The following is a 144,179-nucleotide window of genomic DNA, read 5'->3' as shown; positions in this document are numbered from 1 at the left end:
CTGAAACAATGCATCTACCACTCCAAAAAATGCATCTGGATGATTCTGTAACACTTTTGAACTCTTTCATAATGCATATAACTGCAAAATAGCACATTTGAATCCTTAAATAGCACTTTTGCCTTGTAAAATAATGCATATGGAAGATAAAATAGTGCATTTGAACATTTAAATAGCACATATGATCAGTAAAATAGTGCATATGATCAATGAAATAGTGTATTTAATCAATCCTGTGACGCATCTAAGAAAGAACCTAAAATAGAGGCTATATGCATACTCGACATTTGTAAATGAACAATGGATTTGGATACCCTTTTTCCCATTTATATTCTTTAGACTGAGAAATCCAAAAATTGACCAAAACCATTTTTGAAACAAGCAAAGCTATGAACAATATTATTAATCTAACAACCCTCATTACTTCATTTTGAATATCAACTCAGAAATGTTCAGAAAAACACATTTGTTCCCTACTTGACTTCACAAGAGTGAACTTATCCTATCAATATTTCCAAAACACCTTGTCTATCCTAGCTTGTTACTCTTAACAAATCATGGTAAAAAAAAATCCTCATATTGTGAAAATGCATAAAAGTTAGAGGAATCCTATTCACTTCTCATGTCACTGTGCAAAACTAGTGTAACCATAAAGCAAAAATGATCACCTATACAGGTGAGTGCCAGAATAGCCATTAGAACCATCAAATGCATGAAACCTCTAGATCTCATTGAACCTATTACCCCAATATATTGTTCACCAAATGCAATTACTCATGAGTTACCCCTGTTCAACCAAGGTTCAAAACCCTTTTCCAAAATGAGTTCATCTAACATATGGTATGAAAAGAGAATTGAAACTAAACTTGAATATTTTCAGCAAAATCACAAACTTGTCGATATCATGGACAAGATACTTGAAAAATATAAAGCATGCTACATACTAGCATTAGCACAACAAGGTGCGAAATTGCCATCTGACTTTGATGTGATCAATCTGAAATGAGACAAAGAAGAGTCACCCTTAGATATTTTCAAACAAAAATTACAAGACTTATAGTTATAAATGGAAAGAATGAAGAGAGGAAAAATACAACCCATAGAGTTTAGCCTCGAAAAGGTGTGTCCTCTACCATTCGATAAAAGCATTACTTTTACACCTTTCCCTCAAAATGTGTAGATACCAAAATATGATAAATATTTTGGTACATCAAATCGACAAAATCACTTTAGACGATTCTATGTGCTAAGTATGGAGTTTTTCCATGACATGACTTACCTAATGCATCTATTTCCCAAGAGCCTTGGGGGGCAAGCCATGGAATGGTTCTCCAAGCTACCCTCCAACATTAAACCTTTGACCAATTGGATTCTTTTTTTATCGCACAATATTCCTATAACATTGAAAGGGAAGTTATAGTGATCAATTTGTGTAACACAAAACAACTTCCTAGTGAATCATTCAAGGTCTTCCTACAACGATGGAGACACATGTTTGCCAAATATCATAGAGACATACTAGACAAAGAGAAGCTAGACATCTTCATCAATAGTCTCTCAAAACCCATGAATTACTAGCTACAACTCCAAGGGCCTAAAGATTTTAAGACCACCTTAGAAAACACCGCTAAGGTAGAAAAAAATTTGATAAACAACAACATTATTAAATTATCTAAAGACAGTAAGGTTTTCTCCAACAATTCCACACATAATCACAATTCCTCTACTTGGTCCACTAACAAGAAGAAATTGTGGTGGAGAAACAATAACAAGAACACCGCCAATGATGAGGTGGTTGAAGCCAACCATGTTAAACCTCAAACTCAACCTCCTCTAAATCAATTGGGTCCCATTGTCAATAACACCAATCTAAACATACCTCGACAAGATAATGCCCATCCATTTTACTGACATAACATGACAACTCCCTCTACATCTAATTAATAATTTTCTTATAATCAAGCTCCTCTCCCACAAAGATATCAGTCTTCTGATAAACTAAGGAGTATACACCCATCAGGGTGTCTTATGAGTGTTCTTTACAAACCCTCTTGGCTGATGAACTTTTGTTACTACCTAAGGCCAAACCCTATGAGCCCCAAGTCAAACCTAAGTGGTGGAATGACAAGCACATTTGTGCCTATCACCAAAACAAGGGCCACTTAACAAATAATTTTTTCACCCTTAAGGGGGCCATATAAAAATTAATCAACAACAAAACTATCGAAGTAAATAACCTTAGCAACAATGAAGACCATACGGCATTCAAGAACCCTTTCATGTGTCATGAAAAGGGTGAATCCTCCAGAGCTAATCAGAAGGCACCTCCTCATGATAAGGTTAATTACACACATCAATACAATAACACCATCAGCATGATCTCTGGATTTGATGACACCATAAATGACATCATAATTAAGGATAAAAATAAAAAAACAACCATCAAATGTTGTTACCCGAGGTCAGGCCTCTAAAGTCATTTTACCAGGACCTGTGGAAAATTTTGATCATGCAACTACAAGTTCCTCCTTGCCTAAATACAACTTGGTCAACTAGTTACTTAAGACTCTCACTCATATCTCTATTTTTGATTTATTGAAAATCTCGCCAGAACATAAATAAATCCTTAACAAAGCCTTAGTTCTAAATGACCTAGATGTGAGTAGGTTTCAAAACATAGTTAACAATCTTGTGGCTCCTCATTGCATCTCCTTTTCAGCCCAAGATAAAATATCTGTCATCTAGCCACAAAATTCTCCTCTGTATATTGAAGTCTTTATCCACAAAAATAGAGTTAAGAGAGAATTGGTTCATGGTGGGGCAGGTCTCAACATTTTCACACTAAATTTAGTGAAATCCCTATAATATACAGAAGATGTTGTTGATCCAAGGAGAAAAATCACCATCAAAGCTTATGATGATGAGGAGAGATCCTCCAAAGGCATGGTTATTCTACCAATCAGGGTGAAACTGATTATGAAAGAAACCATTTGTGAAGTCTTAGACTTGCAATTAACTTATAACATCATGTTAGGAAGACTGTGGATTCATGACATGCAAGTTATTCCCTCCACTTACCATCAATGTCTTAAATTTATATACATGGGCCAAGAGGTGACCATACCTAGGGACCAAAGCTTTGCACAATATTGTAATTCCCTTGTTCCTCATAATAGAGAAGACATTGGCACCTCGACAGATGACATCATATGGTCCACATCAACAAACACTTCATGTTCTACCAGCCAAAATAACGACAACTTATCTACATCGACTAAGGGTAAAGAGAAAGTTGGTTGTTCAAGTTCTTCCCCTCCTTCACCATCATTATCAAAGGACTCTAAACTGACACATTATGAATAAATGAATAGGTTAATGAAGGAGTTTGATAGGAAGTGTAAAATACAATGCAGAGGGGTAGGTGAGTACTTGGTCTCCTTATTTGATCCCCCACTCTCTCTAATATTTCATGGAAAACCATCATCCACCAGTAGACTGTATCACACACATTTTTGGAGTATGCCCAAGCACAGCAGAGGAAATCAGTAAACAAAATATTGATGTTCCCCCCATCTACATGGAAAAGGTTTTGATCTAATGAAAAAGATGGGATATACAAGAGAAAGTTCCTTAGGGAAAGGGTAAGGCATTTTCAAACCTCTTGTAGCATAGATTCTATCCAACAAATCCAAAATAGGAGTAGCGTATAGTGAACAAGGCAAGGAAAAGAGCACCGTTGAGTCTCTTCCCAAGCATAGTGATTTTTCCTCTTCTGCTCTAGCATGGGTATTGAAAGAAAGAAGTGGCAACAACAAGTAGGCAACTGATATAATAGATGTAAATCTATCTCTCCCCAGTTCACACCACACAAGAGAACTGCTCATTGACACCCCCAATAATGAAGATGATGATGACTCAACTAAGGGGGAGTTTGAATCATTATCCAAATATTCCATCCATGACAAAGAAAGTGATGTTGTTCACATTCTTGCATCCAGTGATTTCACTACACAAGGATCAACCTCTTGTCTAGATCTTACTTCACCAAGAGTTAGAGTGCAACAAAACAACATATGGACTACTATAGAATAGACATGTCACACCACATCATATAAGGATGATGAATATATTGAAGGATTCCAGTTTCAAACCCTATTTCCTGACCTCTTTCTAGCAAAAGTCGAAGATGACTACTATGAGCCACTCGCAAGCTCTACTTTTCCTGACACTTTAGAGGAAGCACATTTCATAGACCTAACCAATATAGCATATGAGCTATCTAATGAGATTATGTCTTTGAACCCCACAAAACCATTTCTTTATTATGAATCAATCTCCGTAGTCTATCCCCAACTCATTAGTTGGGATACAACTGAGCCTCACCATATCCCCCATTTTGACACTGACTGCAATGTCTTTGTCTACCTTAACACAATTAAACCATCTCATCCATGAAGAACCAAAGAAATACACGCAGTTGAGTCTGATATCAATCATCTTAGTCGTACTGGTATAGGCTAAGTAGTTCATAGCCTTGAGGATCACTACCAAGTTGTAGCCGATCTTGAGAAAAAAATAGAAATAAATAAAAGTGATGCATCCAATAGTGAAAACCCCATTGTGGCACCCATGGATGAGATGATTGATACCTTACCTATGCACTCCAAGGAAAGATTTCCCATTTTAATCAAACCAAATGAAAAAGTCAACACTGGTGCAGAACAAGAACCAAGGATCATTTATTTGACACAATCTTTAAGCACAGAGGAAAGAACCGCATTCATTTGCTTCTTTGTAGAGAGGTAAATAAAATTTGCATGGTCTTACATAAAAATCCCAAGATTAGACCCAACTTTATTCTTTCATCACCTCACCATTTCTCCAGTGGTCAAGCCGGTCAAACAAAAACTCAAGAAGATGCATCCCATGTAGCTCTACTAGTCAAAGCAAAATTGGAGAAATTGGTCAGTACCAACTTCATCTAACCCCTAGCGTATATGTCATGGACATCAAACATTGTGTCTATATCAAAGAAGGATGGAAACATACGCATCTACATTGATTTTTGGGATGTAAACAAAGCATGTCCTAAAGATGATTTCCCCCTTCCCAACATTAACACCATTGTAGATCTAACAGTGAACCATTCCCTGTTTTCACTTATGGATGGATTTACACTGTATAATCAGATTAGGATAGCTCTAGAGGACCAAGATAAAATGACATTTACTTGTGCATGGGGCATGCTTTGTTGGAATGTGATGCATGTTGGGCTGATGAACATAGGGGCCACCTATCAACGAGTCATGACCACTATCTTTCATGACATGATGCATATCTTTATGGAAGACTATGTAGATGGTATCCTTGCCAATTCCCATACTCGAGAAGAACATCTCCCCATCTTGTAAAAGATATTTACTCGCTTAGAGGCATTCAAAGTTAGGTTAAATCCAAAGAAATGTACTTTTGGTATCAAATCTAGCAAGCTTCTAGGATACATTGTCTTGGCCAAAGGGATAGAATTTGATCCTAAAAAGGTATAGGCCATAGTTACCATGCAACCATTGAAGAACCTAAGTTAGCTACATTCTCTCCAAGGAAGGCTTCAATCAATTCGTCATTTCATTTCCCAATTAGTAGAGAAGTGTGTTTCTTTCACCCACTTATTACACAAAGGAATAATTTTCAAATGGGATGATCAGTGTTAGAAATTTTTTGATTTACTTAAAACCTACTTGATGAATCTGCCAGTGTTGTTGCCTCCAGTGTCACATAAACCATTATTGTTGTATATTTCCCTAACTAACAAATAATTGGAGCCCTCTTAGCACAAGAAAATTACCAAGGAAAAGAAAGGGCCATTTATTACATCAGTTGCACCCTAGTCAACTATGAGTTAAATTACTTCTTTATTGAAAAGGCATGTTTGGCCATAGTTTTTGCTTCCCAAAAGCTACGCCATTATATTTTGACACATAAGGTCAGGCTCATCTCCAAAATTGATCCCCTTAAATATCTTCTCAACAAAACAACATTAACAGGTAGATTGGCCAAGTGGGTGATGATCCTAAGCGAATTTGATATTGAGTATGTCGATAGGAAAGCAATAAAAGGATAGGTCATCGCTGACCAATTGACAGAAGTGCCTATAGAGAGCTTGAATCCTATCCTAGCTAATTTTCTAGATATGCACTTTCTTCAAATAGAGTCGATAACTTGGAAGTTCTATTTTGATGGTTCTTACACACACTATAGTTCAGGCATTGGTATTTCATTCATCACACCACTAGGTGTTACCATCCCCAAATCCTACAAACTATTTTTCCCCTGCACCAACAACATGGCAGAATATGAAGCCTTGGTCTTAGGCCTCAAGCTAACTTTAGAATGGAAACTAACAATGCTAGAAGTTTACGGAGATTCCTAGTTGATCATCAATCAAGTCATCAACACATATCAGACTAGGGATGAAAATTTATTGCCTTAAAAACATATGGTTGACACACTTAAGGCATGTTTTGTTCATTTTACTTTTAAACAAATTCCTAGAGACAAGAATAGAGTAGCAGATGTCATGGCCACCTTGGCCTCCTTGCTTCAGTTATCAAAGCAGCATGAGTAGTATGAGTTCTTAGTACAAGAGGTGGTTCAACCCATGTTTACACAACCTGATTCCCTTATCATTTGTCATTTAGACGCTCTTGATTCCCTCTGGTATAACCCCATCATTACTTACCTCTATGATAACACCATCCCCTCTGACCTTTCCCATAACCAAAAATGTAATTTCATTTGACAGACCTCACGCTACACTTTGGTGGCTGATACAATGTATAGGAAGGGTCTAATGGTACTTTTTTTAGATGTCTTGTGAAAGATGAGTTGAGAGTTTCTTTGCAAGAAGTCCATGCAAGGATTTGTGGGTCACACTCTAGTGGTTTTACATTAGCAAAGAAGATTCTCAGGATGGGTTATTTTTGGCCAACCATGGAAAAGGATTCTATCGACAATGTTAAGACTTGCAAAAAATGTCAAATCCATGGTAACCTTGTTCATGTGCTAGGCCAAGAACTCAACCCTTTAGCCACACCATGGTCTTTTTATTAGTGGGGGTTGATTTAATTGGAGCCATCTAGATGGATTATTACTGCCACAAAATACTTCACCAAGTGGGTTGAAGCGACACCACTTGCTGACTCTACATGAAAAAAAATATCTTCCTTCATCCTAAACCATATCATCTATTAGTTTGGAATACCTCATGCCATTCTCACTGACAACACCATGTACTTTAAGAAAAAAAATAATTGACAAATTATGTGAGAAATTTCACATTATACACCAATCCTCATCAATTTATTATCCCTAAGGCAACGACCAAGAAGAGGCCACCAACAAGACTATTATTGACATTCTCAAGAGAATTGTCAATGATATTGGTAGAGATTGGCATTTACAGCTGAATCCTACCGTCTGGGCCTACAAGATGAATGTTAGGACACCTACAGGTGTAACACCCTTCTCTTTGGTTTATGGTTATGAATCCATTCTTCCCTTAGAGGTTGAGATTCCATCATTGAGAGTTACTCTTTGTGATATCCTATCATATGAGGACTATAAAGTGGCCCATCTAGAGTAGCTGGAGTTATTAGAAGAACATTAGTGTACAACAATGAACACCCCAAAGTGTATCAAAATAGATTATCCAGACATTACAACAAAAAGGTCAAACCCCTTGTCTTTCAGGTTGGTGACCTAGTCCTCTTAGAAAAACCTAAAAATCAAGCTGCTAGGGAAAAGAAAGGAAAATGGGAGGCTAATTCAATTAGTCCTTACATTATCATAGAATCTTTTGGGACTGGTACTTAGAGACTTGCAGATTGTGTTGGTGCTGATCTAGCAGAATTGATCAACATCATCCATCTCAAAGGGTTCTATGTCCAAGACTTTGAGGAAACATATTATCACCAAAAATACCAAAAAAATTGAAAAACACCAGAAAATACAAAAAAAAAAATTGGTACAAAAGAAGTGAAAAATGCCACCTTTGGTTTGATTGGTTTGAAAAGGAGTGAGAGATAGCACCTTTGGACTTCCCTAAACAACACAAGTCCTTCAAAGCTGAAAAATAATCAAGACAATACCCGAGCAACTATCTTTGTGACAAATTTTTCTTGTTTAAGGCTTATCTAGCACAGCCAAGTTAATTTCACACATACCCAATTGAGAAACACTTGTGAGTTATAGTTCAATGGTCCCTTAGCATCTAGTGCAACTCATAGTAGCAGAGACAGTCAGTATAATAGCACCTAAGGGAAGCACAATAGATCAGGAGAAACAAAGAGTTAGATGATGTATTGAGATACCATAGACATGAATTGCAGGATAATCAGTGCACCTCTTAGCTATCTGCTATGACCAATAACTCCCAATATCCGTTTTAGCATTTCATTTGATCCTTTTTCTATTCCTAAGATTCTTTTTGCCTTCATCATCTCCAATATAGCTCCTTGAGCCCACTCTTAGCCCTTTCGACCAACTTTGGTCTCCTTGACTATTTAAGTGCCTCCAAACAATCTTGGTTATCTCCCTAGTCCAACAAATCTCACTCACATCCTTGCTTCACCCCCACCAATTGGGAAATTGTCAAAAACTATCCAAAAAAATTCAAAAATTGTTTAAAATTATCAAAGACATCTAAAAATTGTCAAAAATTATCAAAAATAAATAAAAATTGTCAAAAATGATTAAAAACATATAAAAATTGTCAAGAATTATCAAAAAAATTCAAAAATTGTCAAAAATTATCAAAAATTGTCAAAAATTATCAAAAAAATTCAAAAATTATCAAAAATTATCAAAAAAGTTCAAAAATTATCAAAAAAATTCAAAAATTGTCAAAAATTATCAAAAAAAATAAAAAATTGTCCAAACTTATCAAAAATATTCAAAAGTTGTCAAAATTTGCCAAAAACATTCCAAAAGAGGTAATAATTGCAAAAAATAGTTTAAATTTTTTTTAAAAAAAAAACAAAATTACAGTCAACCATGGCTTATTTCAACTCAAATAAGCTATTCAACTATACATAACTTATTGATGTATTTTTCAAACCAATGATCCATTGATTTCATGTCGAATTGGTGTCCATCTATAATTGCTACTCCTTCAGGACATGTATGTGTACCTTGACCAATTTTATATGAAATCAATGGTGAGACCCACTATATTGAAAAATAATTAAATATTTTGTGGCATATTTCATGGCTTCATTACCTCAGGAAAAACTGAAAACAACAAAAAAGGGCCTCAATGACATTAAGAAGCAGTGTAGTTATGTCTTGAAACATCTCGCTAGGCTTTGGAAAATTTGGCACAACACGAATAGCGAAAGAGGATCCAGTAGAGCCCCTTATCTTTCCTCTAGCCAAGAACAAAAATTCCCAATGATAGTCTTATTTATGTTGCAGTGGCAACGGTTGATCTAGACCCCTCCAACAAATATATCAATGCTATCCCAAAAGGCCCAGATATCCACCAGATTTTTTCATCATCCCCTAACAGGGGGCACAGAATAAGCATAAGTTTGAGAGATTGTAGGGGTCTCCTTGGCTTTTTAGGCCCCAAACGCCTTCTTTAGCCCCCCAAAGTGCCTTTTTAGGCCCAAATGCCTTTTCCAAGGCCCTGTTTTGGCCTTTTTCAGGCCCCCGAGATGCCTTTTTAGGTCTAAACACCTTTTTTAGGCCCATCAAGTGCATCTTTAGGCCCAAGACACCTTTTTCAGGCCCCTCAAATGCCTCTTTTAGGCCCAAAACACCTTTTTCAAGCCCCTAAAAGGACCTCTTTAGGTTTAAACACTTTTTTTAGGCCCCTCAAGTGCCTTTAAGGCCTAGATGCCTTTTTTAGGCTCCTCGAGCACCTTTTTAGGCCCTAACGCCTTTTTCAGACCCCTCAAGTGCCTTTTTAGTACCCTCAAAGCACTTGTTTAGGCCCAAACACCTTTTTCAAGACCCTATTTTGCCTTTTTCAAGGCCCAGATGTTCTTTTGGGCCCCCAAAACACCTTTTTGGGTCAAAGTGCATTTTTCAAGGCCCTATTTCATATTTCTCGAGGCCTAGGTGTCCTTTTGGGCCCCCAAACACCTTTTCATAGGCCTTGAGAGTGTCTGTCTCAACACACACCTAGAGAAACATCCCAATGTTGGCCTTGTAATCATTTGTAAAGGCTATTAATATACACAGAATTATGCCTTACACATCATAGCTCTCCAAATGTTATGCAAATCTATACTCATCTATCATTATGAGCCCACAAAGACATTCAGTTCCCTACATACAAGTAAAGGTTTTACTTACTCTATGTATCATAGTGTTCCCACTTTTATAGAGATTAAAACCTTTCCAACATTTTTAACAAAATCCCAAAAACATTTGAATATTCCCAAAAATTCCAAAAACATTTGAATATTTCCAAAAAATTCCAAAAACATCCACAAATTCCTAAAAATGCTAAAAACATCCAAATACATTCCAAAAAAAAAAAAAAAAAATAGAACCAATGTTCATCTGAAACATTAACATTACCACCAGTTTTCCTTCTTCTTGCTACAAAAACAAATACAAATTTTATTCTATTATGACAACAATGACAACATTACATTCACATATCCTCTAGTGGATCATTTATTCTTGCCTCCCTAGGGGAGGTGACAAGACAGGGTGTCCAATCAATGGTGTTTCTTTAGACCCAGCTCCTGATGAAGAAGCCCCTAGCATCAATCCTCTACGTATCCACACCATATCCATGGGAATCGAAAACATACCACCACACAACTACACATTTAATAGTTGTGCAAATTTCCTATCCACAAACTGTGTCTCCCACCAGTTCTCATTTAGGAATGCCTAATGATAAAGTCCCATATAATAGACAGCTTCTTAGTGTACCTTCACCATTATCCATGAACACATTCTCCACCTATTTTTTTATTCCTAGTACAGTGATCACTCATTGGGCCACATCTTGCTCCTGCTACATTTGATCAGTCGTCATTCGCCAATGCTCCACAGCTGTTTTTGTCTCGCCCAACTACTACTACAATTGTCTCATCTTCAACTCACTCAATGCTAACGGCTCCTATAGTTTCAATGATAGGGAGTTCAATTTTTTAATTGCCTCCCTAAATGACTCCGACTGCAACCATAGCAATGCCAGCTCATTTTGTACGCTTTCCAACCCCATTTGTGCCATCTTTAGGGATTCATGCAATCTCTAAGCTTGCAACCATTTTGCCCACATCCCTATGTCATTCCCTTCTGAACATAATTGCTCCACATGCAATTTCACTCCTAGTGATTGCACTCATGCCTGCTTTGTATTCACTACCACTAGGATTCATCTTGCCTCTGTTTATGCTCCATCTTCTTGTGCCTTCTCTATCAATCCCAGCAGAAACTTGACTTCTGATTCGGTGATCTCTACTTGGACTCTCTTTGTAGCCAACATTCTCCATAATTCTTCCATGTCACTTGATGATTGATCTCCACCCTCACCTCAAGCCACAATTCCTCCATATTTACACCACTTGCTTCCCCTTTCATTGATCCTTGTCTCAGAATTCTGAGGCTAATCAACCAACCTGCTCCACTCATCCCCTCATCCACACTAATATCTCCCACACTCCTTGGAGCTTTTTCTACAGACTTGTTAGGATATTTTATCTCCCCTAGCTCCTCCTCTACCCTAGACATACTCTTCATCATCTTAGGTAGACTATTCTCTGCCTGCATCATTGACTCATCCTCATCCAATACCACCTGCAACACATGTTGCACTACAATCCCCAACATCATCATTAATGTTGGCAAGGGCATTTCTTCTACCCTAATCCTCACATCTTTAGGTTGTGTCGACCCCCGTCCCACTTGGCTTGATTCACCTTATAGTTTGGGTTGATACACTAGCTCCTTAGAGGTTCATTGAATGTGCTTTTCTCTTCGCCCTTGCTTAATCCACCTTTCCTGGCTAGCATCACCCTCCTGATGTGACTAATTTGGTGAGCCTAACATGCTTTCACTTACCCATTGGCTCAGACTTCTCAATCACTCTAATGACTTCATTTTACTCTTCACCTTACTTCGTTCCATTCCCATGTTATCCGCCTATTTATGGCCATCACTCGCCTAGACTCACTCTTTAGTGACCTTACCATGCGTCTACTTCCCACCACACTCGTACCAAGTACACTTTCACCATTCTTGCAACATAATTACCACCAAAAAAAATTCTACCAACACACACTCTATGCATTTTGCTACCAATTTCCATTGACACATCTCATAATTTGTTGCCCAACCATTACAACCACTTTATCCATAGTTTGAACAAATTTTACACTACTGCATGCACTTATCGACACTACTGGTCTACAATTACTAGCTTTTCTATTGTCATGCACTTCTAGTACCTTGATGATGTACTTAACTAGAGGTACTAGGATGAAGTCATGATACTTTGTTTGCCTTTAATTTTTCACTATTCAATTTCTTTGATTCTTTGATTTCATGCATTATTGGTATCCACTTGTAAGTGCCTCCTCTTGTTTGGAAAGTCATGTGTACCTTGACCAATTTTGTATGATATCTTAGGTGAGGACTTTATCTGACATTTGATTGTTTGCGTGCCTATTTTTATTTACTGCAACTATAACATTTGTTTTTCAATCAATTTTCATACTTTTTATGTACATTATCCATGATTAGTAGTACTTCTCAGCGTAACACAATATTCATATCACCATAGTTGAGCTAGTGGTGGTTGTACTTGGTCACTTTTTTATTAAACACTCTATGATGACAATTAATTTGCATCTCTTTACAATAAAAGCAATAGTTGCATTCATTTAGTTTGCATTTTCATCTTGGGTCTCTTGCGATCACATGATTGGTACATAAATCAAGATAACACACACACAAATATCATCAATAGTGCTCAACAACAAGGCTACAAACACCGAATAAGGTTATTCAACAACAAGTCACCACCCAACATACTAGTGCAATGGTTAACACTCTACTACTGTAAACACAGTCTCATCACAATACTACCACCTTGCATCACACTTCATTCTCGCCTATCATTTATTCCACCTATTACATTATGTAGCTTTTGAATCTCAAACATGTTAGGATTAAACCATGGACAAAAATAACAATTACATGCAAATATAACCAATAACAAAAAATAATAGATCACATAGAAAAGAACACAAGACACTAAGATTTAACATGGTTCACCCAATCCCTGGGCTATGTCCACCAAATAGCAAGTCCAATATTATTACGATCCAGTGATTACAACCTAATTACAATCTGTAATCCCTTATAGCTCAATACCACTACAAGAACCAATTTCACATCACTACTATGAAACAATCCCTAACCCTAAGCCCTCTTATACAAGTATTTTTACCACTTTAGGGTTACAACATGTGAGCCATATGTTGGCCATATGTCGACCACAACCCACATTTTTTTTTTGGGGGGCGATGCCCTGAACCCCAAAGAATTTATGAAGTATGTACAATTCTTCCCTGATCAATCACTACAAACTAACAATCTCCCACTTGGGGACTGATCAAACTCCACACTAAACAATAATCTCCTACTTGGAGACTGATCTTGTAGCAATACCATTACCACATGGGGCTCCCATTTGATCAAACCACCCTGAACTTTGTTGTGCTTTTATTCTTGTTTAGTCTAGAAGACCAACCAAAGCTGAAGAGGAGTTCAACTTGTTACTACCTTTGTAAACATATCTACTAAATTGTCATCTATATGGATCTTATCCAGCTTTAATTGGCCATCCTCCAAACTTGACCAAATGAAATGGTATCGCAACTGTATGTTTTTGGTCTTTGAATGCAAATCTGGATTCTTTACAAGATGAATGACACTTTGACTATCTGTAAACAAATAATTATCCTTCTGAGGGTGTCCCAATTCTTCCAAGAAGAACTAAATTCATATCATCTCCTTGGCTACTTCTGTAGCAGCAACATACTCTACCTCTGTAGTGGATAAAGCATTAACCTTCTGTAACCTAGAAACCTAGCTCACGGCTGCCCTGCTAATAGTAATGACATAACCAGTACCTGGTATCAATATCTCCTACCAAATCTAAGTCAACATAGCCTTGTAAATCAATAGTAGAGCCCCCAAAGTGTAAAAACTTATTAGATGTTCCTCTCAAATATCTGAAAATCCATTTGACTACATTCCAATGCTCAATTCCTGGATGACTCATATATCTACTAATGATTCCTACTACATGCGCAATATCTAGCATTGTACATACCATAACATGCATCAAGCTTCCTAGAGCTGAAGCATAGGGTACCTTGGACATCCTATCCTCCTCTTCTTGTTTCTTCGGAAACATCTCCTTAGTCAAGTTCAAATGACCAAGTAAACGTGTGCTGACAGCTTTAGCATTCTCCATAGAGAAATGTTGCAACACCTTCTCAACATAATCAGCCTGAGATAGCATCAATTTTGTGTTCTTCCTATCTCTAAAAATCTTCATGCCAAGGATTTTTTTTGCTGCCCCCAAATCCTTCATAGCAAATGCATGTGTTAACTAGTATTTCAGCCCCTTAATGTGATCCATATTAGACCCAGCTACAAGCATATCATCAACATATAAACATAAAATAATGTAGCTATCATCATCCAACCTCTTAAAATAAACACAATGATCTAAATGACACAAACTATATCCATGCTCATGCATAAAACTATCAAATTTTAGATACCATTGCCGAGGTGCTTACTTCAAGCCATATAAACTTTTCTTCAATTTACACACTAAGTTCTCTTTACCTTTGAGCTCAAATACCTATGGCTAAGCCATATATATCTATTCATCCAAATCACCAGGAAGGAAGGCTATTTTAACATCAAGCTACTCTAAATACAAATCTTCAATAGCCATAATACTTAAAATAGTACAGATAGAAGTCATCTTAACAACAGGAGAAAATATCTCATCAAAATCAATGCCCTTTTTCTATGCAAATCCTTTTACAAATAACCTAGCTTTAAATCTTTTCTTACATCCATCCTCTTCTTTTAACCTGTAAACCCACTTATTTTGTAAAGCTCTTTAACCTGTAGGAAACTTGCATAAATCCCATGTCTTATTCTTCAACAAAGAGTCCATTTCTTCTTTCATTGTAGGCTCCTACTAAATCTTAGTATCCGCCTGCACAACTTCATTATTTTGGTTCACCAACATCAGTAAGAAAAATTGAATAGAAAGACGGAGAAAATCTTTCTAGAGGTCTAATTTGCCTTGTTGATTGTCTAACATGCACTAGTTTGTGTGGTATTTGTTGTTGTGATTATTGCACATCATGAGGAATGGCTAGAACATCATCTTTTGAAGTATCATCCAACACTACACAATCATCTTCTTTCTTCTCATGTTGTTGCAACAGATCTTTGTACAACACTTTCTCATTGAATATGACATCCCTACTTCTTATAATTTTATGATTTTCAAAATCCCAAAGCTTGTAACCAAATTCATTAATGTCATATCCAAAAAATACACATTTTTTTGACATAGCTTCTAGCTTGGTTCTATTTTTAAAATCTATGTGAGCAAATGCTTCACAACTGAAGGTTTTGAGAAAAGAATAACTCACCTTCTTACCAATCCATACTTCCTCTAGAATACCACAACCCAAAAGAGTAGAGGGACCTCTATTAATCAAATATACAACAGTATTGAAAGCCTTCGCCCACATGTGTAAGGGCAACCCAACATGCAACCTCATGCTCCTTGCATGCTCCATTATAGTCCCGTTCATGCATTTAGCCACTCCATTTTCCTATGAAGTCCTTAGAATAGTTTTTTTTTTCTACAAATACCATTAGTGGAGCAATAATCTTCAAATTCATGACTGCAATACTCACCACCATTATTAGATCTGAGATATTTTAATTTCTTACCAGTCTCATTTTCAACCAAGCATTTCCATTTCTTAAAAGTTTAAAACACATCAAATTTTTGTCTAAGGAAATAAACCCATACTCTCCTAGTTGCATCATCAATGAATGTAACATAATAATGAGAGCCACTAAGATATCTGAGCTAGTCCCCATACATCGGTATGCACAAGCTCTAATTTCTCCTTTTCATTTTCCTTACTAGTCTTCACAAAACTCACTCTCTTTTTTTTTTTCCATACACACAACTTTCATAGAAATCCATATTAACACATTTCAGACATGGTAAAACATTCTTTGAATCAAGTACTTTAATACCTTTCTCACTCATGTGCCCAAGTTTGTTGTGCCACAATGTTGTATTAGAATTTATAGCAGCTATTTGTTCTCCCTGCTCAAATGTAGCAATTGTTCTTGAACATTCATTTTTCTCTTAAACAATTAAAGTAGGAGGAACAATATGACCTATACAAATATATAAGGTGCCTACTTTCACACCTTTTGCTACTACAAGGGAACCTTTTGAAACCTTCCAATTTTTATCATTAGAAGTAACTACACAACTCTCATCTACACAACCCTCATCACCAAGTTGCCTTGCTAAAATTAAATTCCTACTCAGCCTTGGAACATGTCTTACCTCATGTAGTAGCCAATGATTCCCATTCTACAACTTAATCTTAACTTTTCCCTTTCCAACAATCTGACAGGGTTCATTATCCCCCAAATAAACAAGCCCAAAATCTCCTTGGACATAATCAATGAAATAACCTTTATGAGGTGTAGCATGAAATGAAGCACAAGAATCTAAAACCCATGAATCATCAACTGATCGGGACACAACCCAAGAACAGAATGGACACAATAGAAAAGGGAAATTGTATTAACTAAGAAAATAAGCTAGTACAAACAGTACAGAGAAAATAAACTTCAAAACATTCCCTAAGGGCTTACAATAGCATAAATCTGGAGATAATTTCTCCTTTCAGTACCTCCTCTCAAACTCCACTCCGAACTGCCTTTTACAATGCCAGAAATCTCCTTAAATAGACCCCAAAGGGTTAAGACTAGGAGTACATTCTAGAAAGTGCTAGTAGGCATCCATCGACCAAATAGAAGGTTCCGAAAGCTGCGGTAGAAGTTGGCACAAATCTAGAAGAATCTAGAAATGGTAACCAAACTTTCGGGAGGCATAACTTATGAACTGTAGCTTCGATTGACGAACCGTTTACATTTTCAAAAAGCTCTCAAAGCGCGCTATAGCCCAATGGACAAGATTTTCTCATCCCCCATTTTTTGACCCTTTTTGAGGTCATTTAATGCTCCTAACCTGACTTTGAAGCATTCTTAGGAGGTCTCCAAAACTCAAAAAACTGCAATAACTTTCAAACCGTGGGGCCTTTTGACCTGATTCTTTTTTTGAAATGCTCTAAATCACAATTACATTCATCTGGCCAATTCACACCTTCTAGGTCACCAAAATGATGGCCAAATTGCATGCTCTTATTTTTTCAGGATTTTCTAGCACACTGATAGTTGAACTGTGAGAGTTGGAACCTTTATTTGACCCAAATGGGTATCTAAAAATGAAAACACATCAAATAGAAACTAAGTCTAAGTACTTTTTTTTTTTGGGTGACACAGGATTGCCCTTATACCTTTGGATGCTCCTGCATCAGACACCCAGGGTAGATTGAAAAGTGATCCTATCACTTTATGAATGGTAGAGGAAATCCCAAATGGGAAACCTCAGCTGTTGAAATCCAAGTTGAGTCCTCGATCGGTCGTTCTTTCCATTTGACCAAATACTCTTCATACTACCCGTTTCTGGTACTCCTACCCACATGATGATCTAGAATGTCTTCTATCTCCTCCTTCTTAGAAGCAGGAATTGGATATGGCTCTAACACCAGCTCCTCATCTGCACCATCATCATGATACTCTGTTAAATCTGCAATGTTGAAAATGGGAGAAATCTGAATACCATCTGGCAGCTCCACTTCATATGCATTTCCTGAGTCATGTTTCTTCAAAATTTTGCAAGGGCCAAATTTCTTCATTTTTAGCTTGTTGTAAGTACTGGCTGGAAATCTTTCTTTTTGTAAGTGCACCATGACTAAATCCCCTACTTGGAATTCCTTATCTCTTCTCCTTTGATCAACCCTAGCTTTATACTCTTGATTCATCTTGGTAATGTGTGCCTGAACCTCCTCATGTAGATGCTTGATATGTTCAGCGAATTCCTCAGATTCAGCACTCGTCCTCTCCCCGTGTTCTATCTTCCTCAGCTCTGGTGCAGTCCTTGGGCTATTCCCGTATACAATTTGGAATGGTGATTTTCCAGTACTCCTATTTACAGAGTTATTATAAGCAAACTCTACTTGTGGTAGAATCAAATCCCACCCCTTGGGCTTATCCCCAACTAAACATCTCAGCAAATTGTCTAGACTTCTGTTTACCACTTCTATTTGGTCGTCAGTTTGTGGGCGATGCGTGGAACTGAATTTTAAGTCTGTTCTCAACTTTTTCCATAATGTCCTCCAGAAATACCCCACAAATTTAGTGTCTCTGTCAGAAACTATACTCCTTGGAAGACCATGTAGTCTTACCACCTCTTTGAAAAACAAGTATGCAATATGGACTGCATCATGAGTTTTGTGGCATGGAATGAAATGTGCCATTTTGGAGAACCTATCAACTACCACGAATACTGAGTCATTACCCCTTTGTGTCCTTGGCAATCCAAGAACAAAATCCATACTTATGTCCTCCCATGGCCTTGATGGACTAGGTAATGGCTGATATAGGCCAGTATAGTGACTAAACCCCTTGGCAACTTGACAAACCTGGCAACTCTGTACAAACTTCTTCACATCCTATGAAATTTGAGGCCAAAAATAATGTTCTCTGAGAATGGAAATGGTCTTATCTCGACCAAAATGTCCTGCCATCCCTCCACTATGTTTCTCCTTAATCAAATTTTCCCTCATGGAACTCCTTGGAATGCACAATTGACTACCCTTGAACAACATACCATCCTGAATCAAATAGTCTAACCACTTGGTTCTATCTATAGCAACAAGTTCTTTACAATCTTTCCATGCTTCAGCAAAATTAGGATCCTTGGGGTACAAATTCTTGAGTTCATCAAACCCAACTACTTCAACTTGCATTACTGTAAGTAACAACTGTCTCCTACTTAGTGCATCTGCAACCCTGTTAGATTTTCCACTTCTATGTTTCAACACAAATGTATAGCTCTGCAAGAACTCTACCCACTTCATATGCCTCTGATTCAATTTACCTTGGCTATTTAGGTACTGTAATGCCTGATGATCAGTATACAAAACAAATTCCTTTAGCAATAAATAATGCCTCCATTTCTTTAAGGCCTGAACTATTGCATAGAACTCTTGATCATAAACAGAATACTTCTTCTTTGCATCATTCAATTTTTCACTAAAATATGCAATAGGCTTACCTTCTTGGCTTAATACAGCCCCAATAGTGCTGCCACTGGCATCATAATCTACCTGGAAAACCTTTCTAAAATCTGGAAGTGCCAACACAGGCTGTTATGTTACCTTCTTCTTTAGGAATTCAAAACTTCTCATAGCTGTTGAAGTCCATTTGAACTCTTTTCTATCCCCTCTTATTGTATCAGTTAGGGGTGCACATATGCCACTGAAATTCTTAATAAACTTCCTATAAAAACTAACCAGACCATGAAATGATCTTACCTCAGTAGCAGACCTTGGAGTAGGCCATTCCCAAATGGCTTTTACCTTCTCTGGATCCATTTTGAGACCTTCAGGTGATATAACAAACCCCAAATAGACTAACTCCCTTTTTGCAAAGATACATTTCTTCAAATTAATTAATAGTTTCTCTTCCCTTAGCCTTTCAAGGACACTACGAATATGCAGTAAATGTTCTTCCAAAATCTTGCTGAAAATTAAAATATCATTCAAATAGACAATAACAAATTTTCCCAAGAACTTCTTAAGTACCTCATTCATGAGCCGCATGAAGGTGCTTGGGGTGTTTGTCAATCCAAAGGGCATGACTAACCACTCATAAAGACCCTCCTTGGTCTTGAAGGCTATTTTCCACTCATCTCCTTCTCGAATCTATATCTGATGATAACCACTCTTCAGATCTATCTTTGTGAAGTACTGAGCTCCACTCAAGCAGTCCATAAGGTCATCCATCCTTGGCAAAGGAAATCGGTACTTGATGGTGATCCTATTTATAGCTCAAGAATCTGTACACATCCTCCACTCTCCATCCTTCTTTGGTGTGAGTACTGCAGGTACCGCACATGGACTCAGGCTCTCTCAAATCAAGCCCTTCCTCAACAATTCCTGAACCTGTCTATTTAGCTCCTCTGTTTCAATAGGAGTCATCCTGTGAGCAGCCTTGTTAGGCAAACTAGATCTTGGAATCAGATCTATCTAATGACTGATTTGCCTTATTGGTGGCAATCCATCTGGAACATTATCAGAGATAATATCTCCAAATTCCCCTAATAAATTCAAAACGTCAAGTGGTATTTCACTACTACCTTCTTTATCTTTCCTAGGAATCAAAGCATAGCACATATGTTGATGTTTCATGCCATCTAAAAACTTCCTTCCATCAACAAGACAAATCCTAGCATGGCTACATACCTTTTCACCTTCTTTTTTCATGGGCTTCAATTTGTGGTGAACTCCATCCTTTGTCAGAGAGTATGTGTTTGCACGTCCATCATGTACTGCATGTCTATCAAACTGCCATGGTCTACCCAACAATAGATGGAAAACATCCATCGAAATAACATCACAGAGAACTTCATCATGGTAACTCCCAATTTTGAATTTCACTAAACATTGTTCACTTACTAGGACCTTATGATCATCTTTTACCTAAGCAATCCAATAGGGCTGGGGATGTTTCTCCCTCTTGAGCTTTAGCTTAGAGACCATCTCTTCTAATACCAAGTTATCAGTGCTACCACCATCAATGATCACATCACAACATTTATCCTCACACTTGCATCTAGTACGAAACAAACTCCTCCATTTTCCTGGTTCAATCTCACCACTTAGTAGGACTCTTTCATTTACCAAGGTCTCTCCTCTTTCTACATCCTCTGAATGTGATGATTGTGCATCCTCATCCACATGAGCAACCCTAGCTTGGCCCTCAGCTCTCCTATCTGTCCTTCCTTGTCGTTGAGGGCATTCAAAGGCACGATGACCTTCTTCATTCCAATGGAAATAGGTACCACAAAAGCCTCCTCTTCCTTGTCCACGTCCTCTACCTCTTCCTCTCTGATTTCCAAAGTCTTGATCATGGGAGCGGTTGAAACCCTCATTCCTCTGGTTCTTGCTAGTACCCTCATCTTCATTTTTCTTTTGGGTTTCATTGCGGCCTCCAGATGACCTATCGCTTCCCCTTCCTCCTTGGCCACGCCCTCTTTGTCTTTCTTCAAACCTTTTATTTAGCTTCTCTTCAACTCGTAGGGAAAATTGGTATGCCTCTTCAACTCTGGTCATTCTTACCAAACTTAATTCCTCCTGGATGCTAGGTCACAACCCACTGATATAATGAGCAACCTTCTCCTTATTTTCTTTTGCATGTCCCACTCTAATCAAGAGTCGGTAAAATTCCTCTGTATATTCTTGGACTGATCTTCCTGATTGCTTTAACCCATGCATCTTCTTAAACAAATCAAGCTCGTAGTCCACATGAATGAACTGCTTCTTCAATTTGTCCACCATGTGATCCCATCTTGTGATCTTCTCCTTTCCTCTTCTGTTTCTTTCCAATTGAACCTCTTGCCACCAGATTTTGGCATGGCCTTTCAGTTTGGCCTTTGCAAACTTAACCCTATCTGGGTCCCTTATATCCTCATACTCAAATTATTCTTCCAGTTCATTGATCCAATCGATCAACTCATCTGGTTTCAGATTTCCTAAAAATACACCCACTTCAATTGTAGGTCTTTTCCCAAACTTAGCAATGGCCCTAAAAAGCCTTTCTTCTGCATGATTCAGAACTTCCCCCTCAAATTCCCCTTCTAGTTCCATTACTTCTTCTTCATTGTCATCCTCATTGTCGTCACCTGCGGCAACATTTGCTCCTCTACGGAGCTCCTCTTGCAATGCCTGCACCTGCCTTTGGAGGGCTCTAACCTCCTTAGGATTAATAGCTCTAGCCCTTCCACTATGCTCTCTTCATGGAGGCATCTTCTAACTCGAACCCACAACCACACAGTCCTGGTGCAAACTACCTCACAGTCGGCGCTCTATCTACACACTCAGGAAAACCCGCTCTGATACCACTTGATGGGGACACAACCCAAGAATAGAATGGACACAACAGAAAAGGGAAATTGTATTAACTGATAAAATAAGCTAGTACAAAAATTACAAAGAAAATAAACTTCAAAACATGCCCTAAGGGCTTACAATAGCATAAATCTGGAGATAATTTCTCCTTTCAGTACCTCCTCTCAAACTCCACTCCGAACTGCCTTTTACAATGCCAGAAATCTCCTTAAATAGACCCCAAAGGGTTAAGGACTAGGAGTACATTCTATAAAGTGCTAGTAGGCATCCACCGACCAAATAGAAGGTTTCGGAAGCTGCTGTAGAAGTTGGCACAAATCTAGAAGAATCTAGAAACAGTAACCAAACTTTCGGGAGGCATAACTTTTGAACCGTAGCTCCGATTGACGAACCGTTTACATTTTTAAAAAGCTCTTGAAGCGCTCTATAGCCCTATGGAATAGCTTTGCTCGTCCCCCATTTTTCGGCCCTTTTTGAGGTCATTTAATGCCCCTAACCTGAATTTGAAGCATTCTTAGGAGGTCTCCAAAACTCAAAAAACTGCAATAACTTTCAAACCGTGCGGCCTTTTGACTTGATTCTTTTTCTGGAATGCTCTAAATCACAATTACATTCATCTGGCCAATTCACACCTTCTAGGTCACCAAAATGATGGCCAAATTGCATGCTCATGTTTTTTTTGGGATTTTCTAGCACACTGATAGTTGAACTGTGAGAGTTTGAACCTTTATTTGACCCAAATGGGTATCTAAAAATGAAAACACATCAAACATAAACTAAGTCTAAGTACTTTTTTTTTTTGGGTGACACAGGATTGCCCTTATACCTCTGGATGCTCCTGCATCATCAACACTTTCTAAAGACAGAAGCAAAGCATCCTCTTTGAATTTGTTACTTACCACATTTGCCTCCTTGTCTCCATCTCATTTATCTCCTTCATTTTTCTTTTGATTTTAACAATCTTTCTTTTTATGCCCTGGTTTCCCATAGTACTAGTAGTTGTTCGGTCCCCTTGATTGAGGCCTCCTCCCTTTTGACTTTCCTCTTGATTTCCCACGATTTTCAAAATTATTTCTTCTTTCAATCATTTTGCCTCTACTTTGTACATTCAAAGCACTTCCTAATGTAGATCCACCTAAGGATTTCCTACAAGTTTCCTCACTCAAAATAACACCAATCAAATCATCATATTTTAGGGTACTAGATTCACGAACAGAATTACTCACAACCATTATCAAGCCATTCTAGCTTTTAGGCAAAGAACACAAAATCAAGAGAGCCCTAATTTCTTCATCAAAATTGATACCCACAGAAGATAACTGACTAGTAAGAGTATTAAACTCATTTAAATGATCAACAATAGATCCACCTTCTATTATTTTCGTATTAAATAAATGCTTCATGAGAAATACCTTGTTTGAAGCAGAGCCCCTGGCTTTTCATACAGTTTCGCTAGGGTTTGCATCAACTCTTCTATTGTCTTCACTTTTGTAATATTAAATGCCACTGATGGTGTCAGGCACAATCAAATGCTTCCAAGTGCCTTTCTGTCCAAAAGATCTCAGTCGTCATTTGACATAAATCCATAATACTTGGTTTTGCCTTCCAACAGCTTCCATAAATCCTCCTAATAAAGATAGTCTTCCATTTGCATCTTCCATAACTGAAAGTTCTACCCATTAAACCTATCAATCCTCATCTTCCACCACTCCCACTCAATCGTGAGACTCCCACTCAACCGTGAGACTTTCCTACAGAATATAATTGAAAAACAACCTGGCTCTAATACCACTTATTAGGATTAAACCACAGATAGAAATAACAATTACATGCAAATATAACCAATAACTAGAAAATAATAGATCACACAGAAAAGAACACAAGACACCAAGATTTAACATCATTCACCCAATCCTTGGGCTATGTCCACCAAATAGTAAGTCCAATATTATTATGATCTAGTGATTACAACCTGATTACAAATTGTAATCCCTTACAACTCAATATCACTGCAAGAACCAATTTCACATCACTACTATGAAATAATCCCTAACCCTAAGCCCTATTATACAGGTATTTTCATCGCTTTAGGGTTACAACGTGTCAGCCATATGTCGACCATACGTCAGCCACAATGCTGGCCATGACCCAAAATAAAATTTCAAGCCAATGCCATGAACCCCAAAGAATTTATGAAGTATGTATAGTACTTCCCTAATCAGTCACCACAAACTAACAAAACAATTATGGTCACTAATTTCTCTTATTTTCACCTCATATTACTTTGTGTGACTTTCAAATCTCAAACAATTTATGGTCAGTATCCATAAGACCATTAATCATATTTCATGCATTCATTATTTCACCCATTCTTACTTGAATCTCAAATTTCATTTGTAAGTTTCAAATCTCAAATATTGAGCCCCATTCCTTCACATCTTTTCATCTCCAGCATAATCATTACATTTTTTTCCATCTATCATCTCATTTACCATTTCATTTCCTTGCATTTCACCTATCATTTTCCTTCAATTTATCATTATCCTTTCATCTCATCATATTTCATTTATCGCATTTCATTTCATTCCATCATTTTCATTACCCTTAAACATATTTCACTTCTCATATTAGATATATAAAATCCATGATATAACAAGTGCACAAGTTTGAACATCAAAAAGCTTGAATATCTCATCTATCAAAAGGATTGAATCATCAACATCCAAAGGTTGTCAACATCAACATCAAAAGGTCATCAACATCAACATAATAGGGTCCTCATCATAAATAACATACATGATAAGCCAATAAAATGAACACAAAAGCTCCACAAATCAACCCTGTGTCACATCACTTACATCATCTGTCTGTGTTTGATCTGAAGGTTCTTTCTCACTAGGGGCACTCATCCCATCTTGAACAATCAAACACCAAACAATGGCTTCAATTTTTCATCGCAAGTGATCATCCTACATCAATCAAATCTCAACATTTAGCTATTCAGCTATTGGTTCTATCTTGAACTTGTTATTTGTCCTACTCTGTATCCTGAGATGGACATGCTTGCTTTCCCCTACTCTACATCCTAAGGGGGGCACTTTTTCTATCTAGCCAATATCATCTAATTGATTCTGCACATCACATTGGGACTACACTTTTCCTATCAACTATTTTCATCAACATTTTCAGAAATAAAATTGGAATATTCCTATTTCGCATATTTATTTTTTTCCAATTTCATTTCTGAGGGGGCAGTATACCAGGGCATCAATAGTATATTAGGGCATCAAAAAATTTCAAATATCAAAAACATTCTACCCCAGGGCATCAAAATTTTCAAATATCAACCCCAGCCAAAATTTTGAACATTGAATCAAACAAAATTAGGGCATCCAAGCAAAACATAGCAATATCAAAACATTGAATCAGCAAAATCAACAACACTCAGACATCAAGTTATTGACAATCATACATCATATCAACCTTGAAACATCAAAACATCATTGGTCGGACGTTTAATCATCAAATTTTGACCTAAAATTAGAGAATATCCCTTAGATGTCTGATAAACTAGTTACTACTAACACTAGGTAAACATATAGAAAATGTTGTAAATCGGTAGATGCAGTGTATGTTAACTTTTTACTAATTTTTAAACATTCATAGTGATTAACAGGCAACCATAAAAGAAATAACATGAACACATTGAGACACCAGATTTAATGTGGAAACCCAATATGGGAAAGACCACCAATTAACTAGCTACTAATTTTCACTCTTTTGAAGTGAGCCCTGTTAGGAGCCAATCTGGTTAGAGGTTACAAAACACACTGTTAGGTGTGACGTTGTTAGAGGATTCAATCACCCTGGTAGGAGTGGCCTTGCTAAAGGTCTTTAGAAAAATTCAATAGAACTGTCACCTTGTTAGAGGATTTACAAATGGATGCTAGACCAACTCTATTAAGAGATTTAGGAATCACTGCTACAATGATGAGAAAGTAACAATGAAATGACCTAAATGAGATGCAATTGAATTGCTGATACAAATCTATGTTCTGCTTCACTAGATCCTTCTTGATCAAATACAACTTTTCTACTCCTCAAGGATATTTGACCATCCTTCAAAGTTTGCTCCACTTTCTTTAATCAATACACTTGCATGCTCGCTCATTACACTTTAGAATTCTCAACTTGTTCTTTCATATATACCTTACAAATTATCAAGTCGGCTCATTTACAAGTTATAATTAACAATAATCATTACCTTGGTTGGCTACAATCATTGCATCAAATAATTAAACTTTATTTCTCAAAATAACAAAATCCTTCATTGGTCGACCTTGCTCGGTAAACACTATTCTTGAACTAATTTCCTATGTTAACCAATAGAGGCTCGATTAACACTGCAAAATCTGCAAAATTCTTTAGAGACCAAGTGAACTTGGTAAACACTAACTTTCCTTCGTTAACCATGTGAGCTCAGTTAACACTAACTTCTACCACAAAATTTTTTGACACCTGAGTTAACTCGGTAGAAACTAAGAATTGCTTTATTGACCAACTGAGCTTGGTAGACACTGAGAATTGCTTTACTGACCAACTGAGCTCAGTAGACACTGATTGATAATTGATATGACATTTGTGTAACATCAAAGACAACACACAATTGGACAATTGGATCCAACACTCCTTCTATATTATAAAGAATTGAGAAAAATCCACATTTAGCCTCAAATCAAGACTTTTGGGCTCCTCCTCTTATCTCTTATGAGAAATTTTAGTTGAAAAGAAATGCACATTTAGCCTCGAATCAAGACTTTTGGGCTCCTCCTCTTGTCTCTTATGAGACATTTTAATTGAAATAAAACCCACATTTAGCCTCAAATCAAGACTTTTGGACTCGTCTTCTTGTCTCTTATGAGACATTTTAGTTGAAATAAAACTCACATTCATCCTCAAATCAAGACTATTGGGCTCCTCGTCTTGTCTCTTACGAGACATTTTCAATTTCACTTCTATCCACCAGTTAAAGGTAAAACCCAAATTCTTACCCCAACCCCTTCTAAAATCCTATAAATAGAAAGAGAATTCAAGTGCAAAAGGACCCAAGTTTTAAGCATCTACATTATAGGCATATTTAGAGTTTTCATATTGAGCATATTAGTATTGTTATTCTAGCAATTTTTTGTTATTTTTGATAGCATTTTTATCTTTGTTTTCATTTTATTTAGTATCATCTTAACACATGTTTAGCTCATTGCACGTTCATTTTGATAGTATTCTAAGAGTTATTACTTGCATGTAATCTACATTTTCATCTTAGATCTTGCATACATACTGGTGGATTTGCATTCTAAGCATACTTCTCATTCTAGAACTGTCATTGAGATGTTGGCTTGAGAGAATTCTTAGTGGTTGTAGTTAGAGAAACATGAGACGTTCATAGAGTTTACATTCTTGACAATGATTTCTTGGGTTTAGTCTAGTTTGTTGTCATTTTATCTGCACTCTGCATTAAGGTTTCATGAATACACAAATATTTTGTGTACAACTTCTTTTGGAAAGATATAGAGGATAAAAAGAAGACAACTCTAATAATATGGGATAAAATGTGTAGGCCCAAAGAAGTAAGGGGTTTAGGTATTCAAAATCTAGAATGGTAGAATGAAGCATTAGGTGCAAAACAAGTTTGGTGGATGTATCAAGAAAGAGATAGAAAATGGGCAAGAATTATGTATAACAAATATCTGAATGCATTAGACATCACATATTTATTGAGAACTAGGAACCCCTTGAAAGATTTTGTAGCATGAAACTTCATGCTAAAATATTTCCCCTTGATTTCAAAATTTGTGACTAGGTATTTAGGTAGAGGTGACAAAGCCCTATTCTAGAAAGATCCATGGAATGAGCATCCCCCTTGATCAATCTAGCATATCAATTAATGCTAAAACTCTAATTAACTTAGTTTGGGGAACCAAGGTTGTAGATTATATTCTATTTGATCCCTTAAATATAGAATCCCAATGGAGATGGAAATCCCTAGACAATAGTGGTCTAACCCCCATAGACTAGGAGAAGTTAGAACCTATCCTTAGAGAGTGCCAAATAAACTATTACAATAGGGAAGACAAGCTCATTTGAGAAGCTTCCAAAGATGGAATATACAAGGCAAAGGAGGGATACAACCGAATAATCTACTCACAAAGATGGGAAGCAATAAATGTGCCATTAAATCTATGTTGGGATCTAGTAGGGCTACCCAAATCAGGTATCTTCCTATGGGCAGCCTCTCAAAATGAAATCCTAATAGCAGACTGATTTAGAAAAATGGGTTTTGAAGGTCAATCTAGATGCATCCTTTTCAAAGAAAACTTAGAAACAATAGAACATATCTTGTATCAATGTAAATATGCTAAGGAATGTTGGGAGTGGCTTAAATTCAAATTGAACTAGATTGCCCCACTCCTAGGGAAATGGCAAGACCTTCTAATAAGATGGCCCAAAGAGACTAATAATTAAGTATATGGTAAACTCTATAATATCACCTTAGCTATCCTAGCATGGGATATATGGAAGGAAAGAAACAAATGGATCTTCAAGGATGAAGAACTTAAGGCTACATCCCTCTTTAACAAGATTGAAGCTAGTATCACCAAAGTTATAAACTACAATCTTAGTAAAATGACAAAAGAAGAAGGTTCCTTTTTAGAATGGGATACACAAATGAAAAGGAACTGGCAACATCTAATTAATCAACCTCTAATATACAAGAAAAAGAATAGGATAACTAGAAGAGAATGTAGATGGGAACCCCCACCTAAAGGATGGCATAAACTTAATTTCAATGGAGCCTCAAGAGGGAACCCAGGGGAAGCAGGAATCAGGTGTATAATTAGGGAGGAATCCAAAAATTGGATCATAAAATGAGATAAGCCCCTGAGAATAGCTTTAAACAATATAGCAAAGTTAGAAGCAATATATGAAGGACTAAACCTAAGTATTAAATTAAAAATCAAGAAGATTATTATCAAAGGAGATTCTCAGATCATTCTTAATGCTCTCAGAAAAAGGAAAACCCCTAATTGGATATTAAATTCAAAACTAGAAAAAACCATAAATCTTTTGGACAAATTCGAAGAGGTAAGATTTAATCACATATATAGAGAAGGCAATATAGAAGCTGGCCAATTGGCAAAAAAAGGGACAAACGATTAGGATATTCATTTAGTTAACCTAAATCTAGTTTTCTTAGGTTATTATGATTCATAAAGTTTATATTAGTATTTTATAGTGGATCTAGGCTTAATGATTAATTCATAATGTGCTTATTTAGTATCAAGTTTTGATCATTGGTGATTTTGGGTTAATTTTTTTCCCCCTCAGTGTTAACTTTCTCTGGAAAACTCTAACAGAAATTTTGGTCACATCTTGGTGGTACATTTTGAAAATATGAGGTAGGAAAAGTTACTAATAGGCAAAGAGTGAATCAGGAACCAATAAAACTTAATATTATTTCACCAATTAATCCTTCATATAATATTCTGATCTAATTGCATGCATGAAAGAATGAAAGAAAATAAACATTCATATCTATTTGACACAAGATATGGTGACCTAGAAACCTTCCAAATTGATAGTAAAATTGGGCAGAGATGACACCCACAAGCTTTAGCAGTGCAGTATAAAGTTGGCCTATTAAGGCTTACAATTGATCACTTTTGATGATCTTCCCTATTTGGAGCAATAAGGACTGTGAGGTCCACCTTGTTAAAAGATTTACACAATGAAGTATGCACTCGGTAAAGAGATTTATCAAAGACTGTTAAGTCTACCCTGTTAAAGGATTTGATTGATGCACCTATTAGGATGAACCAATGGCTAATCTTTGATCTACAACTTTGATTTGTTGGTTGAGATTCCTTGAATTGTAATGATCACCTTGTTGTGATAGATAATACTTTATTGTCCCTTATACTACTTGTAGTCTTCTTTAATTCACACTTCTGCTCATCATATGCTTATACTTCTTCTTATTTGGCTATGATACAATACATTACATATATACTAATCCAAATCACAAATTTATGTAGTCAGCTACAATACAAGTTTCACCAAAATCTACAAAGTTGTCCCAACTATTGTAACTTGGGTTCTAAAGACAAACTTGTTGATTTTTTGATACTTGGTAACCATTATCAACAGTCAACATGATCTAACACTCAATTGATGAAGAGGCTTAGTTCATACTAATCACTTCTAAGTAGCTTGAACTAGATCAACACTGTGTGACTCGATGAATATTGTGAAACTTGACATATACTGAATCACTCAGTCGACACTCCATGGCTTGATCAACACTAGATTCATATTGCTAACATTGTTGGCTCGATAGACACTAAGAAACTCAATAGCAATTAAATATTGACTAAGTGTGAGTCACTTATAGATAAATTGACCTTAATGTCAACAATCTCCCTCTTTGGCATTAGTAACAAAAACACTTATCATTCAAAAACTGAATACTCAAAATTACACATCAAAAACATACTTTTATCTCCATTTTGTGTCTACAACTCAGTAACATACTTTGTTTTTAGATTTTTCAAAATTGCTTTTGTAAAGGATGTTTTCTACTTATCTGTTCAATACAATATTATTCTCCCTTGCATATACCTAGAGTACTACTCCCCCATACATGTATATTTTACATATCTTTACATATACTTCTCCCTTTTTATACATATGTACATTCATCTATAGTTCTCCCCCTTTTTGACATAAATGACAAACGTGTATATTATATGTTAATACCAAAATGTGACAAGAATTCAGAGTGTATCTTCAGAATTAATGCTATTGTCTTATCCCAATTTTCTTGCAACATGTTACTTGCATGCAATGCAATCTAAAATTGAGGCTGTTGCCATGTTGAGACCACCAGTCATGCAGAGCCATTCTAGTTTGTTTTGAAGCTACAACATGAAGAAGAAAAGGAAAATAGTAAAATAAACTCTACATCAATTTCACATAAAAATAAAAGGCAACCAAGCACATGGTTTTACTTAAACCCCTTATCTTCTTTTATAATTTATATCAGTGTCATCATTCTACCAAATCGGTAGTAACAAGATCATAACAAAGAGAGTTTAAATCAAAACAACATAGATAAATAAAAGAACATATTGAAATTCAAAACAAAAGAGTTTATACCAACACATCCATAACCATGTTAATCTTAACTTCATTAACCTACAAGAGCAACATCAAAATCTTGCAATTGAAAAAAAATACAAAATTAAGACCCTAGGAAATCATTAGAAGAGAATATTTTGAAAACTTCATTTTAATAATCTCTAACCCTAATTTCGAATAATGGGTAGGGGAGAGATGAAGAAAGAGGATAAAAGAAAATGAAGAAATGATAAAAGATAACTCTTCATAAGGTAGTAGGAACCCTAATTAGGGTATTTTAGAAAATGAGTAAGAGAGGATATTTTTTAATTTTAAAAGTAAAGGCATGACTTTTGTTAAATAATTTTAATAACCTTTTATTTACACTTTTTTTTAAAGTGAATTTTTGTGTGAAAAGTGATTTATTGTGTAAGATGTTAAGTTATACAACATTTGTGACAATTAATTTAAGCTTATGATTTTTTTACTTTTAAGTTTGATTCTTTTATTTTAAAAGTATCAAAATGATATATATATTAATGAGTTTTAAATTTAGTTTAGTTCTTACTTTTGACTTTTAAATTTAAAATAAAGAACTTGACTTTTAGTGTAGTTAAGATCTATTATTAAATTAAATTCATTTCAAATAGACTTTTATTGAGAATTTAAGTTTTTTTTTTATACTTGTTAAAGTTTTTAAGTCATTTATTGAAAAGTTTTTTTTGCCTAAAATAGTGTTATAATTATAAACTATAGCCTTTATGGAAATCTAGTGATGTTTAACCAAATAGGATATTAGAAATAAAGTATTTATTTTAAATCACGTATTAAACATATTTAACTGGGTAAGTATTTATATTTGACTTACCTTATTATTAATTTATAAATTAATATACTCGATGGATTTTAAAATTAAGACTATTATATTTAAGTCATTGAATAAACATAAGGTAATAAAGTTAATAACTTTAGTATTTGTGAGACAAATTTTGGTTTGGGGTATTAATTAAATTAGTTTAATAAATATTATTTCTTAAGTAAACTTAAGGTCAGCTCTCACAACCTAATTTATGAATCTAGACATCATTGTTTAGAAAACATTTCAACTATTAGCTTAGTGAAAATGGTATTTAAAAAATAAAGTTTGTGTTTTGCCTTTATTTTGGGCATGACATAAAGCATCATAAATGCAAGTATGCAATCACCAATAGCTATATAAATCAATTACTCTAAATATATAGAAGGCCTAAGTGGATTTAAACAATGAAATCTACAATGATAGTAAGGGAGGGTTAATACACCCCCTTAGACTTAGGATAATATGTAGGACTATCTACCTTAAGGAAATACTTCATCTATGCTCATTTGTTGGGAAATAAAACTTAGACTTGTGAAGATGGCTACATATGAAGACCTCTTGTTTTCATACTTAGAATTTATGCATCTTACACATTTTTCTTTTAAAATATAGGTCTACAGAATTCATTTGAATAGTCATGTTCATGCAATTTATTTTATAGGTAATGGGTTGAAGTCTAGTGTATTTATTATTTTTAATATTATTATTTTGTTATGATTAATTATTATTAGACCTCCCAGATGAAAGGCTCACAATTTACCATTATTTTGTAGGTTGTTGCCTCAAGTACATGGATTTTGACAATCTCTTTATTTAAATAAATTTTATTCCTTACATTTTTCATCATTATGACAAATAAGATAAAACTATCTCTTGATAAAATATTTAATGTTTTCCTATGTACTTATACTAGCTCATTTCTTTATTTCCACTATATATAAGAGACATACACAATTAGTCAAATCATGCTTGAATTTCATTATTAATCCAACTAATAAAAGATTGTGTTGTAAGGGAAGCTAGTTTGTGCTAAAATATAGCTTAGTTATGCCATCCAAAAGTCAAGGCTGTCTACATCTACTTTGTATTCAAATGGGGGTATCTAGCTTTTATCCTACACTTTGAACAAAGTGTTTGTTTGTAAGATTGCCATTTATATTTGAAAACTCTCCTTCATTGTAATAGTTTGTATCTTTGTCTTTTTCCAACTTCTTCCTATTTCCAACATAAGACAAGCTTGCATCAACCTCCACCTTAGCAAATATTGCTTTAACTTCAAATTATTAGTTTCTAACCATGCTTCTCAAAGCATTTTTCTAATGCCAAGATTAAATGTGTCTTTGCAAAGGTAATACTTATTTCCATATAATTGGGTTGTGGGCTTGAACCCATAAAATATTCACAATGAACCACTCCCAAAAGGAGTGAACGTGGATTGATTCCACAATCCATGAATATGGAGAATATTTTCTCACATTTTTTATTAGTAAATTATTGATTTTTTAATAAATGGAACAACTAATTATTATATAGACTTGTCAACATTAATGAGTGAGAAAGTATAACTAAACCAAACAAAGGAGACAAGTTTACCTAATATTTGAAAACTCTAACATATGTGAGCTAAGTATCTTTTAATAGTAATCTAACAAGAGAAAAAAGTGCTCAACCCTTAATGCTGATAAATAACACTCACACATCACTACTCTAACTCTAAAGAATCCCTTAATGCTTTTAATTTTTTTTTTGCCTATACTACTACAATAGTCCTTAAAATATAGATAATTCCAGAGTTCACATATCATAACCATGGCCATAAGATACATATAAGATTCTAATAATTCATTAAAAAATATTCCAAGGAACTAGACTAAAGATTTATAATACATGTCGGTATTCCAAGCAAATGAAAGGAAATTTTGGGAGTTGGAATGACATTGGACACGTACAACGTATTGCTAAAATTTGGCCACTTCTTCAAGAGACAATCACATTCATTGGTCATGCTGAACCTTTGATAAATCATTACAAAGTTTGTATTTGCATTACCTATGATAACTAATGATTTTAGCAAAATGCCTAAACTACTTAATATCTAGAATTTCCCCACACACCAAACAACATTGGGATGTCTCACATCATCCAAAATATTCTCCAACATCACGTGCTCTTTATACCCAAAAAAATACATACACCAAGAAATATAAAAAATAGACCGTGATCATATAAATAAAGCATATCTATCTTATCATAATGTGTTTAATTCAAAACCTTTGGCGATTCTTATGAATCACATGTTCTTTCTCTTACACGACATGTGTATTTCAATTCATCCACTCTTAAGTTACATAGGTATCTTGTTCAAAATTCCTTTGAAATTTCGAAGCTATAACTTTTTCTCCTAATTTGTGATATGTCACTAACACATTCATTGAATTTCACATGAAATGAGTGCGAACTAAACCATTAGATACCTAACTACTTTCCTAAATGTCTTACGTTTAATTTTAAATATTTTTTTTCATGGGCTAGAATAACATATATTTAGAAAAGTTTAGATTGAAATTATTGCAATTTAAGAAATTATTAGATATTTAAATGATTTTAGAATTTTGTATATTATTATTGTTTGTGATCAAGTTCATTGTAGGATAGATGGAATATTCAATTCATTTGTTTGATAAGTAGTTGTAATGAATCTCTATGTTTTGGATAGATATTAATTTTCATTTACTATACACTTCCTCTTCCACTTAATATGAGGAAGGTTATGTGAGGGTATTTGTCATAGTTGTTGAATACTTATCATTTGCTAGATGAGTAAAGAGTACATTGTACATGACTATGACATTAATTACTGATCACTACCTATTTGTATTCTCTATAATAGAGTAATTTGCAACAATGCATATAAAAAGGCTCAAGTACCATTATAGATATGTGCGTGTGTGTGTATAGAGGAGATTAGGTGGGTGGCTAGGGATCTAGTTGCCTATGAGCAACCCTTGGTGAACCCTACCATTTCTATAGGCATCAGACCCATAGCCCATAGAATTGTAGGGTAGGGGTACTGACATACCCCTTATATATGTGTATGTGTGTGTAGAGAAGATTAGAGCGAGTAGCTAGGGATCTAGTCGCCTATAGGCAACCCTTGGTGAACCCTACCATTTCTATAAGCATTAAGTCCATAGCCCATAGAATTGTAGGGTAGGGGTACTGGCATACCCCTTATGTGTGTGTGTGTGTACATATATATACATATATAGTATACATACATACATACATATATGTATGTATGTATACATACTTATATACATGTGTGTGTATATACATACACGTGTATGTATATACATACCCGTGTATGTATATATATATATATATATATATATATATATATATAGGTGTGTGTGTGTGTGTGTGTGTTGATAATTGGCTATATGTAGTGATGTAATTGTTGTCATTAATGGCAACACATGATGCACATACTTATAGAAAACTTCGGAAATAAATATATTTAGCTTTTGGTACTTAGAAAACTGTCTAAGTATGAAAATGGTTTACATCGGTACTTTCTTTATATGTAGAATGGTTCCGACATCATATTATGACTAGTGAAGTTAGATGGAGACAATATACATGTTGGTGATGATGTGTATAACCTCAAACATCAATATAGACTGTATAGAAAAGAGATATTCATGATTTACCAATGAGCATAACAATAAAATTAAAGGTAAATGAATTCTTTTGTTTACAAAACAATTACTTGACCAATTAGGGTCGATGTCCTAGATGTTTACTCTAAGTTGAAAAAATATATTATGGTCTTAGCCGACCTAGTAGCAATTTATGAAAAGGCATGGTATTTATGCAAAGGATATCTTGAGAGATTAAGTGTGCTTTTTGTGATGTGAAAAGTGATATGCAAACTTTTTTGAAGCGATATACATGAAGTTTATGAGAACTTGATTTTGCGATCCGAGATCAAGTTGAGGTCAGAAATTAACTGAGAAGAAGTTACAACATCTCTACATTTGTGTTTGAGGAACTAAAAGTTTAGTTATTTGTTTGGGCAGTGAACTCTTGTAATATCCCTTGTAAGAATATGGTTAGAATTCTTCTAATGAATCAACTTATTATAATCATGTTGACACCATTAGATTATTATACCCTTATATTTTCTTAAGTATATTGATGGGAGGGAGCTCCAGCAAATATCAACATATATTGGTGTTTGGCCAAATAGATATAATATCTATCTTTGATACCAACACCGATATCCTTCCTTAATAAGTTGGCCAAATAGGTATAACACTTATCTTTGATACAAACACATAAACCTTTCCTTAATAAGTTGGTCAAATAAGTACAACACTTATCTCTGATACCAACACATAAACCTTCCTTAATAAGTTGGCCAAATAGTTATGTTACCTATCTCTAATACCAACAGTGAAATCTTTCCTTAATAAGTTGGCCAAATAGATATGCTACCTATCTCTGATACCAACGTTTAATATTCACACATTTACCTCCTTGTACTAGCCAAATAGGTATATACCTATCTCTAATACTAGAACAAGGAATTTGTGTCTTCCTTATAATTCATTTATGACTACATCTGTATTCTTTTAATTACTTCCTTTCTAAAACTTCTAAATTTGATATTCCATAAAAATATAATAATGTACACCTTTAAGTAATTGGGAATCATATATCAATTTGTATAAAAATTGAATAATGCTACACCCTTTTAGTAATTGGGAATCATATGACAATTTGTACTTACATTGATTCCCAAGATCTTGCGTTGTACGAACTAGACTGGGGTAGGGATCCATGTGGCTTTGTTGACTTTGTCACTTTTGCCACTATGATGCTCTATCAGCATACTAAGGACACTTATAGTCCACTTGTCATATTCTGATTGTAGCTTGAGTACTATGGTGTTGCGTGGCCCAAGGTTGATGCTCTGCCAAACTTTAGTTGATGGCACTATGTCCTCCTCTGCAAACTTTTGATGTTAGTGCATTGTCCGTTCTAAGATCCTTCGTACCTACTCAACTACCCCTTCCTCTTTAATTGGATAGCATAATATACCTTTCCAACCGTTGTATCTTGTTTATGATGTTTGATTTCAAGAATAGAAAACACTTTTAAGACATAATCAATTATTTAATCAAAAAATATTTATTATGAAAACCTTATGTTATTCAGGAAACATATATTACATTGAGAAATAATCCATTTGTTAAGAAACAATTGTATAATATTTTTTTTTTGATGATACATAAAATTTAATCTATTAATTTCAAAGTAATAATAGCCATATTTTATACATTTCATTGACATGTTATGATTTAATTTAGTTCCATTGCAACTCTTCTTGTAATTGGAAGTGCATGTTTGGGTAGTGAGCTCTTTTTGCATCCATTGTACCACAACTCTTAACAGGGATTCAAAGTCTCCTAACAGGGACTCCTATGTACTAAATACTTTTATAGACTCTTAACAAGGTCCATCCTTTAACAAGGAACATTTATATTAGTACGTCATCTAGTGGGTATCATCTCCACCAGGGTTTTCCCTTGGCCAAAGTTTTCCTAGCTAACAAAATATGGTGTTATGAGTTCTCTTTATGCATGGTTATTATTATTGTTCAACATTACTTGTTTACTTTCTTATGCATGGTTCAAAGTAATTAATAATATCAAGTTGGCGACAAAAGCTTGTAGAATACTGATTCAACCCCCCTCTCAGTATTCCCTATTTCTAACTATATATATGTGTGTGCACGTGCTAAAATTTGACTGACCAAAAAATTAATATATAAATAATTAAATGATATGCAAAATTTGGATAAAGAGGCCTTTTGTATCAAGTTACATTGCACATTTAAGAAAACATTGTCAAACAAGAGACACAATGCGTCATAGTTTCTGCCCAATGCATAATGGTTGTAGAGGTATAGATGAGTGAGAACAAGGTTAAATAGTTCTAAATTAACATTGCGAATGCATTAATTTTTGCCTAGAAATGCACTTGTGATTTGATAGGATGGCTCATATTTTGTTGTTAGGTTCTCGTGTTATTATATATTTGGGCATTTAAGGCCGAGAATAAGAGGCCAAAGTCCCCAATATGGCACTAAGTACCTAATATCATACTACGATCAATACATATGCTTTAGACAAATTTGCACCTTCTACATTGTGCAATGAGGAAAGTTATCCATACCAATATTTGAATTATATAACTTGAAGAAGTGACAAAGCATTTGGAGTATCACATTATATGTTTAAACATGTTATGCATGCTACTAGAGAACCATAAGTAGTTGGAAAAACCCCCCCCCAACGATCAATACATATAAATTTGATGTTGATGAATAAATATGATATAATAAATACGAAATAGAATATAACTATTTAATTTTAATACATAGTTTATAAAAACTTAATAATAATTTACATATCTTTTAGAATTGAATTATTTCTTTTTTGTGCTTATTTCCTTCAGTATGTTTTTTTATGTAAAATATAATTATTAATTTAATACCAAAATATATATTTAAGTTTTAAATATATTTAAACTAAATTGTTTAAATATAAAATATTAATAATAATAAATGATATAATTTACAAATTGTAACACTTATCAATTATACATATTACAAACACTATTATAAAATATAATTAAAAAATAATATTGTTTAATTTATTTGTACAAAAGTAAAATAACACTAATAATTTAACAACTTTTATTAAAAAATCAAAGTTTTAAAAAAAATTAGAAATTCAAATAGAAAGATATAAAATATTGAAATTATATTTTTATTGGGAATTAATATTGATTAGACATGTGTGGGGTGGAATTTAAAATGATTGAAAAAAAAAAATCTTATCAACTTGTCACAAATGTGGAAAGGATAAAGTTGTAATTAATGCATTCATTAATGCAAGATGAAGTTATTAGAAAATATTTGTATTATTGTTGAGGAAAATTAATTTTCTTCCCCACCAAAAATAGTATGGACCAATAGAATGATTGAAAAATGTGATTTATAAAATAATGAAAAATTAAAAAAATATATAAACATTTGAAATTTCATATAATGTTTTAAATTCTTTGATTTGATTGGTCAGTGTTAATGTCATATTAGCACTCACATGAATGCATCCTTTGGCAGGAACTAATAATAATAAAAGCATTGGACATCTATTATATTAGCCACTCCAACTAATGTGTTTAGAATGAAAGAAATGTTTCCATCAAAAAAAAAGAATTGGGGGCATAATAAGGCCCTTTATGAATTGATTGAATGTGCACATATTCAAGGAAGTATTTCAAAACACCAATTACAAAACATGAGTTGGACATGGAGACACCTTGTCTTACAAGAGGAAATAAGAGAAGAGGAGGGTATTGCCTACTAGAGTCTAGTGGTAGACAAGAGGAGAGGAGAGCATTGCCCGCTAAAGTTGATAGTAGACAAGAGGAGAGGAGAGCATTGCCTATGGGTCTAGTGATAGATAAAAGGAGAGGAAGGCATTCTCAATCAGATTTCATTGATAGACAATTTATGCTCTTATAAAAGAGGTCACAAATTCAATAGTCTCTTAAATAAACCTATTTATCCAAGATAAATTCATTTTAAAGCTCTATATCTCATATATTCTTAAGATTTCTGACTCTTTCATGGTGCTGCTGATTTTTTGAACAAAATATTTAAGAAACTTAGTGGCACAAGCAACCTGTACACGAAGATTCCCCTCCGGTCGCCAAAATCTAACCTTGCGGCACTATAGTTTCCTTCTCACGGGAGTGTCTAACCACCTCTTCCAGAGCACAAGGTGATTCAGACGAGGAAAAATGAGCTCCACGAGGTACCTAGATGTTAGCCTTTACATACGGCATTGAGAACAAATTGCATTATGAATTACTGTTCAGGAAGAGTGTTTTTAATATTAATTAAATGTCAAAGGAAAATAGTACTAGAATGGAGGGGAGCAAATGGCTGCCAAAAATTGCTTTTCAGTAATTCAAAAGGAACGTTTTGATGATTTTGATTGAAAAGGATAAGATTACTGTGTCCAATTACTGTTACCTAGGTGTTAACTAAATCACTCTGTCCAAAGAATGCATCGGAAAAATTGGTGATCTAATTGTGGGAAACAGACGTTTTAAGGGGATTAATGATGGTGCATGAGATCCCACAATATGAACCTGCTATCTTGTGAATTCCTTGTAAAATATTTAACATTACAAAGTTAAAAATCATAAGCTAGAGCGCACCTTAAAGGCTTAGCGATAAAACTGTGAATGATACTGGTACGCAAGAAAAAGAAAAACGCTAATTATCAATCTGTTGGAACTACAAACTTAGTGGGTTGGTTACCGTCGTCTTGCAGCTAAGGAAGCTTGACTGCTGAACCAAAGCAGGATCCACCTTTCAAATATGTTTGTGGGAAAAAAACAGGTTTACGTTGCAAATGTCCAATTCCAACAAAAAAATAGAACATTATTAGCTGAGATCACTTCCTGAAATAATTAAAAACCCTTGGTACTTCGAATCTGTTTTTTCCCAAAATGGACTATTAACTTCACAATTTTTTATGGTTCGAAGAATGCTACCGGTATTCTAAATTAGAATAATGAATAATACAAGAAAGGCATCAAGCCAAACATTTATGCTCTTTGCAGTAGTAGCATATGCCCCAGAAGGAGACTGCACCTGACTTGGAGATGGACTTGGCTGTGAGACATTAGAGAGGCTTTCTTTGTTGCATACATAATTACAATCACTAGGATGTACCACTCTGTACACCCCATTGCTGGCTAGCACATATATATCCTTTTTGTTGTCCTCTCCAAATGAAAATATGTAGTTCAAAGTGGGATATTTAGTTTGAGCTGCATACAGACACGGAATTGGGGATTTAGCAGAGCAGTTGAAATTTACTGCTGTACTACTAAAGTTGCCACTGCCAATGGGATTTTCTATACCAGCCCACATATTTGCAGCATAGAGATCAGCATACAAAAACCTGCAATCACAAAATTGAAAATGATCAAATGAGTATACTTATCATTTAAGAAAGTGTAACAAGAGGAAAGAACACTAATACCCATGATTGAAGACTCAATTATTGTTCCCTATGAATTGTTTCTTCAGAATAACATTATAAAATTAGTTTTCTGAGTTATTTGGAATGACAATTTTTAGTTCTAATTTTATAAGTAAGAGTCTTCATCTTCACCCATCATCAGAGAGAAAATTGATCTGTTCAGTCAACTACCAAGAGTTGCATGTTTCTTAAGATGTGAAAAGCTAAGAGCAAATATAGAGTGATGTTTTTTTGAAGCATGGTGATAGTAAAATACTTCATAGCTTCATACCTTCCATATAAGCACGCATCTTGGTTGGATCTAGAAAGATAGCCACCAGTTATAGAGGCAGATCCTTCCTGCCGATTGACGCTATTGTGATCATAACCCATTATTGGAAGAATGGGCTGTATAGAAGTTGCACTTGTGTTTCCTCCTGGGGATGAAGGAGGAATGTAGAGATTAGATCCTTCATAGACACGCCAACCATAGTTCCCACCTTTTGTTATCAAATCCACCTCCTCATATACTTCCTGCAAATGCATGTCATTCAATGTTAGAATCGAAGGCATTAAGGTCCTAAGATTTCCAAATATTCTCAGTAAAGAATGTATAAGTTATTAACATCATTTTTCTCATCCTAAAGAAATATGTAATCATCCAATTCATATACACAATCTTGCTAATCTAAATTTTCATTGAACTTTTATGAGTGTTTCACACAATTTTAATAATGCTTTAGAATGATCTTTTTGAGGCCTTCATCAAGTTCAGTACACATCCCCTAAAGCTTACTATTTAAGACTAATGTCCTGGAATTTCTCCATAGTATAGAGATCCATTCCTATTCCCAAAAGCCACACTACACGTACACTATGAAAACTTTGGCCACAACATAGGCTATGAAAATCTTGCCCCTAAATTCCCAAGAATTTGAAATATTGGATCACAACCACTTAGCGGCTCTACATTATGGCTTCAGTTTTTCCTACATAAACATTAAACCAAGTTTTGTCCCATGCTTCCCCATTTCCCACTTCCCATAGTTGTCTACCTATTTCCAGCCTGAAATGTAAATCTATATGCTTCCATTTCATGGGTTCCATCGTATCCAATGTTCTCATTCAAGTTTTCAATTATGTATCTTCTTATAATAAACTTACACAATTAGTTTGTTCTTCTGCTCACTGACAATTCCATTTGAAATGAGAACCAAAAACATTTTGCTCCTACAATTTTGCTTTTGCGACAAGGTAATGATAGCTTCCTGAGACAGAATCTTGAAATTTCTTTAACTGAGTTTGAAATGTATTTGAAAACATCATATGGCAATAAGGCTTATTAAACCCTGATATACTGCTTGCATTTATGGCACCCAGATTTTCTCCAATAAAGGCACTGAACAATATTCTAGGACCAGCATAACGCTCTTCTGTCTGTTGTCCATTACTCCATTTGTGTTTCACTGTGATGCTTCTTTGTGCCATTTTCATTCACCTGATACAAACAATTCAATATTGCTTTGTGGAGCAGGCTACTTAATAACTTTCCACACAATCGAACTTGCTTTTTATGCATTATTTTAAATTTACATGAATGCCTTGGATATCACACAGTTGAGAGGTTGCATTTAATTTCTCCACAGGAAATATCATAGACCTCTTGAGTTGAGACAGGAAGCATGCATTGGTTGAAAATGTTTATTACCTGCCAGCGCTGGCGTAAAAGTGAAGTCACTATTTTCAGTCAACAGACCAATTCTTCACAGCCAAAAAAGCTGTCAAATAAATATTTATGATAACTTCCAGTTTAGAATGTTTTCAGTAGATTCCTTTATTTTGCCTGAATTGGAATTATTAAACACGTGGGTTCAAATCATAACAATTACAAAAGGAAAAGATAAGTTTACAGCACCTGACCAACGTCTGCACAGAAAAAATAAGTTGGATTCAATGTATCAAAGCTGCATCGCCAAGGATTTCTCAAACCTAGGGCCCAAATCTCTGGCTGCCAGTTATCGTCTTGAACATATGGGTTGTTATACGGAATAGAATAATTCCCCCAAAGGTTAGTTGCACGTATTTCTTCTGCACCTTTAAGTTCAAAGAATCAATAGCAAAATAGATGAAATTAGGTACACCGTACACCCGTGCATCAGAGACTTGAATAAAAAAATGTTCACTTGCACATTCCATGTGGAGATCAAACTCTCTTTTACTAGCAATTTCATTTTCAGTTTCATAGCCTTGAACAAGACAAATTATTTCAAATATTTCCAGTTGAAATTCTTTCCACGTTTTACGCTACTCAATTTCTGAGTAACAATTTTTTTTGAAAAGCAATCTTAGGGCCAGAATACACTAGTTAAGAACTTAAGAGAGAAACTGCAAATCAAACAGAGCAATTTATGATTACCATGCCATAAATAAGGTGCAGCAGTTTCAAATAAATGAACATAGAAATCATTGCTAGATGTTGCTATAAAAGGTGATACTGACCTTTTAAGAATTTTTTGACATATTCAAAACTATTTCCAATGCATAAAAGTGGTGCTTATAAGGAGGCATAGCCTTTTTGTCAACTATGTATCATGCATACTGAGGTTCCAAATAACACTTTTTAAATATCTGGTACCAATAATAAAAATGAAGACTAATCTCTAATCTGTGGAAGTCACTAATTGCATCACTGATAACAACAATTATTGCATTGGCATGGCCCGCCAAAGAATTTTTCAACTACTATTCACATGTTATATTGTCTCTGTTCCTTTATTATAGGCATTAGCAAAGAATATGAGTTGTACATACACGCACACTAGAGATGGATGTATTTCCTTAACTTGTTCAAAGTATTACCTTCGGTAACATAGATGCAAGCAAATAATTTCAATTTGATGTTTTCATTTCAGTAGAGAAGGATTATTTGCAACCAAGAATCTTCACATTCATTAGGTCCAGCTCCTGGTAGAATTTCTAAAATTCAAAACACAACTACGTAACTCTGGAACTCAGACAGGGGAACAAATGAGAATCCATAACCAGGTAATAATATTAGAACTTCAAGAAATGCTGGAAATACGAGGCTGACTTTGTAAAGTAGATTTTGCAGTTCGAGAAAAGCAATGCTCCACCTCCTACCTTTTCAATATAGAAACTGCTTACAAGGCGAAGGTGGCAAGAGTCCTCAAAAGTGGCGTTCATAATGAGAATGTAAAACATGCGTTTATTGTAACAAACAAGACTGATAATTTCATCTTTGTACATGGATATTGGTTATCCAAATTCATGGTAACAGAAATGAATAAGCATTCAAAACTTTGAATGTTACCTTAACAAACTAGAAGAAATTAGAAGCTGTCGCAGGATGCTCATTAAATGGTTTTCGAATATGATATATTGATTAGAGTAGTTGAAATTTCTCTTTCTACTTGAATGGTATAGCTTATTATCCTATTCATTTCACAAGGATACCTATTAGGCCTCTCTTTATAATATGGAGGAATCAATTTGTAATGTCCCCATTTTTTGGTTCTCTTTGAGTGCAACTAGTGTTTGCTTTTTGGGTTGATGTCAGTAGGATTAGAGGGGTATTTCAATATTACCAATGTGTTCAAATGGATTAATGCAGATGAATGAGGCTTTTTGGAGTGATTTCAGACTACTTATCCAGGGCTTACTATTTTTAGTATGTGTTAGTTTTGATATTGGTTGATCAGTCTGGAGTTTTGGATGATTGACCATTTTTAGTAGTTACTGTTCATAGTAATTGTGACATTGTAAATTGCACCCCATGTGATTTTACATCACACGACCATCCTCTTTAGCTGAATTAAGACATTGCAAACCTTAGACCTTACTCAGAATTTGCAAAACATCCTTGCCACTTACCATGCCTAGTTCCTCGATTGTTAGGTTCGGATTGCACTCTAACACATGTGAGCCATGGAGACATCTACATGCCATTCTAGCATCCTATGAATAGCTGCGACCAAAGCTGATCATTGGGATGTTAAACTTTTGATTTTGGCAGTGTAATGTCTCTTTGGGCTTGCATTGAAATCAAGATGACTGCCAGTCCCTTAAAAATTTCCTTTTTACCCCATTTTCCCTATCTGGTCAATCTCTCTCACATTCTTCAAAATTTCTTGGCATTCTACTTGCATTTTCTACACCTTGTGGACATTCTACATGCTTTAATAGACCACCGTTGTATTTCATCCTTTCACAGTTTGACTATTTCACCATTTTACACTATTGTTCAACAAAGCTCTGGTTAATTCAGAGGTCTCCACCATTCCTCATTCTAGCAAGTCATGCTGCTTCTAGTCTAGAATGGAGGGTAACTCTCTAGGTTGTGTTCTTGATCTATCGTCTTTGCACTAGCATATTGTTTACTTTCAGTTTTGCTTGTATCCAGTGATCTTTTCTATCTACAATCTTGTCTATAGGCTGTTTGTGGAGGTGGAAACACCAAAATGGCGATTTGACTGAGGAAAATCTCTAAACACAGTGGCCTGCAAGATTTCGTTGTAGATGCAAACATGAGACTGAAAATGCAGCCTTCAGGATCTCACTAGGAGACGATCAACCACAAAGAAAGCCAAGAAAGAATGCTTGATTATTGATTGATCCATGATATTACAATGTGTATAAGCTTGTTTATATAGGTGAGGCAAAGGAAAATTATGGGCACCAAATGATACATGTGCTTTGTCATGTGTGAGAGTAGGTAGGGTAGGTTAAGATAAGTACCCGGGTATAGATAACAATGCACATAGGAAATATGAAATTACAACAAATATGCCTAAGTCAAACTTAGGCAAGATTAAATATAAATTACTCTAAGCAAGATTAATTTTGACTTAGGCAAGATTAAATATAAATTAATCTAAGCAAGATTAAATAATTACTCTAACACCCCCTCTTAAGTGCACCTTACAGAGGAAAACGCCATATGATAATAATGATGATGATGATAATGGCTCCTGGCATATAGCCCATGTTAGGTATCCATGTACAATTGAATGAATCTCTTACAAACAGAGAAAAGGAGAAAACCTCATGGGACAAAAATCCTCTAAAAAAAAGAGATATGAAATTAATGTAGCATTGAATGGAGGTCTCTACGACACCCCAATAATGACATACATCATGAGAATACAATACAATTACCCCTCCAATGAAGAGAGATAGAGACAATATCCCCCCTTCCCCCACCCCCCCACACACATGCACTTAATCATGTTAGAAGCGGAAAGAAATGTCCATGACAACAAACAATATCTCCCCTTGGGAAGACGAAGATCCAATGGTGCATATAGAAGAATCTCCATACCCATGAGGAAAGGACACTAAAGAACTCTTGCCAATGAAAGTGTGTAAGAAGAATCAAGTGCCTCTAAAGGTGTCTCATCAAGACTAGGAAGAATCCTGATCAAGGAAGAAACTAAAGGTGTAGAAGACTCAAGATCATCCTCTGATTGAATGATTTGCAAAGAGAATTGATGCCTCCTCAAGTGTGCTCTCCAAATTTGTAGTAGAAGAATGAGAAGCCAAGTTGGATTGACTTACAAGGACACCATTCTTGAACAACAAATCTGAGAAACAATGATGTCTTGTTGTGTTGAAGTCCTAGAATCCATGTCAACATAACTTGTAGTAGAGTATGAGATGGGGGAATTGTGAATAATCCAACAAATTCACAGGAATTACTCCTCTCACTAGGAGCCAATGGAACATATAGATCATCAGCAACAATAACAAATTGATTGAAGGTGATACCTTGGATTGATGATCAACCCTACCAATTGCAAAAAAATCTCTCTCTTGTGGGATGACAATTAAGCATTGGATTGGGAGTGAACTCTGTTGGGTAATTAACCAAGGGTTGTTGTTGAAGGATTAGTAGTTAGCCAATGGTTTCCAATGGTCGGCACCGACACCTCTTTTTGTGTACATCGTAGTTACCTTTGAGTTGTGTTGTTGTAATGGGGTGTTATGTCTTGAGGTGGTCATATTGTTTTTGAGATACTTTGTAATGATTCTAGAAGCAATAAATAAACATTTCTGAGTTCTAATTACACTTTGTATACTTATTGTTATGTTTCATATGCACTTATTCTGTTCTGAGTTCTCTTAATTACACTTTGTATGCTTATTGTTATGTTTCATATACACTTATTATTTTCTGAATGTAGACACTACAGGGTAAACATCTGGCACCATTGCCTAGACAAATGTGGGAATAACAGTAAGTGTTACATGGAAAGAATAATATAATGGGCCAACCCATGAGTGACAAAGGTACAAGTAACAATAAAAAAAACAAAGAATTGTTTGAATGAGAAAGAGCATTAATGGTAAGCCGTGCAAACATATTGCAAGCATCGATTGAAACTTACATCCAAAGGGAAGTAATGTGGGAGGAAGTTCTCACAAGTGGGGTGTGGAATTCACTAGAGGTGAGTCCAACAGTGTACCGTTTGATGTACCACTTACCAATGCTATTGGCACAACACTTCTTTTCCCTTCGTAACTCATGAAAAGAAGATAGTAGAGAAAATCATTGTCAACAAATCCTATAGTGGTACGAGGAAAACACTTGAAGGAAAGAGGAGTGTGACGAGAGCCAAAGAAGGCAATACATCCTCAACCCCTATAAAAGGAATAAATAATGCCAATAACGTTGAATAAAGATCGAAATCATATCCAAAGGGAGCAAGGAGATGAGTAGGAGGCCATTTTGAAAGTGTTGAGGTTAGAGGAACGAGCAGTTTGGAGATGATTATGAAGAGTTGATGAGGGACAATTGGAAGGGGAAAAAGGGTTACCCAAAGGGATTCCAAGAAGTATCGAAGTGAGTGAGTGGGCCAAAGGCGGTACCAAAGGGTATGAAGTGAGCAGTGCCAATACGGGTGCCTATGTAGATGGAGTGGTAGAAGGTGATGGGGTATTTGAATTGATTGAGGATACTCAACGTTGGTTGGACATCTCACACTTACACCACTAGGAAGTAGAGACCTTTGTGGGCTTAACTACATCGAAGGAAGTCAAGGGGGTTGGAGGTTGGAGGACTACACCTTGGAAAAAGAAAAATGGGTGAGAGTCACAGTCATGGCCAAGGGTGTTGAGAGGACATAGGGGTTCTATAGTCAGAACAATTTGTTTGGGTCAAGTGTACCAAACTTGAGTCATTCTATTCAAACCTGATACTCATGGTGGTACATAAAACTAGTCTACAATGTCAAAGAACCAAAAGTTATCGAAATTTACGGGCGATGGATCAGAATGTCTTATGACACTACAGAATATGTGAGGCAATTTGGTCAGCCAATGGCCAGACTGATCATGACGAATGGGTGCTAATTTTCAGCAACACTATAGGGGGTGGCCATCAATTGGTTTTGCCAAAGTTGACAAAACCAAGGTAGTCTTGTGGACTGACTTAAAGAGGGAATTCCAAGAAGAATTTAAAGTACTTTGTGATGACAATGAGATTGTCATAGAAATCTATAGTACGAAGCAAGGAAAATAGGAAAGTGCAAACATACAATCGATGACTTAAGGAGTTACTAGGAAAAATAGAGAATAACCAACATGTGGATTGAAGTGCTGGTTTGTGGAGGGATTGAAACCCTCCTTGAGAAAGACAATGAAGGTTGTGCCTCCAACGTCATCTATGGATGCATATAATTATGCTATGGACATAGAAAGGTAGAGCAAGAAATCACAAAAGAAACACAAGTCCGATGATGATTTCTCTGAAGGTAGTAGCATTGACAAAGAGGAGAAGAAGTTGCATGCATTCTAGAAGGATATTCATAGGATAATGAAGGGATTTAAAGTTATGAAGGGCAACAACAAGAAGATGAAAGAAGATTTATGGTGCATGTATTCTAAAGAAAACACCCACATGAAAGGCACATGCCCCAAAAAGGCCTTCTGCAAAATTTGTCAGATGATGGGATACTCCACCATGGAGTACCCATACAATATGAAGACGCAAAGTGCACAAGTAGTCTTTGCACAGGAGCATCCATCGATGGTCACTGCCACAACCACCTCACAACAATCGCCCAACACAAGTACATCGTCTGGTGGATACCAAAATAACAAAAGGGGCGTCAAAAGCAACAATAATAATAAAAACAACAAGAACAAAAGTTGTATATAGTTCGATACCAAAGGCCAACCAATGATTCAATGTCATGCTTGTAATCAATGGCGACACTTTGCTCGGGCCCGCTAGAAGGAGGATAGCCCCCAACACCTTTGCTAGTGGTGTTGTCTTGGTGACCACAAGGATGCATACTGCCCAAGACCAGGAGTGAACCTATTGAACTTCTACAAGAGAATAGGGGGTTTTAGTGGTCATGAGGGCATAGGTGAAGAAGGCCCATAACCAAACCCTTGTATAGACAAAGAGAAGCTATGAGAGGCTAAGGCCAACATTGAAAAGGAGATGATGGCAGAACAACCATCATCTATGTTGTAGCTGAAAAATTTCGATCAGCCCTTAGGTGGACCCAATGTTACTTGCGATAAATTATAGGTGACACCTCATGGTGTTGGAGATGGCTATCTTGGGAATTATTCTCACTAACACCATTGTCAATGGAGGATCAAGGGTGAACATGCTGCCCAAGGATGTCCATGGAAAAAGTTGGTAAAGTCGATGTTGTGGCTACCAAGGATTAATTTGGTGGATGTTAATTAGCATGACATTAAGCTGATTGAGACTTTAATGGCAAGTAGTTAATGATTGGTACACAAGCTGATTGAGACTTTAATTTGTGGTAATACCATTGAAAAAGGACTTTGATGCTATCTTCAGGAGTGGTGGCTCATTAATGCTAAGGTGAATCATAATTGGAAAAGAAACATGTTGTTCATGGAGAGTGGAGGGAGAAAATTTGTCATTGATTTGAGAACACAATTGGTAAGAGAGGAGTTCGCATCATCCTTAGGATTAGAGTTAGAAGAGTTGAAGGGAATGGATGAAGGAAGATGGCAAATGGAGCAAAATGAAGAGGGTGTCCTCAAGTTGGAAGGTTGCTCAGAAGATGATGTAGAATCCATGAATGGGCTTTTTGATTGGTAGATGGAGGACAAGTTGTTCCACCTGTTGTCGACTAGACAATTTCTACCGATGACATCTTCACTCGCAGGCGTGTGTCCACGAACACCTTTACCTGTGGTGAGCTTTTTGTGGACTGAGCTTTGGATCTCCGTGGGTTATACTTTATGTTTCCACAGACAGCGTTTGATATCCTCGAGGATGTCAATGTGACTACAGCATGTAAATTTACGCGGCTTGTGTTATAATCTCCCGTGGATGGAACAAATGGCAGCTTTGTGATTCAGCACGCTGATAAAGACCAGAACATCCATGTGCAAGAGGAAGAAACGACCATCATGCATGCAATTCATTTTGAGGAAGAGGAACGATTGAGGATTTAAGGATCTTGAACTTGGATGCGGTTCTTAGTACCCCTGGTTTGTAGTTTATTGAATTTGTTGTATCGATACGTGCAGTTTGAGCATTCCAGATCATCGTTTGATCAACATTTTGTGGGGTTTTCTTATGTTGTTGGTTTTTGTTGGGGTCCGAGTGAAAAGGAGTGGGGTTCGGAGGTTAGGGTTTTGATTTGGGATGGACGAAGTATGGGAAAGAGCAGTCGAGGTAGCTTTGGACAGACAGAATATCATAGAATGTTTTCATTGATTGGGTTCATGATGGGCAAAGGAAGGAGCCAAAAAAAAAAAAAAACTCAGAAATGTTCAGAATGAATAATGTATGATGCCGAGGGGAAGGGAAAGACATAAACATAAGCGGTTGCCAGAAAGAGTGTGGGGTCGGAAGAAAATAAAAAAAATAGTGTGTTCCATGCAGTTTTGTGTGGGTTTCAGAGTGCTAATTTGGTCTTGGCGGCAGGGGTGCTACCCCTCAACCCCGCTTAGACCCCCAGTTGGTGCGGTTATCAGTCGTGAGAAATGTGACCGATTGATGAGACCTAGAGCTGCTGCAGGCATAGTGTGCCAGAGGTGGAGAGAGCATCGGAGCAAGCCTTTCAAGAGGGATGTTACGCTTTGAGGCACTTGGAGTAGGTGTTGGACGTGAAGCTGTCTTGGTGGATGTATAAAGAGCTCGGGAAGAGCTGATCATCCAGTTGAAGGCAGTACAACGACACTTGGCTTAGGGTACCCAGGAGTTGGAAGTAGAGAAAGTAGCACAGGTGGCTATCAAGGTTAGCGAAGGAACCAGTATTGTGTTAGCAGAGGCTATAGATGCAACGTGGGTTGGAGACCAGTTTGGTGCAGGCACGGGACGAATGTGAAAGTGATGTGATAGAAATAGATCTATCTTGTTGTAGTTAGTCAGTTAATGTATTTTGTTTGTTAATTTGTCTCGGATATTTTGTAATTGTCGGTCGGAGATGACTTTTTCTTTTGGAGGGGATGATGTCGTCGGTAGAAATTGTGTAGCTGACGGGTTGATGTCATTGGTAGAAATTCTGTAGCCGACAGATTGATGTCGTCGGTAGATATTGTGTAGCCGACAGATGGTAATTATTTATTATGTAGCCGATGGACCCCTTCGGGAAGGTTCTTCAAAACGGTATATGTACATCATGGGAAATCATTGTAATCATCATCATAAGCATAATGTAATATCTTTGGCATATGCGAATAATAAAAAGAGTTATGTTGTTCTTGTTCATTGTCTGTATGCATTAATCTATTTGCCCTACGGTAAACAACATGCACATCGTCCCATCCTTCTTCACTAGAACTACTGCTGAAGTAAAAGGGCTTTTGCTAGACCTAATGTGCCCCATCTCCAATAGGTCCTTAATTTCCTTCTCTAGCTCATCCTTGTGTTTCTTAGGATGACGATAGGGGATAATCATGAGTGGTTTGGTGATGCAGTGCAAGGCAGGAGAATTCCCAAAAGGAGATGCCCTAGTGCCCAACAATATAACCACACAACGGAAACACAACACAAGATAACAACAATGCAAGATTTGATACCAAATCACAACTCTTTATTATAAAATAATTGTTTACATGCAATATGCCCTGCTGTAAGGCCTTCCGAGTTAGGGCCAAATACAATAACAGTTCTACAAGATCCCTCAAGATCCAATCCAAACCCTAGCTAGTCCAGATCCACAACTAGATAAGAACACCAAGAAGAATCCACACTTGTACCCTCAGGTCCACCAAGCTATTCTTTGGTTCTCAAGCCGCAGCCCTAGCTCTTCTCCAACTTTATCCAAGATCCAAATGTAAACTGCCTCACATTTGGAGCTCTGTCCACACACTCACAATTCCATCACAATCCTGCTGTAAATTGCCTTACATTTGGCGCTCTATCCACAGACTCAAGAAAATTCGCCCTTTCGGCTACTCCCAAAATCGCTCCTCTCAAATTGTTGCTCCCAAATCACTACCTAACTCTAAGCTTAAACACCCTATTTATACTTGCCAAAATGGCTTACAGAACATTCTAAAACATTATAAAATAGAAAGGCCGACCCAACAACGGTCTGGACACATCCCAAGACAAGATAGTAAGGTAAAGAAAGTTTTACAACTTTCTTTCTCAGCTCAAAGTTCTGATTCCTCCTTCCTGCTATAGGCATGTGCCTCATCCTTAAGTCCATATAATATCTTTGAGGGAAATATCTACTTGAAACTCCGGTCCACCAGCCTCTCAGTCCCTCTTGAACTAGTCTTGTAACTCAATAATCTGCGGTTCGTTTACTGGTTGAATCGGATCTCTGTGTGGGAAGGTGGGTAGAGGAGGTCTCGAGCTCGTTGTCCGAGCTAGGCGTGCAATGTGTCTAAAGTTATCAGCCTCATTCCTATTGTTGCCACGTCTATTTTTATTAACATTAATGTTATTCTCAGGACCATTGTTGTTGCTTCGGCCTCCATTATTATCATTGCCCCCATTTCCATTGTTTGCATCACCTGGATTAATATTGATGCCTATCTGTCTAGCCATAAGCTGCAATATCATATCCATTCGCCTCTTCTGCTCCTGTTGCATAGGCTGCCCCTCCTCTAATGTACCCAGTGATTGTCTGAACATTACCTCCTCCTGATCTGGACCAACATTCCTGCCTCGCCTAGTCTTGTATTCTTGTCATCTCGGTCACCCATATTGCTGTCTTGTTCAAAGAATATCTCCTCTATGTCTATATGATTGGATTCTATGTCCACCTGTACGGATGAACTAGATTGCTCGCTCTTTGAGTCTGAGTCGTTGTTGTCTTGCTCTGTTATGGCAGAAATTAATGGCCTTTGTCGCATGCTCAAACATACATTCTTAACCTGTTTTATTTCTAACTTTAGTGTTTTAACATTTCATCAAACACATTTCCCTCTATCCGTCTGTTCCAAATTCCCTATAAGGCTTCCACAAGATGGTAGGACTTAAAGCTCTGGTATTACTATAATGGATACCCCCAAAATCTACTTATAAGTATTCACAACTAAATGGTAATTTTATCAAAAACTTAGCTTGTAGTCTCTAATTTCCCGTTATGTTCTCTAACCCTTATGGCTCAAAAAGGTTTGTCTGTATTGTGTTGTGTTTGGCATGTAACATAAATATAGGAATTGAAAAAACATAACATATATCGTAGAAATAACCAACACACTATATTTATATTGATTTCCAAAATTAATAAACAAGTGCAAAGCTGTCTTACTGAATACTCCATCTATTAATCAGAACAAACATTGTTTACATCAAATAGTTGAGGGCATGGCCCTTGCATTGACCTGCTGCAAATAATATGTAACTGCTATAGTGATGCAGTTGCTACAGTGGCATGCTGCTATGGTAACACGACTGCTACAGTGATACGTCTACTACAGTAACGCAGCTGCTATAGTAACTCGGGCAGCTACAGTAACTTGCTACAGGAACTCGATTGTAGCTGGAAATGCACTCTAATTTACTTGAGATGAAGTTGATAGCAATGAATTCCAAAGGCCAAACCCCAGGGGAATGACGTCTAGAATGTCACATGAGAGGATAGATGTCCTCTAATGCCAAAAACGGATCTGCAACTCATGCATTGATTTCTTCTCATATTCAACTTGCTGAATGAAGCTACTCACACTCCCTTTTATTCTTTCTCCAAGGATTGATACCACTTACATGAGCAATTTGGGATAAAAGATGTGCAATATAAAACATATTAAAATAATCACTTATGTCTCCCTTAGGCGCCCCTTTTGATTTGTACACATTCTGATAAAATTTAATATTAAAGTAACACTAATATTTTACAACTAAATTAATTGTTACTTAATAATACTTCAGGCATGATAATATATTTGCTATTGGACTCTCAATAGCACGAGTGATAGCTCGTCAGAAAGCTCTCGCTACAGAGTATCAAATTCAATCACCAAAACTAGCCTCCCTGTATCCTACTGACTTACTAAAAATAGTAAGTATGCCTGAGACTGAGTAAATCAACTTCGTTTTGGCCCAAACTGGAGATGACTAGGCCAAAACACACTAAGATCCCTTTAAACCCTTTGTTAGCCCTCGAGATGAAAGATCCCTGATGAATCTTTTCTGCTGATCTTCTGTAATTTTAAATTTTTAAATTTGTTTTCCCTATTTATTAAAAGTTTCTTGCAGAGCTATAGAAGTTGCAGAAGGGTTTGATTGTTGCATATTTTTGATGATTTTTTAATAAGTAATAATAGAAGTATAATAACATGAACCAGTTCTAAAAATGTATTCCAAATAGATTTAAAGCAAAGTCGTTTCAAGTAGATTTTGTGAATATACGCCTAATATGTAACCAGATGAAGATTTACAATAATATCCAGATGGTTACAACCAAGAATAAAGCTAACCTGAAGGCATGAAGGTGAAATATGAGCCCAGAAGGAAACTACGGCCAGAATCCAACTCTCAAATGTTGCATGTGGGAAAGAATATGGCTGCCAGGCACAGTCGTACAGTTGCAAAGTGCCCACATGTGGGTAAAATGCCCAAACCCCAGCTAAAGCTTTGACTCAGTACTACGTTCCCTAGAAGAAAAAATCACAATCTCCAAGATGCTTTTGACTGCAAGAATCCAAACCACTGTTTTGGGGGCTACGTCCCAAATAGGCAAGGCAAGTGGGGTTGGCGTCCCAAATGCTAAAAGCTCAACCAGAGCCCAAAACACAAATCCAAGATGTAATATGTCAATAATGTCTTTGAGCTTTGTCTTTTACCTCATTATAACCCACCAAACTTAACTCGAACCCTAAAAGTGTCTCCATGTCATGGGTTATAAAATAATATATTTCTCATTTTTAAAGTGGTCAAGTATCCAAAAAATGACCTTTTTCCCAATAGAAAGAAATCCGTTCACCGAATTGCTCTGAGTCAAAAGAGAAATATTTAGAAAAGTTCAAGACCTTTCCAACGAGCTATTACACCAAGGGATATTCACCTAGATGAGGCCAAAAAACCCCTAATTACTCCAAAATGGCTATAACTTAGCCTTATTAAAATTATTAAAATGCTAACTTAGGAGAATATTTAAATATATTAAAATATTTTCCAAATAGCGAACTGATAGCCAAAACACCTCTACAAGGTGAAACTGAACTCGTCACCTCTTGTGACTGATGCTGGATAATCTGAAATAACTGACAGTCTCATCCCTCAAAATTAGGGATACTCCTAAAAAATAGGAACATCTCTGAATCTCCCAAAACTGAAACCATAGAATGATCTCGTAGAGACTCAAGACTATAACCCATCTGCACTTCCTAAAATGTAGGAAATTCCTACAATTAAGGAACTGCTCTCAACTGCCCTCCTACTGTTTGAAACTCCAGATTCAAACACTATTTACCCTAAGTCTCTAAACACCACTGCCAGCCTACGAGACTCCCCGATAGGCTAACTCCCACGTCTTGCTAGATAGAGCTAAAAGAGGGGACATTACAGTCCTCCCCTCTCGGAGATGCTTGCCCACAAGCAATACTAGACTAATCCTCCACTATCCCAAGCAATCCAAATACAAAACACTGATTGACCCCAAACTTGAAGTGACTCATCAGGACAAATATACTCCCCACTGTAAGGTGTAGAAGTGAAGTAGATCACATCGTCATAGTAGAGTATCCACCCCTGAATACCCTCACGCCCAAGAATCCAAACAAATGGCCATCTTGTCCTCTAGTTAGAATTTAGACCAATAGCCGGTCCCAAAACAGTCCTGTTATCCAACCCGTCCCAAACCTCATACAATCTTCGTGGCAAATCTAAGGCACCCGCTCCTGTGTGTTGAGATACTGAGGGACATGGGGTTATGATCAAATCATTGTTACTATCCGAGTCCTGATCAGTAATCATACCCCTAGCTGATCCACCCTGAGACGGAAGTGGGCATGCCTTGAGCACGATCTTCCTTCTCCCAACCATAAACTCCAATTGTCTCTTCCTGAAATCTTGGTTGTATCTCCCCAAATATTGCAACCACTGTACACCCAAAACTACATCCATGCCCCCTAGATCACACATGTAAAAGTCATCTATCAAGGTGTATCCCTTCATGCCTATGCTCAATTGTGGGATACCCTTGACGCATTGCAGAGTAAGACCATTGGCCACAGTCACATCGATTCCTGGAAAATTTTGTGCTTGCAAACCGCATTGGTCTACCATTCCTGTATTTATAAAATTATGTGTAGACCTACTGTTCACCAAACAATACACAGGATGCCCATGGATCATACCCGAGATGTAGAAGAGGTGAATCATCGGTGCACCTGACAATGTAACCATAGTCCCATGTGTTGCGACTGCTACCTCAGCATCTTCGAGCTCAATTTGGACACCATCATCCTTGTCATTTATATTCCAAACCTCCTCATCATCTAATTTGACATGACCTCAATAAGATGTGCCTTTTCTTGCCCAAGGCACCTATGTCCTGGTACCCATGGCTCCTTACAAGAAAAACATAATTTCCTCCTCCTTAGTTCATTTCTAGAATCCAGGTCTACTTTGGTAGGTGGAGGTGGCGCGTCCTTAGACTGTAAAGGAGGCCTCTGTGGTGCTTGTATATTTGTCGATGGTTTCTTATCAGTCTGATAAGGGGTAGGAGTGGTGTCCAATCTCAATGTCACATCAATAGCATCCTTAAGAGTGGCCGGCTGGAAAGCACAAACCAATCCCTTAAGCCTATTCTATAATCCCTCAATGAATAGCATCACACTACGCTTCTGGGGCATATTAGGTACAATAACTGCAATGCTCTGGAACTCATTAATATAAGCTTCTCATGACCAGTTTGTCTTAGATGAGCCAACTCTCTATAGTAAAGTTTTGTATCCTTATGGTCAAACTGTGTAATGAGTCGCTCAGTGAACTCAGCATAGGAATGTATTAAGGTGTGATCTTGGGTAACCAATCCATGGTGCCACCAATCATAGGCAATCCCCTCTAGATGCAACATAGCAAACTGAATAGCCTCACGCTCAGGCATGGGTTGTAATGAAAGATATATATCCAGCTTGTGAACCCAAGCTCGTGCACTCTAATCTCCTGAGCCATTATATGTAGCCAATGTGATCTTCCCAGTAGCTCTATTGGGGTCATAGTTCTACTACTGCTATGGTGGTCTATAACCATGATCTTCCGTGAACCTAGTTGTATCTCTATGCTGTGCACAATACTGGGGAAGAGGGAAGACGTCCCTAACCTCATAGGGTAGAGCTCTCCACTCAGTTGTTGCCGCCAAAACTGACTCCTGCAACCCCACCTCTAGTGGTTCCACCTGCGCTGGCCATTCACCTGGTATGAATTGAGGAAGCAATGGTCTATTCGTAGTAGTTGTATGATGGCGATGCCACCTAGAGGAATGAAGGGAGCTCCCAACTGAAGAATGGGACTGCTGGGATTGAAGTATTCAAAGGGCTTTGTCCTTCAATCCTAGCTCAATATGTGAATTTAAAGAAAACTCCTATTCTTAATAAGATGCCTTCTATGGTGGAGATTTCCTTCATTTGAATTTGACCAAAAATAAATAGTATAGAAGGTTTGTGATCAAAACGGATTGGCACCAAAAGGAATCAAAATTTAATATAATGCCAAAAGAAATTATTATTAAAATAAAAATAGCTTTGTGCTTACTGTTGGTTATTTTTACCCCCATTCAGCCCATCACTGATAACCGATCTGAGAGGTTTTCAATGGGCTGTATTCTTTATTGCTGGTTAACACGCTAAATAGCGAAGTTAACATTTCGTGTTATCTGTATTTCGCTTTTGCTGAGTTGCTTTAAATCCAACGGCTCTCGCATTTTTGCATTACTACTCTTGCCTTTTTGCAAAGATGCGGCAATCTTTAGATTTAAAGTTGTCTCCATCAGTGACAGTGTCTTAATCGCTCATTGGGAAGTTCCTTGTTGCATCTTAGCCGTCCATTTGAAATAAAGGCTCATTTTGATCAACGGTTGTGTTTTAATCTTTTGTTGGGGAGATTCTTGCAGCATTTGGACAGTCCATTTCAAATGGAAGATCTGCATCGATTGTCCACCATTTTTTGTGGCAAATCAGATATTTTTCCATGAGGGTCAACCCTATATTTTACGTGGGTTGTTAGCACTGCGTGTTATCCCATCCTGCGTTTTTTGACAGCCATGTGAATTGATCCCTTGTGGCCATGACACATCACAAGGATCATTTCTTTAATGTAGAGCGACATTTAAAGCTTTGTTTGCATGGCGCCATTGCACCCCATGCCTTCTTTACTGCATGTAATGATCAAATCTTTGGGGATTTGATCTTTTATAGCTGTGCGCATTTTATTGACCTTTCTGTCACTTCCAATAGCAAGGTTGCACTTCATGATCAGATTTTGATTTGATTCTTCAGTTATTGCTCGCAACAACTATTAACTCCACCTTGGTTGGGGTTTGAACTTTAATTTAAATTTGAGTTATACCTGAACTCTTTAAAAGGCAGTTGTAAATATTTTCAAAGGGTTCGCTGGTTTCTCTTGCAGCTGCTTATGCTCTGCAATTGTAAATTTCTTGTTTTGCCTTGCATTATCTTCTTGTCATTTGACTATCTTGTGCATGTTTTGCCTTATTTTGAATGTTTCTACTTTACCTTTTAAATCTGTATGTTGTGCTAATCTGCTCATGACTGTTGTAATGTGAATAGCTCTTTCCTTGCAACATTTCATTTGTTCAAGCCTACATATGAGCCCTTAGAAGGTAACTTAGAGTTGAGATCTGTGACTTTTGGGGCCTTTTGTTAATGTCATGTGCATCCATAGGCAAAGTTGTAACCAAGTTTCAATCTGGTGCATCACCACCTTTCATTTCAGAAATTTATTTTCATGCATTCATTGTCCATTTTCCTCTCAAGTGGTATTGTAGGTGCACCCTAATTGTAAGGAACCTGGCTTTCTCTGGAAATTCAACCTCAAAGCACAAGGTCCACACTTGGAGGTCGTTTTCATGTTACACAAAGTCGCTTGGGGATAACACATCGGGCAGGGGTGTAGACTTTTGTGTCAACATTTTTTGGCATGCTCGGTGGGACAAATATTCAAGATTCAAATTAGTTTCCAGTACCTCCTATAGTCATACCACAAATTTTGGTAATGCCCAATGGGACAAACAAATTCAGCTACTCAAGTTCTCTAGTACCCATTTCAAAATCCATTCACTTAGAATTTGGGTCTTATTCTTGGTGCCATCAGCCTTTGGAGGTATTCCATTGAACACCATGGCGACTCTAAGTGCAAATCTACTAGTTTCAAGAAGACCCAGTGTTGGTATAGTAAAGATCATCTCCGATCTTTTATGATTTTCAAGGTTTTTTTATATTTTGCATCTTCTATGAAGTTTCAATCATGAACCCTTATCATAGAAATCCATATTATTCTCCCCAATATCATGAGAATGCTATTCCTCATCCCTCTTTCTATCAATATCAATCTTAGCCACAACCTAATTATGGTCAACATATCCAATATGCATATTCTCCTCCCACCCTTGCTCCACACCAAACATCTTCAGATGATGAAATTGTGGCCTTGGCTCTAAGGTTATAGGCTATAGTGGATGCCTAGGGATATAGGGTTGACCAACCCTAAATGCAGCAAACTCAATAGGGGTAGTATGAATAAGATTATTCTTGTCAGGCCTCTCCTCAACAACAGGAACCAGAGAATCAAGTCCTCATTTAGGCTCAGTTTGACGGGGACCTTGACAAAAGGTTTGTTATTGCAGAAGAAGAGACAAAGCTTGAGCTTTCTCAAGTGTAAGCAATTGAAGCACAAGACCCTTCAAGGAGAAAATTTGCTAGCTTTAGATAGAGCAACTCTTCTATCCTACAAAACAACACACAAGAGCCAATGGCCCACTCACAAGCAACATTGCGAAATCCATCTAAAGAAGAGCCACCCAAATGCAAATTTGCTAGCTTTAGAAGGAGTGAGCCTCCCCAAATTTCCATTCCATGTTGCAATAATCAGGAGCTTACACTGCCTCAGCTTAATGTTGAGTAGCTGCCAATGGAGAAGAAAGAGATAGAGGGGGATGAGGTGGTTCCTACTCATGAGGAACCAAAGATAGCTGATCAAGCTTCAGACGGGGAAGAAAGATCAGATCTGCTGCAAGGAGAAGAAAGGAAAAATTGTGAGTTCCAACCGAAAGACAAGCACGAGTAGAAGGAAGAAGAAAAGACAAACACAAGTAATGAGTTGGAGGATGATTTTTCTAGCATCATAACAGATTTTTGCTCAAGGCTTGACACTATACCTGTAGCTCCCGCGAAGGTGGCTCATGAGCATCATGGAAGAAGTGGAGATGTTTTCTTCACAACAAAAGGAGGAGTCATTTCTAAACCAGTTTTATGCTACCATTGCAGAGCAAAACATGGTCAAGGGTGATTGTCCAAACCCGTAGCCATTAAGAGGATGCCCCATCAGACACCTAGCTCTGCAACAAATCAACATGTTGTCTCTGGTCATGTTCATTCTAGAGCATGAGGGTGAAGATCACAAGGAGCAAGTATGTCTTGCTCAAGAAGACAATGTCCCAGTGCTAGGGAGCTTCTTTGTTTTCAGCATTGGGAAATAACTATATGCAATAGTTTTTTTATTATGCTCGTTGCTATTTTCGGTTGCCCACATGCATGAAAGGAAGAATCAACTTGTAAGGAAGGGTAGCTACTAACAAGCCGGTCGATGGCTTTGTTTGACGTTTTTTAATTATAAATACTTGTACATAGTAGATTAGGTCTTTCCATCTTTCCAAGAGTTGCATGTGTACAATTGTTCCCTTTTGCGGAGCTCCTCGAAGCTTTTTTTATTTTTGTTAGTTGCAGTTTTGTGAAGTTGCAGGTGGGATTATGCATCATTCTCTTGGTAACTCTATGCCCAATGGATTGCTTAAGGTCACTGATCTATGCTTAGTAGGCAAGCATCCCCGTTGAGTCACCAAGAATGTTGGCAATTTTTGCCCCCATTCACCCCATTACTGATAACCGATCTGAGAGGTCTTCAATGGGTTGTATTCTTTACTAAGGGTTAACACGCTAAATCGCTAGGTTAACATTTTGTGTTATTTGTGTTTCTCTTTTGCCAAGTTGCTTTAAATCCAACAGCTCTCGCATTTTCACATTATTGCTCTTGCCTTTTTGCAAAGATACGGTAGCCGTTAGATTTAAAGCTATCTCCATCAGCGGTGGTGTCTTAATCGCTCATTAGGGGTTTCCTTGCTGCATCTCAACCTTCCATTTGAATTAAAGGCTCATCTTGATCAACGGTTGTGTTTTAATCTTTTGTTGGGGAGATTCTTGCAGCATTTGGGCCATCCATTTCAAATGAAAGATCTACATTGATGGTCCACCATTTTTGGGGGCAAATCAGATCTTTTTCCACATGGGTCAACTCTGTATCTTATGCAGGTGGTTAACACTATGTGTTATCCCATCCTACATTTTTTGATAGTCGCGTGAATTGATCTCTTGTGGCCATGACATGTCACAAGGACCATTTCTTTAATGCATAGTGATATTTTGGCCTTGTTTGCATGACGCCATTGCAATCCATGCCTCTTTACTGCATGTAATGATTAGATCATTGGGATTTGATCTTTGTGGGTGGGTGCATTGTTTTTTCCCTTCCTACCACTTCCAACAACAAGGTTGCAATTCATGATAAGATTTCCATCGGATTCTTTAGTTATTGCTCCCTACAACTCTTAACTCCACCTTGGTTGGGATTTGAACTTAAAGTTAAATTCGAGTTATGCCTGAACTCTGTAAAAGGTAGATGTAAATATTTTCAAAGGGTTCTCTTGTTCTCTTGCAGCTGGTTATGCTCTACAATTGTAAATATCTTGTTCTGCCTTGCATTAATAGAAATCCATGTTTCCTCTTCTTGCCATTTGATTGTCTTGTGTATGTTTCGCCTTGTGTTAATCTTCTCATGAATGTGGTAATGTGAATAGCTCTTTCCTTGCAACAATTCATTTGTTTAAACCTGCTTATGAGCCCTTAGAAGGTAAGCTAGAGTTGAGATCTGTCACTTTTGGGGCCTTTTGTTAATGTCATGTGTATCTACAAGCAGAGTTGTAACCGAGTTTCAATCTGGTGCATCACCCTTTTCATTTCAGCAATTTACTTCCATACATTCCTTCTCCCTTTTCCTCTCAAGTGGTAGTGTAGGTGCACCCTGATTGTAAGGAAGCCAACCTTCTATAGAGATTTGAACTGAAAATGCAAGTGCCACATTTGGAGGTTGTTTCTATATTACACAAGGTCGCCTGGGGATAACACGTCGGGCAGGGTTGTAGACTTTTGTGTCAACAAATTTTGGCACGCCCGGTGGGACAAATATTAAAGATTCAAATCAGTTTCTAGTGCATCCACCAATCATACCATAGTTTTTGGCACGCCTAATGGGACAGACAAATTCAGCTACTCAAGTCTGTTGGTAGCCATTTCAAAATCCATTCACTTAGAATTTGGGTCTTATTCTGGTGCCATCAGCCTTTGGAGGCATTTTATTAAACACCATGGCGACCCTAAGTGCAAATCTATTGGTTTCAAGAAGACCCAGTGCTAGTATAGTAAAGATCATCTTTGATCTTTTATGAAGTTCCAATCATGGACCCATATCATAGAAATCCTTATTATTCTCCCCCATATCACAAGAATGCTATTCCTTATCCCTCTCTCTATCAATATCAGTCTTAGCCACAACCTAGTTATGACCATCATATTCAATATGCATATTCTCCTCTGACCCCTGTTCCACTAGACCAAACATCTTTAGATGATGAAACTATGGCCTTGGCTCTAAGGTTATAGGCTATAGTGGATGCCTTGGGATATGGGGTTGAGCAACCCCAAATGCAACAAATGGAGGTTCAACAGGGGTAGGATGAAGAAGATTATTCTTGTCAGGCCTCTGCTCAACAATAGGAACTAGATAATCAGGCCCTCATTCAAGCTTTGTTTGAGAGGGGCCTTGACAAAAGCTTTGCTATTGCAGAAGAATAGACAAGGCTTGAGCTTGCTTAAGTGCAAGCAGCTGAAGCACAAGAGCCTTCAAGGAGAAAATTTGCTGGTTTTAGACAGAGCAGCCCTCCCTTCTTGCAAAACGACACACGAGTGAAATGCCCACTCACAAGAAACATTGCCAAATCCATTTGATGAAGAGCCCACCCACACGCAAGTTTGCTAGTTTTAGGAGTGAGCCTCCCTAGATTTCTATTCCATGCTGCAATAATCAGAAGCTTACATTGCCTCAACTTAATTTTGAGCAGTTGCCAATGGAGAAGAAAGAGATAGAGGAGGATGAGGTGGTTCTTGATCGTGAGGAACCAAAGATAGCTGATCAAGCTTTAGATGGGGAAGAAAGATTAGATTTTCTGCAAGGAGAAGAAAGGAAAAATCATCAATTGCAACATGAAGACAAGCACGAGCAAAAGGAAGAAGAAAAGGCAAATGCAAGTTATGAGTTGGAGAATGATTTTTCCAGCATCATAACAGATTTTTGCTCAAGGCTTGACACTATACCAGTAGCTCTCGTGAAGGTGGCTCATGAGCATCATGGGGAAGAGGTGGAGATGTTTTCTTCACAACAAAAGGAGTCATTTCCAAACTAGTTGGATTCTACCATCACAAAGCACAACACGGACAAGGCTGATTGCCCAGACCCGAAGCCATCAAGAGGATGCCCCATCAGGCACCTAGCTCTGCAACAAATCAACATGTTGTCCCTTATCATGCTCATTCTAGATAATGAGGGTGAAGATCACAAGGAGGAGCAAGTATGTCTTGCTCAAGAAGCCAATGTCCCAGTGCTAGAGAGCTTCTTTGTTTTCAGCATTGGGAAAGAACTTCATGCAACAATGTTTTTATTATGCTTGCTGGTATTTTTAGTTCCCCACATGCATGAAAGGAAGAATCGACTTGTAAGGAAGGGTAGCTACTAACTATTGGTTCCCAAAATCGCAGATTGGAATCCTATGAGCCTTGCCTGCTCAATGCTGGGGTATCGAGCCGGTTAAGGCCAACTTGATGGGATTGATCGATGCGATCCAAATCCCCTGCGCTTCCGACTCTGCAAAACCGAGGTGGGTGTACTTGATCCTGGACAACAACCTTATATCCAAGATGCTTAAAGTAGATTGGTTAAAACATGAACTACAATGAAAGTTTTCCTAAGGGCACGAATTATGGAAAACTTCAAATTTGTGAATTACGAATTAAGAATAATAAAAGAATATTTGAGAGTTTTTTAAATAAAATTGATTATTATAGATGATTGCAACAAATGAATATATTATTTCCTCAACGGAAAGAAATGAAACAGTTGCTAGCATATGGATTATGAATCAAGAATAAAAGACTAGTGCTTAATTAAATGGGCAATCAGAGTCAATATTATAAGTTGACACGTATAACTTTATAAAATCTAATAAATTTAAACTATAAATAATTTTAACAATTCAGATGCGACGGATCAATTATATAAATGCAATTTTAAACTAGTATAGGATGCACTGTAACTCCTGTGGAGACAAACCAGACATAAATAGGGAAACAATTAAATATTTCACAATATCTATGTTTATCAAATTTAAAATGCAATAATGACCCATTCCACTTATCCAAATATTAAAATATTTATAGAAAATAAATTAAAATATTTATAAAGGGCACAACTTAATAATAATTTAAAACTCCAAAATTTAAAATAAATAATTATACCGGAAATAAAATCGCAATAAAGACACTCCTTACAGATGATCTATCTATTGCGCTTCAATTTCGGAATCACATATAAGTTTACTCGGCAATCCAGAATCCACGGGCTTAGTTCAAAACTTCATCTATTTACCATTTAAAAGAATATAATATATCATAAGTGCATAATAAAATGAATATGTAAAGCCTTTTGGAAATTGTATCTGAATATATATTCCAATGAATTGTGTCTCCTGTCTATACTTATAAAAAATGAAGAGGTGCTATATTTCCTCTAAAACAACGCACCACTTCATAACTAAAAACTAATCAATAATTGCCTTGAATATTTGTTTTAAAATATAATCTCTTAATAGGGCATATATTATATTATACAAACAAGTAAGGGTAACTTTGTTGAGATATTAATAATTATGTGCCCTAACTCCTTTGGACATGGCACCGAACCATACATATCTTCTTAATCCCTCGTGATGATCTGTAATTGGCTATGCTGTTGCCGAGAATGAATCTACCGCTCGGTCATACATGCATTCATCCTACAGCCTTCGTTTGCTTGTATATCCTATGTATTTGTGTTCTTCCTCGGGTAGTTAAAAACCTGCAGCAAATACAAAATGTCATTAAATATATTGATAAAAGTAAATTTTATCCTTTGAAACATTTACCCTTTACAAAATGCCAGGTCTTTTTCTTATGCAGAATGCTGTGGAGCAGTGAATAAAACCATCATATGGAGATGTGTAATTTCTCCTTTGATATGCCGCACATCAGATTTTCATTGTGAGAAATCATTTCTTTGCTTGAAAATCCTCAAATTTCTAAACGGAGCTAATATATTCTTCATATAATTGTCCTTTTCCATCAGTTTTATTCAAATTTGTACGCATTCTATTTGGTATTGCTGCCTCTGGATGGAGTCTTTTAATTCTTCTTACTTTTGATATCATGTGTTGCCGCTGACGTCTCTGAATATATAGTAGTCTTTGAGATTTCATTGGCTCTTATCATCCATTGGAGTTTAGTACTGTCAATGCTATCTTTATTCAGTAGGGACAATGTCACAGTGAGGTTGTAGATTCACCTACAATACTCTTCCATCATTATTTTTCATTTCCAATGTTTCTATTATTTCTGTTTGGTTTGGACTGGCATAGTATATCTGTTTGTTTCATGTCTTTCACATAGATTTCTATGTACATCTTTTTTAGTGGATGATAACCATGACCATGGCATTTCCTAGAATGTCTTTCCAGCGTGAGACTCCTGATTCCTTAATGTTTCCCGATATCCTCCTATTGAAACCTCTTATACCATACTTTCATTAATCATATACAGGAACTAGGATAGGCTTGAGGTCTTGTTCAGTCACATACTGGATCTATAAGTATTGAAAAGGTGGCACTAACATACTTGCTGGAGACAAGTGTATCAACTCATTTCTTATCAGCTTTGCATGCTTTCTCAAACCTTCATTCATATGTTGACTATGTGCACCCATATATCATAATTGTTATATAAGCATTTTTATGGTAATTTGAATATTTTTGTATAAACCAGATCATACTCTATTATATTCATTTGTATGCTAACACCAATAGTTGAATCTAGAACATGGTTTCTAGGGAAATTTGATAAGTGAACAAACCTCTCTTTTTACCATCCTTGCAAAACTCATGACTCCATAATAGTCCTTCTACATCATTGAAAAATATCCTTTTGAAATGGTGTTGCTAATTCATTATTGATGGATCTATATTTCCATGATTAGGTCCAAGTATATCGAAAGATATATGAAATCAGTAACATCTTGTCATAAAACTATCTCTGTCCAGCAAGCCCTACATATGAACATAAATCTTTCAATGCCTTCTTTCTCCAAATTCATATTTACTTCACTCTTCAAGATAAAAAATGGAGACTAGAATTTTGGGCTCCATCACTAACAAGCCGGTCGATGGCTTTGTTTGACATTTTGTAATTGTAAATACTTGTACATAGTAGATTAGGTCTTTTCATCATTCCAAGAAGTGCACATGTACTGTTGTTCCCTTTTCTGGGGCTCTCGGAAGCGTTTTTTATTTTTGTTTTTTGTGAAGTTGCAGGTGGGATTACGCATCATTCTCTTTGTGACTATGCCCAATGGATTGCTCAAGGTCACTGATCTATGCTTAGCAAGCAATCATCCCCATTTAGTTGCCAAGAATGTTGGCTATTTTTGCCCCCATTTAGCCCATGGCTGATAGCCGATCTAAGAGGTCTTCAATGTGTTGTATACTGAGGGTTAATACGCTAAATTGTGGGGTTAACATTTTGTGTTATCTATGTTTTTTTTTTTGCCAAGTTGCTCTAAATCCCACGGCTCTCGCTTTTTCACATTACTACTCTTGCCTTATTGCGAAGATGCAATAGCCATTAGATTTAAAACTATCTCCATCAGTGGTGATGTCTTAATCGCTCATTGGGACTTTCCTTGTTGCATCTCAGCCGTCTGTTTGAAATAAAGGCTCATTGATCAACGGTTGTGTTTTAATCTTTTGTTGGGGGAGACTCTTGCAGCATCTGAGCCATCTATTTCAAATGGAAGATCTACATTAATGGTCCACCATTTTTGGGGGCAATATTTTATGCAGGTGGTTAACACTCCATGTTATCCCATCCTGCATTTTTTGACAGCCGCTTTAATTGACCTCTTGCTGCCATGACACATCACAAAGGACCATTTCTTTAAACCAGAGTGACATTTTGGGCCTTGTTTGCACCACGCCATTGCACTTATGCCTCTTTACTGCATGTAATGATCAAATCTTTGGGGATTTGATCTTTTAAGGGCGGGTGCATTGTTTTTTCCCTTCCTGTCACTTCCAACAGCAAGGTTGCACTTCATGATCAGATTTCCATCTGATTCTTCAGTTATTGCTCTTTACAAAAAGGGTTCTTCTTTGGTTGTCCTGCAGCTGCTAATGCTTTGCAATTGTAAATTTCTTGTTCTGCCTTGCATTAATAGAAATCCATGTTTCCTCTTCTTGCCATTTGACTATCTTGTGCATGTTTTGCCTTGTGTTGAATGTTTCTACTTTACCTTCGAAATTTGTATGTTGTGTTAATCTGCTCATGAATGTTGTAATGTGAATAGCTCTTTCCTTGCAACATTTCATTTGTAGGTGCACCCTGATTATAAGGAAGCCGGCCTTCTCTGGAGATTCGACCTCAGGTTGTTTCCATGTCACACAAGGTTGCCTGGGGATAACATGTCTGGCAGCAGTGCAGACTTTTGTGTCAACACTTGCAAAGTATAATTTGATTCTTTACCAATCATGATACATGTCTAAGTGCTTTCTTTTCTTACTTCGTAGGTAAAGATTCTCATGGACTTTTTTGCTTCATTTTGATTTGTGTAAGCTTTGTGTTCATTTTCATGATAAAATATTAATAGGCTTTCCATTTTGGACCATGCATGCAAAGCCAGCATTGAGCATTAGAGTGCAGGAACTGACCACTGGTATAACTGGAGTAGCAAGATTCCCAGCCAGACATGCCTTCTCTTGACCATGGGATTGCCTGAAAAGGGACCTATATTTGCACAAGGTGCTGAAGACATGGATGTTTCAAAGGAGCCTGAACCCCTGAAGTGATCTTTATTTTTATGCTAGTTTCCATATTCTGCACTGAACACCTCGATGTCTTCTTCAAACTCTGGTAAGCTACTTGACGATCTCCTTGCATGAAGCTCATGCTATTGACTTACATATGTGTCAATTTATGGCTATCTCTTAATAGGTGGTTCTTTATATGGACTCTTTATTTTCTTGAGATCAGTCTACTAACATGGATTTAATGAAGACTTCTATCTAAATTTATGTACTCAATTGATATGGAGTTTTTTATTTTCAGTAGCCATTTAAATGCAACCCTGTTTCTCGGATGTTTGTAAATGACAACTACAACCTCATAATACTAAATGTCCAAGGTGTCTCAATTATATGGTATGTCTAGTGTGCATAAAGGTGTACTAGGAGGCAAAGCTCCAAAAGAAATAATAATAAATAGTCATTACAAAAAATAAGTGCAAACTTTGTAAAAAGCTTTTTTCCTTTTGAACTCTCATGAGGGAATTTGGTTTCGAAGACTTACTAGGTATATTATCAACATCCAATCGCATAATCTTCCCAAGTAAAGACTTCTGTTTCTGTGCAAAGTTATAAGGATCACCAATATTGCCTCCATCTCCCATCATAAAATAGAGATAATTATCAGTGGGTCCGAACAGAATTTGACCTCCATGATGGGCTGCATATGGAAGACCCATGGTAAATATCCTTCTAGTTTCTGTTGGTTGTGCAAATGTAGCCTGTAAAAATAATATTGTTAATTTTCAAACTCTTTAATATGTCCAACAACTCAAGTTTGAAAAACAAAGCTGTCAAGTAAATGCCAGAATGATGATGGTAAACTAGGCTTTACTGCTTTCAATATAGGCATTAATTACTCATTCTGACTTTAGGTTATGTTATGCTGTATTCCTATTTAGTGTATTTCTTGGTCTATCCCACATTTATAAAGTGGATTGACTCACTAGTATGTAACCTCACAACAGCAAGCTTTCTCTTATCTTTCTTTTAATCCAATCAGAGAACTCTCTCAAGGTATTTGGCTTTCCTTGTATGTATAATTTTCTGTATCATGATAAAAGAGACATCCAAGTCAATATTACCTGAGAAGGTGAAGTAGAAGTGACATTTACAGAGTATTCTGAAATTACACTGTGGTACTGGCAAGGCAATGCTCCATCATCTTTACCCAATTGTGAAGGATCACATCCCACATCAGAATTGCAAGCACATCTTCCTGCACAATTTGAACTCTTTGTCTTATCACAATTAAATGAAACAAAGAACCGGCCATTCTTCTCAAAATTTGGATGAAATGCTAATCCCATCAATCCAAGTGCTGCACCAGAAGCTATTTGGTCACTTAAATCTATAAATGGATTTGACTTGTTTAAGATCAATTGCTCCTCAGATCCAGTGTCTGGTACTGTAGCCAGCCAAACTTGACCTGCCTGACTTGATAAGAATACACGATTGGACCCATCAGGGTGCGGAACCAAGTTGAGATAGGCTTCATCTCCAATCCTCTCTAAGCAAACCCCTTCAACAGTCGATTCATTTTGAGTGACATTAGGTGCAAAAATATTGCCACTAAAACATGAGACACCATCAATTACTGTGCCTCCAAAAGCTGCACAAAAATCATTTTTTGACTGCCATAGTTCAGTAAGCTTGGCATGTGTCATATTCATTGGCAATCCCGATGCCCCTCCTTTCAATAAAGGTGCAAATGGAGAATTTACTATAGTCACATTTTGGCATGCATTCCAGAGATTGGAACAATATGTTTGTTCAATGGTGTCATTTGTTGAGGAATGTGTTCCTGTAGTTGAGTTGCACAATACAGGAACCACACGCTGTTCTTGGGTTTGACTTTGAAATAAATCTGCTGCATATTGGTCACATTCCTGCAAAAATGCACAACAAAACACAGTGAATTGGAAGTAATGGATGACAAAAGAAAATAACAGTGGGAAAATTCAAAACTGTGCAAAATTGATGAAAAATGTTTACTTATAGGGCTATCAAATTTTCAAGAGCAATTTCATCAAATAATAATAATCCAGGTTGAAAGGTTAGAAACGGCGGATCTATTCTGTTTATTAACAATCATGCCCAGTGAATTCAAAGAAATATTTATTTTACAATTAATTTCATGGGGTAAGCAATAGATTATGGATACTGAGAAAAGTAAATATTAAAGCATAGCTCTTGATATCCAGCCAAAGAAAACAAATAAGCAGCATGAAAGAGATCGTGATAAACAAAAATTAATACTTTCCCACAACAAAAAGTAACATGAAGGTGAAAAGATGTACAATTAATAATTCTGTATATAAGTAAATATGAACTCAAGATTCAAGTATAGCCTTAAAACTTATGAGCTTTCATTTTCCTAATTGATTAAAAGTTGACCAATTTCTCTTTTGGAAATAAGAAAAAATTCGACAGAAACTTACCATTTATCTCAAGTTCCTTGAAAATCTCACCATAGCATTAAATCCATACATGAACAGATAAGTACAATTGGCCATTAAAAGTATTTGCTTCATTTAAAGACTGCAAAGACTACATATCATACAGACAATACATGCAACAAAGAAAAGAAATCTTGGAGTTCTATGGACTTGAAATAAGAACCTGTGCAATTTAAGTTCTGAATTATATATAGGATGAAGTGAAAAAGAATAGATTATATCATTACATGAGAGACAGTGCTAACAAAGAAAATTAAGGTACATTCACAGAATAATACAATTATTTACCTTAGGAAACTCTTCAGCTTCAAATATATGAATTTAATCATTCACAATACAATGATATGTTTCTCACTTGATTTTAACCCTAATCCATGTGCAATTTTTGATAGACACATTACCATAGAAAATACTAAGCAATGTTACAATATAATGAATATAAAAACATGTACTGAAAAACAATCTTGGAAGGCCCAAAGAAATTAGGGGTTACCACCCGAAACATCCCAGCTGGGACAATGCCCTAGACACCACTAACTATGGACAATTGTACAGTTTATGAGACATGTAAAGCATACAGAACACACAATACATATCCAACATAAGGTTGCTTTAGTTCAATGATGAATACAGAAAGCAATTAATGATAATAACTTTTTATTTGAGTAACAGTCAAGATGTAAATGAGATAGAGGATACAAGAACAAAATGCAAGTCAAAAACATTGACAAAAAGTACCTAGAAAGGTCAATCATAGGATGTCCATGGAATTAGGGGAAAAACATATATTGATAATTTAGTTATCTTACAGGCTTAGACTTTTATAACCAAAGGTCTGAAATCACAGAGAGGTAACAACCTTGTTGTGGGGCTTTCACCCCATTGAAAATGAGGAGCCCTTGCTTTTGCTTTAGCAATAGGAGTAGTGGTCTTGGTGACAATTTTCAAGTCTCCAAGTCTTTGAGATGGCTTTGGGCATTTTTGGCTCGCTGGGTAGTTAAGTCGGGATATGAATGAGAGAAGGGCTAAGCTAGTCAAGGATATGGGGTTGAAATCAAGGGAATCACTATGAAATGAGTTAGAACCTTTTGATAATCCTTGTTCCAGTTTCAATTTCATCTTAGACAGTTAGGAAAGGTTGTGAGGTAACATTGGTGGATGCATGTTGAATCATGAAATTTGGCTAAGCCTGAAATATTTAAAAACTCCTGAAATTAAAAATCTTTATTATAACTCCTATGAACCTGAAACCTATCTCAAACACCCTGATAGTATATACGTAATGTATAACTTTAAAAATGTAACTTAAATGTTATATTTATATAAATCATTTTTCCTTCCGAGCTGACGAAAATGAAGTGATAAATTGGGAACTAACTTGCAAAATTTGAAATCCTAAGAGTAGGTTGAAATACGACCTGAGAATCTCAACAACTCTCAAAATTCTGCCCAAGTCTAGATGGTTTCCAAGTGATTAGAAGGCAAGTTTCAAGTGTGAAATGATGAAAGAACGAGTGAAGAGCAACAAAATGATGATTTTGAGAAGTGAATTTATAAAAGTAAAGTAATCCTGAGAATGGGTCAGATTTTGAACTGGTCCTAGATTCAAAATCTCGACTCCCATGAGATTTTCACCCCCTCGTGCAAAATCCTGATAACCCCAAGAGCTCTGCCCATGTATTTCAACTCTAAATGAATGTGGGATGACCAAGAAAAGTAAAAATACAGTCAATGACTTGGAGAGAAATGACCAAACATTGGAAGTAAAACATGGATGAAATTAGATATTAGTAAATTTTAATCAATGTAAAAACCTCGACTTGGTTAAACCACATCAATTTTCTTCATTAATCAGAGATTTGACATTTAACTAAACACTTGGCAAACATACTTATAGACACTGAAAAAGAACCAGAACATAGATTTCTATTGTATATATTAATAATACCTTTTGAATGCAAATAAATACAATGTGCAATGCTAAGGTATTAAGTTCAAGAAATGATATTCTTTATTTGCTCAAAGCCAACTCTGATTTATTTATACCAGGATCAGCATTAATTAATGATAAACAATGTGGAACCTGGCTGTGCGTGAACAATCTTTCAATACCCAAGGGCAGTTTGGAAGTGAATGCAGGGTTTTGTAATGATTTGCAGATCTCAAATAATGCCACACCTTTCTCCCACATTCATTGCAGCTCTAGCACATAAACACTGGTCGCACAAATCAGTAGCAGACCTGTGAATATGAAGTTCAGCCCCAATATACATATGTAGATGCCAACCAGAAAATTGCCCAAATTCACCTCTTTGAATTGTAACGCAGCTTCCAAAATTTGATTATTACTTGTCCTTTGAATATCAGTTAATGATCTTCAGCAACAACTCTCCAGACTTGAATGTTGTTGTTCAATTTGCATGCAAATTTCCCGTAAACCAGTCAATAAACACAACTGTAATTTTCTCCTTAGTCACCATAGAAACAATAGGAGAAATGGCAAAGTCACAGTCCAAGAAGCAATTACAATTTACTTCAGCAGCAAATTGCAAGACAAACTCAGTATCTCCCAACCACAGTACATACAACAAGAGATATTAATAATAATTTCAGAACTTTAATCCACAATAACCTCAGTTATGGATTAAAGGCATAACCCAGCTTCAAAACCCTTATACTTCAGCAAGGGCCACATAATATCAGAACTCAGAAAAGCCACAAAGGCAACAAAAGCATATAAAATATTCAAGCATGTTTTTCTCAACAAATGGGCTTGTATTTATAACCTCCAAATTCTCTTTTGTTGCCAAAATGTAACTTCACTCAAAAAGCTTCACCACACAACATTAATTAGAAGCTTCCTTTAGATTCTCTCACTTTAATTGGCTTAACTAATTAATAAATGACACTTTCCAATAATAACTCAACACTCAAGTGAAATTATAAAGTTAGATTATAACTTTATAATAAGCCATTTAATAATTAATAATAAGTTGGCCACTAAAAATATAATAACTCCCAAAATACTCATCATTTAAACATGCTGTCTGAAATAGGAGTAATACCTATTATTTTTCCATGTGACCAAATGCACTTTCCAAAAATAGAAAAGGTCCATCTCAATCAACACCCAATTTACCACAAATAGTAAGTACACCAAAAATAAGCCCAAACGAAGTCCAATTTGAGCCAAACGAAGACCAACCTGTAGCTTATTGAAATGTGAAGACAAGACCCTCCCAAGCCAAGCCATTGCCTCAAAAGATCCTCTATCCACAATAATTAGCCTACAAGGATCACAATAATAGGCTAATCTCTGAAACTCCAATGCTAGCAAAAATGGGGACATTACAATCAACCAGAGTGCAAATCAGATGGAGTAAAAGATAAGAAATCATCCTTGAAGGTCATATTGAATTGTGGAATGCAAGGTTGGGGAATTGAATTAACAATGTCAAACGAAGTAAAAGGGAGAAAATTCTAGGGTGGGGAATCCACCCCCTTTTCAAGATTCATAATCCTCACACATGCCAAAATTCTGCCCTCTATTTTTGACGTGTTTCAAGCAACAAAAAGGGGGTGAGATTCAAATGTTAACATAGAATGTAAAATGGAAAGAGTTGAGGATGATTCAAGGAAACAACAATAGATTTGTAACTTCAGACCCACAACCAAAACTATACAAATCAGATTGAAATCAAGATAGAAGATGATAAATGGGAGTTCAACTTGAGTCATGGGGGTTTGAAAAGTTAAGAGGATGAATGGATGGTCCCAAAACGAGGTTAGAATATGACCAACTCTTTGGGATTTTAACCTTGAAAGATGACAAAATTCTGCCCCACACCACCTCAAAATCCCAACTCATGTCCCAAATAAGATGGCTTTTGGTGAGTATTTCAAGCTTCAAATTGCCCAAAATGGAAGAAAATGAAGTTTAAAAATGGATGGAGATGAAGTTTGATGGATAAGATCGATTTTTTTGAACAAGTGGTGGAGAAAATTCAGATTGAAATGGCTCCCAAATTGATTTAAATGCAGATTACAATCAATAAACTCCAACCACAAAACCTTGCAAGAAACTTGGAGAATGAAATGGAGGTGATAGAGAAGTTCGTAATTGATGAGAAAGATCAAAGAATAATCTTGACTAAGGGGTGGAATCTACCCCCTTAGTAATGATTTTGAATACCAAGACCTCCTAGAATTCCGCCTTGGCAATGTGAGATAACACGTTTGGGGTGGAGAGATTGGGTTTCACCTTCACCAAGGGGCATTGTATAAAAAATTGGAAGCAAAAACAAAGAAAAGTTTATAATCTTTTCTAAGGGGTGGAATGTAACCCCTTGTTCAGATTCATAATCTTGACTCATATTAGAATTCTGCCCCAAGCAAAATGATGCACTTAAATCAAATCAGTGGATGCTAATTGAAAAATGATAGGGGAACAAAGTTTGTATGTTAAATGATTAGGTTGGCCAGTTTATGAGCATAAAATGATAAATTTAAAATGATTTCTTTGGTCAAATTGGAGGCAAGTCGGCACAAGTAGAGGAAATGACCTTTCATTTCAAAGGTCGCCTATATACAAGAGGAAAAACATTTTATTTCTTTACCAAATTTGAGCAGATTTATCTCTTCCACAAGCAGAGAATCACTTGAATATTTGGCAGTGGTTTCCTATTAAGAGACCATCTAAAGGCAGCTACTTTATGACCAAAGGTTGGTGATTTTAAGGGAGTTCAGAAAGAAATTTTCACTGATTTTGTAAGAGGTCAGAATTGAAGTGTGTTGAAAAGAAAAAATTCTGGGTAGAGATTTGGGATTTCCTTTATGTCATTTATTCTTATCATTTTGTGAGCTTAATGCAATTTCTCTTTTGTTTTTGTCAGCTAAAAAAGGAGAAGCTTGGACTTCAAACAAGAAGAGAACAAATGGATGCTGCAAGAAAAAGTTCAAGGATATAAGCCAAGCAAGATATTTCAAGAATGAAAGCTCAAAAGAAGATGATTCCAATCCATGCTCAAGATCAAATTATGAAAACAGATATCAAAGAACAAGTCTTGCAAGAAAATGATCAAGGATACAAGCGAAAGAAAATTTTGACCAGCTTAAATTTCCTTTGAAAATTCAACATCATTTTGAAGGATCCAACTACATGAAAAACTTCACCACTTCAATAAGATCAAGGTTGAGGTATTGAATGAGACATCAAGTTTGCAAGTACAAATGAAATCAAAGTCATGGCGATGAGAAAATCTCCAAGAATGAAGATGGAGAAACTTTGAGAAGCTGAAGCCATTTGGGAATGTGCCATCACAATTGAAGGCTTGATAATGTTGGAGCATCAAGAGACATTTTCTCATCACCAAAAATTTGATCAAGTCTATGAGATCAGGATATTAAGTTGGCCTCCACTTGTCTTCAAAATCGAAGGTTCCAATTTCATGTGTCTAAGCACATTCAATCATATTATGCCAAGTGTACATATATTTTGAATAGCTCCCCAAAGCATTGTTATTATATTATTAGCTCTTCAGTGGCAACTTCATATAATTGGATGATAGGGTGGCAACCCTAATTAGGGTTCGTAATGGGTAAATCTTGGCCGTTGATCTTGAATCGGTCTTCTCCCTTCATTGTAATTGAACAACTATATAAGGCCTTCAATAATGTCCCCTATTTTTAGCAGTTGGCAGGTAGTCAATGGGGCTAGTCTATCATTGTGATCCTTGTGGTTTGGCAGGATGTTTAGAGGGTCCAGGGCGAATGACTTATTAATTTTAGTAAGTTAGTGATAGTGGTTTCCATTCAGGCCTAGGCGCTATATTCAGCCAGTGACGATATTGACACTGTCAGGAGTTCATATTGAGTTTAAGTTGTATAAATTTCTCTTGGGCACCTAATGGAGGTATTGATTGATATTCCACATGAAATATAATTCTATATCTTAAAATCAATACTTTTTAAGTGAAAGATGTGTTGAAGAAGCCTTTTAAGTGAAGAGTGTCTTCATGAAATTTTTAGCTTGGGAGTTATTTAAAATTTATTTAAAATGATTTAATGAAAGCTTCTAATTGAAAAGTGTATTGATGAAGACTCTTTAGTTAAAAGTGTGTGAGAGAAGCTACTTGCTTTTGGTGTATTGAAGAAGTCATCTTTTATTATTATAAAGTGAGGCTTCGTATGAAAGCAGTTCATTCCTTGATATTTGATTTTATTCGTTTTGTGAATTTTGCTGAGGGTTTCTTCATGAGACTTCTGTGAGGACTGATTCCTCTCTCCTTTGTTACACTTTGTGCCATTGAAACACACGGTGAATTGTGCTAAATCATTTTTGAATATCGGTCATCAATCCATTGTATCTATTGAATGGCAATTGGAAAATGAACTGAGTTTGAAAGTGACGTCCAAGCTGGAGTGTTTCATTTATTAAGAAAACTGAAAGTTGGAAAGAAATCTTTTTCATTCTTGGCATCCAAGTGGCTTTGATATTTCCTTAGCGTGTGAGTGTAGACTGGGTCTTTTTTTTTGACTTATTGGGTAGTGTTGGCTCACTGTGGACGCCATGCGATTGGGTCTGCATTCCAATCGATTTACCTTTGAAAATTCAACACCATTATTGGGCATGGTTGAGCTGTGATTACTATGGTTGAAGTAGTGTGGGTTCAATGCTGGTATGGACCATTTTCGGCATGCTGCAATCTCATAATTCTGGGCGGTGTTTGGCATTCTTAAAGAATGTAGCATTTCATATTTGCTGCAACAGTATATAACCAGGTTCTCCTAACTTCTTTGTTTAATTACATTGGCTATTGTAATTGCAACTACCTTACATTGCAATTTAAATTCAGTGTTACTGCTTTGCTAGTTGTTTCATTGTAAATGGTTGCTAGATTGCACTATAACTGTTTGATGAATGCCAAGTTGTAGTTATGTGTTTCAGTTATATAGAATCAACTAGTATGGATGCCAAGTGGTTGTAGGTGCACTTTGGGATGTCTGGCGAGTGCCTGTCTTAATGTCTATAGCTAGAATAGTTGATTCAGTCATATATATGATCATTTCTATAACAACCTTGCATTGCTAGAAGCATTAAATAACTTCATTTGCAGTCTACAAACTTAAAGAAAACAATCAGGGAATTCATAACAGTGGGTTTCGACATTGTATGCTAAATGTTTGACAATATTCCTTGAATTTTATAACAATAGATTGTGATTAGAATTACCAGGGATATTATAAAATTGAATTTAGAACCAGTTGGGGTTCCTACAGTGGTATCAAAGCGGTTTCTTGCCATCTAATTCGGTAGGAAAAAAATTACTATATGGTCGTGCTTTTGTTATTTGAGTGGCCGACACTCTTGCAGTTATACTAGTTATGGACAAATAGAGGAAATATGGTAAATATGTAAGCCAAACAAATAATAGGGGCAATCTCAAGAAGCAAACAAATACTCTGATGGAAAGTATGGAAAAACATAGACAAAATCAGAAAAGGATTGATGCAAGACTTTCAAATCCGGTGACAACTGACAAGCCAACTAGGTATATGGTTTCCATTTTAAAAGTCTTCCTCACAGAGAAAATAGGAAGAAAATTAGGAGGATTGTAGAGGTGTAGCTTCAACAGCCAACAACCATTAGGTGGTGGAGCCTCTTCTTAGTGGGACAGCTACTAGTCCTTGTCATATGTGTGATGTTGGAGGCTCTTCTCGAGAGTGTGTGGTTATAACTTATGACAGACTTGCCTGAGGATAGTTGCATCGAGTTCTAGCATATAAATGAGATAGGAGCTAGTGACTAAGGAGATGTTGATGACATGATAGCCACCATTTATGGAAGACTTACATCAATTATTAGTAACGAAAATGTTAGTCATAGAGGGTCTAATTTTTATGACAACGGTCTTATTTTTGAGACTCTTGATAGTGTTGATGACAGGGAGAGTGCACAGAATGATGTCGATACCACCATCGTGAGTTTTGATGAGTGTTGTTTTTGAAGATTGCGAGGAGGATATGAACATTGACAGCTCTGATTTTTATGGTAGTTTTCATAGTGTTGAGTCAATACAGGGGACAATAGTCTTCTCAAGTGGGACAGATGGGGGCATGGAACTAAAAGAGGAGACACGCAATGTAGATTTATGCCCTAGTGTTGTTGGTTCACATGATGACATTGAGTCATGTATGCAGCATTAGGCGATAGAGGGGTCTCAGTTGGACGAAATTGATACTAGTGATGTGGTGATCTTTAATGTTTAATGCAATGATGATTCATGCCGCAATGAGTTTGGTGTATCATTTCAAATTTTGGGTGATGACTCAGAGGGGTTATTAGATGATGATAGGTTTTGGGATTGTAACTTATAGGGACTTACTAATGAGGGGGAAGCATAGACATGCAAGGATTTTGATACAATAGTGGCTTCCACTTCTTTAGAGGAGGTATTGGTAGAGGTACCTAGTAGCACTACCTCATTGATGGACATGTGCGAGATTATTAGTTCACATGATGTTAGTGATCATGTGGTGAGCAATGAGGATACAACTTCCTATCACAATGTTGAGTTTGGGTCAAAGAACGTGTAGGACTTAGCAGTTTTAGGTTCCTTATCATTTGATTAGGAAACTAAAGGTTAGCGATAGCATGATTGCCGCAACTTTAGAGCATTTTGGTTGGAGTGCTCCTGTGATAGATGAGCACTGTGATGGTGGTCTTTCCATTGAGGATTTTCATGCTTTTCAAGAGGCTATCAGGATTATGAGACATAATTATTTATAGTTGTTAATAGATCGGGATTTCTTGCTCAAGAGAGATTGGGTATGTTATGATGCCTTAAGGGGAAAGGAGGAGGTTGACGAGCTCACCCATGAGCTTGAGGTGACTGTGGACTCTTTGCAGTGTACTTAGTTGGCTCTCTAGGAGTCACAGTCACAGTTGGATGAGGTTACCATGGAGTTAGAGCATGTACTGTCTACACCAGCCTCGGATCCAATTCGGTTGCATATAGTAGTGGTTGGTGATGAGTTGACTTCCATTGATAGGGATGATGGATGTGATGAGGATGTAGTTACATCCACCCTTGAGATGAGTGCAGTAGCTAAGGATGAGATGAGTGCATCAGTAGAGGATTCTAGAGAGCTTGATGTATCAAGTTCTCTAGAGGTTAGTTCCTTGATAGGTGATCTAGGGCAGATTTTTGATAGCCATTATGATGTAGAGGAGGATTGAGTTATGAGTTGTGTGACAGTTCATGCCACCACTCCCTTGTGTTTACTAGACACATGTTGAGTATCATCTGGTTGGGAGGTTGATTCTCATGTTGGGATGTTTACCATTGGAAATAATCTTCTTACTTCATCTCATACAACTAAGAGTGATAGACAATTGGTAGAATTGTAGTTACAATCAGTTGTGGATTGTAGGGGAGCAGGTTGTTGGTTCATCTAATTTCTACCATATAGAGTCATTTATGGAGTATCTACTTGAGAGTCCGGAATTGCAAGAGAGACCATACAGAGCTTCTAAGGGTACTCTCATTTGAGGTTCTCGCAATATTCGACGTTTAGTGGGAAAGATTGTAGAGACATTGCTTATAATGCTTCCCTATAGGGACTTTGTGGTTAGTTTTTCTAAGAGGTTTACACAAGATCCTGCCCAACTAGTTATTTGAAGTTAGATATTGGACTCATCTCTTGATTCCCAGTTTGGTACTAATGAGCTTTTAAAAGAGATTGGAGCATTTTACTGCAATTACACAATGAGGAGTGCTCATCATTTCTCTTTTGACCCACAGGTAGAGGATTTGGTTTCATTCAAGTGTGGATTGGTGCAAGGTTCATACCATCCTTTAAGGGATGGGTTCGCACCATTTGTAGTTGATGGGGTTAGTAGTTGCAAGTTAGTAGGAGGCTACTTGTAGAGTTAGCATGTCCATGGTGGTTTTGTAGAGGATGGATAAATGGGTTACAGAATAAATGCCTTTGGGAGTACTAGTTCTTGTTGCATAGATAGACTTCATACTCATGGTAATTTGGTAGGGTGTGCAAGGAGTATTGATCTAGTAGATGATATTAGACATCCATTTTTCCTCGTTTTGAACGGATGTGAGTTATGTCTCTTCTAGGATCTAGGTGGAGACATATTTAGCACTGCATATTGGTTGAGTCATCATCATTCGTATGGTGATAGTATATTCCTTGAATGTTTACGGGGTTTCCTTGATCGTTTGGACACCCAACTGTCTTGGCAAGACAACCCACTGTTGCTTTGTGCTCACTAAGCCAATTTATCCCCATGATATTGTAAGACCCTAGGCGTGCTACATACAGATTAACCTTAGTAGAGAAATTCAAAAAGTCTACCTAAGCCTCAAACAAACACTGCTCTACTCTAGCCCTTGTTTGATTTGCAAACTTGATAACCCAAGGTTTTGCCATAAATCCAGTTCTCTTAAGAAATCTACTCAACAATTTTGGGGAGACAAAACATCATGTTGCTCTTGTATCAATTAATATAGAGATGGGGTTTCCATAAATCTTACCTAGAGTTTCTATAGGGCTCATTGTTGTTCATCTTGATGGTTGTCCAGCATTGCATGTATCTTTTGTTAATAGACGACCTATTGAGGAGGTAGTAAGGGTCATGGTTGTTGGTTGTTATTAAACTTACTAGGGCATTGGTTGACGTAATGGTCCCTACCACATGTAAAACATCCCTTAGGTGGTCCCTTCTTTTCATTTTCTTTGTTGCCGCTTTTATTACTAGAGTTACCCTCAATTCCTTACCTTTGTTCCCTTTGAATTCTGGTTTGTTGGGCTTGAAGTTCTTAAAAAAAATTTAATGCGGCCCTATGTTTGTACAATCGATGCTCCAAATAGTCTTCCTTCTATTATCTCAGATAGAATCATCCCTTTTGATTTTATGCTCTTGTCGGATGGCTCTCTCAAGGGCTTTCTCTATGGTTTGTGGGGCGAGGACATCCACAGGTCCCTCGATCCTATTGTTTAAGTCCATGATGAACTTTCTAACTTTCAAGTTTATGTTCTATTGATAAGAGGGAATGTATTTTAGCAAACGGGTAAACTTCTCCTAGTACTTGTGTACTGTCAAATCGCCTTACTTGAGATTCTGGAAGTCCAACAATTTCTAAACGTAGAATGGTTGGGGTAGCCATCAGTTTTTGAAAATGGAGACAAACATTTCCCAAGTGATTTCAGTAGTCTTAATGTTGAGCTCTATCTTGGTGTGTCCCCACCATGTGGCTGCTTCTCCTGAGAGATAGTAGATTCCCCATACTGCTTTAGATGTCTCAGAAAAGATCTTGATTTTAAATATTGTTCTATTTCAGTTAACTAGGCCTCAATGTCTTTTCCCGACTTGGAGCCTTAGAACCTAGGGGCTCTGATCTTCTTAGTATCGGTAGATAAGTCACTAACTCTCTCGCATTTCTTTTGTTTTTCGGATGGGGTTAATGAAGCTTGATTTTCTCTTTCACTATGGTAGTTCTCAAGTTTAGTCGTCGGAGGAAGAGAGGAGTGAGTCTCCTCCTAGCCTCGCCCAATCTGAGCTGCTATTTTGTTCATTCTCTTTTTCATATTTTCTAAATTTGTTTGCGTATTTCGCAAAACCTGGATCAACAAATATGAGGAGTTCTGAGGGTTTGCCCCATTGGTCACCTCATTCTCTATAGTGTTTCCATTGTTGGCCATGATTTAAGTTTGAGTTTCCTGAAATATACAATTGTTTCCTAATCTGTAATGATCCCATCTTTTGGCCTTCACGTTCTCCAAAGTCTAAGTGGAGGATAAGAAGAAATTAAATTAATTTCTTATAAAGTCATTCAATTAAAAATTAAATGTGACTTTGTATTTAATTAATTTAATTATTAATTACAAGGGAGGAATTTCTAGGGTATGTATTAATTATTGGAAGGACGGAAGCCTCTCGATTTAATTAATTATCGCCAGGGAGGAGTTTTTAGAGAATGCATTAATTATTGGAAGGAGGAAGCTTCTAGCTCTTGCAATTAATTAATGTTTTAGTTCCTTCCAGAAGGATGAAGAAAAGGATAAATAGGGCTGAAAGTCTCATTGCTGAGCATCAGATGATTATAACTTGCATTTGATAAGAGCTTGGATGTGTGAATCACACTGTTTTTTGGCAATAGGGGACGTTCATTCTCTGTTGTAACATTCTAGACGTCATTCCCTTAGGGTTTGGCCTTTGGAATACATCTCTTTGTACTTGATTGCAGCATTTTTTAGAATTAGTATAATTTCAGTAGTTGGTTCAGCTTTTGGGCATTCTTGGGTGTACATTACATAATCAATATCATGCTTACATTTGTTCTCAAAGAAAAATGTATTTGATTTCTTATAGAGATTAAGTATAGCAAAAAAAAGAATTTTCCAATTTCTCATTTTTATTGTTTTACAATAATTTTCTTTTTGCAATTGTAACTACATTATTTACAAAATTACCTCTCCTAAGGACACAACAAAAGACTATCTTAACATAAATTGGACACCTTATTCCTAGGTATTTTGTCCATTTTCATCTCTGTGCTTATCTTGCCCTTTAGATGGTTTTAGATGGATCATAAAAGGATTGTTTTGCTTGGCATTCGATGCCTCAATAAGTTTTTTTCTCATTATTGCCTTCCTGACAAAAGTCCACTTGATCCTCTCTTAATTTCTTGATCTGCCACAATGCTTGAGCTAAGGTTTTGTTATTATTTGGTGTGAAGCAGTAGTAGTCATGTTTCAACATGTTCTTAATGAAGTAGAAGAATATGCGGTGCCGGGGTTTCTTGCAAGGAGAATCCTTTCAACATGTTCTTAATGAAGTAGAAGAATATGCGGTGCCAGGGTTTCTTGTGAGGAGTTATTTGGATGTACATCCTGCTTAACATGTAAATCTATGTTTTTCAAATTTCTTGTTGGTTATAAGTCTAATGAGCCCAAGGTTCAGAGTTGAATGCAGTGCTCTAATACCATATGTAACATGCTAACTTCCAGTAGTTGATTAATCCATTATTTAAATGTAATACCTTTACAATCTTAACTAAATGAAAGGAGTGACAATTATAACAATTATTCTACACATTCACAAGGAGAATTACGAGTTTAACTATAACTTACAATTCATATAACTAAAAAATAAACTAACATTTCCATTCTCGGTTCACATGAAATACATTTAAAACTATCACAACTATTGCATTTCCATCTCACGGTTAATCCATGTAACTAAATCCTGATTTCTATTATAAAGAAATAATAGAATTTAAATACATGACTATATATATCAAACAAAATATAGAAACATGAAATAAGTACTTGAGAAAATGCAGATATTGTCCTTGTGTTGTGCAAGCCTTGGCATCTAGAAGAGATGAGAAGCATTACCATGGGCTTAACCTCCCAACCGCATGTTGATATATGGTGATTGATAAGAGAAGTACTCTACACTTTTCATAAATTTTTCTGGTTGACTCATCACGGATTTTTGAGTTGACTCGTCAACCATTTCCCAAGGTTGACTCATCATGTCTTTTTAGGTTAACTTTTCAAAATTATCTACGCCTAATTTTGTAAGCAACAAAAACTCGTATAAAATGGCTTAGGGCTAGGGATTCATTATGTGTGATGTGATAATAGCTTCTTGTGGTGGTATTGAGTTGTAAAGGATTACAGATTGTAATCAGGTTGTAATCACTAGATAATAAGAATATTGGACTCGCTATTTGGTGGATGTAGCCCAAGGATTGGGTGAACCACGTTAAATCTGTGTCTTGTGTTCTCTTTTGTGTGCTTTATTATATTATGATATCAGTTATATTTGTATGTAATTGTTTTCTGTCTCTTTAAATCCTAACAAATGATATCATAGCCTAGTTGTTTTAGTTATCCTTTGCAGAAAGATCTCACAGTTGAGTGGTAGCGATGATAGATGAGGGTAAGCTGAAGGTTGAGAAGTTTAATGGGCAGAACTTTCAGTTATGAAAAATGCAAATGGAGGATTATCTTTATCAAAAGGATTTATGGCAGCCATTGCAAGGAAAATTCAAGAAATTGACAACTGTGATAGATGAGGATTGGGATATTTTGGACAAAAAGGCACCGGTAGTATTAGTTTATTCTTGGCACAATCGGTGTCATTTAATATAATGAAAGCAAAGGCGACTGAAGAGTTGATGCAAGCCCTATCAAAGTTGTATGAAAAGCCTTTCGCATCAAACAAGGTATTTCTCATGAAGCGTTTATTTAATATGAAGATGGCAGAAGGTGGATCGGTTGCTGATCATTTAAATGAGTTTAATATGGTTACTAGTCACTCATCTTTTGTAAATGTCAATTTTGATGAAGGAATTAGGGCTCTCATGATTTTGTGTTCTTTGCCTAAAAGCTCGAATGGCTTGGTAATGGCTGTGAGTAATTTTGTTTATAGTTCTAATACCTTAAAATTTGATGATGTTATTGGTGTTATTCTGAGTGAGGAAACTCGTAGGAAAAGCTTAGGTGGATCTACATAAGTGTAATATCCTCCCCTGATTTGAACTTTGACTTGTAGAAATTTAACTTAAGGAATATTGTCAAACACTTTGTATGCAAACTCATAAAGCTGATTTCCTCAATAAATTGCTTTCCAATGAGTAGATTTACGAACAACTATGAAGTGACATTAAAATGCATAATACACATCATAACATTTTCACAAACACTTGGCACACATTCAATAGTATATGAAAAATCTGGAAACTCTTTCAATCTGCTAATAAAGGGTGATTTTTAAATGTAGGTGTGCAACAACTATTCAGACTTGTATTCTGCAAAATATCAAAATTTGACAGAAGAAACCTGGAATTAGTTGCCGTAGTATTTTGCAGATGCAGTCGGCCAGCCCTCCAAACTTCTAATCAGCCGGAAAAACAAGTAAACTTGATACCAACACTGTTCACGCCGTATTGTAGCAAAATACTGTTCATGCGGCACTATAGCAATAACTAACTTCAGATCTGCACCTCAAACCCTTGTAAATTTCTTTATGCAAACACCCCAAATGAAACCCAGTGTGTTTCCTGAAGTGAAAACACCCTTGATCCTCCTGACTGTGTCTTCCAACAGCGAAGAGAATGCTAGCAAAGAGGGATTCCGTCCTCCAAGCCCGATAATTAGATATCCAGCAACATAACATTAATCTTCATCCAAGCATACAAAAAAAATGCTCTTTCATTTCTTTTATAGTGTTCTCACAAGAGCTCAATCCTTCGTTTTCTCAATGTGGGATAAAACATAACTCCCTTTATGTACCTTATGTCTCCAATGTGTTATAAAAATAAAGGGAACTCTTTTAATTTAAATATTTCCCACAACTATAGTCTATGCATTAATAAAGTTAAATATTTAAATTTAACTTTATAAAATGGCTTTATCAATGCATAACAAATCTTATCAATGAATAATAAGTCTTCCTGTCGATTTTAAACAATTACCATCGACATACCACTGTGACTGAATGTCCGGCCATGTCCAAGATGACTTACTATAAATAGTAAGTATGCCCAAAGTTGCCTCAGAACCCCTCAGAAAGACCTGCAACTGAAACTGTCTAGGCCAAATGGCCTCTAAGCCCCTTTAATGTCCTAGTTAGCCTACAGGACTGTGGGGAAATAGGCTAACGACAACATCATGCTATGAATGCTAGAAAGGTGACATTACAGTCCGCCCTTCCCAAAATTGCTTGTCCTCCAGCAATTTTAGCTCTGGATGCTGCAATATCTGCTCATTTTCCCAAGTAGCATCCTCGACAGGTAGGTTCCTCCACTTCACTAGATACTCCCTGATAGTCCTCCTGCGGAGCACCCTCTCCCTAGAGTCAAGTATGGCCTCGGGAACCAAGATAAGCTTTCCCTCATCATCAAGAGGTGGCAATACTACTGAAGGCACCACATTGTGACCTAATGCCTTCTTAAGGCGTGACACATGGAACACATTATGCACTTTACTGTCTGCAGGCAACTCCAACTCATAAGCTACTTCACCCACTCTCCTGATTACTTTGAACGGTCCATAGTAGCGTGGTTTCAATTTCTCTGCTCCACTCTTCTTGAGAGAGGACTGTCTATACGACTGTAACATGAGGTACACCATATCTCCCACCTCAAAAGACCTCTCAACCCTGTGCTGATCAGCATATTGCTTCTGCCGATTTTGTGCCTTTTGCAAATTTTCCTTCAAGGATTGCATAATGTCCTGACACTCCTGCAAAGTATCCTTGGCCTTAGGCACCCTGCTGTCCCCAAATAACAAATCCAAAAAATTAGGAGCATCATACCCGTACAGTGCCATAAAAGGGGACATTTGAATAGACATATGGAAAGAGGTATTATAGCAGTACTCCCCTAGATGTAGCCACTTCACCCAAGCCTTCTGCTCTCCTGCAATGTAGTTTCGAAGGTACCCCTCAACCCATTTGTTCACTATCTCTGTCTGCCCATCAATTTGGGGGTGGTAGCTGGTACTCGGAGTGAGCTCTGTTCCACATAACCTGAACAACTCCTGCCAAAAGTGGCTCATAAATCCACTGTCTCTGTCACTGACTATGCTCCGTGGTATCCCATGTAGTCTGAATACCTCTCGAAAAAATAGTTCTGTTGTTTGTGCTGCTGAATATGTAGATGAAATTGCAAAGAAATGTGCAAATTTCGTCAATCTGTCTACCACAACAAAGATACAATCCCGACCCTGTGCCTTGGGGAGGCCTGTGATAAAATCCATGGAAATGCTATCCCACTTCTTCTCTGGTATGGGTAGGGGCTGTAGTAAACCACCTGGAACAGAATGTTCCTGTTTGTTCTGCTGACACACAGGGCATTCCCTAACAAACTAAAGCACCTTTGATTTGAGTCCTTTCCAAGTGAAGCGCTCTCTCACCTGCCGATATGTCTTAAAGAATCCGGGATGTCTTGCCATTGGTGAATCATGAAATGCCCTCAAAATCTTCTGCTTCATAGCAGACCCGGGTACTAAATAAATCCTTTCCTTGTAGATGATCAGATCATTTACGACAGTGTATTGACTATCTTGAATAGCTCCCTCAATAATGCTAGATGCCCAACTATCCTTAGCATATTCTGCCAAGATCATCTCTCTCCAATCATCCATGACTATCCCAACAGCAAGCAAATGAGGCCTTCTAGATAAAGCATCTGCAACAATATTTTTCTTTCCTTTGACATAGGCTATGTCGAAATCATAGGCCTGTAATTTACTCACCCATTTCTGTTGCCTGTCATTAAGGTCCTTCTGTCCAAGGAAATGTTTCAAGCTATTATGATCTGTTTTTACTATTTACTGTGAATCGGCTTCCCACTAAGTACTGCCTGAACTTAGCTAGCGTGTGCATGATTGCTAGCATCTCTTTGTCATAGATGCTGTAAGTTCTCTCCACACCTCGTAATTTTCTACTCTCATATGCGATGGGATGTTTGTCTTGCATGAGAACAGCTCCTATGCCCTCTCCCGAGGCATCACACTGCAGCTCAAAAGGCCTGGTGAAATCTGGAATGGCTAAAACAAGACATGTACTCATCAGCTCCTTAAACCTGTCAAAACAATCCTGAGCCCTCTCTGACCACTTGAAACTATCTTTCCGTGTCAAATCTGTAAGTGGTGCTGCTATCTGTGAAAATCCCTTCACAAATCTGCGGTAGAACCCACAAAGCCCGAGAAATCCCTTGAGTTGTGAAGTGTTCCTCGGTGGTGGCCAATCCAGAATGGCCCTGATCTTGTCTGGGTCAACCCGAACACTTCCTGCACTAATAATATGCCCTAGATAGAGCAACTCTGCCATCCCAAACTCACATTTACTCATCTTGGCATATAATGACTCCCTCTCTAGAATATTGAGCACTGTATCAATATGCTTCAAATGTTCCTCCCAAGTACGGCTGTATATCAGTATATCATCAAAAAATATCAACACAAACTTCCTCAACTGATCTCTGAACACTCTATTCATACAGGACTGGAAAGTGGCAGGGGCATTTGTCAACCCAAAGGGCATGACTAAGAACTCAAAATGTCCATAGTGGCATCTAAAAGCTGTCTTCTCCACATCCACCTCTCTAACCCGTATCTGATGGTAGCCGGATCTCAAATCAATCTTGGAGAAGTAGCATGCACCATGCAATTCATCAATAAGCTCATTGATGCGCGGGATAGGGTATCGGTTCTTGATTGTCTTCTTGTTTAGCTCCCTATAATCAATGCACATCCTCATTGTACCATCCTTCTTCTTCACCAATACTACTGAAGAAGCGAAAGGACTTTTGCTTGGTCGTATGTGCCCCATGTCAATCAACTCCTTAATTGCCTTTTCTATTTCATCCTTATATCTCTTCGGATGGCGGTAAGGTGTGATGATAACTGGCTTAGCCCCTTCCTCTAATTCAATAACATGCTCGATTCCCCTATTCGGGGGTCTCCTTGGAGGTATCTCACCAAACACCTTAGTATGTTTGGTTATTATTTTTTGTACATCAGGTGGATACTCTTGTTTATGCTGCTCTGTCATTTCAGGCATTACTCTAAACTCTGCTGCCCACTGCACCTGATCATGTCTAAAGAAACTCTGCATCCGCTTGAGTGACACCACTCGAAGTCTCCCATCTGACAAACCTCTGAGCACCATCTTCTTACTATTTGCCTCAAACCTCATTTCCATTTTCTCAAGGTTAAATGTAAACTCTACCAGAGACTTCATCCAGTTCATCCCAAGCACCATATCCTGATCACCAATGTTGACTACAAAGAAATCTCCTGTCATGTCATAATCTCCCAAACGAAGCTGCAAGTTGGAGATTTTCTTGGTACATTCAATTTTGAAGCCATCGACAACAATCACCTTAAATCCCCTATGCTCCTCTGTATGTAGCCCTCTGCGTGTCACAAACTTCTCATCAATGAAGTTATGTGTCGCCCCTGTATCAATGAGTGCCACAACTCTCTGTCCATCCAAGGTTCCCCTAACTCTGAAAGTGACGGCCTCCTGTATACTTGACAACTGAGCTATCGTGCTATCACTGCGTGCTTCCTCCTGTGAAGAACTATCATTATCTCCATCTGATTCGGATGATTGCTCTGAATCTCCATCTACTGACTCTTCGGCTGAAAAGTACTCCATCTGCTTAGCTTTTGCTTTCAATGGACACTTATGTGACAAATCCCAAGGCTCCCTGCAATGAAAACAAAGCTTCTTCTTCCTGAGATCATTAAGTGTCTCATTGTCCAACCTCTTACTTTCCTCCTTAGTTGGCTGAACCTCTTTATGAAAAGGTTTCCTGTCCTTATCTTTCCTTGAAGGGAAACTCTTTGCCTGGAATTTATTTTTTGAAGATGAAGAGGAATCCATGTCACGAGCTTTCTTAATGGCTTCCTGCAAAGTGGGAGGGTTGAGAGCTTTAATCCACCCTCTCAACGGATCAGCTAACCCATCCATAAATAGAACTAGTATCCTCCGTTCAGATACATCTGTTACTAACACTGCAAGTTTCTGAAACTCTGAAATGTATGTTTCCAATGATCCCCACTGTTTAAGCTGAGCTAACTCCTTGAAATGGAGTTCTGGATCCTTCCTATCAAAACATTCAATCAGCCTCTCTGTAAACTCCACATATGAGGTAATGTGTGCATGTCCCATAGTGACCATACCATGATGCCACCACTCGTGTGCTAACCCATCCAGATGAATTGCTGCATACTTAATAGCTTCTTCCTCGGGCATAGGGTTCAATTGAAAGTATGTGTCAAGCTTCTGAACCCAAGCTCTTGCTGTAGACTTTCTTGAGCCATCATAATATGGTAACTCAAGTCTCCCTACTTTCTTCCGTAGCTCATAGCTCTGGTTCCTGTCATGTCCACGTGGCATATGTTTCATCCGCACATCCATATACTCCCTAAAGGTAATTGCAGCAGTAAAATTTGGCCCTCCGGCTTCCCAATCTCTCCTCAACTGGTCCTGTATATCAGTAATCTGGGGCTCTGGTACGAGCTGCTCTGGAGCTCTAGGAGGAAATGTAGGAATCATGGGCCTTGAACTCACTGTCCTAGCTCGCTGGGGTGCATGACCGAAATTGTTCCCAACTTGTTCATCTCCATTATGTGTCCCATCCTGATCATTTCCATTTTGATTGTTACCATTCTGATTATTTCCTCCACCCATGTTAGCATTCAACCCCATTTGCCGAGCCATCATCTGCATCATAAGATCCAATCTTTGATTCTGTTCCTGTGCCCTTTGTTCTGCTACTCGCTGACTCTGTACCAAGGTCTCTAATAACTGTAAGAATCTTTCCTCTCCAGGCTCTGGACCGGCATTCCCGCCTCCACCTAATCTTGTATTCCTGTCATCTCGGTCACCCATATTGCTGTCTTGATCAAAGAATACCTCCGCTGTGTCTGTATGACTGGATTCTATACCCCCCTGTACGGATGAACTAGACTGTTTGCTTTGCAGGTCTGAACTCCTACTTTGTCTTGCTCTGGTATTGCGGAAATTATAAGGCCCCTGTCGCATGCTCAAACATAAATGCTCTGATTTTAGTGTTTTGACATTTCATCAAACACTTTCCCCTCTATCCGCCAGTTCCAAATTTCCTATAAGACCTCCACAAGATGGCAGGACTTATAGCTCTGATACCACTGTAATATCCTCTCCTGATTTGAACTTTGACTTGTAGAAATTTAACTTAAGGAATATTGTCAAACACTTTGTATGCAAACTCATAAAGCTGATTTCCTCAATAAATTGCTTTCCAATGAGTAGATTTACAAACAACTATGAAGTGACATTAAAATGCATAATACACATCATAACATTTTCACAAACACTTGGCACACATTCAATAGTATATGAAAAATCTGGAAACTCTTTCAATCTGCTAATAAAGGGTGATTTTTAAATGTAGATGTGCACTTACAGCTGCCTTAAAGGCTGCAACAACTATTTAGACTTGTATTCAACAATTATTATGCAAAATATCAAAATTTGACAGAAGAAACCTGAAATTAGTTGCCGTAGTATTTTGCAAATGTAGTCGGCCAGCCCTCCAAACTTCTAATCAGCCGGAAAAACAAGTAAACTTGATACCAACACTGTTCACGCCGTATTGTAGCAAAATACTGTTCATGCGGCACTATAGCAATAACTAACTTCAAATCTGCACCTCAAACCCTTGTAAATTTCTTTATGCAAACGCCCCAAATGAAACCCAGTGTGTTTCCTGAAGTGAAAACACCCTTGATCCTCCTGACTGTGTCTTCCAACAGCGAAGAGAATGCTAGCAAAGAGGGATTCCGTCCTCTAAGCCCGATAATCAGATATCCAGCAACATAACATTAATCTTCATCCAAGCATACAAAAAAAAAGCTCTTCCATTTCTTTTATAGTGTTCTCACAAGAGCTCAATCCTTCGTTTTCTCAATGTGAGATAAAACATAACTCCCTTTATGTACCTTATGTCTCCAATGTGTTATAAAAATAAAGGGAACTCTTTTAATTTAAATATTTCCCACAACTATAGTCTATGCATTAATAAAGTTAAATATTTAAATTTAACTTTATAAAATGGCTTTATCAATGCATAACAAATCTTATCAATGAATAATAAGTCTTCCTGTCGATTTTAAACAATTACCATCGACATACCACTGTGACTGAATGTCCGGCCATGTCCAAGATGACTTACTATAAATAGTAAGTATGCCCAAAGTTGCCTCAGAACCCCTCAGAAAGACCTGCAACTGAAACTGTCTAGGCCAAATGGCCTCTAAGCCCCTTTAATGTCCTAGTTAGCCTACGGGACTGTGGGGAAATAGGCTAACGACAACATCATGCTATGAATGCTAGAAAGGGGACATTACAATAAGAAGGTGTCTTGGACGCACAAAGAAGAGGTAGAACGAATGAGAGAGGAAACAATTCTGGAAATTGTGGGATATCAAGAGGAAAATCAAAGAGAACGAGGTCCCAATCTAGGGGACCAAGAGATTGTCAATACTGTGGGAAACTAGAGCATAAGAAGAAAGATTGTTGGACTCGAAAGAACAATGAAGGAGACAAACAAGAAGGAAACAAGGAGGCAAATGTGGTAAGTAATAAATCCAAAGCAGATGCTTTGCTTCTTTTTTTAGAAAATGTTGATGATTCACGACATTTAGATTTAGGGGCTTCAGTTCATGCTACTCCCTATAGAAGTATTTTCTTGATTATGTCTAAGGGGATTTTGGGCTCGTTTGTTTGGGAGATAATGAACCCTGTCAGATTGTTGGAAAGGGGAAAATTAAGATTAACTTGCAAAATGGGAATCATTGGCCACTATATGAGGTAAGACATGTTCCAAGGTTGAGAGAAATTTAATTTCAGTAGGGGAACTAGGTGATGAGTGTTGCACAGTTACCTTTAATGATAAAAATTGGAAGGTTTCAAAAGGTTCCTTGGTAGTAGCAAAAGGTGTGAAAGTATATATCTTATGTCTTTGTACATGTCATACTATTCCTACTACTTTAATTGTTTCAGAGAAAAATGATTGTTCGGAAACAATTGTAGCAGTTGAGCAGCGAGAATAAATAGGTTTAGATTTTGAAACAATGCTATGGAACAACAAACTTCAGCACATGAGTGAGAAAGGTATGAAATTACTTCATTCAAAAAAAGTTTTATTGGGTCTGAAATGTATCAATATGAATTTATGTGAAAATTGTATATATGGAAAACAAAAGAGTGAGTTTTGTGAAGAGTGGGTAATAAAAGAAAAATGATAAACTGGAGCTTGTTCTTACAGATGTATGGAGACCAACTTAGGTATCTTCCCTTGGTGGCTTTCATTATTATGTTACATTTATTGATGATGCAACTACAAAAGTATGGGTTAATTCCCTAAGACTTTAAACTAATGTATTTGTAAGTTTTAAAAAAATGTAAATGTTTGGTGGAAAATGAGATTGGTAAAATGCTAAAATGTCTTAGATTTGGTAATAGTGGTGAGTATTGAAGCAACGAGTTTGAAAAATATTGTTCCACTAGTGGTATTCGTAGACAAAAAATTGTTCCAAGGATTCCACAAAACAATGGAGTGGTTGAATGCATGAACATGACAATAATGGAGCATGCAAGAATCATGAGATTGCATGTTGGGATGCCCTTAAACTTGTGTTGAGGCTGTCAATACAGTTGTATATTTGATCAATAGAGGTCCCTCTGAAGAGCACACGATTATATTCAGACGAGGGGGTGGGGGGGTGAATCAGTATAATAATGATTTTGCTAATTTAAAACTTTTATCCAAATAATAACTTAAAATACTGAAACAATTATGCACTTGAACACAATAACACAAGATTTACGTGGAAACCCAATGCAGGAGAAAACCCATGTATGGAAAATAATTGCTTTCTTATATAAATTGTTCTTTTACAATATTTTGAAGGCTACAACCTACTAGAGGCTTCAACCCTTATGTTTATGAGCACCAACTCACTAGAAGCTCCAATTCTCACACTTTGCAAGCTCCAACCTACTAGAAGCTCCTACTCCCACACTTCGTAGGCTACAACCTATTGGAAGCACTAACCCTACTGCTGTGAGTACCAACCCACTACACACAAATTTCCTTTCCACCTTGCCAATGTTGCTTACCCAACTGATGATGGATGCACTATATCCCAGTTTGAAACCAGCCAAAATCTATACTCTTCTTTTTGTGCCTATATTTCTGATACAAAAAAATCTGAATATATATATTTTATCTTCCCTTCATCTTTTCTATTTCTCTCTAATAAATTAGATTAAAAATCTAACTATATATTTACAATTCCATTTATTTTGCTCTTACTTCACTTCTATAATAAATATATATATAGATTGGATTAAAATATCTAATTATATATTTTCATTATTTTCCACTTCTCTTTATTTTCTCCACTACTGACTTCCTTTCTTTTTATGTATCTTTTCATTTCACTTTTTTTTAGCTTCATTTTAAACTCCATATTTATATAAGTCTTCTTATAAAAAGACATGTCTTATCATGTAATACGTTTGTATCAAGTGTATTAAAACATGGTAGCCTTAACTATTGTTAATCATTAATGAACTGATTGAACATTTAGTTGCTTGTCTTCATCTCTGTCCTTAATATCGCTGAGGATATTTGAAGAGTAATTGTCAATAACATTGCTTATGTATCTACTGCAAACATCGCCATCTCTAGAAATTCATCACACCAAAAAACCTTAAGTCATTATCTCTTACTTCTGATATGGTTGACCTTCAGACCCGAAATATATCAATTCTACTTATTAATAATCGCCCTTTTGTTAGATGATATCATCACTACTCATACTGCTCACTCTTCCCTTCTTATTTCAAATGATTGGTGCCTTTCCATTCACCGTTGATGTTATGGTCTTTCGATTTGCAATAAAATATTGATTAATGTGGAAGATATATCATTGTCATATACCTTCTTGCTACTGTCTCTTATCACAATCATTATTTACACGACTTTGATTTTGAACATATTCCACCCTTCAACCACTGAAGATGCTGCTCTATATGCGGTGCATATTATTCTAATGAAATTATTAACGTTACCTTGCTATTTTTCCTTTGCATATATTAAACTCACGTTGACTGGATTTAGTGTATAAAAATTGCTCCTTAAGAAATATCGGCTTGAGTCCTTATTGTTGCATTCTTTCTTCATTCCAAAATTGATGCGTAGAAACTTGATGCAGGTCTCTAATCTCCACTATTTTTCAGTCAACCACCGTTATAAAAAATGAGATGAAGTCTTTCATCTTTATGCATCACTGTCTTGGAGCATTGGCAATCTTATTTCATAATTGTTTTAATCTTCTTAATCGTTGTGAATACCATCTATCAAACTGTATGAAACTCCTATCTGAATAGTGCACTTGTGTCTCTACAATATGGTCTTTATGCACTTCTTTATTATGCCATCATTCTAAAGGTGTGGTGGCTTCTATAAGGAAATACTTTATTCCTTAACTCGTCTGTCATGTACCTCAGACTATACTCTCATCACATCTATTTTTCTTTTCATATATTTTTTATTACATATGTCATCTTTATTAACTAGTCTTCATATAAAGACTTTTATATCTTTCAATAATTATTAGACCTTTGTAGTTAATAATTGTTGGATTGTACATATATTATTATTTCTATTTATAATAATCTGGATTCTTTCAAACTTATTTGTCTCTTTAATCTTTAACCAGCGGTACTTCCTCTATTAACTCTATTAAAGATGACGTCTGTGTAGGATTGCACATGTTTTCCGTCATCATGACTTAGACTATTGCTGCTTTGTTTAAAACTTTAATGTATATCTTCACACCTAAATTGTTATTTCTTTCTTACTCCCAACAGTATCTATACAAGTACTTTTTATGGTGTGCTGATATGAATTGGTCTCTTCTTCTATCTATACATCTTTGTGATTTTGTCACAGTCAACTCCTATTTATTCTTTGACTATTCCTGCCATTGCCATCATATGTTGATAGTATACCTCTCTGCCATGTTGATCAATCTATTTTATCTGGTCTTTATGACTCTGGCATTAAACTTAGTACTATGCCTTTCTTTATTTATTCTCATACTTTATTAAATCACTACTTTGGTCTTCATCAACACTCTTAATGCATCTTCAAACTTGTTCTTTTTCCTCTTTCAATATTGATGATAATGATTCATTTCACATTTGCAAGGTAAGAACTCAATACATATTTGCCATCAATGACAATATTATCTTCATTTCTTTGACACTAATGATAACATTTCCATCACCCTCTACCCCTTTTGGGTTGTTGTATTTCAGGGATGCATGGATTGGTAAGAAGATGAATTATTCTTTTCTTAGAATCTTCAATTGTGAAACATTTGCATATATAAAGTCTGAAAATAGAATCAAGCTGGAAGCTAAGTCAAAGAAATATATATTGGTTGGATATGATATTGATGAATTTGGATGTAGGATTTGGGATTTTGAAAATCATGAAATTGTAAGAAGCAAGGATGACATATTTAATGAGAGTGTTGTACAATGATTTGTTGCAACAACATGAGAAGAAAGAAAATGATTAAGTAGTATTGGGTGATACTCCAAAAGATTATGGTCTGGTAGTTCCTTATGCTCTGCAACAACAACAAATACCACAAACCCCAGTGAATGTTAGTCAACAACGTTAAGTAGACCTCTGGAAAGATTTTCTTCCTTCTTATATTCTGTTTTATCAATAGATGCTGATGGACCTGAATGTTATGATAAAGTTGTGCAAGTGGATATAAAGCTTTAGTGGGAGTCTACAATGATAAATATAATGTACTCCTCATTGAAAAATTAGACTTGGGAGTTATGTAAGTTGACTGCAAATAAAAGAGCTTTTCAGAATAAATGGATTTATAGGATGAAAGAAGAGGATGGAGGTAAGAAAACATTTGAAGCCAAGTTAGTTGTAAGAGGATTTGCATAGAAAAAGGGAATTGATTTTGATGAGATATTTTTTCCAATTTTTAAAGTGACTTCTATTCATACTATTTTAAGTATTGTGGCTACTAAAGATTTTCATTTAGAACAACTTGATGTTAAACCAACTTTTCTTCATGGTGATTTGGATGAAGAAATATATATGGAACAACCACAGGGATTTGAGGTCAAAGGTAAGGAGAACTTAGTGTGCAGATTGAATGAAATTTTATATGGCTTAAAGTAAGCACCTCAGCAATGGTCTTTTAAATTTGACAGTTTTATGAATGAGCATGGTTACACTAAGTGTCATTCTGGCCATTGTGTTTATTTTAAGAGATTGGGTGATGACAGCTATATTATTTTATGTTTATATATTGATGATATGCTTGTAGTTGGGTGTAACATGGATCACGTTAAAAGATTGAAACAACAACTAGCACATTCATTTTCTATGAAGGATTTGGGGGCAGAAAAACAAATCGTTGGTATGAAATTTGTAGAGATAGAAAAAACAAGAAATTGACTCTATCTTAGGCTGGTTATATTGAGAAGGTGTTGCAATGTTTCTCTATGGAGAATGCCAAAGTTGTCAGCACATCTTTGTCTGATCATTTGAAATTGACTAAGGAGAGGTGTTTAAAGACACAGGAAGAGGAGGATAAAATGTCCAAAGTACCTTATGCTTTAGTTGTAGGCAGTTTGATGTATGCTATGATATGTACTAGACCAGATATTGCACATGCAGTGGGAGTCTTTAGCAAGTATATGTGTCTCCTTGGGATTGAGCATTGGAATGCAGTCAAATGGAGTCTCACGTATTTGAGAGGAACATTTACTAAGTGTTTACATTTTGGGGGATCTACTACTGATTTACAAGGCTATGTTGACTCAAATGTAATGACCCTAGCTGGTTATAACTTCAAAATACATCAATTATTCAAATTTTGGACAATTCATCAAACACTTGGCAAGTGAACTCAAAACTCAAGCGAATGAACTGGAGATGGATAGATGCACATAACTACATATAATACCAATATGAGAATTGATTCTTCACTCTTTCAATAATTTGATATATTCACATATTCACTAGAAATTGATATCAGAATATTGGCAAACACTTAATGAGTAACTCCCCTCTTTATTAAATGCCTTAGCACAATTTCATTTATTGGACATGACACAATAGTGTTGTAGGTAGACACTGTAAATCTGGAAATGAAATACACAATAACTAACCAATTTCCTCATCAAACGCAACTTGGAATGTAATGCCAAGATGGATGCCAATCTCTTCAAATTCTAATCTTAGCATAGCCAAATGAATCGCAGCCTCCCATTTTGCAAATTTGAAACTCATCTAACCAAACACTGCCTATAGACTCTAATAATAAGCCAATCTCTTTGAACAGAAAATGTAGGTACAAATTTAATAATTTTTCCCAATGCCAATGAAATTCTTCAACACAAAACTCTCCTTAGCTACAGTAAAACAGTAGGAGAAATGGCCAATTGTATACCTCAGCACAATTGCCAATGCCAACTCAGAACAAAATCTCATATTTGAATCCACAATACTTCAACTATAGATCCAATGGAACAACTTAGAATTCAAATCCTTATACTTCAGCACGGGTACAAAAATTAGAACTCAGAAAAGCCATGAAGGCAACAAAAGCAAATAAATATTCAAGCATGCTTTCTTCAACAAATGGGCTTGTATTTATAACCTCCAAATTCCCTTTTGTTGCCAAAATAACTTCACTCAAGAAGCTTCACCACACAACTATAATTGGAAGGCTCCATTAGATTCTCTCACTTGACTTGGCTTAACTAATTAATAAATGACACTTTCCAATGATAACTCAACTCTCAATTTAAGTGAAATTATAAAGTTAAATTATAACTTTATAATAGATCATTTAATAATTAATAATTATTTGGCCACTAAAAATATGATAACTCTCAAAATACTTATTATTTAAATATGTCATCTAAAATATGAGTCATACCTATTATTTCTCTATGTGACTAAATGCACTTTCCAAAAATAGAAAAGGTTCATCACAATCAACACCAACTTACCACAAATAGTAAGTACACAAAACTAAGCCCAAACAAAGTCTGACCTGAGCCAAATGAAGTCTGATCTGAGCCAAATGAAGACCAACCTATAGCTTACGGAGATGTGGAGAAGATAAGACCCTCCCAAGCCAAGCCATTGCCACAAAAGACCCTCTATCCACCATAATTAGCCTGTGAGGATCACAATAATAGGCTAAACCCTGAAACTCCAATGTTGGGGAAAATTGGGACATTACATCAGATTTGGCAGGGGATCTTGATACCAAGTGGACAACTATAGGTTATGTATTTACTATTGGTGGAACAATAGTGAGTTGGGTTTCTTAGTTACAGAAAGTGAATGCTTTATTCATTACAGAGGCAGAGTATGTTACTACTACAAAGGTAGCCAAGGAGATGATATGGCTTCAATTCTTCATGGAAGAATTGGGACATCCACAGAGGGATAATTATCTATATACAGATAGACAGAGCGTCATTCATCTTGCTAAGAATTATTCTCTGCATTCAAAGACAAAACATATACAGTTGCAGTACCATTTCATTTGGTTAGTTTTGGATGATGGACAGTTAAAACTGGACAAGATACATACAGATGAAAATCCAATCGATATATTTATAAAGGTGGTGACAAGGAAGAAGTTGACTCCTCTTCAACTTCGATTGCTCTTCTAGATTGAACAGAATAAAGGAACAACTGAGTCCAGGGTGGTTTGATCCAATGGGAGCCTCATGTGGTAGCGGTATTGCTACAAGGTCAGTCTTCAAGTGGGAGGTGGTTTAGTGTGGAGCTTGATCAGTTCCCAAGTGGGACACTGTTTGATGTGATGGAACCTAGTGGGATTGATCAAATGATGATCAAATGGTCCTAAGACCTTCTTTACTGAAGTCCTATCAACCAAATGTCTTGGTATGATGATCAAAAGTACAAGCACCAATCACAAGTGCTTCAAGGATGATGTTAGGTTATCACAACCAATCATCCAAATAGGGAAAAGCCCAATCACAAAGGAACCCTACAAACAAGACAACTTATCACAAGTTGCTCAAATGCACTACTTGACCAATTTTGGTAAAACAACCCTAAACTTCATGAAATGACCAAGGGAGACTCCTACACAAGGAAATGGTCTATTTAGGTCATAAATGGAATGATTCAATGGTTAAAGTCCAACTATGCAACTTCTAGCATGTGGTTTCTTTGGAAAACCACTCGAAAAGGCTAGTAGCCGTTTTTGATAAAAAATGACTTAGTTGCAAATGACCCCACACAACCTAGGGAATAAATCACTATTTTGGATACCCTTTTGGGACTTACAACACATGCTGAAGCATCAAGGTTTGATGAAGCAAACAAATAAGGTTTTGTTCAAAATCTCGCCTAGGCAATTAGGCCTATTAGGTCTCCATTAACAAAGGAGGTACATGTTCTAGAACCCCATACTACAAACCAATGATGGGAACATGTGAGGGCAGACCTAGGCATGTTTCAAAATTGATTTCAAGCCTTGATGCCAAATCTAGAGCAAGTTGTGGGGGTTGCTGCATTCATTTCCTAGTATGCACATGGGTCTTGCATGCCTAGGGCATCAAATATCTAATGGTTCCTTGCAAGTACAAGCTTGAGACTAAATACATCTTAAAATACATGAAAAAAACTAGGATTTCACCAAAGGCTGTTAGAATCCTATGGTGAAATCCCTGGTTATGAACAAAAATGCTCAAAACCCTAGGTTAGCAACTCATTCCAACTCACTTGTGCAAAAATATAAATAACTTGAGTTTGGTGATTGGTAAAACCTTCAAACCAAGTGCATTGGAAGGCTACTTCATCCACCTATCTAGAAATGTGGGTCTCAACTTCGTACATATCCATACAATGTGTTTTAGTAGGCAGGTTGCAAGAAAACAGGGTATTTTATTGATTCAAAAATGTGTGATACATCCTTATTGCCTATCACCTGCCTAAAAGGGCTTCTTATAGGCCTTCCAATGGTTACAACAACATTTCAAACTTGTTTGTGGCCGTTGGGATGGTTTTACACTTGTTTGCAAAAAGTTATTTTTAGCAATTTTTGCAAACTATATGCAAAATTTGTTAAAACTACTCTAACTGATCCAAATAGGACCAAAACATGTCAAAACATGAAAATATGCAAAATCCTAAGATTTTAGGCCCTTTGACCATCTTTGACCATAGTTGACCAAGGGCTTTTAATTGTGCCAATCTTGGAACTGGGTCTTACAATTTGGTCTAGATGCCTAGATGATAGATCTAATCTATTCTAGATGTTCCTAGGACTTTGATGAGTCACCATTTATTGTGGGTGCTCCTGCACCACTATTGATATGTGGTGACTGATTAGTGAAGTGTTGTACACTTTTCATAAATTCTTTGGGGTTCGGAGTTTTTTGGTTGACTCGTCAAGGATGTTTGAGTTGAATCATTTTCCATTTCCCAAGGTTGACTCGTCAAGGACACTTTAGGTTAACTTGTCAAAATTATCCAGCCCTAATTTTTTAAGCGGTAAAAGCTTGTATAAAATGGCTTAGCATTAGGGATTTCACTATATGTGGTGTGATAGTAGTTTCTTGCGGCAGTATTGAGTTGTAAGGGATTACAGATTGTAATCAGGTTGTAATCACTTAATAATAAGAATATTGGATTCGTTGTTTGGTGGATGTAGCCCAGAGATTGGGTGAACCACATTAAATCTTCGTGTCTTGTGTTCTCTTTTACGTGTTTTATTATTTTTTGATATTGGTTATATTTGCATGTAATTGTTATTTTTGTCTGTTTAAATCCTAACACCGTGGACCCTTAAGTATCCCCACACAATCTCTACCGAGAAAGGCCCTCCCTATCCTGGGATTAGACTTGGGACACTACTGTCTTGAATCTGAGCATCTTGTTGTTAGAGTGTTGGCTAGTCAGCCGACAAGGCTATGAACTCCTTCCATCAACCTATCTTCTAACTACTAGCACTTTGACCTCTAGTGATTATTATTTTAACCTATCTTTGACCTATCTTCGTTATTATTTTAAATTAGGCAAAAATTTGGAATGTAATATTCCAACATTGTATGCTAAATGTTTGATAATATTCCTCGAGTTTCATAACATCAGATTGTGATTAGATTTATAAGGGGTATTATATGAATTGAAGTTAGAACAGGTTGGGATTTTTAGACCGTATCATTTGCAAGGGGTTAGATTTTAGATTCATTGGAGAGGTGATTAAAATTATATGACATTAGCTAAGGAGGAGACTTGTTGAAATTGTTAATGTAATGCTATGAAAGTAATTGTTGATTCATTCCTAGTCTTCATAGTGGATAACTTGTGTTTCTTTGGAGTAGTGCATGGTTTCTTCAATTCCTCACTAGAGTAGACTTTAGTTTGTGTTGATTATAAATAGTGTTTAGTTGAATGGAAGTGATTTTGGATGCACATTTGGTGAACATGCTTAGAGAAAACCACTAGTTGCTTGCTGATTATAAGTACGCCTTGCATGGCTGGATGATATTCATATGAAATTAACTTCAATTATTGCTTGCACATTGATATGCATTGATGGATGGTGTTAATGGAATGTTGGTAGTCTGAACATCCTACATTTACCTTAGTAGATTGCATTAACTTGGTTAATGTTGATGGCTAAACTAAGTGTAATAGGGTCACGAAGACATTTACAATTTCTTGCATTCTAGGAATAAGATGGTTTTGTAAACCTTTTTATTTGCAGTTTGTTGGGTTGGAAGAAGTTAAATTCAAGTTGATATCCATTGAATGAACAATGTAAGTCTTTTGTGATAACCAACAAATCACATCATTATAACTGAGTTAAAGTTCACAAGAAGAAGGGACCTCAAGGTTGTCTCACTTGATCACACAATCCTTTTACAATGTTTAGCATATGAGCATCCTTATTCAAGAGAGAGATGGACATTTGGTGTTTCATCCTAGAATACTAAGTATTCAACTTTGCATGTTGTTGTGGAACAAAAATCACATCAACAAGTACCATTGTTTCCACTTCCTCATAATCTATCTCATGCTTGAGCAAAGAATGTAAATATAAGAAAATTGGGAGTTTCACCTATTGGCCTATTTCGGATTTAAGTTTATATGGTTTCAAGCAAGGAGCAGTCACAAGGGCATTGATTATATACATAATTGATTTTTTAAATTTTTCTATAACAAATTAAAAATAAATTATACTAATGTTATACAAGAGGAAAGAAAATAATGTGAAAGTATCAGATTTTCATGCTTTTCTTATATGTGTTACAATTGTAATTTAATAAACTATGAGATGATCTAGTATTTGCAAACAAAAATCTAGACTAGACAAAAGAATCAATTCTTGACTAGCCTCCTCAATAAGTGTAACATCTCGATTTTCCGGGTCTTATTTAACAACTAACATCTCCAAGAAATACAGTTATTATTTCAAATTCATAGAAAGACAGATATAGTAGTCATGTTCATGTGAAAGAGATTTACCGCTAAAAATAGTTAAACAAATTTTTTTTTAACTTAAAACTTCATCAATGAATTTACTATAGAAAATAAATTCCACATACTATGGGATTCGAACCAAGAAATCATTGTAGGGATGCTTTTGCAACCAACCAAGTTAGTCCACATATATCACTATAACAATATCAAACAACAACTACCATCCAATGTCGCTATATCGAAATTAAATGACGATTACTATTAAATACCACTATATAAAATTAGGGCATCACATACCATTGTATCAATTAGGACATTGATTACCATTGGATCATTTAGGGCTTCTGATACTACTGTATCAATTAGGGCTTCCGATACCATTGATTCAATTAGGGCTTCCGATACCACTATATCAATTAGGGCTTCCGATATCATTGATTTAATTAGGGCTTCTGATACAACTGTATCAATTAGGATTTTCGATACCACTGATTCAATTAGGGCTTTTGATACCACTGTATCATTTAGGGTTCTAGTTACCACTGAATCAAATTAGGGCTTCAGATACCACTGTAACATTCCCTTCCTTTCGATTACTTAGCTGTGGCAATAACTCAAGATTAGAAAATATGCTCATATACGATATTCATATAAATGATAAACAATTTATAAATCTATCTCTTGCATCTTGGTGTAAAATAAATGTAACGATGAATTAACTCAATTAATCTTACCTTCTTGCATATACATCATAAAAGTGATAATACCTATTTTCCGACAAACAAGTGGATGTATAGCTTATCTCTGTCTGACGCACATCTGACATCTTGGGGAGAGGTGAAACATTGCCAGGGGCTTAACCACCCAACCTCGGACCTTAATCCTCACACAATCTCTAATGAGAAAGGCCCTCCCTACTCGGAATGGACAGGGGTCATCTTGTCATCAGCTGAGCATTCTGGCATCTAGACACATCTCTCGACTTGACAGCAGGAGATACATTAAACAGGATTTTTGCATGAGCTATTAAATGTTTCCTTTAAAAATGTTAAACCTTGATATGCCATAATTAATACAGATTCATATTATTGCAGATTCTTTTCTCTCACCTCATCACCCATTCCTTTGGCTACATAGCCGGGTGAGTCCTAGGTGTTCGGAATTCTAAGAGTAGACAGCTCTGTCAATTATTTAAGAAGATTACAAACATCCAACATTTCACACTCTGTGACTACATAATTATGTTCTTTAAAGATTTCAAAATTGAATGTTTAATTAATTAATTTAATCATAACTGATTCCTCTTCCGCGTTCTCGCAGATCAACTCCACCTCTTCACCATTTCATGGTTTTTCTGTTGGTGAATTCCTTGGTGTTACAAATTCTCTAAATATGTTTGGAAAATTTATAAAAAGATGTGCATTGATGTGGATTTATGTAATCAATCAAGTTTGATACAACTGCCAAATGAATTCATAAATGGTATATACTCAGGGATACTCAGTGAATGATCTCATATACATTCAGAATACAAACAGCTAGTATTATAAATTGATCTCTATTCAACATGCCTAGCCGACCATGGATGGATGCTCAATCAAAGAGAAAAGAATTCGAAAAACATATTTAATTTATTCTTAGCTCTATCAATATGTAACCAACAACAAACAAGAAAGAAGAAAGTGTAAAACACAAACACAAATATTAAATTTCTTGTAGCCGACTATAGTTGGGCATATGCTCAGCAAAAGAAGGAATCTTATGAAATATGATTGCATTTAATCATGACCTGAACTATATGTAATTCCAACTATGGATGGAAGTTATGCATTCAAAATACATTTCCTATTCAGTCCACTATTTATTTTATGTAGCAGAAGAAAAATATATTAATGGTAAGCGTACCAAACAAGGCAGTGATTTCTTGGTATACAATTCAGAAAAAGGAAGTAATGGCAGTCGACTAAAATCGCTTGGGACTTAGCAAGGAAGACACATGACCTGCAAACAAATTCGGATTTCTTTCTTTTGCGGCTGGAATTCTTGATCGCCCACTGTATAACTCTTTTCTCTAAATTCCTATCGTTGATGGAATTAAAGGGAGAAAGGAATGAATCAAATTTTAGAACTTCTGAATGGTTATATTTGAGAACGTTCTCACTCGGCTTGATAAGAAGACATAGCAGATGGAAAGAAAGAGAAAAATGCAAAAGGAAAAGAAAGAAGTTCTCCCCAAATCGATTCATGATACTCTTTTTAATGGTCAGCCGTAACCCTTTGGCTACCATCGGTTATCAAGAAGACTATTTACCCACTCGAATACATCATGAATTCGAATTGAAAAAGGAGAGAAATAAAGAGGGAAAATAAAATAAAAAGGTTGGAAGAGAAGTTGGAAAGATTAAGACAATTTGAATAGCCAAATATAAAATCAATTGATCATGCTAAGTGTTAATCGATTAAAAGAAAGAATAGAATTGGAAGATTATAATTCAAATATTATTATAATTCCGACATTATTATAATCTTATATGTACATGTAACATCACTTTATTAATTATTAAATTATAATGGTGCGAAATCATTTTTATATTATATGCATGTTTATAAATATTTATTAAAATAATATGATGAAAGATAAATTAAAATCCTTTGAGATATGTTTTATATTTTAATTCAATTATTTTGATTAAATTAATTATTTAAATAACTCATGCGGTTCCACAGATGTATCCTGTTTCAAGTCGCTAGATCCTCTACCCATCTGCCCAGTGATGGTGATGCTCTTGCCTAATTCTTTTCTGACAATGCTACCACCCCCTTCAACATGTTTCCTGCAAGGAAATTCCCTGCAGTTAAATTATATTATCATAATAAATTATTAAGTCATAATTAATCATAGCAGTTAACCATCTTCTCAATTCCATGACTTTGTGATTAACGATCAACTAGCATGTTATCTTCACTTGAAACCATAATGACTATCTTACCATTTCACCAGATTATAACAAATTAAACCACCAATGACTTCATGTGAACCTCAACGGCTATATTTCAAATTAGGTCAACAATAAGTATCATTTTTTTTAATAATAATAGAAAGAAAAAATAATTCCTCTGTTGGACTACCATCTAGAATTCACCGATCTTCCTTCACGAGTTGAAGTTAGCTAAAATCATTGCCAAATTTATTCAAAATGAAGTGTAAAAAATTTGAGAATAAAAGTAGAAATTCATAATCAACCTATATGATCAAGCACTCCAATAAAGCTTGTCTCGTCAATCAACACATAATTGCCATACTTTATCTATTCTTGGGATCTAGGTAGGCATCTTCTTAGTCATTTTTCTTTTCTTCCATATTCTTGACTGGACTATGAAGTGCAGTGTAGTGTATCATTGATCTAGATATGTTAACCATGGAAGCCCATGGAGGTGCAGCAATTTTTACTCCATGAGATGATATCACATTCATTTTCTACAAGAAAACCCTCTAGATTGCCATCCATACTCCTTCTGAAGCCAAAGGATCCAGTGCTTGGATGAAAGATTCTGCTCAACAAGCCAAGGCCAAGGATGATACCTTAGATATTCCCAATATTTAATAGTTTGTACAATGTCTTAAAAGAGTTTATAATTGATCAGCACCAGTAAAAATATTCTATGAATTGCTGCCACCCTCGATTCAAAATTAAATAGAAGAAAGGAGTGAGGTAATTTCATCCTTGATCTAACCTTGACCAAGATCACTAAGTCCAAGATATAACATTAAAGGATTTTTCAAGGAATAATATGTACATACCAACCTAGATGCTGAACTTTATATTATTTACATGGTATCCAATACTTGAAAGTAAATAGTAGCAGTTACACATGGAAACAATCTCACACTGGTGTGACCTCCTAAACCTTTTGCCAATAGTGTCCTCCCAATTCTTCATTAGATCACACTTCTTACTACATAAACCTTTTATAATCATAACATATTGGACAGATTGTTGTGAGGTTATCACACTATCAGCCAATTGCAAATGCGGACCCCCTCTTTTTGCTTTAGTTGTCGAGGGGTGCTAGTTTTCAAGTAAGTTGGCAAGATTTTGAGAATTCAAACCTAGGAAGGGAAAGAGAAAAATGAAGATTGATCCTGAGAAAATAAATAAGAAGCAAATTTGGAAGTGTGAACAATGGGATAAATTAGGTCAAGCCCAAGAGGGCTTGACAAATCAGATTCATTATGAAGTATTATCAAGAGAAAAGAGGTTTTGATCATATTGGTGTAAGCAATTCAGGGGTAATGAAATTTGGATTTGAGTTAATCAATAGAGAAGCATAAATTTTGTAGATGAGGAGATGTGAAAGTTGTACTCAAACGTTTTTGTGGGAATGTCCAGCCTGAGCATGGAGACTCAACAACACTTTGGCAATGCATATCAACAACTTGATCAACTTTCAAGATGACAAGTTTGAAATTCAAACACTTGAAATCAAGTTTGATTCAAATGGTGAAGATCAGATGCAAATCACTGCAGGTAATTTCAGGATTGAAATGGCTTTACAAGTGCCTTATTCTGTTTCCATTTCCACCTTACATTTCCTTAGTTGGGTTCGATTTTCATTTCATGCTATTTGCATTTTTCCTTACACATGCTTAATTTCTACTTCACGGTGTTTACATGTCTTATTTGGGATGGATTTCCACTTCTTGATGTTTGCATTTTCGTTAATTCATACTTGATTTCTACTTGCACTTGTGTAAGTTTTCCTTATCCATCCTCAATTTCCACTTCAGGTTGTAGACTTTGCCTTATTGTTCTCGATTTTCACATCATGTCCTCTCTATTTTCCTTATTTACCATGAGTTTCTAAGGTATGTTGTTTTCACTTGCGTTAGGTGCGATTTCCACTTCTTGATTAAACATTTGCCTTACGTATTGTAAATCTCCATTCTATGTTTTGGTAAAGCACCCTATTTGATGGAGATTTCCAAACGCATTACAAGTCAACCCCCAATTGAGGGAAGATTCCCACTTTTGGGGCTGTGTGAGTGCCTTGTATCAGGTGATTAAATTAATTGATATGGGGCACAATCTAATGGAGCTGCTTGAATCAAATGGAGAAGGATGGAATCAAATGCCAAGAGATTTGAATTGAATAATGGGGTATGAATTTAAATGGAGGGGTTTGATTTAAATTAAGGAGACCAGAATTAAATCCATGAACAATTTTAACTAAATCCCAATTAATTAAATGGCCTCAAATTAAATAAATGACAGCCAGGTCGGCTTGGTCATGAAATGTATAGATGTGTTTCATTTAAATTGTATTTTTCCAAGGCCAGGTCAGCTCTTGAGGAGAGTGACAACCTTTAATTAATCAAATCTATATATTAGTTGTTGAATCTAATTCAACTCCCAATCAAAAAAATCCTATATAGTGTGATTTAAAGAAAATACCAAGTGCAGATCGAATCATACAAAGTTCATGTGTTGAAGATATGTGAGTTATACAAGGAGCGGTCAAATAGTGAAAATTAGTCGATTTTTTAGTGTGATCTAAACTTATTGAACGGTAAGGGAAAAGATAATCAAGTAATTCCACCTAGAATTTTGACAGAATTTGATTTGTTTAAGGAACTGCAATCCAGGTTTGAGTATTTGTACTCAAATTTTAACACCCCCGAATTCTGATGATTATGATATTACAAAATGAAGTGAACGTGTAGATGCTAAATGTTGATGAGAATTTTAAATTAAATTGCATGGTTTGAGTTTGAGCTTTAAAGTTTACATGATAATAGTCACACATTTAAGGTTAGGAATTCAATGGTGCATATTCGATTGAGCCCAGTACTTGAAATGAATTTGATTTTGGTCTGAAAGTAAGGGACTTAGCTTCAATTTGTTCATTATAGTTGTGGTCATCATGATCTTAGCTAGTTAATACAAACCATGTCATGACTTTGAAATGAAAATATGAGATATAAAGATGATGCATGGCAAGAGTTATCTCCTAGAAATGCACCATGTAATGTCCCTTTCTAGGACTATTTTCAATTTTCATATGATGCAAGAGCATCCTGGGTTGCTTTGCTATTTTGCTCATCTTTGTTCATTTGGGCAGTATGTGTCGAGTTGCAGTCATTGCCGAGCTCTAGTAGTTGCCGAACTATAGTTGTTGCCTAGTGTTGGCCGAGCGTTCCTATATGTGTTGAGCATTCTAGTATTGGTCGAGCATTCCTTCATGTGTTGAGCAAGCCTATTGAGTTGTTGATACTCGGTTCCTTCTTTGACTGAGTTTTTCTGTGATTGGTTCCTAGTGTGAGATGACATATGTATTTAATTTGGGTTGTGGATTTAATGTAAGGATCTTGTCTTGGGATGTGTGCAGGCCATTTTAAGGTCAGCCTTCTATTATGTAAAAAGATCTAGAATCTTTTGTAAGTCATTTTGGCAAGTATAAATAGTGATTTCTAGGCCTAGGTTAAGGATATAGAGGAGCGTCTAGATCGAGTGTGAAGCCAAGGGAGCTAGAAGCATTAGAATGAAGGATCTGTGAAAATATTAAGTTTGGAATTTCGTAAATCTTGTTGGTCGTAACCTAGAAGGCCTCATAGCCGGCCATGTATGCAGATAATTTGATGAATTAATAAAGGATTTTCTATTCCTTCTCTCCTTGATGTTGTTCTTTGTGTTGTTTGCTTCCGTTGTGTTTACTCTGCAGGGTGTTTGGACTGTTAGGTTTGCCTTTGGCCCTAGCTTTCCCATCCATACCTATGTCAGCTTAATATTCATCTGAATTCCATAAATTCCATTTTTTTTTTCAAATCTCTCTTTTCTTCTTTTTTATAGATGTCATCACTAGTGAGTAATGGCCAATAGTCACATTCTATCAAGTGAAAATTAATCTAAATATTACAGTTAAGATTTAATTAACTCACATTCTAATATTGTATCTCATATCAATAATACTATATAATATTTAAATACATTATTAATTATTTTATATTTCCTTACTTTAATTATATTTTGACTCCATTATGTAATATATACTATTATATTAATAATGTAGATAATAGAATAATTTTGTGATTATTCGTTTGATATATTGTGAATATATATACATTGAATTTATTATTATTATTATATATATTATAACATTGTTATATTAGTACATTTATATTATTATGTTAATCTAATAGTGACATTTAATTCTTGCTTCCAATTAAAACCTATTCTAAAATTGAGAACATCACAGTCCTCCCCTTTCAAAATTTTCTTGTCCTCAAGCAAAGACAATTTATACAAATCTTTCCATGTAAAGTTAATATGCATAAAAATACAATGTTAGAAACTATAAAACATATACAAATTATACACATTGATACATAAATACACAAAAAAGACACGAAGTAGACACTAAATGCATTAAGTAACGAAGCATACACAATGTAGACAAATGATGTATGAAGACAAGAAGCATACACGATGTAGATGCATGATGCATGGAGACAAAAAGCATACACAACGTAAACACATAATACACATGGTATGCATTTTCTTGAATAAGTCCTGTAATTTACAATTTCTGGTGTACTTATTCTACTTTATTTTGAAACCTGCAACCAAAAAATTATTAGTACATATATACATACATATATAAATTTCGAAGAAAAGTGTGTCACGATAAATTAGGTTCAAGATAATTCCATACTAAACCCAAGAGTGGGACTTTGACCCTCTTGGCCTCGATGGCAGGTATTAGGCATCCACACGAGGTGGCCTACTTAGCAAGATGCTTGTTTTCTTCCATAATTATATTTTATCATAATCTAAGCCCAAGGGCAGGACTTTGACCCCCTTGGCCTTGATGGTAGGTGTCGGGCATCCATCAAGGTGGTCTACTTCGATAATCAGTATATCCTTCTAGGTTTAGAGGAAGAACTACAATTGGGTGCCCTGCTATCCAACCCTAGGCCCAAGGGCAGATCCTCTACCCCCATTGGCCCCATATCATATGGAGTAGTGTACCTAGTGGGCCTCACCATTCCCCCTTATTGTAATTACTTCACTCTGATCATTATTCCCAAGATAGTGCCTTTGTATGATGTAACCTAAGCCCATTCCATTGCAAACCTTACCTAGTGCCCTTGTATGATGTAGCTCATGCCCATTCCACTATAGGCCTTCCTAGTGCCTTTGTATGATGTAGCTCATGCCCATTCCATTATAGGCCTTACCTAGTGCCTTTGTATGATGTAGCACAGTCTGTTCCACTGCAGGCCTTACCTTAACTTGTAAGGAAATGATCTAAACATATAGCATTTTGTTCATAGATCATACCTTTCCCTTTTCCTTGTATTTCATCCACTTGAGATCTTCTCTTAGGTTGATCATAAAAATAATAATTTGATCTTAAGATGAGTGCCTCAATACATTTAAATAACATGATTTTTTTTTAAAATAAAAAAGTTGTATAAAATTTGTCTTAAATTTCTATAAATAAATAAGAAGAAAAACTTATCTTGATTTAACTCCACAATATTTGATGATTATTTACTTAATACAATATTCTTTCCATGGACCCTTTCTGATGATGATGTGTGTTGGACAAAATCTTCTTAGTGTTTCCACTAGAATCAAACATAATTTACTTCACATTTCCCAATTACAATTTGCATTTTTTTCCTCCATATTTCATGAATTTCTTATTTTATATAGATTCATATATCTTTCCTATCATTTTGTTTTTCCTTATTAGAATTTATTTCCATGTTACTTCCCATAATGGCATCACTTTATTATGATCATTTTTTAGTATTGTTGTATAAATTGCTTTTCTACATCGATCAATTATTCCAATATCTTGATAGCCTTCGATAGTTTAGAAAAAATGTTATCTTCTCTCTAAGAATGAAAATTTAACATTTACTTGGGATAAAATTCATGTGAAACATTTCTGTCAATAGAAGTACAACTTGCAACTAATTTTTTTTACTCCTTCAATAATCTCCCAAATTTTTTCTATTATAATTTACTCACACAAATTTCTCCTTTAAATATTCTTCACACAACACTGTCCTTTATAATATCTTTATATAAATCTGATTTAAATTCATTATCCCTTTTCACATGTGCACTTAGTTCTCTTTATAATTTTTTCCATAGATCTTATTAATTTTCTTATAATATCTTTGTTGATATTTTTTATCTCTCTACCACACACAAGCTCTAACAAAACCCAATTCTGATTTCTCTATATATCTTTACCTTCTTCTTAGAAGATGTGACTCTCTATTAAGAGACAGATCATGCATGTTAATTTTCATAATCTTTTATTAATGATATGCCCCTCTTCCTTAATCGCAATTTGTTGGTCATTAATTTAAATCTCACTTTTGGAAGACAAAATGAATCGCTGCATAATGAATTGTACTTTGATTTCTGTTATAATGAGTTGCAAAGCTCTTACTAAATTGCGTCTTTATTACTTCGCACCTTTTAACATATTGCACTTTATTATATTAATAGTCTTCATTGTTGTCTATCTTATAATATAATATTGTTAACTTAAAACATAAACTGATTGTAATTGCATTTTCTTCTGTTCTAGATTTCCCATAATGTCTGCCAAAATAACTATGACTATAATATCTAGAAAGATATCCAATCTACATACGGTTCCAAAACTCTCATTCTATTGTTACATCCCAATTTTTGACCTAATTTAAAATGTTTATATAGCTGTTGAGGTTCACATGAAGTCAGTTGATAGTTAAATTTGTTAAAATCTTGCGAAATGGTAAGATGGTTAGTTGTTGCAATTTCATATGAAGATAACATGCTAGTTGATTATTTATCATGAATTAATGGGATTGGTCGTTATGATTATTTATGATTAAATAATTTGTTACGGTAATATGATTTAAATGCAGAGAATTTCCTTGTAGGAAGCACGTTGAAGGGGTGGAAGCATTGTCAGAAAGGAATTGAGCACATGAGCATCACCATCACTAGGCAAATGAGTATGAATCGTGAATCACCATAGTTGAGGACCTAGCGACTTGAACATCATGATACAATCGATGAAACCATATGAGCTATTAAATAAATAATTTAAAACACAAAATAATTTAATTTAAATAACTTAATTAAAATATAATGCATACCTCAAAGGATTTTAAATGATTTTTTATCCTATTATTATAATATATATATTTATGTACATACACATAGATATAAAAATGAAGGGACACCATCATATGTATTATTTTATTATAATAAAATGATGCCACCTCACCAATATATTTACATGTATGTATATAAATATAAATCGTAATAATTTTTGACTTATAATCTTCCAACTCTTTTTTTCATTTTTTTTGTTCTTTTCTTGTTTGAAACTGATTGAGCATTTGGCGTTTTTAATTGGAAAATATTCTTTAAGTTATGGAAGCCGACGAGTCCCTCTTAATATTTTTTATACCATGGGTCGGGTGAGATGAAATACGGAGAACATATTTCCGACTTTCCTTTTTATTATTGCATTTTCCTTGCTTATTCCAGCTTCCTCCACTAGCGATACTCTACTATAAACCAAATTAATTTTTGCAAGTCCATTCGAATTCAATTTCATTTCATAGTAGTGCCATCATATTATAGTCTGTCATACATGTTCTTTCCCGACTGAGGATTTAAGTCGTATTTATACACTATGGATTCGCCTACAAGCAAACCGAAGAAGAGTTGATACAAATCATTTAGCAAGACTCTAGACAGTTGCCGGATTTTTATCAAGTTATGTGGTAATCACTCCCAATTATTGTTATATTTCATTGTTATTACAATTCGATTTCCATGGTAGCAAGCTGTAGATTATCTTCATTCACAACTAAATAACTTTAGGGAGTTTCTTACCAATAAGCATAGCAAAGTATCTATAACATGGAATCTTAAGTTATTTTTGCCAATAGACATTGGAATCAGATGATAATTATTTTTGCCATTATTTTTTTAAAAGAATATAATCTCTCAAATCATAGCTTGTGAAATGCTGGAACTATATAATATTCATGAATCAATTGACAGAGTCGTTTGCTCTGAGATTTTGAGCACCTAGGACTCACTGGCTGTATAGCCAAAGAAAAGCGTGAAGAGGTGAGAGAAAGAAATCTGTAATAACATGAAACAGAATCAGATGTGACATAACACTGTTTGTCATTTTTAAAAGGAATCATTTAATAGCTCATGCACGATCATGTTATTTGTATTTCTCCTGTTGTCAAGTCGAGTGTTGTGATTAGATACCGAGATGCTCAGTGGATGACAAGGTGTTCCATGTCTATTCTAGAGACTGTGTGGAGATTAGTGTGGTTAAGCCCCTAACAATGTTTCCCCTCTCCTCAAGATATCAGGATGTGCATCTGATAAAGATGAGCAATTCAAACAATTATTAGTAACATGTATTTTTACTTTTATGACGTATATTCAAGTAGAAGTTAAGATTAATTGAGTTGTATCATCGTTACAGTAATTTCTTTAAATGAAAACAACTTTTGTCATCAATATAGTTGACAACCAATTAGATCGATTGATCTTCCAAACATGGAATATATTTATTTGCGAGAGATAGATTTATCTAATGGATTGTTATTTTAGTCCTTCATTTATAAGATTAATGATTATGAGCATATTTTCTAATCTTATGTTATTGCTGCAGTTAAGCAATCGGAAGGAAAGGAATAATACAGTGGTATCTGATGCCTTAAATGATCCAATGGTAATTGAAGCCTTAATTGATGCAATGGTATCTGAAGCCCTAAATGATATAGTGGTATCTGATGCCCTAAATGATCCAATGGTAATTGATGCCCTAATTGATGCAGTGGTATCTAAAGCCCTAAATGATACAATGGTATCTGATGTCTTAAATGATCCAATGGTAATTGATGCGCTAATTGATATAATGATATTTGAAGCCCTAAATGATACAATGGTATCTGATGCTCTAAATGATCCAATGGTAATCGATGCCCTAATTGATACAGTGGTATGTGATGCCCTAAATGATATAGTGGTATTTGATGGTAATTGTCATTTGATTTTGATATAGTGGTATTTAATGATAATCATTACTTGATTTTGATATAGTGGTATTTAATGGTAATCGTCAATGTATCCTAAGTGATATTTGTGGACTAATTTGGGTGATTGTAGAAGCATCCCTACAATGATTTCTCGGTTCAAGTTCCATGGTATGTAGATTTTAATTTCCATAATAAATTTATTGATAGTGTTTTTCAGATGTTAGTTATGAGTTTTCCGTTTAATTAATTGTAACTGCTAAATCTCATTCACATGAGCATAATTGACATAATTGTCTTCCTATGAAAATGAAGTAATAACTATATTTCTTTGAATATGTTAGTTGTTAATTAAGACCCAAAAAATGTGTATGTTACATCTATCTTCTAGGGTAGTTACAAATGCAGCCAAATGTTATTCATTTTATTGTTTTTCTTAACATTTATAGGCTTCTCAAAAGATCTTAATGCGTTGAAAATGAATTTACTTCTTTATTTGTCAATTAAATCCATCACTTAGAGAAACTTGATCATTTCTTAAATATATATGTATTAGAGCATGCATTCAATCACTTAAACGCAAACATTTTCATTTACTTCACTTTTATTAAGGTTAGAGGATTGTTGTAGTTTGTGTGTTGGGTTCATGAGTGTAAGCATGCTTTCAGCACCCAAGTTTCAAACTTCAAAAATTGGTCCTGTAGAAAGGATTCTTAAATTGTTTTGGTGTCTTGTGGTTTTTTATGGTTAACAATGTCCTTGTAAAGCTTAATTTGTGAAAAATGCAGCGTCCTGATATTGTGTTGAACTTGAACTTTGAACCTTTAGGTTCAAGTTCTAGTTCAAGGTTCAAATGCTTGGCCTCAAGGTTCAGAGTTCAAAGGATCAAGAATTCAAGTTTTCCAATTAGGAAGCGCAGAGCCAAGCTCATGTTTCAAAGCTCCATATGATTCAAGATCCCCAAGTCATGGACTAAAGTAATTTTCTACATTCACATGTCAAAGTTTGAGTATTCCAAACATGAAATCAATGATGCAGATTCAAAAGAGCAATGTAAGCTTACTTTTTAATAACTCTAAATCATGAATACCTTAGAAGGTAACAGCAAGCAGAAGTATTAATGAAGGAAGGTCTACATCTGAATATACAAATATGGAATTGGCTAAAGGCAACCTTCGTTGTATTGAGTAGAAGGCTTCTATCAAAATGGGGAAAATTACAATGCTAGAACTAACATAAGTTGAAAACTTATAGAAACACAAGGAATCTACAACATGCACAAAGACTGATTATATATAACCTTCAACTTTATAAGAAGAAGAGTGAAAGCCTTGTGGTAATCTTGGAGAATTGTAAAAGATACATGGATAACAAAAATGTGTCTTTCTCGAAAATCACAGCTACTTAAAAGATTATGTTGTGTTCAATACGCAATGGTTGAATACATTTAAAAGCATACCAATTGCTTGATAGAATGTCATGATAATTGAAGGCATTGTTTGAAAGGTCTTTATAAGCTAATGACGTGGTGAATGTAATTGGATGTCTATTCTTTGAATTTATTTCTCATACTTATAGCCTACCCAAGCGACAAGTGTTGTTGGGAATGTTTTCTTCACCACCAAGTTTGCTAGAAGGGGAAGTCCGAAGTCAACCCGATGGAACACAAGAAATAGTTGACTTAGCATGATATGGACTTTGCATACACAGTCGACATTACCCAACCCCAACATTTGATGATCGTCACAGTAATGTAGAATGCTCATGCTATTTGAAGAATTAACACATAGCCTAGATTTGTCATCGGGTCTACATAAGGTCCATGAAAACAAATATGTCAAACTTGGTAAAGTATAATTATGGCGGGTTTCGTGCATAAAGGCATAGACAGTCTGTGCCAACTGTTCAACATAATGTCCGTGATATTGATAGGCATGGAGATGATTAACAAATGTCCATTGGCAGAGGAAACTTTCCGAGTGAAGAGCCAGACCGAGCACCAACCAATTGACAAAATGACCAATACTTTCTTGTATAAATTTAATGGCCTCGATTGCAATATCAAAATTGATGTATGGAATGTGAAGTCTCTATCAAGGTCTACTGTTGGTGATGCTCAATCATCTATGGAGAAAATTTGATGAATAATACGTGGGCTCACAGAGATACCCAATTAGAACCATGGTCTCATGTGATTGGCCTGTGGCAAGAAAGAACGTGAACAATTTGATTGAATGCCAAGGGTGTTCAACCAAGGTGAAATGCTCACGAACAAAGCACTGCATATAAATTTACAATAATGGAGCCACAATGTTTCCTTTGAACTTTAGTAATTGGGACCCACACAATAGGAGAGAAATGGATGGAATTGCATTTGTGCCCATATTTCCAAAACTCAAGCACGGTCATTAGTCACCTTGTTTGGAGAAGTTAGTGACTACAAGGATCATTTCTTGATTGCAATGGCGAACCAAACATCATATCATGTGAAATTTTGAAGGCTTCGATAGCATACGACAAAATAGCGCACGTCAAAAGATTGGAACATTACGACAGTCCCATCAATGGCTTGATTGCACTACCATAAAATGGATGACTCTTCTTTATAGAAGGAGCACAGTATTTGGAATTGAAATATTCCAAACCTTCTTGAAATGGGTTGAAGAGTTCGGTAGTTGTATACAACTATGAGGAACGAGAAAGATATTGAGTGCCAACGGAAGAGCGTATGCACTATCAAATGAAATATGTGCATTTGTAGAGAGGTTGTTGGTGAAAACATGAAGCCAAAATGAGAAACAATGCACAATACGCTTGACTTTATTACAATAATAGATAAGTCGTCTATTATTAGTTAATGGTTATCTGTTCTAAATATTTGAAGCTTTAGTTTGCTTTCTCTAGAATAGAATGTTTCTATTCTTTACAATTGTTTCCTAAAGAAACATCGTCTCATTCTTTTGTATATATTGACCTTTTGGTTTCTATTAATACCAAGCAAATATTTTTCCAATTACTTTGTAATATGGTATCAGAGCCAATACTCTAATTTTTTCCAAAAATAATTATAATTTCTTGGTTGAAATTATCTGCCTTTTATTTTTGAAATTATTTACATGCATATTTGCTTCCAACTCTCTCGATAATCCGACTAGGGTTTCCGTTATGAGAGATTCGAATCTGCCGACTACTGGTTTAGTTCTAAAACCCATTTTTGTCTAGATTTGTCTGTTTTTTGATTTTTCAACACAGTTCTACCATTTTTTGTGGTTTTTTTTGCAGCAGGGTCGTTTTTGTTCAAAACCCTAATTTTTGGGTTCAGACAATTTTTGAGTGTAGATTCTTGGTGGGTTTTTTGAAAACTGAATTGGGTTGTCAGATTTTTCTGGGTGCCTTTTTTTCTGCCTCAATTTTCGAGTCAGCGGATCCAGAAACCGATAGTAGATTCCTTCTGGGTTTTTCAAGCTCTCTTCTGGGTCACTCTAATTCTTTTGAGTCTTTCATATTTTTTGCCTCGAAGAACGCGCCTTCACAGTTTTTCATTCAAAAACGTGCCATGGCATCTGTGACAAATATTCTACTCGAGCATAATTCCAAATTCAATGGTTGCAATTATGGAACTTGGAAGCAGCGCATCATCGCAATTTTTAAATATCGAAACACCAATCAACTTGTTTTGGGTTTTACAAAGCGTCGGACTTCTCTAGGTCGTGATCAAGATACAGGGGATTTGAATAATGGAGAGGCAGTGATGCTTCTCAAATTATCTGTAGCTGATGATCAACTTTCTTAGATTCCATCCGGCAAGATAGCTACTAAAATCTGGACACATCTCAAAGGTCTTCATGAGACTTCTGATAAAAGTCAAGCCTTCTTTCTGAAAAACACTCTATTTTCTTTTATCATGGATGAGCGCACCACGCTTTAGGCACACCTAAATCAGATTCAGGAAATCCGTGATTAGTTACTTGCCATCAATCGCAAGATGGAGGAAGAGGATATGTGGTTATCACTCTTCGGAGTTTACCAAAATCCTATGAGCATTTTATTGAGACTCTACATCACATCTACTGGTGTTGATCTGAAGTTCATTGATCTATGCACCCTGCTGCTGCAGCAAGATTGGTGGAAACAACAATTCCGTAGCAGCTCTAGTTCCACCTCCACAGAGCAAGCCTTTGCTGCAAAATCCTTTCACAAGGATAAGGGCAAGTTTCAGTAACCATTTCAGCAAAAGTCTTCTGCTCCAGCTTCAGATGGTTCCAGAAAGAAGAACATTCAATGCAACTACTGCCACAAGTTTGGTCACATGAAGGTTTAATGTCGAAAAGGCTTAGTTACCCAGTCTAAGCAATCAGGTTTGTAACACAAAGCGAATAGTGCAGAGCACACTGAGCAGGTAGAATCTGCCTTTTATGGCTTCAAGACCTACAAATCATGTGAAGTCATCTACTTGGTACGTTGGTTTAGGTGCCTCTCATCATTTCACTCAATATCGAGACTAGTTTATTGACTACCAGCCTTATTCAAACTTTGTTATTTTTGGTGGCAGAGAAGAGTACATGGTTGTTGGTAAAGGCAACATTCACATTCAGTCTGCTGGAAGGAATCTCATATTGCTTGATGTGTACTACATTCCAAGGATGAAACTAAATCTACTCTCAGTCAGTCAGCTGTTGCAACATTCTCCACACTTGGTAGTCACCTTCAGTTCACATCAGTGCATCATTACTCATTGAGCGACTAAGTCTACTGTTGCAGTGGGTCTTGAGGATCATGGTCTCTTCAGACTTACTGATTTTGGTGATTCTTAGGACTTAGCTATGGCTGCTCGGCGATCTTTTATCAACACACTTTGGCATCAGCAATATGGGCACTTAAATGTGCATTATCTCTCACAGCTTGCTCGGGATGAGCTTGCTCTTGGATTGCTAGAGATTTAGACTCAGCACCTTGGAGTTTCTGACGCATGCTAGGCTAGGAAGCAACATCGCACACCTTTCACCAATGGCGATTCTTGGCGAGCTTCTCAAGTACTTCAGCTTGTTCATGCCGATATCTGCGGCCCTATGGCCACTCCTTTTGTTCTTGGGTCCAGCTATTTTCTGTTGTTTGTTGATGATTTCAGTAGAAAAATGTGGGAGTATTTCCTTAAAATGAAATTAGATGCATTTACTGTATTTCAAAAGTTTAGACCCTTAGTTGAAAAAGAGTCTAGAAAATCTATTATTACTCTTAGATCAAACAATGGGGGGAATTTTGTTCTAATGCTTTCTCTAGCTTCTTGGATACACGTGGCATCAAATGCCATTTGACCACACCCCACATGCCACAATAGAACAGTGTAGTTGAACATTGGAACAGGACAATCACTAAGATGGCTTGTTCCATGCTCGAACACAGACATGTTCTGAAGCAGTTTTGGGCAGAAGCAGTTAACACTGCAGTTTATCTGTTGAACCAGTCACCCACACTGGCAGTCAAAGGTAAAACTCCGGAAGAGGCTTGGTCAGGTCGCAAGCCCAGAATCAGTAACCTGAAGGTTTTTGGCTCACTTGCTTTTGTTTGGATCCTTGATGCTTCACGGACCAAGTTGGATGCCAAGAGTCAGAAACTGATGCTTGCTGGATATAGCAGTCTTCACAAAGCCTACTGCCTAATTGATGTTGAGACATCTTGTCTCATCTACAGTTGTGATGTAGTTTTTGATGAGTAGCGAGGACCATTCATACCTGTTTCTCCTGTTCCTAATCCAGCAGACTAGCCTATGATGGCTCATGATTTGGGAGTACAACTTCCATTAGGTCCACCTGATGGGAGGGCTCTAGTAGCTCCTGCAGCTCCAATTATTCCAGTGATACCTGTACAGACTCCTCCGGCTTCTCCTGTAGGATCACCTCGCTGTAGATGCTTCACCTGAGTTTAATCCAACTTCTTTTGATGAGGATCCTGCTGATCAAGCATCTCCTAGTACTACTATTGGTCATTCTCCTATCTGGCCTAAATGGTGGGCTAAAACACTTGCTGATCTTCATGATGATGAGCTCATTGATGGGAGAATTGCTCGAAAAAAGAGAAAAACTATAGATTTTGTTAACTTTGCTCTTATGGCCAACATACATAGTGTGTTTGAACCTCAAACATATTCCGAGGCTAAAGGAATTCCAGAGTGGGAACAGGCCATGACATTTGAACACCAGAGCCTACTGAAGAACAACATCTAGGTCCTTTCTAATTTTCCACCAGGGAAGAAATTCATTTGTTTCAAATGGGTCTACAAAATCAAATACAAATCAGATGGTACTTTGGATAAGTACAAGGCTCGTTTAGTGGCTAAGGGCTTTTCTTAGCGTCAAGGCATTGATTATGAGGAGACCTTTGCTCCTACTGCAAAGATGAGCACCATCAGATTAGTCCTAGTCATGGCAGCACAGTTTGGCTGGAAGGTCCATCAGATGGATGTCAAGAGTGCTTTCTTGAATGGTGATCTCCATGAAGAGGTCTACATGACATAGTCTCCTGGTTTCAAGGTTGTTGGTAAAGACCGTCAGGTTCTCTAGTTGGTAAAAGCTCTCTATGGCTTGAAGCAGGCCCCTCAAGCATGGTACATCAAGATTGATAAGTACCTCAGTGATCAAGGCTTCAAGAGGAGTTCTTTAGACTCAAATCTGTATATTAAGACTACTGACAATGACATCATCCTTCTGGTTATTTATGTGGATAATCTGATCATCATTGGCAGTTCGGCATCTTTGATTCAGGGAATCAAACAGAGTTTATGCCAGTCTTTTGATATGACTGACCTTGGGCTCATGCATTATTGCTTAGGTGTTCAAGTTTGGCAACAGTCTTCTGGTATATTCATCTCTCAGTCCAAATATGCTAGGGCACTGTTAGACAAATTCCGAATGTAGGATTGCAAACCTACATCTACACCTATGGAGAAAGGTCTCAAGTTATCAACAAAGTTTGATTCTCCTTCCATTGATGATACTACATACAGGCAACTAGTAGGCAGCCTAATTTATCTCTCTGCTACTAGGCTTGATATCAGCTTCATAGCTAGCTATATTTCACGCTTTATGACAGCTCCTAAGGTTGATCATTAGATGGCAGCAAAGCATGTGCTTCGTTATGTGAAGGGCACTTCAAATTATGGACTTTTGTACTCTCGAAGTTCCAATCCTAAACTCAGTGGGTTCACAGATTCAAATTGGGCAGGTTCTGTTGATGATAAAAAGTCAACATCTAGTTATGTGTTCAGTTTGGGATCTGGTGTAGTCACATGGACCAGCAAGAAGTAGCAGACAGTTTCTTTCTCTTCTACAGAGGCTGAATACAGAGGGACTGTTAAGGCAGGATGTGAAGCTATTTGGCTTCATCGGATGCTTGGGGATATGCAGAGGTCACCAGCAGGACTGACTACTCTATTTGTTGATAACGAAAGCGTTATCAAGTTAGCACACAATCCAGTCTTCCATGAACGAACCAAGCATGTGAATGTTCACTGTCATTACATATGACAGCTAGTTGAAGATGGGACTATAGATTTGCAGTATGTTCCTACCATAGATCAGACTGTAGACATTCTCACCAAGCCTCTTGGTCCTGATAAGTTTGTCAAATTCAGAGGACAGCTTGGTGTTCTAGATAGATTAACCATTAAGGGAGGGCATTACAATAATAGATAAGACATCTATTATTAGTTAATGGTTATCTATTGTAAATATCTTAAGTTTTAGTTTGCTTTCGTTTTTTGCTTTCTCTGGAATAGTATGTTTCTATTCTTTACGATCATTTCCTAAGAAAACATCATCTCATTCTTTTGTATATATTGACCTTTCGGTCTCTGTTAATATCAAGCAAATATTTTTCCAATTACTTTGTAATAGACTTGAGATCTATATCTACATGCCTCTAAGATCCGAAGCCACCCATTGATGTTGATCATTATGCCAGAGGCATAGGGGGTCAATACATGTGAACATGTTAGGAAAGCAAGTTGCATGAGTAGGTAGACCTGCTGCAAAATGTTTCTCATAATAACATCATTGGCTTATCCAATTCAAATATTGATCAAAGTGTCATTTATCCTTTGCGGAAAAGATATATAAACTAATTTGATCTTCCACGCGTTTCATATAAATGGGAAACATTTATAACATGTTGTAACGGTCTTGCAAACTCTCCCATTGGGAATCACCTGTGGCTCAAGTGAACTTGTTTTCCATGCCAGATCACATATTTTGGAGCTCCAACCTAAGCCGCATGGAGTTACATTGCATAGGCCCAATAGGTCCCTATGCTATTTTCTAAGAATATATACAATATGCCTAACACGATAATTAAATTACAACTTCAATAATATACGTTGTAAAGTTGTAATGTTAAACTATTGTGATTGATTTAAACTTTGTATTGTTGGGGGATAGATATACATTTGCAAAAAACAGTTACTAGAACCGAAATGCAAGATGTTATTTAGTGTAAAACATTTACAAGAGGTTGGGGGCTTCTTTCTTTTTCTGCAGGAGCCATATGGCTACAGGGAAAAAGGAGGATGTTTTGATATTGAATGTAATGGAGTAATAGGGAGATAGATTATTTATTTTTCTGCAAATTTGACTATAATTATAGTGATAGAGCAATCATGTGGTTTCTCTAGTTATGTATTCATAATGATGAGAAGTTTATATTTATCAGATCTTGTGGTTTGAGCATATACTTCTTGGATTGGTACTAATCATGTGGTCATCTCTTTTGTGTTTCGGATACAGTCTTGTGGTCACTTATAGTTTACAAAATAAAGTAATGTTCTTTTTGATTTTCTCTTTGATGTAAGAAGATTGAATAAATGGTCTTGTGGCTATTTGTTGTTCTTAGTCTCTTTATTTCAATTCGTAAATCTTATAATTGCATTCATCCCATAGTGATGGGTGAATGTTAGAAAACCTTTGTGTCTTTTGGTAAAAGACATAAATAGTCATTTAATTCATTGCAAATCTTTCTTCGAGGAAGTTGTACCTCCTAATTCAGAGGAGAGCTATTAATCAATGATAATTCATCCTACTATTGGTGCGTTTGTTCTTCCATTTAGGCATTTCTAAGTCATATTTTGTATTTCTTTTCGAAGGACAAACCTGTTTACCAACAGATTTTTGGTGACTCTATTGGGGACTCAGAGAGTCAGAAGAAAAGATTCAGTGCCTAACATTTGGTCCCTCAACTTTTATTTCGTCTTTGTGTGTAGGAGACTGAGGACTCTGTTGAATGACCATGCCGGATAGAAGGGTCACAAAAGAGATGAGACCTAACCCTACCATCTCGGAGATCATCCAGATGAATGACAAAGTGCTGCAAGAATTTTGGGAGCACTATAAAGAAAGTATTTCACATACTATGAAAACAAATCTCAGCATTGAAGATGACCACACTTCTGCCCTATTCTGGAGGAGTGTGCATCATAGGTTTCACAAGCTAAAAGACCTTGAAGGACACAAAAGAAAAGTGCAACAACTTGAAGAGGAACTGGAGGTTGGTGATGAAAAACCTCCAGTCATTCTAATATCCTCGCTCTCATACAACTTCTTTGTTATGAGTGAGCAAGAAGTTCAGCAAGAAACCTCAGAGCCCCTTGAAGAGCAAGAATGGGTGAGTCCAAATGAGCAAGGTTTTGGAAATATGATAAGCTCGAAAGAAAATGTGGCACATAATTTTTCTTTCCTTCCAAAATTTGAAAGTCTTAGTTTTAAAACTTCAAAAGACCACCCTGCTGCTATGGATGTGGAGAGTGAAAAATTTCAAACTCCTACACAACCTAAATATGAAGCTTTTTGTTTTATGGAAGATTATGATGGAAATAATCCTCTATCTGTAAGAGTATATAATGACCCTATTCTGGAATCCTTTTCTTTTGAAGATACTATGCTATCTGATCTTCTTGATGAATCTTTTCCAGATTTTTCTAATAAAGCTTGTGATAAAGATGAAGTAGGATCATGCCCTGAGAGGCAACCCTATAGTTCGGGAAATCTGCTTGGAAAAGGTGGAAATGGAAAGCATGCTGATGATTGTAAGGAAGTAACCCAGCCCCAAGTATGCCCAAGCAACCTAAGAGGTACTTCTTGTGAAGATAGAACCCCAGAGAGCATGCTCATACCCTCTGAGAAATAAATGGTGCAGCCTCATGAAGATCAAACATCAGCAAGGTTGGAATATGTAAGTGAAGAAAACCTTCCTAATTCCATTCTTCTTTCTTAGGATAGAAGTACAGGTAGTTTTTCTCCCTCTAGCCAATTCAAAAATAAATCCTTTCACGCACTTGTGCAATCTGAAAATGATGCTTTCCATTCTACTTGATATGAGAATGATTGTGGTTTTTCAAATCAAGTTGTTTTAGAACCCCTAGCTCCTTGCATGAAATCTCTTATGCTAAAAGTGAAAACATGTGTCTTAATGAGACTTCTTTGGATTCTACAAGTTTGAAAGTAAAAGAAAAACCTGAGATGTATGCAACACCTCATGATGACGAGAAAGTTGAACAACCTCGATCATCGTCAACTTGCTTGGGTGCCAATTCTTTTGATGAAGAAGAGATCATTGAAAGGTTTCTATCAGAAACCAAGTATGAAGATCCCAAGGGTAAGGATTTAAACATTGATTTGATTGATGCATTTGGCTTTGATAGAGTGTTTTCTGAGGTGGTTGGAGTAAGATATAATGGCTAGTCGAGTAAATGTCGTTCCTATGCTAGAAGAAGTATATTCTTATTCTGGGTATGTTGTAAATGCTGAAATTTTTCCAGAATTTGGGCTCTTATTGATGCCAATCATATGGATGATATGACTTTCCTTATGAAAATGTTTGAGCCTAATATTTTTCTGCCATTGATTGGAGATGGTCTTAAGAATTCCATGCTGGAAACCTAGGTAAAAGAAGAAGTCTATGACGAGATGTGGTTGTTCAGGTTTGGTTATCAATTCATAAGGCTCTTGCACACATTTAGTTTGGTTTGCAGCAGTAAGGAGTTTTCCAAATGTAGGTTGTATTTAGATGACTCATCCAGATGCAACTCGTTCCAAAAAGGCTCTTTCTTCTCATAGTCGGTGAATGGATTTGTCTAAGCTTTTCCTGACTCTATTTCTATGGTGAGATCCTCTCACCTGTACATATTTGTAAATAGCTTCCCGCTTTGCAAGTTTTGGTTGTGCTTAGTTTTAGTTGCTCAGTTTTGGCTTGCTGGTAGCTTAGGTGTTTGGTGTTCCCTTGTTCTCTGCACTCTCTACAAGCAGTCTCTTGTTGTCTGCTTTATGCCGACTATGTTTCCCCAATGGATTCGACAATGGTCTACTACTAGCGATTGTTGGATGCTTTATGTACTTTACAACTACATATCCCCAATCAAAGCCAACTGTAAGCATGCTTTTAGCTCCCAAGTGTCAAACTTTAAAAATTGGTCATGTAGAAAGGATCCTTAAATTGTTTTGGTATCTTGTGGTTTTTAATGGCTAACAATGTTCTTGTAAAGCTTAATTTGTGAAAGATGCAGTGTCCTGATTTTTGTCTTGTATTTTTCCAAAAGGCTCGCATAGCATCTTTCCCTTTACTAGTACTACAACAGGGTGTCCTAGTAGTACTCCCTTTTGTAGACTCCATAGGAAAGATTCTTGCATTAGGGTACATTAAGTTTTCTTTCCCTTAACTAGTATTGCAACAGGGTGCCCTAGTCGTTCTCCCTTTATCACAAAGTAATAGGGTGCTTCCTTAGTAGTTCTCCCCTAACTATTTTTGTGATAGGGTACCCTCGTGATTCTCCCTTCACTGTAGACTCCATAGGAAAGCTATTTGTAATTCCCCTCTTTGTCTTTCCCTTAACTAGTACTACTACAATAGGGTGCCCTAGTTGTTCTCCCTTTATCACAAAGGAGTGGGGTGGCAGTTCTCCCCTAACTATTTTTGTGATAGGGTGCCCTTACAATTCTCCCTTAATTGTAGACTCCATTAGGAAAGCCATTTATAGTAGGGTTCCTTTACTCTCTTTTAATAAATTTTATTTTGATTATTTTAATACAATAATGATCAAATTATTGATTATCATGTTTACCAATTAAGTCCAACTTACAAAGTGCTCGATATTACTTGGGTTGAACATCCTCAAAACTCCATGGCTGACTTCAACATAGGGTGGTCGAATCATTGTGCTAAAGGTGTGTGAAATAGTCTCCCAGAGGCTACATCACGAACATAGTCCATTTTGAGAATCTTCTCCTCACTATGACTAGATTAATTTCCCTTTCCTTTGCAAACCCTCTATCCTATATTCTTGGCATGGTACTTATGAGGATAATTTCTCCTTTAGCTAATACATGTATCATCATAAATACCAATTTATGTAAATTGATAAAAATATATTTCAATATTTAACACATAATATTTAACTTAAAAATCATATGCATAATTCAAAAAAAGAAACTTATCTCTTTTTATTATCATGACTATTATTGATTACATTAACTTATCTTCCTCTTATACGTGCAAAGTTCAATAATAGGGTTGTGACAATTTGTTCATTGGTTCATGTCTTCTATCCTCTATGCTAACCTTTCATGGCAATTTTTTTTATATATCTTCTTCTACACGGTAGGATGACAAGATCATGCTCTGGTAACCCTTGTTACATCCCATATTTAGACTCCTTTTGATAATAACCTAGGGATGTGAATGAACCAAAATTAAGACTGAATTTAAAATAAAAATAAAAATAATAAGTAAATAATTTTTAACTTATACTAAAAAATATAATTTCCTCTAGCATTAAGTATCCAATCATATATTATCATAACTTGATACTAAGAGGAACATATAAACATTATGATATATATGATTATCCATACTCCTCTTCTTATATTTACAATTATATAAAACAAGAAATATTTTTATAAATAATGACCAATTTCATTAATATGTCAATTCATTATTAATTCTATTATATTTGACTTAAACATATAAATAATATGAATTTACTAATATTAAATTTATTTATGACTCATTGTGACAAGCTTACTTCCTTATATGACTACTTATTCCTAATCATCTTATTAATACTAACATATATAATACTTTCTTAGACCTAAAGGAGGTAAGTTTATACGTAGCTTTTAAAAGGGAAGAGATTCCTTTGTTTGATATTATCCTCCTACTTTCCATGTGCTCTCACCCATATTTCTTACTTCTTTATTTTCTTCCTAGGCTTAATATGGCCCTTGTGGATCTCCTAAATTATTGGCAGCTTAAGTGTTTATTTCTTCTACCCTTTTTTCGGTTTGCTCCTTATATTGTTTTTCGACCTAATATGCTCTTTACATGATTGCCTTCATTCCTATTTCTTTTGTTTTTATTTCTTCTCCTATTTCGATGGCCCCCTTGTCCATCGGGGACCTTATTAATATATGCACTTCAAGTGTTGTGTTAAATGATCACCTCCTTTTTAATGTGCCGCTTGTTTAGCGAATTGGGTATTTAATGCTATTTAGTTTATATATTAGTTATATTATTTTGGTATTATATTTTGAATGGTAAGGAAATATAGTTTGATATGAATTATAATTTGGAAAGTATTAGAATTATCTGATATAAAGTATAGATTGGAAAAAAAGGGCCTCAATCTGGGGACGGCGGGGGTGTAGCGGCAAAGGTGTGGAGGGGGGTGAGGGTGGGGAGGTTGCATAGTATACATATATGACTGAAAATTTTAAGTATGAAATGATACTTCAATATAACATACCAAATATAGTTGAAAAAACAATAAAAAACAAAAGCAAAAAAGTTTTTTTTTTTTTTTTTTTTTTGACTTTTCATGCAACACATCGGCTGCAACTCACGCACACCCTGGGCACACCTCAACCGCGTACCTTTGCACCCCCGCATCCCCGCGTCCCACCAAGTGCGCGAACCGGTTTAGCTATACTGGGGGTACTCGGTTGCGCAACATACCTGCATCGGGGACGACACACCCATTGTGTGGGGTTTTTGACCTCGGTGCATGCACCCAGGTTACACTGGTTAATCGTTGTGACGATATGTGAATTGGAAATAGATGGCTAATATGCTCACATGCTATGATAATTTTGACTTCGTAAAATGAAGAGCAATACGTTTTTACCATGATAAATCTTCACTTGCAGTAACGAGGCGAAGTGGGGAAGCATAGCCAAAGAAGGAATTGGGCATAGGGTCACCACCTACCATTGAGCCAAGAGGTATGATTCTTGACCACCATGGCTAATATAAAATGGCTAGGCAAGCAGGGGAACACCAAGGGAGTATCATAAGCTAACTAGATCGAGACATTTAATAAGACAATAAAAGTATTCACTTAAGCGTGAATGAACTAAAATCAATTGTAATTTATATAGTAAGTAAGCTATCATTATAATAAAACATAAGGAGTAAGATTATTATTCCATCCTAAGTCAATGTTTTATTATTTATTTCCATTTTATGGCAATGGGTTTAATATTATTTCATGTCATCGGCATTTTGTATTATTTTCAACTTTTGGCAATATTTCAATATTATTATTACTTCTTGGCATTAGTTTCATTATTTCATCTTGAGCGGCCATATTTCTATATTATTTCATTGGCCTTATATTATTTCAGTGGTCACTTTAATATTTTTGCCACATTGAACCGATAGCCTTGTACCTTGTAACTCCTTGACACCTTTGCAAATCTTGCTTGTAATTGAGCATGCAGCCGAGAAGGTTAAGTATGATACAAAGCTCATTTTGTTATAACATTCTTGCCTCTGCAGAAACCTCACGACATACAGAGTTTCTCATATTATGCACTCTTGCTTAGTCATCATTCTTGTAAGTCATTCACACCTTTTTCAGGCGATTAAGTTCAGTTAAATCAATATTGTAGTGCCTAATCTAAGGGCAGTAACCGATCGTGCTTCCATAGCTTTGATGTTTCAACATCTGAGCTCAATCAGACTATTTTGGCTGTGCAAGTATCAACCACTATTCAGGTCATGCAATCATCATTATTGTTAAATTATGTTCAAATTTCAAAGTTATATTGAGGCATATCTGAAGCTGATCATGAAGTATTAATTAGGTCCAATCATGATTGAACCAATGTACTCTCTTATTGCACACTTCATGAGAGTGATTTAGAAATGTGGCATTCTCTCATTAAAGAAACTCTATCTCCAAGATCATGAATATTGGAGCATAACTTATACAGGAATTTTAAAAAAAAAAATCGCATGAGATTAAGCAATAGCAGCTTGCGAATCAAAATTGTACTGTTTTTAAATTCAGTTACCTTTATATGATGCGAGTGCCTAAATGGATGATGCATTAGTTGTGCATAAAATGCTTTAACATTCAGCGATATTTACTATGTCAGTGAGAGAAAGTCACATGTATTGCCTGTGCAAGTGATATTTAGCATTCGGTTATCTTTCATTATGCCAAATGTCTAAGTGACACAAATATTGTCCTTGCATTTAAATGTTCAAACATCTAGACTTCTTTTGTGAAAGCCAAAGTCAGTTTAGTAGAAATATTGGTTGTGATTACAAATGTTCATACATCCATCTAGTGCATCATCCAGGAAGATCAACATGGTCGAGATGAAGGGTGTAGAATGGCAATCATTGAATGATGGTTTATTCCTGCATGATAAAAAGAAAAGAGCCATCAATAACTCAAGCAAGTAATTATGATTGGTTTAAAAACCTGTGTTAGCTCATGGTAGTCCATTGTATAGGTCTTGTAGTCTAGTCAAGCGGTGGGTTGGCACTTTAACACCAAGATGCTCAGTGGCTGAACAATGGTGTCCCAAGCCTAATTCTCGGGGTAGGGAGGACCTTTTGTAGTAGAGATTGTGTGGGTATATTTAGGGGTCCATGATTGGGAGGTTAAGCCCTTGGCAATGCTTCTCCTCTCCACCAGATTCCAAGACTTGCACAAGATAGAGATATGATATGCATTCAGATATCTTCTAGTAACAGGGATTTTAGTTTTACGAGTTTGCAATTTCAAGTTGAAGATATGTTAGATGATTAATATCCTTTATTCAGTTATTTTCTTTCCAGTTAATCGATTATAGCCGTTGGTTCTCTTCCATCTGAATATGTCAAGTAGTTGTAAAATTGTCTTCATGTGATTGTGAAAAGTAACGTATCTTTATTAGTAGAAAAGATCTATCTTCCATTAAGTACCAGTTGGTTACGATGGCAGTTATATGCATCATATTTGTTGAATGAATACTCCTTCAATTGTTAGTTAAGATATTTTTGTTAAACTGATTATAATTATTAACCTCTTTCATATGAACATGTAATATAGCTGTTATAACTGCCTTCTCATGCTTATGAATATGGTAATTGTCTTCAATGATGTGATAGTTGTTAAATAAGGCTGGAAAAAAGTGGATGTTACACAAATAGGGGTGCCCTTTCTTGGATTTCTTACAATTGGAGTTGTAGAGCAGTATATAATAAAATGAATGCAAAACGAAAACAATAAGTTACCGGTTTGTGTTCGAGGACGGGTTCAGATATGAGAACCCGATACATGGGTTTCTGATTTTTATTTATTTATTATTATGGTTAATATGAATCTCTGTGTATGTAGCATTATATATACAAAAAAAACAGAGAAATATACATAATTGTAAAACTAAATCATTTCATAGTATGATTTTATCAATGCCAAATGCAAGAGATAAACATTAATAGACAGTCTAATTGTGAATTTTTAATAGATGGCAATTTAATCATGAATAAATTGGGATAATCACTCCTTGAAAATGGATCTGGTATTCTATTGTACAATTGTAATCCAATTTGGATCAAACTATCATCTTTCTGGTTAATGATCAATAATTGAGTAAATGGTATTTACAGCTTCTTCGATTAAGACAAACAAAAGCCTACCTACATCCTCTGTATGCTGCAGCCTACTTTTAATATGATGCTAAGACTTGAGAATTACATTTGATAGTTATTACTGATAAATCAATATTAATCCTATAATATTGCTTACAAACTAAGAATATCAACACAACAGACTGACCAAAAAAATCACATAAGATAGAGATGAACAAATCCATATCATTTCTATGATATTAGAGCAACGAACTACATACGACTGAGTGAAGGCATATATGCTGAAAAACTGGGAGTCATTAATAACCATAGGTAAATTTTAAAAATTTCAAAATCTCAAATATATTTTTCTGGGTTCGGGCAGAGTCCACACGGGTCTGTGGGTCCATGAACTTGGGGACCCACAGGGCTGGGCACGGACCTTGTCCAAATCCAGCGAGAACCCCCACGCGTACCCGTAACAGGTTCACACCTGGACCTGGTTTGAGGATCCAGTGTGCAAACCCAATAACTCAGCTAAAACACAATAATAACACAAAACCATAGAGGCACAGATAATGTGGTTTACATTATAAGGGCCATGTCCATGGAGAAATAGTCAGTCCTTTCCTTTATAAATATCCAACAAGAACTGAAGGGACACAGCCTACAGCATATCCACTGCAACTTCCTCTTCTCTCTATCATAGTTTCCCCACAATATAATCCAATGCAATACACGGCCATGATACAATGCCCTCACAAAAGGGTGTTGTCTTCTAGGGAAACAAAAGGCACCGTCCCCTTGGACCCTGCAAGGTGGGTACCCTGCTGTACCACCCAGGAATGAATATGCCTCTAAAACCAACAATATCTGGTCCATAACCAACTGGACTCGTATTTACAAGCACTTGAAAGCAACCTTTTGTGTCGTACTAAAGTTGATGATATTTGTAATATTGTATACTCCATGGTTTTATTGCTATTCTACTTCATTTTGTTGACGCACAGCTCCTTTTTCACTCTTGGAATGGTTTAAAAGCACTGTTAAATACCCTTTCTATTCTACGAAATTTATGATTACAATATCCCCATGGGTGCACTTTCCAGACTTCAATTTGACTATTAAGGGTGGTATGGATATCAGAACACCGTTTGATTATATGGAATTCAAAAACCATCTCTGAATCTACTGATCTGTCAGTATTTGTTTGAAAGGGTTATGCCACGTTCTCTTTATTAAATGTATTCTTTCAGATACACATCTAGGATATTCCGTATCTTCATCTTCAATGCAATTATTGACACTCATTTTTTATGGATTAGATGTTTTAGTGCCTGGGTTATTGGGTATATATTAAGTGTAAAAAATATTATGCTTTAGTGCTACGATCAATTTTGAATAGATGGTTCACCATTGCATTATCCAAGACAAGTTTGTTCCTTGGTCCCATCATCTTGAGAATGCTTTGCTCACAAGTATCTTGGTTATATGGATGGATGATACTTTAAAAAACAGATGCACAAGTTAGATGGCCTTGCAAATGTTTGAATATACATTGCGAGATGATAGATTGGACTCAACTAATGCTGCATGGGAGATATTGGCATCACAGACTTCCAGACGGATAGGGCCATTAGAGATGTCATGGAACTAAATGTATTATAGTAGGAAGACACTTATTAAAGAATGCTATATGTGCACAAAGAATAAGTTATTCTAGAAGGAAAAGCTGCGAATGAAGCACAATTCTATTCTAGAGCTCTAGGATAAGAACAGAGCATAAGCATACTCTAGGAAAATGCAGTGCAAATGAAGACATGCTTTAGTAGGATTAAGCAGGGAAGGGGGTATATTTGGAGGAAGCCTATAATTATAATTTATAGGTGTTTCTAATTACAAGATAGGGCTTTAAATTTGTCCATAATTATGATCAGAAATATCAAGGTAAGGATGTTTTTGCTTCATGCAGTAATTACGTGATTAAGTTGGCCCAGAACTCCATACAATTGGGAGTGTTTTGCATGAAAGCTTTGATGGTTTTGTTTATGAACTATGTGATTAATGGTTTTGAGTTATCTTAATTTGCATGAAGTCTTATTCTAATTTGTTTCTCTAGCTTTTAGTTTATAAATGGGTACAAAGTCAACAATTTCATTGAAAATATTTGTACGATAAACAATTATAGGTTTGTTGGTTTATCTACTTGTCATTGCAATTCATTTCCTATATACCAAGGCTGTGATTTTGCCAACCTTTGAAGTTATAACACCGTTTCTATAATGGACAGAGACAAGCAAGAGCTCATAGGTGTTGGTGTTAATGTTCCAACGATAGTCAATAATAATTGTTACACATGTGGCAAGCCTTGTTGAGTTGCTGGTAACACAAGTTTAGTTTAGGATTGAGTCAAAGAGTTCTAGTTTGAATCAAGTTCTTATTGTAGATGTGTTTCAGTTAGGTGCCCATAAGTTTCAGTTATCTGTCAAGTTTGTGTGTGTTGTCAATCATGAAGTAGTTTGTTGTCAATCTAATTAGCAGTCATTTAGGAATGTTGTTGGATCAACTATTGTATAAATTTGCATCTATCATTCAATAGAATAACAAGCTGGAAGTTTGGAGATGGTGTGTCCAATAGTTTAGGGGGATCTGAAAGTCTGGAAGCTTGGCATCGTTTATGAGACATTTCATGTGGAGATGGGGTGTTCAATGGTGTTTCAAAGCTGGATGATAGCTGCATAACTATGAGAAATTCTTACTCTTATATGACATATTTTCAAAGTATAATTTCTAGATAATGTTTCCTTTAGTTGTCACATTAAGTGGGGGTGTTGGAGTTAATGTTCCAATGGTAGTCAATCATAATTGTTGCACATGTGGCAAGCCTTGTTCAGTTGTTGGCAACACAAGTTTAGTTTAAGATTGAGTCAAAGAGTTCTAGTTTGAATCAAGTTCTTATTGTAGATGTGTTTGAGTTAGGTGTTCATAAGTTTTAGTTAGCTGTCAAGTTTGTGTGTGTAGTCAATCATGAAGTAGTTTATTGTCAATCTAATTAGCAGTCATTTAGGAATATTGTTGGGTCAACTATTGTATAAATTTACATCTATTATTCAATAGAATAACAAGCTGGAAGTTCTTTCTATAGGAACAATGATTTGAGATGAATTGCACAAATCTTGCTGAACATGAATAATAGACTTTCTTCTTCTAATCACCCTCCACATAGATCTGAATTAACAGCATTGGAGTTGATGCAAAAGAAAGTCTTCCCCTGAGCTACAAACCTTCTCATAAGAGATGGAGGAATACAAGAACATAGGGTAGAAGGAGGATCCAATAAAATAAGTAATAAAAAGCATTTAGTGACCACTCTTGCTAATATCAAATTGAATCATACTTTGACTTAACAGATTTGCACAGTCCATAACAACTGTTGTACGTGATTTCTGAATTCAACTGTGTAAAAATATTGTGCATCAGTGTTTTGGATCACACTCCATGATCCACTATCACAATTTGAATCATACTTTTGAAAATTTCTGACACAAGATGAGATAGTGGACATGTGTTGCAACGAATAAATAACTGCTCCACAACTTTAAACTGATTTCAGATTGCAAAAGTGATATTCCTAGATTTAATGGATTAGAGAAATTGAGGCGCATGCATAGATTCATAAACTTGACGCCTGTTTTCTGGCTGTAACCCACTAACCGGTTTGGAAAAAAATCAGTTTACATCACCATTCATGGAGGGATCTACGTTGCCAGGAGACCATGAGGATCTGGAGACTTGTCATTCTTCATATCTTTAGTAGCTGTCTTCGCCTCTTCTAATTGTAGTCTAGATAGGAGAACACATCTCGTAGCATTCCCCTTTTCAAAGGATAGTCCCTTTTGCTTGGAACTTTCCAGTGGTCCTAAAGCTGGAAAATGAAAATTTTGCCAAGTGTTCCAAGTTATGGGTTGAAAACAAATCTAGCCGTTCTCACCTAGTTGGTGAACAACACAACTATAGATTTCAGACCTGACGGCACTGTATGTGGTTTCATGTCACGAGATCTCAGTAGATAAGTCAGACTTACAGTAAATTATGGTTCCTGTTTTGGCTCCATGGGCATTCGTATAGAATTCGGAGGAGCCCACAAAATGCACGATTTCATTCTTATTCAGAAAACTCGGAATTTGTTTGTAGTTTTCCTCTTTAAAGCTTTTATCTTTGTTTGAATTCTCTCTCTCTCTCTCTCTCTCTCTCTCTCTCTCTCTCTACACTGAATGTTGAAAAACACTCCCGCTGCTATGCAATTTTATTACTGCTTTTTTTTTTCCCATTTCAATTGTTTATTCTTGCGCAGTAGTGGAAATCAACACCTAACTTAGATTTAACAGATTAAAAACTGTAAGCATTCTTCAGATAGATTTCTTGTAAGCATTCTAACTTGTTGAACCACAGTAGCAAACTTACCACAAAGATTCTCACGTTGCAAATCTAGTGTTTGTCCTACGTGGTTGTCTACAATTATCAGATTAATTGTAAACATTGCTATTGAACAAAATTCGGGCTCTTAAATGGTGCAACCAGATTAAAAACTACTGTCGGTTCATATCCCATCAATAAAAAATGTCACATCCACTCGCAACCATTAGAATGTACAGTCAGAAACATAAAAAGAGTAAGTTATAGAAAACAGCACTAAAATGGTGACTTACAGCACAAAGAATTTGTTTTATAAATCCAGCACACTCTGTATCGGACACATTCATATATTCAAACTTCTTCAACAAATTCGCGTCTCCCTGTTTGCTGCAGCACCCTTTTTGTTTATACCCGTCGTCGGCGCAAAAACTTAGAGAAGCTGAAGGCTGAGGAGCTCCTGCCATCCATAAATCAAATTAGCATGCTGTTTCAAACAACAAATTATGATTGATACTGTGCAAACACAAAATTCAATGAGTTAAAAAAAAATCCACTGACTTGAATCAATACACATGGGAAGAGCTGCGCAAGCGTTGATAAACACAAGGATTAAAAATCCTGCATTCACCACATTCTCTTTACAGGCTATGGCTCTGCCCATTATGAATCGTGAATGATTCAGACGGGTTTAAACATGAAAATCCTCAATGTAGTTCAAACCAAGTTCTAACGATTGCTTTTTGTTGTTCTCGAGTAAATGAAAGGGTGGTGTCAAGTTGTTCACACCAAAGAGAGACCCGAAGTGTATAGAAGTGTACCCATAGATTTCTAGAAGAAGATTCAGTACAAAAGCCAAAACATGGGAAGCTAAATCTTGTGTTCCCAAAAGTCAAATATTAAGAGACAGTTGACTTGATTAGGCAGAATTATAAAACCTGTGGGAATGCAAACTGGCCACCGCACTAACTTCTCCCCATAAGACTAGTTCTTTTTTTTTTTTATGTGCTACCAACTACCCATTTAAAAAAAGTGTGACCCACTAGTTTGACTCTGGACACAAGACGAGGCAAGGGGATGAACCAGTTGAAGTTTCATTAATGGCTAGTTCTATAAGTCTAGGGTATAAATTCGATTGTCGTATGCCTGTAGTAAAATACAGGCAAGATTCTTCAAAATTTTAAGGAGACAGCATTTCGTGAGGGACTTTTGGCAGACTATAAAATATTACAAAGGATTATATATACATATATATATAGTTTATAATATTTTATTGTATGTTTTTGTATACAAATATAATATTAGAAATCAGTATTTGATATTCAAGGATCATAAAATTAAGTTAAGAGTGAATGAGGTGTAAATTATATCTAACATAGAATTTGATGAATAAGTATCTAATATAATATTTTAGAATTTTTTTTTTTTTTTATATGAGTTTAAGAAAAATCATAGAAAGAAATCATATTCTAAAAAGTCTAAGGTGAAGCCTTGAAGGAAAAAATAAAAAACAAATTGTATTCAAATCCTTATATAGCAAGAGATTGAATCAATAGGTAGAGGTGACAACTCACAAATAGTGAGCTTCTACCAACCCAAAACACAACATAGTTAAATCTCTATAGATCAAGAGAGGAGGTGACAACATACAAATAGTGAGTTTCTACCAACCCTTTGGGAGATTCTTGCTATCAAGGAAGTCCAATTTGTTCCTTATTAAGTTCAATCTCATTCATTATACGAGAGATTGATTCAAAAGGGGGCCTTGCTACTACTTAGCCAACAAGAGGCGCCTTTGTCATGTAACCAAGAAGTAATAAAAGACACGAATGTTTGTGTGGAGAAGGAAAAGTGCACTGACCTAGAGAGAGATTAAAGTCTCAAGGGATGAACCTTTCCTTGTGCCACATCACATAAACTATTACACAAAGCTAGAGGGATCAAATGTGTTTTTTGTTGAAGAAAGTCCTAGCTAATCTAAAGTGTTTGATGCGAATAGATTGAAAACAATTAAGACAAGTAATATGCTAGAATATATTAAAACATAAATAACTCTAGCAGTTTAATAGATAAAGTTATTTAGACTACTAAAATTGAAAGAGCTAATTATGAAAAACAAACTCCAAACTCTAGAAGCTCACAACCATGCCAATGTGAGTCACAGATGACAACATGGATATAAGATGATGATGCGGCACACTAGCATCCTTTATAGATAGCAAAAAAAGATAGTGAATGAAAGTTAGAAGCTAGACAAAGTATAACTATGTTAATGATTAAATATGACAACAAAGTATGGTTTATGCTATGAGAGGCACGGAGAAAGAAAGAGATGATATCACAAGGATAACTATGAGCCAATAAAGATGATGAATTAGATGTTTCAAACATGTACCTCAATGAACCTACACACAAAATAATGAAAAATATTCGGGTGGTTATTTAGAGAACTACCTTAGTGATGTAGAGCACCCCATGAAGACATAGGGCTTTTTGAAGAATTTGACTAAAATATGGTCATTTATGAAGCATTGGAATGTATTAAGGTCCTTAGGACCATTTTGTATCAATTTTATAATTGTTGAGTCACTTTGTAAGGCTTAAAGGCCTAGTTAATCTTGCATTGTAATTTTGGCCCTAACTAGTCAAAGTGGGTCAAACATCCCAAATGTGTGGGAATGAGGTAGGATTGTTGTATTTCATGTTTGTAAGCCATATTTGGCATGCTAGTAGTGATGTAGGGGCATATGATGCTTAAAGTGCAAAAATTGTAAATGTTGCAAAGCAACTTGTGATTTTTTGTCAAGAATAAGCAAAATGTAATCCCAACATCTACTTGGTTCAAAAACTAGTTGGGATTGATTGAGGAACTTAAAATAGGTCTATATATGCCTCTTTGGGTTGAGGTATGTAATGTTGATAAGAATTTGATTGCCATTAATAAATATTAATATGTTTATCACATCAGTATTTTGTTATGGTGTGCACATGTATAGATTGATAGATAACTCTAATGCATATGTCTAGATAGTATTGAGATTTATCTTTCATTTGCACTTCGTTTGGTCAAGATCCATTAAGTTTGGAGCAAGTTATAGGTGTTTTGACCAAACTGGTCTGAAACCTTCACAAAATGGTGATAAAGACCTAATGTCCCATTAGCTCAAAAATTTGATCTCTAAGGGAATGTCAGCGATCAATTTATGTTAAGATTCTAAAGGTTTGATATTGGTCCAAGGTGATGGTTTTTGTGTATTGGAGACATGATAGATTCATCCATGGTATTGGTTGTGTTGGGAAAGTGTTTTGAAGGATAGTTTCTTTGTAGGTGGAGACCTAATTGCCCTCTTTAGGTATGTGTGATCACCAAGTTTTGAGCCCTCTTATCCAAAGGACCCCATATTGATTTTGTTTTAAGATTTGAAGGCCCATAAAGGGTATGAAAAGGGAGTTTTTTAACCCTTTGTCAAAGGTGGGGGAGTTAGGGCCAAAATAGCTATTGGATAGGGCTACAGGAATTAAGTGCCCTATGAAGAAAATGTGACAAAAGAGAGTCATGGGTTCGTCTTAACAACTTTAATAATCTTGTTTGGGTCTAGTAGTCAAGAAAATATTTCATTTCTAGATGGAATGATCTTTGCATTGGTAATGTATTGATCATAACTCTCTTGGAGCAAGGGTTAGTACGAAATTTGTCTAATATAGCAAGTTGGTTGAATGTTGTAATAGATTATATTAGAGGGTTGATGGGTAGTCTAAACTCGTGTGGGAGTTGTTAGAACTTGTTGATCCAGACCTTGTTTACATGTTGTGCATGCTATTCCCACAACTCTTCATCAAATAATAAATTTTGTCTACAATGATTTGATGTAAACGCTTCTTCTAGATGATAGAAAAAATAGGGTTTTGAATATTGAATCAAGCAATAGACATGCGTCTATTGAAGAAAAACAAGTTCAAGAAACTAGGGATGATTCTCCTACTAGTGTCCTTTTGGATGATGATTAGGGATCCTTACATTTCAACCTATATGTGAGAGAATTTGACTTGTTGGGATTAAGCTCAAACAAGGAAAAGTTAGTAAATCAAATATATATATGAAATCAAAATAAATACCAAACTAAACATTGCATTACACTTAATTTACACCAAATATTTACTCACAACCTCAGAGCTCAACATGTGCACCCATGAATTGTTGATTTTCTCATGATGAGTGTTTTGGGTGTGCTGTCCCAACACAACAAATAAGATCTCATACAATCTTTCAAATATGGACTGTGAAGCCTAAATGCAAAACTAATGGAGATCAAGAAGAATGCAAATTAGTATGAGGAACTAGTTACAAACAATGATGCAAGTGTAGCTAGCATGAGAATGCAACTATCACACTAACATGGGTTAAAGATTAAGCTAACTTGCTATGAAGACTCAAACCTAAGAACTAACATGATATTTCTAAAATGCTCTAAAATAAAACTAGCATTATGATTCTTCAAATGAAAGATGGATACAATGTACCGAGTGTGGGCTCCTATTTGTAGATTTTAGGATGGAAGGAGAGGGATTGGGGGAGATGACACCTATGTGGCATCCACATAAGAGTTGCATAGGAGAGACATGGGCTTGGATGTAAAAGTTAAAGTTGCTTTCACATGTGTGAAGAACTTTATGATGTGTTGGGCCAAGAGTACTTTAGGGTACTTGTGTAAGACATTGTAAGAGATGTAAGAGGGAAAAGACCAAATTAAACTTTTAGAAAGTGTAAGAGGTGTGTAGCAGCGCCTTTTTTGGAGGATATAACCTGAAATGACTGGAAAGATCATTCCTTGGGAACGTCGCTCACACACATGTGAGTAAATAATTAATATTGAAAAGTTTGGAATCCTAAAACTAGCCTGATTAACCTTAGTTAATTAGTGGGTAGGTCTATTATCATGTGAATGATATGTGTAGGATAGGATCTAGGGCTAGATTAGGATTAAATTAAATAAGATTTAATTTAATTTGGTTTAGCAAGAGATAATCATGTAAGGGGAATAAATAAGTAGAATTTGTTTAAATGTGGTTTATGGAGAAACATGTATTAAATTGAATTTGGAAGGTATTTAAATTAGATTTAAATAGATTAGGAAAATGAACATAATTAATTAAATAAATATAATTAAATAGGTAGTTCAATATAAAAGATATAAATAATTAATTAATAATTAAGTATAGTGCTATAGGAAATATTAAATGAATCAATATGTATGAAGGGACAATTTTGGGTGTTTACACAACCTTATTTATATTGGAGAATACAAAATCTACACATTGGAACTCAAACAATCTAAACCTAACAAATAATCCAAGGCAATAACTCAACTTTCTAATATGCTTAGTAAAACATTTGTCGCTTCTTTCCCTCCTAATGAATCTTTAGAGACTATCAAATTTGATGGTTATGACATAGTGACATATGATGCTCCATCAAGTCTTTCTTATATGGCTTCTCATTATGCTCCTGTTTGCAATTTATTAACGATAGATTGGTTCAATGGGAATGGATGTGGAAAACATGAACACGACATTCAAGTTCCCTTATAAAATGAGGTGCATGAACATTATTATGTATTAGAATTTAATCCTTACAAGAATCTGCAAACATTACTATTAACATTGTCATGAACCATAGTCCCAACCATGGTGCGGGATACGCACAACGAAGCATTGCAAATAGTTAGAAACATATTGAATCATTTGGTTACGAGTCTCCTCCTTTTTCTGCATCGTCTCCTTTGTCATCTAATACTTTTATAACTATCTTTAAACAAGCAATGATTTTTCCTAAACTTCTA

At 36.1% G+C, this 144,179-nt stretch overlaps 1 protein-coding gene and 1 long non-coding RNA gene across 5 annotated transcripts; one reads left to right on the top strand and one right to left on the bottom strand.

Moving 5' to 3' along the window:
• The first annotated feature begins 39,998 nt into the window (after window positions 1-39,998).
• LOC149553252 (uncharacterized) lies at window positions 39,999-133,869 on the top strand. Of its 4 annotated transcripts, none has more exons than XR_016353058.1 (4): window positions 39,999-40,271; window positions 68,930-69,121; window positions 69,231-69,464; window positions 116,682-117,109. It is a non-coding gene; the product is annotated as an uncharacterized LOC149553252 (long non-coding RNA). The 4 variants fall into 4 exon arrangements; XR_016353057.1 differs by lacking the exon at window positions 116,682-117,109 and adding an exon at window positions 133,465-133,869 and having other exon boundaries at window positions 40,000-40,271; window positions 69,235-69,464; XR_016353055.1 differs by having other exon boundaries at window positions 40,002-40,271; window positions 69,235-69,464.
• LOC149553251 (HIPL1 protein) lies at window positions 40,886-139,512 on the bottom strand. Its single transcript, XM_089788713.1, has 7 exons — window positions 138,901-139,512; window positions 138,636-138,799; window positions 70,480-71,283; window positions 69,900-70,116; window positions 43,408-43,586; window positions 41,785-42,026; window positions 40,886-41,432 (listed from the first exon to the last, which is right to left on the bottom strand). Exons 1-7 carry the CDS (start codon window positions 139,001-139,003, stop codon window positions 41,027-41,029), a joined length of 2,115 nt encoding a protein of 704 aa, XP_089644839.1. The 5' UTR covers window positions 139,004-139,512; the 3' UTR covers window positions 40,886-41,026.
• Between the last annotated feature and the right edge of the window lie 4,667 nt (window positions 139,513-144,179).

This window comes from Cupressus sempervirens, chromosome 6 (genome assembly GCF_028749045.1).
Source record: "Cupressus sempervirens isolate cs-2001-9-10 chromosome 6, ASM2874904v1, whole genome shotgun sequence".
NCBI classification, from domain to species: Eukaryota; Viridiplantae; Streptophyta; class Pinopsida; order Cupressales; family Cupressaceae; genus Cupressus; species Cupressus sempervirens.
Note: the sequence above shows the minus strand (reverse complement) of the source record. Positions and strands in the feature narration are given on the sequence as shown.

What these genes read in the sequence shown, in the direction of transcription:
- LOC149553251 (XM_089788713.1), bottom strand. Translation starts at nt 139,003, where the DNA reads ATGGGCAGAGCCATAGCCTGTAAAGAGAATGTGGTGAATGCAGGATTT. An exon ending in TCCCATGTGTATTGATTCAA is followed by an intron (nt 138,800 to 138,900) that starts GTCAGTGGATTT and finishes TATGGATGGCAG; the next exon opens with GAGCTCCTCAGCCTTCAGCT. An exon ending in TAAAACAAATTCTTTGTGCT is followed by an intron (nt 71,284 to 138,635) that starts GTAAGTCACCAT and finishes GCATTTTTGCAG; the next exon opens with GAATGTGACCAATATGCAGC.